Source organism: Harpia harpyja, chromosome 20 (genome assembly GCF_026419915.1).
Source record: "Harpia harpyja isolate bHarHar1 chromosome 20, bHarHar1 primary haplotype, whole genome shotgun sequence".
In the NCBI taxonomy this organism is placed as follows: domain Eukaryota; kingdom Metazoa; phylum Chordata; class Aves; order Accipitriformes; family Accipitridae; genus Harpia; species Harpia harpyja.
The window spans coordinates 21,586,980-21,688,551 of record NC_068959.1 but is presented as its reverse complement, the minus strand read 5'-3'; the positions used below and the strand labels follow the sequence as shown (position 1 = coordinate 21,688,551).

The window sequence follows — 101,572 nt, the reverse complement described above, 5'->3', positions numbered from 1 at the left end:
CGTGCTGACTGCAGCTCCCAGCACACCCCAGAGGCAGGGTGCTGCTCTGGCAATCTCCTGCCTTTCCCTCAGCACAGGCAGGCTGACGAGCTGGCTCTCTGCAGGAGCCCCTCCATGCTGATGGGTTGCAGCAGGGGACAAGGCCAGATTTCCCCCTTTGGGGTGCACACTGAGGGCCTGACCAGGGTGAGCCACCTGCGCTGACGCAGGGGATGAACACCCCCAGATACATCCCAAAAGGCTTTAAGTAGCAGACAGAGATTTGGCAGGTCAAATACCGTCAAGCCAACCTACGATTTGGCCTGGAAAGGGCCCCAGATATTCCCACTCGGCAGCCAGGAACTGAGCGTGGTTCTGGGTCGCGAGCAGGGCCAAAGCGTGTCCTGGCTGAAGCCCTGCAGCTCTCACCAGCCAGCAGACCACCCCGTCCGACCTGCATGCCGTGCCCAGCCCTGGGGGCTCCCCGGGCTCTGGGGGCAGCGGAGGACTCGTGGCAGCGGCAGGTTGCTGAGCGAGGAAGGCAGGGATGCTGGAGCTGCTGGCACAGAGATCCTCTCCAGCATGGGGTGCCATCCCCGGAGCAGGGAGGTGGCGAGGGCCAGTTTGGGGGCCAGACTGGAGATGTCCCTTTCTGTGCCCATCTCCTCTTCAGAGGGCTCTTATTGCTGCAGGGGTAAGAGGAAGGGCGTACAGTGCCGTGGCTCCTGCCTGGGGATGCTCCCAGCAGCTGCCAGCTCTGCAGCAAGGCAGAGGTGACCGAGCCTGAACACCCCTGCATTTCAGCACAAGCATGACACCCAGCGAGGTGTCAGTCCCACTGACTCCATCCCACCGCCCGGTCACAGCCAGCTTTGCCTCCCTGTGCAGGAGGGAGACACCCGCTGAGCGTGGTGTCCAGCCGGAGGTCTCCACCTCTTTGTTAGCTGCCCTCAGAACAACGTGTAGGATGGGGGACAGGAGGGGCTGGGGCTAGCTGGCTCCCTGCTGTGCTCTGGTCCTGCTGGTTTGGCCCTGCTGGAGCCATGATTGGTGGTGATGGTTTGTGCATCCATTCTGATGAGGTCTCACAGCCCAGGAGACCCTACAGTCCTCAGGACAGAGGAAACCAGTGGGTGGATCAGAGCCATTTCTGTGACCCTCCCAGGACTCCCAGCACTGAGAACCTTCACCCCTGTTTAGGGGCTAAAGGGCGTCCCCAACCACACAGTATGAAATGTCACAAGTCTCCATGTCAGGACTTCTCCAAGTCCCATCTACCAGGAAGCTTCAGCTGAGTGAAGTCCTGCACCAGGTTGCTATACCACTGAAACCCCTTCCAAGCCCCAAACACCATGAGTGGCATCACATCTGCTGGGTCGCCCCACCAGCCTGCACTCGGAGCCACATGAGGATGAAGTCCCCCCTTTGAGCCCATCATGCTGCCAACCCCCTGGTCCCCACCTCCCCTGCACACCACTGCCCCTAAAAAGCAAGAGCCACGTGCCTTGCTCCCAGCTGCTGGAGAACAGCCAGGAACCACTTCCAGACTGCGTCACCATATTCACGGCTTCTCTTGGGCTATATATAGTTGTGTGACTGCAGGTTTTTCTGGACATCGAGTTGCTAAAGAGCTAGCGTTCCCCAGCCAAAGCAGCACACATCCCAAAGGGGAGCTGAGCTGGAATGGGGGAGGTGGGTGAGCTGGAGGAATCCTGAGCATCCCCAAGGTGAGGTTTGCCTCACCGACAGGTATCTGCCCTGTAAAAGACCAGCACACTGGGATTTTAGACCTCTCTGTCTCCTCAGTGGTGAAGTGCATGCGGAGCTGGGGAGTTTTTGTAGAGCCAATTTCGTTTTGATGTAGCCTGCAGATCTGGAGAGGATGTGAACCTCAGTGCCAAAAGCTGCCTTGCAAAGAGGTCACAAAACAGAGAGGGAGAAACCGCTGCTGTATTGCGCATCACATCCCCGGCCTTTCCAGCCACTGTGGTCTGCAGGTTTTTTATGAGAGTCTGAGCTCAGAGGCACTGACTCAACCGCTGCAACATCCCTCTCCTCCCCTGGAGGCCCTGAATGCTCCAGACTGGCCTGCAGCACAGCAGGGGATGGCATGATTGCATCTCTGTGCATCCCAGTGGGTCCGTTTGGCTCAGGCACAGCCGGTCGGCTGCCAGACCTTGTGAGTCTCCTTCTGCTTCACTCTGACACCTGGGAAGATCCTGGGATGGGACACATGCCCAGGAGATGCCATGGATGGAGTGTATAGGCTCTACCAATGTACTAGCTCAGAAGAAGGCTACTCTCAGACATTTGTGGGAAGGTAGAAGAGATCCTATGAATCTCCTTTTTCTCAGAGGAGTTATGAGCACTTTCTCTCCAGGCACTGCTTTATCTGTAAGCACTTAGTTTAACCCCTGCTACCCTAGACCAGACTTAGGTGACCCAGCGCCACAAGGAATCCCAAAGCAACACACAATCATATGGCCCATTGCTCTTCAGGCCATAGTGTCCTGGTGTACCAGCTTCTGCAGAAGCCATTGGTTGAGTCTACCCTCTGCCTGACCTCTTCTTCACACTGCTGTGTGTTTACCGTGCCCGTGATTGCACCAACTGCTTCCTACGGCCATGCTGCGAACAGCTCGGTAAAATCATATAGACTAAAAAGCAACTCCAAAAAGCACAAATACAGAAGAAGCCAGTGCGTGGTGATCCATGGCCTTAGACATGGCACAGCCACCTAATTCCAGCCTTCAGGAACTCGAATAGCTGCTTGTTGGAGTTAATCATGTGAGGAGGTGGAGCAGTCCTGGAGTGTTGCCCTTCCTATGGGCTCATCCGTGTTGACCTCATCATAGTGTCGCAGACTACTTCAGGTTGGAGGGGACCTCAGGAGGTCTCTAGTCCAACCTTCTGCTCAAAGCAAGGTCAGCTGTAAGATCACATTGTCCAGTGGGGGCTTGAAAACCTCAGAGGATGGAGATTGTACAGCTTCTCTGGGCAACCTGCTGATGCTTGACTGCCTTCACGGAGAAAAAAGTGTGTCTTTATCACCAGTCTGAACTTCTCTTAATTCAGCTTATACTCACTGTCTCTCTTCCTCTCACCATACACTGCTCTGAAGAGTCTGGCTCTGTCTGCTTGAAAACCTCCTCATAGGTACTGGAAGGCTGCTATTAGGTCCCCCTGAGTCCTTCCCTTCTCAAGGATAAATCTCCCACTACTGCTGTTGTTCTCGCCATCCTTTCCACCTGAGAGGAGGCAATAGTCTTCTCAGGCTGCCCTGAGTTCTTGTGACCCTCTTCACCCCAATCCCACTAAACACGAAGGCAGATGAGGAGAGCACATTCCATCATACTCTGGACTGCTCTAAGAATCGGGAACAATAAATCAACTGAATTAGCTCAGTCCAAGATGTTCCCATCCCTCTGCCGACACATGATAACACAGGGCTATGAATACTCCTAGCCTCAAACACCTCTGAAGGAAAAAAAGCCACTTTCTGTAAGAGCTCAACTTTCTCTATGGAAGCAGAGATATTTAGTAGGTAAAACAATGGAAAAGGAGGCTGGACAAGTCCCTTAATCCTACCGTGCCTTCATTTTCCATGCTGCTCCTGCAGGAACCAGTGGCTGAATGTACTAAGCATCTGCACAGAAATGCATGTGCTACCTCTTCCCCTGGGTGCATTATCTGTCCTGTGCTCTGTTTTCACAGTCCCTCAGCATAAGCCAAACCCAAAATTCAGTCCTGACATAGTTAAGCCTCTTCAGAAGGTGAGCCATATTTTTTTCCAGGTTGAAGACAGAATTAAGAAGGGTTGGAGACACTGGGAGTTAGCTACATTGATCAGAAGTGTATCACCATCATCAACCATCAGTCCCTCTGCCTACAACAGTATCCCTACAACATCTTCCCAACAAGCATTGACCGAGGCCAACCCTGGTTCACAGAAAAAGCCGTACTAGACATGACAGCTATGGACAGGTAGGTAGGAGACTGTAAGTGAGCAAGGACGTAGGTGTGATGGAAACAGGTGGTTGAGAGCAGTGTGGAGAACAGGCCACCGCCTGTGAGGAGGAACAGGAGATAACCAGAGCTGACTGGGCAAGAGCTGACCATGAGCGTTGGATCTGCTGGAGAGGACCAACTTCCATGACAGAAGGCCATTTGTGAGCCGGCATAAAGGTGAGAGCAAGCCAGGAAGTCTTTGGAAGTCACCAGCAAGACTTAAAGAGGGTCAGGAGATCGTAGGTCTCATCTCGAGCTACTCATTAGCCACAAGGACTCTGGCCTTTCAACCAGACTAATTACTGATTGCTCAAAGGATAACACTTCCCACAGCTGCTAAACTTGCTGACGCTGGGCCCTGGATGTCTTCTATTCTGGGAAGGGGGAGTGGAGTCTCCTAGTGTGAACTTGTGGAGCTGGGCAAAGCCACACTGGAGCAGAGATAAAGTCAAGGACAGCTGCAGCTGCTTGGCAATTGTTCAAAATGAGCCACGAGTCAGTGACTTGGCTATTCTGGGACGAGCTGAGGAGCCAGTGCTGGGGAGAGCAAATTCATAGCCTGCTAGCACATAAATGGACTGCAGCAAGCCTGAATTTGAGCAACGCCCAGCACAGAGGCAGAGCAGATACATGTTTGTTGGAGAGCTGATTGGAGACCTACAAAGCCCTGTCCCTGGTCACCAGCGAGGAGCCATGGCTGCAGATCTGACATGGGATTTATCTACCAGACCTCACAGGTCTACCACAGGGAAGAGCCACATAGGGTCCCCAAAAGTCACAGAGAGAAATAGGTGCTTCAAGGACTTTTCAACCCCCCCCCCCCCAAGTTACCTGAAATTGGATCAACGCCTTAGCCTAGGGCTAGTGTACCTGAGCTCAACTGTTGCTGAAGCTTGTAGTAAACCTTGGAGGTTTCCCAAGTAGGAGTTTATTGGGGATGGGGTGTTTCACTGGATGAAGCCTGTAATATTCCCTGAATCTGAAACCAGTGACCAGAGAAATCGTCTCAAATCTTTGCCTAAACCTGGAGCCTGAATGCTTTATGTGCTGCATTTCCCAGCTTTTGGGTGGGAGCACTAGGACTGGATGCTCTGATGGGCCTCAGCAAAGGCCTGTTCCCTGCCTCCAGTATTCCCATTCTGGCCCTGGACAGCATGGCTAGGATGGACCTGACCCCACCACTCAAGACCGGTGCAGCTCACCTCCAGAGCTGCAAGACTCAGCTAGACAATTAAGCTCTTTGCAAGCTCACCCAAAGGACACCCGGCCTTTTGAGGTCACTCACTGCATATGCTGGAAAGCAGATATGATCTCATTAGGGAAATATTTATGATCAATATTGTCCACTCCCTGGCAATGAATAGCATCACTTGGAGCAAGGAGCTCTCCAGGGATGGTTAGAAAGGATGCGGGCTGACAGAACAGCCTAGGTTGAGCGTGAACCTCTGCTCACCTGGCTTGAAAACATCTACATTTATTCTAAGTATTTTTTTCACGATTCACCAGGAGATTAATTAGCTGCTTGGAAACCCCAGACATTAATTATTGATTATGCAAAAGATTTTGTTCATCACAGTTTCTAAGCTTGTCAGTGCTGGGGGACTGGATGGCTGAGGACATCAGGATGGAGGGGAAGTCTGGATGAGCCCTGGAGAGTGGATTTGCCACCCATTTCCCATGGTGGGCCTCGCTGCAAGGTAGCACGGCTCAAAAAAAGGAGCCAAGTGTGGCAGCGAGAACCCACCTGAAACAACGCTTGCCTTGAGGGGACAGGGAACTGAGGCAGAGGACGACGTGACCTGTCCAAGCAACAGATCCAGGACCCCCTGCATCCCGGGGTGCCCAGGCTGATGGATGGGGCTGCCTCCAGGGCGTGCAGCAAGGAGATAATTCACCATCACCTCCCCCTTCCAGCGACGCGCTGGCTCCACTGCAGCCCCCCATGCACGCCGGGTGGAGAAGGGTGCCGGTGGGCTCCTCCTCGCCCTGGCTCCCCGGGCAGCACAATGGCAGGCAGAGCAAGCCGGCAGCCGTGGTAAGAGGTGAGATGCAGCCAGCCACGGGTGGCAGTGATAAACCTCCTGCAACGCCCGGCAATTAATCTTGCGAAGCGGTGAGTCAGAGTCACCCGGAGCTTCCTCCCCTCACCCAGAACGAGCCACCGCCGTCTCCAGAAGCTCTCGGCTTGAGGGACCTGCAAATGTCACCAGGCTCGGGGAGAGGGTTTTTTCGTGCTGTGCCACCAGTTGAGAGCCCTGCCCACGGAGAGGTGCTGGTTCCCCTACAGATCCCTCTGCTGCACCTAAGGGAAATGAGACCCACTGATATCTACGTGCACCGGCGTATCTTAGCAGAGGAGCGGGTGGTTTAGTCCTGGCTTCTTTGGCCATCAGGAAAGTGAGAGCAAGATGCCATCCTCATGATAAAGCTTCATATAAAGAGGTGTCAAAAGCGAGAGGGTTGGAGGAGGCGGGGAGGACTGTAGGCATTTAAATAAAGACCCCGGGAAGGAGTGGGCAGGCTGGGTGTTTAACTCAAGCCAGGAAAATGCCCCTGCGCATTTACCCCTGTGCTTCCTGCAAACCTGCGCTGCTCCCCAAGTTTGCAAAGCTTTTCCGGGGAAAAACCTCTTCCCGCCTTGCCCTAGGCATGAATGCAGTTTGCAGTTTTAACAGCAGATGTCTCTCCTATTATGATTTATAAAAATGCTTAAAATAAATAATGCAAACATATTTACAGGAATGAATTCCTGCTCCTGAGCGCGTTTGTCACTCGGAGGCTCCCGAGCAGGAGCAACTCTCTGCCTGAGTGCCTCCCGCACAGCCTCCCCGCTGCCCCCACGCCGCTCCCCCTCCCGCCGGCACCGCGGCGGCTGCCAGGAGCCCAGGGCAGGGTGGCCAAATCCCAAATCCCCCGCCCCCCAAGCCCCAGGTCTGGGCCCACACCAGCGTTTCAATACAAATGTTGTATAATCAACATGTTAAATATTTAAAATGGTCGTGCAGGAGAGCTGCCCGGCAGTGCCTGATTTCACACATCCTGACAATTTCACGGACCTCTGGGCTTACGTTTCTTGGCAAATAATGAAAGGCTGTTGGAGCCCCCTTCCTCGAAGGGCACGTTGGGGAGGTTTGCCCTGGCCGCAACTCCTTCAAACGCGATGCGACTTCTGCAGCGCCTCTCCCACCTCCGCGCCCAGCCATGTCCAATGCTTTTAAGCGTGACCTTCGCGCGGGGCGGATGCAGCCGTCACGCCGCTGAGGTGACTCAAAGGCAAAGCGGGGGGCCGGAGAGGGGGGGACGGCCAGGGGCAGCTGCTAGCAGAGCCACTGCTTCCATCGGAGCAACTTTTGCATCGCCGTTCCCGCAGCCCCGCTCTTCCCAGCGTGCATGCACACAAAAGAGCCAGGCATACCTGCCTGCGCGGCGGTGATGCGAGTGGCCCAATTACAGCTCCGCACCCAGCCTGGCCGTTTCCATAGCTTCACAGCGCAGCGCTTCCCTCTCCCGAGGCCATCGGAGCAGGACCTGGCATCTTATCAGCGATCATCCTGCAACGCAGCTCTCCTCCGGGCCCTACCTGCCGACGGCCGGTCTTGCTAGCAACGCAGGATAATATCTTTTCCCACCAGAGCCATGTGATGATTTTTTCCCGCTATGATTTTGTCTTGCTTCCAAAGCCACTTGCATAACGGGTGCCGAGGAAGCAGAGCACAAGGCAGGGTGGCTACGAGAGCTCCCTGGGGCAGGGGATGGGGCAAGAGGCTGTCCCAGCCCGGAGGACACCCCGAGCATCTCTGGTGCTCTGGTCCTGCCTAAGGAAGAGCAAGAGGAGCCATCCAAAAGGACTAATGGCTGTCTCTGGCCAAACCCCACCTCGGGGAGGGGAGGCAGTCCTGCAGCCTGCAAAGCTGAGCCAGGAGGACAGGGAGAGGGAGGGCAGGCGCTTCGCCCCAGTGGGCCAGATCCTGCCTGGGTGAGAGCCCCTAGGGAGCTCAGAACAACACCCTGCCAAAACAGGCACAGAAACTAGGCTGAAAAGCCTACTCCAGAAGGACATGGAATGTTTGTGGTCTCCTGAGGTGGTGGTTTGCTCAGGGTCCTGCCTGCTCACAGGCTGCCTCAGCAGGGAGTAGGAGAACTGGGATGGGGTGTCTTTGCTGGGACCTGTGCCACGGTGGAGATGCACGTTCCAGGTGGGACAAGCAGGGCTATCACGAACTGCATATCCTAACACGTTCCCAGTGAGGGTCCTGCGCCCTTCCCTGCCTCATCCAGAGTCACAGCCAGTGCTGCAAGTCGATAACTGACCTTGCCTCTATTTCTCAGCTCCAGAACTGGATCTGCGGGCAAAGCCAGCAGGGTGAACTACCTGACCCAAGCAAGTTGAGTCCCCATCCTGGCCAGAGGACCGCGGCTGCACTGCCAGCCATCCCACCAAGCTTTGCCTAGCAGGTCAGTAGCAGCACACAAAATAAAGGTTGCTCAGCACTCTGCATCCTCTGGTTGATGATGTAGGAAGAGCAGGTCCTGTCATGGAGCCGTCCACAGCTTCCCAACTAGATGGCCAGACTGGAATTGTTCACACTAACAGTTTATGCACCAAAGTCTCTAATTTCAGAAAGACAATAATTAATTGTGAATTTGGGCTCCATTTGAAAGGACAAGGAGCGTCTGTTATCTTGCAATAAACAGTGTTTCTTTCTGACCTATGTGTTTTTAGAGGAACTTTGCAACTTTTGACAAGTAATTCATTTAGAAACGTAGTTAATACCAGTAGTGGATAAAACCAAGTGCCTTCTCCTGCACAAGGAACACTTTTTTCTTTCAGAAAGAATATCTAGAACAGTTCCTTTTGGGTTGAGCCAAAGTGATTTCTTTCCCCTGGGTTTTTGATTTAACAGCCAAAACAATACAACCCCACTTACTCTTTAAGCCCAGGTATACTTTTTGCCACACATCAGCTGCCTGCTTGAAATTTTCCATGCTTTGTAGCTGAGTCAGACTACATTTTTCTCTCCAAAAGTCAAGCAAAAACTCATTTCTGAGAATACAGTTTGCCATCAAGCAGGACCACAAAGCTTTCCCACTGCCTCACCTGAAATCAGGAATGAGACTACTGTGTTGGGCCCAGATGGGGCTGCTCCATTTCCCGAGGAGCTGCACACACATTTGTGTGTTACCAGCCCCTGGATATGGCTGTTTGCAGATTAGTTTGCAGACTGCCAGTGCCACAGAATATGCCTAACCTCTGGAAAACCGGGCTCCTCCAGCGGAGCAGGCTGCAGGAAGCAGAGGGCAGCCGAGGGGCCAGCCATGCCGGGGCTGCTGAAGATCCGAGCATCATCGTGCCCAGCAGCCGATGCCTAGGGAAGGCACACAGGCAGGGAGAGTAGGTACGAGATGCTCCCAGCCCTGGTGATGCATGGCTCAAGGACTTTGCAAGATGGAGTTGGGATGTTTGTGTTTTCTCTTCTTTCTTGCTTTTTTTGCCTTAGTCTCTCTATGCCAGGTTTGAAAGCTGTACATGCAGGACAGTTCAATGTCTAGTGCTAACTCTCCTGCTTCACACCTAGACACTGAAACACTCGCAGTGGTACACCCTCCTGGCTCCCTCCTTGGGGCAAATGGAGGTGATGACGGCCCTACGTACACAGGTGCTGCAGAGAGGACGGCTTCCTCCAGGACCTGCTGGTCTATTAGGAGGATTTCATTTCCCAGCAGAGCTCAACAAGCAGGAGGAGAAGGAGGCAGCTGCTACCTGGTGAAGGCAAGCGATGGCTCACTGGGACCAAATGAATCTGCAGGACCCTGCAGGAGGAACAGGACAAGGCTGACAAACTCAAGAGTGCTCACGACCTTACATGGCCATGTTTGCAATGGGAGAGATGGCCGCAGCATTTTCTGAGCTATATCCTCAAATTGTCCCGTATGCCTTGGGCCGGCGCCTGCCCAGGAGCACCCGGGCGCAGGCAGGGCTTGCAGGCTCTGCCGGGAGGTGTGCCAGCCCTGCGCCTGCCCTTCAGGAGGGCTTCAGAGGGCAAGCCTCAGGGCAGGTCTCCAGTTGCCTGTGGCTGCTGTTTGGGCTTGCAACCGTCTCGTGCTGGGCAGCAAAGGCATGTCCACCCTTGCCTGAGCCGGCAGCACTTGCCTAGCCACGGCAGGACAGGCTGTGACCCGATTCCTCTTTAGTGGGAGGAACAGAAAGTCTCCCAGGCAGCAAATGCAGCATCCCAGGTTGTGCTGGGTGTCAGCTCAGCTCTGCTCGGCTCAGACACGACTCAGGACAACTGGCAAACTCCGAGACAGCCAGAGCAGCAGGGAGATGGCAAGTTAGGTCCGTTTCCCTCTTTACCCTGCCCTCCTGGAGCTCTGCCACCTCCAAAGAAGAGAAAAGATGCCAAAAAAATGCGACTGGAATATGAATATGATGTTCAGACTGCGGCAGCGGCTGTAACCCAGCTTGAACTCTCCAGCCACAAAAGGTCCATCCCGTGCTGCAGGCAGCAGGGATGACGGCCAGCCCTGGCTGACAAACCCTCCCTCCAGACCCAGCCCTCCACCACCAGCCCGTTGGTGAGGTCCTGCTGGTTGCTGCCTGCACCCGCTCCCCTGCCCGCAGAGCTCTCCGACCTGCCTGCGCCCACACTCCCGCAGCGGCCGAGGCCCTTGGCATGCCCGTGGCACAGCAGAGGTTGCTGGCAGAGTCTGTCCGAGCAGATGCTGAAGGAGAGGGAGTAGCCCGCGCGTGGTCGTGCCTGGGAGCGGTCCAGACCGTTGGGTTTGGTTTGGTCTCGCATCCATAATGAGAAGCACAGGGCGAAGCAGCCACACGCATCACAACTGAGAGCAGAGTCAGGGATGCGGACATGAGAAATCCGTTGGCTCCGAGGCCAGGGGGCTGCACCCCCAGGCGCTGGCCACTGCCCCAGCGGGGCAGCACGGGAGTGCCAGGGCTGGACAGCCCTGCCCAGGGGGCTGTATCGGGGGGGTCCCCATCTGCCTCCAGCACTTTGGCTCTGAACAGGGCCAAAGTCCCAGGAACGGCTCAGGCAAGGCTGCCACGTGCCATGTCCAGCAGAGAAGGACCGCCTTGCCCTCCTCACCCTTGGCTCCCTTTGCATGGGCATTACCACCCTGCACTTACCCAGCCCAAGCACTGGAGAGCCCAGCTGAAGAGTTTCCTCTGGTCTTCCAACCTCAAGACACCAGAGCAGTGATCTGGGATGAGGCAGAAGAGCCACATCGGGCCTATGGCATCCACAGAGCAAGACCAAAGTCCCCAGGATGCAGCATCCATGTGTGAGCCAGACCTTGCTTGTATGGGCTGTACCTATTCTAGTCACATTTGGTGGGGCATCATTCCTCTATTTGGAGGTGGCTGGCCTGAGACTTGTCCACAGCTAGAAGGATGCTCCATGGTACTGTGGGCAGCAGGTGCTTTGCCTGGGTCTAGATGGTACCTGTTCTTGGGCTGGGAGAGGGGACTGAGCAGGGCTTTGCTCTCCAGCCTGGGCAGGCCAGCAGCTGCAAGGGAAAGGGGGAAAAGGAGAAAACTAGATATAAAGAGAGGCTGCTGTGGATCTGCCCAACCAGGGCTGTGGCAGCACCGGGATCTGTGTTAAGAACTGGCTTCCCCAAGTTTAGGAGGCTGAGAGATATGTGGAATAAATTACTTGTGACACTGACTCCTACACTTCCAGACTCACGCGGGATTTAGCCACCAGACTCCCAGTTAAGTCAGCGCCAGTTATTAAGGTCAGGAGAAGTCGGGTAGCTAAATCCTATCTGGGGACTGCGGCATGGCAGGGCTGTGCCAGCCCGTGGAGGCATCCCGGCACTCCTGGGGGACATGCCCCCCGGCACCGCTCCCCAGCACCCAGAGCAGCCTGGGAGCTGCTCCCATTGCAGGCTGGAAATCAAATAAATAAATTATGCATTGCATCCAGCTCCTTCATGGGGCTACTCGAGAGGAGAGGAGAGGAGAGGAGAGGAGAGGAGAGGAGAGGAGAGGAGAGGAGAGGAGAGGAGAGGAGAGGAGAGGAGAGGAGAGGAGAGGAGAGGAGAGGAGAGGAGAGGAGAGGAGAGGAGAGGAGAGGAGAGAGATCTTGCCCTGATCCAGGAACAGCCTGGTCTGTTTTGCTGCTGGTTTCACTTATCTCTTTCCTCCTCCACTACCTGAGGTTTCAAATGCTCCAGGGAGATGTCTCCATTAACCACAGTTTTCTTTGGCAGTTATATTTCATTACAGTGTCTCTTCCCGCTAATCTTTCCCAGCTTTTCTTGTTGTTATTTTTATTATGATTATTTTCACAAACCCTTTGTTTCCAGCTTTACTTAACCTGGCCATGTCCCTTTAAATACCACAGCCTGGGCAGAATAGGGGATCAGTCCTTTGACAGGAGCTAAAGTCCTGTTTGATCTGGATTAGATGCTGATTTTGCTTACCAGACTAAAGACCGAGGGGGACCACGCAGCGCCTGTGTTTGCACAAACCTGCCTGGTTGCATTCCTCTTCCTCCCCGTGTCCAGCCGAAGGGGTGAGCATGGGGCTGTGCACACAGCTTGAAATCCAAGCGGATAAACGGTCACTTTGTCTGGAGACGTAAGAAAATGGAGGTGGGAGGACGGAGTCAGCAGCTCTGCACTGTGCTGGAGAGCTGACTCAGGTTGCAGACCCTCCCCAGGGTGCGAGCAGGTCAGCACCCGCCAGCTGAGATGCCCACGAGCATCCCTCAGCCCTTGGCAGGCTCCGCATTACTCACCTGGAGGGCCCAGCTCCGTCTTGCTGCCCATCTTGCAGGCTGGGGCTTAATTGTGGTATCCTGGGTCCCTAATGACCCACCTGATAGTGGGATGGGTAGGATGTGGGGGCACCAAGACCTCTGCGTGCCCCACACCCAACAGATTGTGTTTTCTCCAAGGACTCCCATCCCCACTGTGTCCTTTTCCCACCCCCATCTCCTGCCTCTTCACCTGCCCTTTTCTGTCGTCCTTCTGCCCGAATGACAAGTGTTTTCTCTTTCCCTGTGCAGTCCCCATCCCCTCGTGTCTTGCCCTGCTCTGGCCCCTTCCCCCAGCTCAGTATCCCCAAAGCCCCCAGGAGCGGCACTGCCTCCTCGGCTGCCCTGTGGTTCAGCCCCCCCACCACGCTCCTGCTTCTCCTGCAAGGGACCGCGGCCAAACCAGGCTCCAGGAGAGATGGCGGCGGCCACCAGTCAGCTCAGGCACTTCATGGACCGGAGCTGGGGGGGGGGGGGGGGAGGGCAGGGAGCCCCCATTACACACGCACGTACTTGCAGCAAAGTCAATTTATACATCCCCCTGCGGCTGTCTCGGTGGAGAAATGTCAGGACTCACTGCAAGGCAGCGAACCGCGCTGCTGGTGGGAGCCCTCCAGGCCAGGCAGAGCAGGCAGGAGCTGGAGCTCAGTGCAAGCCCAGCACCTGCACCCCATGCCTTGCTGGATGGAGTGGGGAGCACACAAGTGGGCTCTGCCCCAGGCTGGTTTCTCCCCAGCTGCTCCAGGTTAAAAGCAGCAGGAAAAACCTGGAGCAAAGCCTCTGGCTTTGCTGGCCTTGCCCTTGCAGCAGGGTGGAGCGTGTCTCTTGCTTAGGCAGTCAGGCAGGGCACAGAGCCTTGCTGAGGGAGCATCTCCCACCCGGATGGCGTCCAGGTCACCTGGCAGTGGGAGAACTGTGTCTACAATGGCAAGGTGGAAGGATGTCGGCGGTGCCACCACTGCATGAGCGGGAGCATTCGGAGGGTCGCAGGGCACGGCCGAGAGGTGCTGAGCTGTGCCGAGTGCTCCTGCTCGCTGACGGGGTCCAGCACGATCCAGCTCTGCAGGAGAGAGGTGAAGGACCTGTGAAGCCTTCCTGGGCATTGATCTCCTGGCTGGTCCACCCCTGAAGCTGGAAAACTAAGTCTGCCAGAGGTAGGGAGGCTCATGGCCGTGCCACTGCTGGAGGTATCATTACCCACAACAGATGGAGCTTTAAAAAGAACAGGGCCAGCAAGTGAGATAAAATGCAGAAATTAGTGACTGTAAAGGTCAAGCGGGATGTACTCATCAAGGCCCCGGTCCTCGGCTCCAGGGGGTGGGTTTGGCTGACTTGCACTGCTGCAGTCCCAGCCTGCACAGCCAGAAGGCATGCAGGCACTGGCATTGCCCACCTGCCTGCACCTATGTCCTCCAAGACAAGAGGGTGTCCTTGCAATGCCAAGGACAGGTGAGGAGATGCAGAAACCCAGGGCAAACTGATGCTGTGTTATGGCATGTGCAGGTAAGAGAGGGGCAGATTGTCCTTTTGTCTTGTTCTTGTCCATGGGGAACCCTCATGGCAGAAGATGGCCTTGTGAAACACCCTGGCCACCGTTCTTCGCCCAGGAGAACAGGCAAGACCAGAAAGTAGGTGGCACCAGTTGGCACATCGAGAAAAAGGAACTTAATGATTTGGGAGGTCGCATCCATGCTTGCCCTGTTCTTGTACCCTTCCTGGGTTTAGTATAACCTGCTCTATGCACTTGTTGGCTCGTGGGTTTATCCAAAATACACAGGCCAACAGCTCCTCCACCTGCTGTAGGCCTGCCCCAGGCTTGCTTGGGCTCAGGGAGAGGGGGCTGTGCAATGGCACAGGTTTGGGACACAGTGTCCAGCCAGCCCAGCTGCAGGAGAAGCCAGCCCAAGTGTCCCAAAGGCAAGGCAGGAGAGGGCAGGACATCCTTCCTGCCCCACGGGCATCTCATCCTCCAGCCCTGGATCAGAGGCGCAAGGGGGGCTGCAGGACTATCTGGGAGGGCAAGGACAGGGCAGCCTGGTCTTGTGTTCCCGCTGCCCATGGTACCAGCTGGACACCTTCTCAAGCACTACGTCCACTTGCAGCATTTTGGTTGCAGGAGACATAACACCCCAGACCGATGCTTTACCAGGGCTGTCAGTGTCTGTGTCTGGCCAAGGGGGAGGCGGGTTCCAGGCTGCAAACCCCCCCAGCTTGGACTGGTACCTGTTGCCTCTGCTAAGCCCCCACTCAGCTGCTGTCATTCACCCATCGTCACCCAAAGGCTGAAGGCTAATGCCCACACCAGCCACTCCCTCCCCTCCCTGAAAACACAGCATCTTGCACTGAGTAGCCTCCTTCTGCTGTCACAGGCCGACCTATTTCTCACAAATCCTGACTGCTCTGGCCTTAAAACATCTTGACGCAGTGCTGAAACCGGCATTGGCACAGCAGTGAGTCCCTGATTAAGTGGGAGCCGCCGCGACTTGGCGTGGGCTTTGCAGCCAGCAGTTGCTGGCTAGAAGAGCAGAGCGGCTGTGGCATGGCTGCAATAGGGGAGCACCTACATGCTCCTCAGGAATAATCAGGCATTGTTCTTGACTAAAAAGAGGGACACCACAGCTCAACCAGGCTAGACCGCCCTTGTTGCCCACAGCCGTGGGATGCTGGAGGTTGGGGTACTCTGCTGGAGCTGGGGATGCAAGAGGTGTTCTCCATTGTGCAAGCAAAACCAGCACACCCCAAGCAGTCATTCAGTCTATGGGCTGCAGGGATAGGAGCTGAGACCCTAGACCAAGATGGCTTCCTCGGTGGAGGCAGCACCACTGAGCTGCAGGCAGGGTGCCAGGTCTGGTGGCACACCAGTCCCCAGGGTGGGAGGACCTCGGGCAGTTTCTGTGCAGCCCCAGCTACAGAAACCACCTAGTGATGGCTGCAGCAAAGTCCCCAGTCTCCTGCAGAGCCGCAGCAGGGCGGCCAGCCAGGGCGCTTGGCCAGCTGGAGCCGCAGCTTTGCCTTGCTGGAGACCCAGCTCATGCCAGGGTGGGCTGGCGGGATGCAGGAATGGGTGTCAGCTCCTACCTACAGGATCCTTTCCAAGGATGCTGCCAGGTAAACATCCTCCCACCCCAGCTCAGGCACAGGAAGATCTCAACGTGTGGTGGTAGGTCAGGAAGTCTGGAAGTCCCAGAAGTGAAGTGATGTGGACGTCAAGCCTTCAGGTGATAAAGGATCTCCCATGGTTCCTCTTTCCTGAGAAAAGCCCTTTTCAGGCTTGCTCTGGTACAGAGACAGTGATGGGCACAGCATCCCAGAGTCCTGGTGGGACCCTCCTGCCCCCCGGTTCCACACCTCGGCATGGGCAGTTTCTGGGGAAAGAAGCCAATGCAGTGCTCGTTCCCAGTGGAGAAGATACAAAGAGATGAGGAATCCTTAGCCTGAATTTGAAAACTGCACAACTACTCGGAAGAACTTCAGCCAGTGTTGAAAATTGGGCTGGAAAGCTCACAGGAGGTGTGTGACACGGGGAAGGTCACCTGGCCAGGTGCAGGGAGCTGAACTCAGGGAATTTTATTTAGATCGGTGCTCCCAACCGAGCTGGCCCAGCAGCCCCAGGCTCCAGCCTTGAAGATGGTCAGACAGCCTGAGCAAAGCCAGTCCTGGGGTGGTGAACATCCCCCACGGCTGCCCATGCCTGGTGAGGAACAGTTAACCCTGGCAGACCTGCATCAGCTGTGTCCAGCTGTGGTGGGGCTGCCAAACCCCCAGCCAAGCTGGTGTCAGCTCAGCACCAGGACTCGCTGGGGAGCATCCACAGATGGCCCAGCCTTGCAGGAGATGCTAGATGTCTCTAATGGCTGGCGTGGGGGCTGGCTGGACCCTGCCTTGGCCCCACAGCCCCCTGGACTATGCAGTGTCCCTACCAACCAAGCCTGAGCGGATCCCACCACCCCAACCCGCTACCACCCTCTTGCCCTTGGGGTGAACCGCTGGGTCACCTAGCAGCAACCAGGACCCAATGCTCGTGGACCTTCCTGTCCCACCACCAAGGATCCCACAGCCCCCCTCGCCAAGACCCTGGCCCCTCGTTGTCCCACCAGCCCCCTCCCCGCAGCTCCAAGCCCCTGCGGGGAGCGTGGCCGGCCCTGGCAGCAGGAGCAGGCTGCCGGCCGGGAGGTCACGCCTGGCCGGCGGCGCTCGCGGCGAGCCCGCCATCCGGCTCAGCTGAAGCACATTTTGTTCGGCGCTTCCTGCATCCTGCCCCATCCCCACGCCGGGGGGGCGGGTCAGCCCGGGGTCAGGCTGCTAATTGCAGCGGGACGAGGTGGCCGCCAGCCCGCTGCGCCAGGCTGCAACCCAACGCGGGGGAAGCGGTGGGTCCCGCTCCGGAGAGGGATGGGTGACACCCCGCAGCTGAGCCCCGCACCCCCCAAGATGCCCCTGTGGCAGGACGGGACGTGTCTCTGGCACCAGTGCAGAGGTTTGCAGCTCCTGCTGCTTGGCTCTGCTGCAGCTCACCCCAGACTCAGGGCTGCAGACACAATCCCCTCAAGCCAGACCAACTCCACCATGCAAAGAACTGCTGGCATCGCCACTGTGCTGCTGCACCAGCCCCATGCCAGGTCTCTCCTCTCCTGGCATCACTGGCCGGTGTCTTCCCACGTGGAGCCACCGAGGCCGACTGAGGAGGGGCTCAGACACGGCCGTGCCCTCTGGCAGCCGCAGGTTTCCTTCCCCTTCTGCTAACTCTAATGAGGATGTTAATTAAGAGCGACCCCGGGCCAGCTCTTGTGGTAGCACCCAAGGTTCTCCCTCAGTGCCGTGCGGAGCTCATTATCGTCATCCCATGCTCCCTGTGCCACCTGGCTGCCCATGGCCGCCTTGGGGACAGCAGCCCTGGGTGCCACTTCCCCACCAGCAGCTGGGCAGGCAGTGGGGACAGCCGGGCACATGGGACGTGCCTGAGGGTGAAACTGCGGCTGAGCGTGGTGGAAGGGATGGTCTTCCCCCTCAGGGGATGCCTGAGGTGCTGCCTGCCTGGGCAGGAGCTCGTTAGACGTTAGACAAGGCTCTTTGGTGAGCACAAAGCCGTCCACCTACACACACACCCGGGAGGCGCGGATGCAGCCCAGCGTAGGGTGAGCTAGAAGTGGGGAGGAGGGGCCACTCCACAGCCCCAGCACCCCACCTCCCACCTCCCCACCACCCCACCATCCCACTCACAGGCAGGGTTTGAATCCCACCCTCTCTCTGGCTCCTTCCTTTCTCCCAAACCCGTTTTCCCTCGTCCTTTGTGGGAAAGCCCCCGCTCTCCTTGGCCCCTGCTAATGCCCACGTCCTCCCTGCAAGCACCACGTGCCCTGCTATCACTCCCCCCGCAACCAGTGCCCACCTCTCCTGCTAACGCCCACAGTCCCTGCAAAAGCCCAGTCCCTGCCGATGCCCTGGCCAGAGGAGCACGCCGGTGCTGGCGGCACTGGGCTCAGTGTGGCAGTGAAGGCAGGGGCTCTGGCAGGGCATCGCTCCCAAACCACCTGCCTGTACCGGCAGCAGCGCCGTGCAGAGTGGCTGCATCGTCCTCTTCCACGCTCCCTGTCCCCGGGGGGGCTGGGTGCTGCCCCATGCCTCCCGAGGGGCTCCTTGGAGCATTTGGGCTGCCACGATGCGGCGTGCCGGTGTGATGCCCATGGGGGTGATGGGGGACACGTGCCCTGTGCCTTATGGCTTCCTGGGGGAAAAGCAGAGTTGGGGACAATGCCGTCCCTGGGGGGAGCAGGCAGCAGAGAGGCAGCGTGGCACAGCGGGGTTTGTCATGTCTGCAGCTGCCCTGATGGCACTTCACCAAGCACCAATCTGTGCCAACGGCAGCCCTGCCGTGCTGCACACACAGCACCAAGCACAACCCTGTTGTGGGTGACATGGCCAGACCGGGGGAAACAGCCCCGTGGGGCAGCCCCAGCAGTCCCCAGCCCTGGCTGCCGGTGGGATGAAGCAGAACCCCCCCATACAGCTCCCCCGGCGGGTCGGGGCTGGAAAGCCCCAGGGAGGGGCTCTGCGTGCTGCTCCCCAGGACGCTTTCCCAGCATGGGGTAGGGGCTGGCTCCCCCCCAGGTGCCAGGACTGTGCGTTCACACAGCCCCAACCGTTAGCCACAGTCGTAAAAAAACAGCCAGACTCCTTATTCCCTTAACACCCTCCCCCCCCCCTGCCACATTCCTGCTAAGTGATTTCGGCTGTTGCCCAAGCAGCATGAACTGAGAACCAGCTCCCCGCAGCCCCTTGCCAGTGCCACCCCGGTGGGTGCACAAGCTGGGCATGCCACGCACCAGAGCACTCCCGGGGCGCCAGCAGGGTCCGTCTGTCCCCGCAGGCCTTGAGCTTCGTCCCTCGCCACGCTGGCCCAGCTCCATCGCCATCACCGTGAGCTCCAGCCATCCCCGCAGGCACCGCCGGCTCAGCCACCGGCGTGACCTGGGTGCCCCGAGGCTGGGCTCCAAACCCCCCCGGAGCTGCTGGGGCGGCCGGGTGGAAGGCTGCTGGAGATGTTCAGGGCGGTTTTCCCCAGGGATCCTCAGAGCACTTTCTGCTCTGTCCCGGCAGGTAGCTGCCCAGCACGGATGGAGCCCATGCACCACCATCGCCCCCCCCCCCCGCTCCTGCCTCCTCTGGGCGCACATCTGGTCAACAGATGCTGGCCCAAAATGCTGGCTGGAGCAAGGGACAAAGGCTCCGGCTACCTCCTCCCAGTGAGGCAGAGCCGGCGCTGCTGGGTCTGGGCAGGTCTGCTTCTTCTCCCGGGCTGGGACGACCCTGCCTGCGTGGCCAGGAGATTCTCCCTGACTGGATGCCGAGCGCAGCACCCCAAGTGCTGGCAGCGACCCTGCCAGCTTGTCCACGGCCGAGCCCATCCAACGTCCCCTCCATCCCGGACGGCTCCTGCTGACCCAGTGCCGGCACGAGGCCAGCCTGGAAAGGCATCCATCGGCTGCACCAGACGCTCGGCCTCCTGAGCTCACTCACCTTTGGGGGCTCATTTTGGACTTGTCCCAGCAAAACAAGCCTCACTGCAGCTCTCCATGGCACATTAACGGTAGTGTTTTACCAAAACAAATGGTGTAGCGCTACCCGGTGAAACTCCAGGCAGGTCAAACTGGGAAATAACCCCGGGAGGAGCCGGGGCTGGCTTAGCCCAGCCACTGCCGGGATTAACCACGCAGATTTAGCAGCCGGGGCGACTCCAGCTCAGCTCATCACACCATCCTGCCCGGGCCGGCCGCTGCCACGCTCCGGCGTGGTCACCGGTGAGGTCCCCCCGGCAGCCGGCAGGACCGTGCCTGGCAGCCGGCGGCAGTGGCGGGGATGGGGCGCACAGGCAGGCGAAGGCGGGGGGGGACCGGCCACCATCGGCACTGGGGGGGCCGGATGGCTGGAAAGAGGGGTGGGAGAGAAATAACAAAGCTGTAAATCATGACACAAAACATGCATTCATTTTATTCACAAAAACAGCCTGGATCGCTAAAACATTACAAACAGCATTTCAATTTAATGATGTAGAGAGAGCTGGAGAGACGGGGATTTGAACAGAAGAGAAATATCACTTTTCGTAACTGCTTCAGCACAGGTCCTGCAATATTATTTTTATTTTGATTTTAACTTCAGTAAGTTTACAAAAATTACTTCTAGGAGTAAACCGTTGCAATTAGGAGGTTTTTCTGTATGCAGTGTTTCTTGTTCTATATTAATAAACTAACAATGACTTTTTTTTTCTTTTTTTTTTTTATATTCTTTTTTTCCTTTTTCGAAGACCGCCAGTTGTGTAGCAATTGTTTTCTTCCACCTTTTATACCGAACCTCTTGCGGGTTAAACTTACATAGGTGAATGGCTAGGAAAAGGGAGACTACATCGCTTTAAACATATTCTCATTTATAAACATGAAGTTGAGGCATTCTAGAAACTATCCACTCTATTGTATGATGGGAAAGAATCAAATAAAAAGTATAAATGAGGGTGCAATTAAACAACTGTGCTAAATTACAGTAGTGCTTATTAGTAACTAGATTTTAAAAGGTTACTGTAAATTTACATTCCCTACACAAGTACTGCATCTTTCACACATAAACAACATCAACACCAAAACACAGAAAGAAACTGATTGTCCATACTCTGTCTATTAAGTCTTGGTACTTTACAGATCCATTGTTTTTTTCTTTTAATTATTTTTATTTGAAAAGCAGTTAAATGTCTGACTAGGACTCGAAGATGTTAAAACGAACGCAAAAAAAAAAAAATTATAAAAACAGGAATGAGATTTGCGAGAAAATATTTTTGGTTCTAAAGAGACACAGGTGCATCCATTCATTTCAGCCAAAAATCCCTTGCCTGAGACAACACAAGCAAGCAGTGACATTGCACTTGGATGACAGAGCTTTGGGATTCCCGTTCCTACTGGAACCATCTGAACGCGGCTCCTGTAGGAAGCATCACCTTCTGGAAAGGAAGAGAGACAGGGAGGGGGGACAGAAGAAGAAGGGACAAGGCGTTAGGTCGGGTCCGGCACAGCCGTGCGGCACCAGGGTTGTGCACCCGCCCGCCCCCCCCTCCGCCCCATCCCCATCCCGGCATCCCGGTCACCGGCCTCGGGACGGATCCAGCCCGGGCTCGGCATCCCCCGGACACAGCCACGCATCCCAAGGTTTCCAGCCCACCGGCAAGCGCCGGGATGCCGGCCGGAGGGAGACAGGGGTCCCCCCACCGCCGGCCCCCACCTCCCTGGCAGGGCACCCGGCAAAGCAGCTCGGCCATTGTCCCCGCGTCCCCGCGCCGCGGCCGGGACAATGGCGCAGCCCCCGACTTCCCCTCCGGCCGATAGCAAGCACAATGGCCGAGCCGCGGTGAGCCGGCATGGCCCGGCACGGCGGCCCCCTTGCTGCCAGCCCCCACCTGCCCTGCCACGGACGGACGGACACCCGGCGGACAGGAGCCCAGCCAACAGATGGGTTTAGGAGGGCATGTGGGGGGGAAACTGAGGCAGGGACCACCAGACCCAGGAGCTGCTCAGGACACAGGAGACATCACCCCGCTGCTGCCTGGCCACGATGAACAACCTTGTCCCCAACAGAGCAGCCCTGGGCACAGCTGAGGACCACTTGGCGTCTCACAGGGGAAGAGGGATGAGTCCCACCAGGCTCAATCCCACACGCAACAAAGCGCCCAACAACAGACGAGACCTCTTTGAAGCCACCTCCAGGAAAGGTGGTGTGGGGCAATGGCCCCGATGGCTCTGCAGTCCTCTGGAAGAAGAACCTGGGACATTTCCCAGCTGGATGGGGTAGGAAGCCTGCAACATTCATGAGACCATGGGTGAAGTATGCAAGGACTGCAACGTCTCTCAATGCCAACAGCCCCCAAGCACGTCTAAGCCATGCTAGCCAGCAGACAGGGCCACACGATCACCAAAAGGACGTGCCTTAGAGGGCCCTTCTCCAAACAAGCAAGGCACACCAACGGGAAACAAGCCACGGGCTGTGGTGACGGGTGTGGGGTAGCAGGCTGGGCTGCCAGGGGCAGTGGTGGGGACAGCCAGCCCCAGCACCAGCTCCCGGCATTGAGCCCATGTGCAGGGCTAGGGCAGCTCATGTGTTGTCCCAAGAGTCAAAAACCATGCCACATTCAGGTCCCTAACCCCACACAAGAGCCAGCTGGCTCTCATCGAGTCCTTCTCTTGGATCAAGGCACCCACCTCAATGAGTAAGCAGGGCAGCGTCTCCCCCCCACCCCTGTGGGAGGGACCCCGACATGCTCCCTTCCACAGGCACCATGACCCAAACGTGGGGCTTGGGCAAGGGAAGGGGGGGCAAAGGGCGAGAATGGGCAAGAGATGGTGGTGCCCCGCTAGGCTGCTGACAGATGGCACCTTCTCCTGCTCCCAGCCCATGTCTGGTCCTTCGGGGCACACTGAGCTGGGGCAGTCAACAAGCAGAGAGCTGCAGGCATCACCACTTCCCCAAAAGTCTCTGCAATAAGTAATCAGGCATCTGAGGAAGACACAAGTGCCTCTGGCCAATGATGCACAGGGCTGTGGCATGGCACGCCGCCCACGCTTGATCCCACCCAAGGCGCCGGGTGCAGAACTGGTGAGGCAGAGCATGGTGGACTCACTAGCAAGGGCCACCTACTCAGATCTATCATCCCAGGAGAGAGGAACGAGGGGAGAGGAGGGCTCCTCATGAGTCTGGAAGGAGATGTCTGATACAAGTCACCTTAAACACCTCTGCCCCTTCATTATTAAAGGAAGATGGGCAACCAGATCTAATGTGGATGCCCAGGATAGATGTCCCCTCGCCCCCACAATCATAGAATCACAGAATTGTTTGGGTTGGAAGGGACCTTCACAGACCACCCAGTCCAAGCCCCCTGCCATGTGCAGGGACATCTTTCACTAGATCGGGTTCCTCAAAGCCCCGTCCAACCTGACCTTGAACCCTTCCAATGATGGGGCATCCACAACTCCTCTGAGTGATCTGTTCAGTGTCTCACCACCCTCATCATAAAACATTTCTTCCTTATGTCCAACCTAACCCTACCCCTCTTCCAGTTTAAAACCGTTGCCCCTTGTCCTGCCACAACAGGCCTTGGTGAAAAGTTTCTCTGTGAGATTCACCTGAGGGTGGGAGTGACCCTCACAACAGCACTAGCTGGGGCACCAAGGCGCTTCTCCAGATGGAGGACAGCTCTACTGAGTCAAACCCCAACTATTCATGGCCTTCATGTGACCTACAGCTCTGGAAACAAGCCCAGGGTGACCTGTCCAGGGCTGACCACCAGCCCCCATGGCATTACCCAGAGTTGCTGGGGCTGGCAGAGCCTGGAGGAGCCTGGAAGGTGCAGGGACGTGCTGCTGCCTGCTCCAAGTATCCGACCTGCCTCGCTGGTCTTAGAGCCTCAGCCAGCCACCATCACACTGGGACACCAGCAGCGACCGGTTATTTGGGCTCTGTAGATGTGGAGATAGAGCTTAATGGCAGCAGAGGGATTTAGCCCATTTTTTTATGCCACCATAAAGGTTTAATTCTATTTTTTTTTACTGCGTGATTTTAGATCAACATTTAATCACAGCTGCGGCCCCCATCCAGGCTCTCCAAGGACGCTGCTCTGGGCTCACCGCGCTGGCAGACCAGAGTCACTGCCGGCTCCTCTTCTCCCAGGCAATGGCACAGCTCCCTGCAGAGGGGGACAATGCTTCACAAAGCCCTATGAATTTTTCAGCCCTATATAAAGGGCCACTGAATGGCCCCTCCTGTCCTGGTATCAAGCACTACGGTGTGATGGCACCCCATCAGGACCAGTGGTCCACGGTGCTGCCGAGCTGGCAGCAGATCTGCACCTCCAGACGGGTCTCCACCACAAGGCAGGTGCCAGTGGTTGCCCTACAGTTGGCCCAACACAATGCATTACCGATGCTGGTTGACATAGGACGAGGTTTAACAACCCAGTCATTGACCCAGGTGACCTTGGGACATCAGCTGGGGTCCCAGCATCCCTGTCCCAGCCACATATGGCCACAATCTCATTCAACCCTACCAAGGTCAATACACGGCACAAGTGGATATCCTGAGAGAGGATCGGATCTCTGAAAAAGGGATGGTGATGCCCTGGAGTGACCCACATCTGCCCAGGCATCCATCCCCACCAGCACAACATCTCTTTTCAGCCTCAACACACCTCTGGTCGTGCCCAGGAGGGATGGGGACCCATCTTTGGTGGGGCCCAACTCTATCACATGAAGAGCCCTATTTCAGTGGCTCCAATTTCTCAGCCAGCCGCAGGATGGGGAAACCAATCAAGGGGGGGTGACCGTTTCATGGGCTCCCAGTGCTATTTATCATCCTCGGACCCGGCACAGCGCTGGGAGAAGGGAGTGACTCCTCCGGCTGCTGTGAGCTCTGAGTCTATTGACCCGCTTTAGGACTCTTTGGAAGAGATGAACTTTTTTTTTTTTCCCTTTCTCCCTTTTTCCAGATCACTGACTCAGCAAATTAGAACAAGAATATAATTTAGCAATACAGCGGTTTTTGAAAGACACAGTCCCCCTCTCCTCATCCCCACCGCCCAAATAGATTTTTTTTTTCCCCTTCACTATTCATTCAGAGCTGATGCTAATTGAAAAATGTAGAACATGGCTAAGAAAACAGTGGGTCATCTCTTTGGGATGACCAGAGGATGGGCAATGCCCTCATGCCAGGATGCACGATCCAGCTGATGTCCGGGTGACTTTTTAGCCTTTGCTAGCTCTGGGGATGCACTCACCGGCAGCAAGCACGCTGTCACAGCTGATGGTGGGATCAGCTCCCAGAAAAATCAAACCCGGCTTAAGCACAACATATGGGAGACCCAGCATACAGGTCTTGGTCCAGAGCACCCACGGGTGTGCAGCAAGAGGCAGGCTCTGCCGGAGCGCCGTGCCCACGCACCACACCTGCACCGCATCCCAACGCTGCCAGCACCCAGCCCTCACCCATGCCACGCCACGCCACGCCACGCCACGCCACGCCACGCCACCAGCAGCTGCCCACAGCCCCGTCCAAATTTCAGACCCACACGACGACCCGAGTCACCGGACTTTTCCTGCGCTCCCCAGGCGAATATCGCACCACCCCGGTGGATTTGGCAAGGTAGCACCCCAACCCAATGGCGGCTTGCAGCGGCCCTCCTCTGAGGCTAAGGGCAACATCCATGGGTGGACCGTGGTGGGCAGCGACACCCTGAGTGCCACCTGAAAACCTCACACCAGGGGGATCCAGGCATCCCAGCGCTCGGCCGGTGTGGCAGGAGCAGGGGTGCTCCCAGCTCAGTCGGGTGCCGAAGCAGGCGCACCGCCTGTGGGAACTGCAGCTCAGCTGCCACCGGGAAATCTGGCTGGTGCCTTACGGACTCATCCTGACCGCCGCAGACGGATGCTGGGCCAGGGAGACCCAGCACGGCCACAGCACAGGAGATGCCGCCGAGCGCACGCTGCAGCTGTTTACCACCCAAAACCAAGGACTGCCTTGCTCCTGCTCAGAGCAAAGAGTGAGGTAAGGGGCTGGGCTCCAGCTGCACCACAGCCATGGGTTTCACCATCACTGATTACCCGCAAGCTCTGCCCCAAAAAGCCGCCTCCTGTCTCCCCATCCTCTGACCCGATTGCCGGGTTAGAAGCCACTCCCCGGCTTGGGGAGCTGCAGCCCACCCAGGACAAGGGATGCTGGTACTAAAACTCAAGCAGAGACCCACTGCTGCCCATGCCTGCAAAAGGGAGAGCGAAACCCAGCGCACCCGGGGACCCCAGGGAGAGACCCCAGCCCTCCTCCCCAAGCCAATCAACCCCAGTACGTAAGAGAGGGCGGGGACTGGGGGCACTGGGCAGAGCACACATCTCACGGTGAGAACTGTTAATGGAAAAGGGAAAAATAAAAAAGTAAGAAGTACCAGGTGTTTTATTATCTAGGGCAAGATCCGAACCCAGGAGCGCAGCCCGAGGAGGGGTTAGGGTGCCTGAGAGGGGCCGGTTACCTCCAGTGCTGCAGAAGGCTTCTTTTTGAGTTCTTCACATTTTCGGAATTTGCAAATCTGGTGGCCAGTTTTGCGATTCCTACAACTGCTGCACTGCTCGCAGTTTATCCGTCTTCGGCAGGGCGGGCACATGCCGCATCTTTTCCGTTTCTTTTTCCCCGAATTGATGGCAGATGCCAACTCATTCTGCATGGGATACTCTGCCAAGCCAGCCATATGGAGCGCGCTCTCTGCCAGAAACACGCCGGCAGGGGTCATAATGAAAAGGCCTGGGTTGATGGGAAAAGCCCCCAGGTAAGGAAAATCAGAGGGGCCGTTCATTGTCTCTGCAGCTGAGACTGCCTCCATGTCAGAGATACCAGTCCCGTGGTCGCTTGCTAGAGGAAGATGCTCCTGTACCACTCTTTTGAGCATTTCTGTCGACTGAGCAAACTGTTGTAGGGCGGTCTGTCCTTCTGAGGAGATCTCCGACACCCGGTCTAATTTGCTCAGCATACTAGAGATGTTTTTGTGCTTTGAGGTAGAATGACTTTTATCCACAGTCGCTTCGTTGCCATTAGCTAAGGGGTTGCCTTTCTCTGAATGTTCGCTTACCGAGCTGCTGCTACCAAAGGTGGAATAGTGGGAGAGTGGACGGGACTTCTTAAGACTTTTGTTCAAAGGTTCACTTATTATTCCACTTTTGTTCCTCCTCTCGGAGCTGACGGGGGGTTGAGAGTCATCTTGGTTATTTTTTTCCGTCTCTGGCTTGTTCCCAGTGTCTTGATGGGAGCCCGAATTTGACATGGTGCCCAGAGCACAACAACAAAACCAAACCCAAAATAAAAAAAAAAAAACAAAACAAAAAAAACCCCAAAACCCACCCCCAACGCCAAAGCGAAAGACCCCCAAAGCCCTTCTGGTAGCACCAGCCCGCCAGCCACCAGGGAAAGCTCAGACGGGAACGCTCATCAACGGGGTGTCTCCTCCAGCGTCGGCTGCAGAGGACTTCAGTCCAATCTCAGTGCAAAGACATATTCTGCGGCTCTGGTACACAACATGCGGCTCTGGAAGTAGAAAAGAAAAGAGAGTTAGCGCTGGCAAGAGCCAACGGGCTTTTCAAAGCGGCTCTTCCTCCCCCTGCCATGAAAGTCTCCGCGCCACAAACAAAGAAACTCCAGGGAACGGACCTCGGTGGAGATCCGTTCCACTGCTCTTTAAAAGGGTCGCCATCCAGACAGAAATGGGGGGTCACAGGGGAAGTCCTGGCCTGGTAGCAATGGCACTCCAATGCTTAAAGGCTCTCTGTGCCCGGCTTTCCTCCCCCAGCGACTGCAGGCCCAGGGAAGTCACGGGGCTCATCTCCTGCCCCGCTCCAGCGGCGTTCAGCCCCCGCGCCGGATGGGACCGCAGGCACCCACAGGACGCCCCCGAGCCAGCAGCCAGAGCTCGTGTGAGGGGCACCCAGTCCCCACCCTGCAGCCCCCCGGGTTTCCCCGGCTGGGTGCCAGGGAGGCAGCAGGGTGCAGGGCTGCGCCCCGGCTCCTGTGCCCTTCCAGATGCCGCTGCTGTCCCAGCTCAGGCTAGGCTGCTCCCGCTGCACTCCTCCTCCTCCTCCCGGACCCTTGTCCCCAGGCCAGCATCGCACACCAGTGCTGGGGAGCTGCAGCGTCCACCTCCAAGCCCCGCGGGGAGCCATGCTGTCCACCTCCAAACCCCACCAAGAGCTGCAGCGTCCACCTCCAAGCCCCTGCAGTGTTTACCTCCAAACCCCGTGGGGAGCCACGGCATCCACCTCCAAACCCCACGGGCAGCCACCTCCAAACCCCACGGGCAGCCACGGCATCCACCTCCAAGCCCCACGGGGAGCCACAGCGTCCACCTCCAAGCCCCATAGGAAGCTGCGGCATCCACCTCCAAGCCCCGTGAGGAGCCACAGCATCCACCTCTGAGCCCCACTGCTGACCTCCTGCCATGCCCCGCCATGCCCTGCCCGCACGCCCACTGCAGGCACCCGGCTGCTCCGGCGCAGGCAGGGGCTCGGCGGTGACGGCCGGAGCCCCGACTCGGTGCTGCTCCCTGGAGCGAGGGTGACGCCGCTGTCCCTGGGGCGGCTCTGGGGCAGCTGGGCCCAGCGTGGCTGCAAACACTTGTTGTGAAATTCCTCCTCCTCCCCTCCCGAGCACGCACGCACGCACGCACGCACAGGCACCGCCGGAGTAATCAGGCTTTAGAGGAGAAAAGCTGCAGGGCTTAGCGGAGCAGGAACCCACGTCCCCACCCCGGCAGCAGCTGGGGGAGGGCAGCGCTGGGAGGAGGCCCCTCGCCTACCCCGTCCCTCCATCCTGGCTGTCCTGGCAGCCTCCTCTCCGGAGTCCGGGCAGGGACGCAGCCACGTGCAGAGAGCTCTGCTGGGACCCTTGCTCCTGCCCGGGGTGATGCAGCAGAGCGAGGGGCATCCCTGCACCCCCTGCACCTTCGCTCCCGCTCACCCATCACCCTTCACGTCCCCTTTGTCACAGCCTGGCCGCGATGCAACCCCAGGAGCCCCGCTGCGGCCCAGGACCCTTCCCCACAGGCACGGCTCGGCAGCCGAGCTGCGAGCGTCGCCATTAAAACGCTGACGGGGGCAAGGTCCCTGCCCCAACCACCACGGCACTGGCAGAGGAAGACAGCCCATCTCACCCTGGTGCCAGAGCCGGCTCGCCTGCGGAGAAACCCCCCCCCCCCCCGCCCACACGCTAAAAACCGCTTGCTTCAGCTGCTGCGGGATTTAAGATGCAGCGCGGATCGATGCAGGGCTTGGGTTCCAGCCTGGAGCTCGCCAGGCCACGTGGGGAGGGAGGGCTGCAGCGGCAGGACAGACTGCCCTTCCCCGAGCATCACGCACCATGTCGGGCAAGGGGCTGCTGGGCGGTGGCGAGGCTGGGGCGCACCCGAAATGGGCGCCGGGACGCTGAGAGGGGAGGTGAGCCGCTGCCGGGCAGCTGGGGCACCCGTCCCCAGCTGCCAGGGAGGTGGGGGACCCATCCCTGGAGGCATTGGGAGGGGTCACACCTTAACACCAAAAGCAACGGGTGCTGGGGCCGGAGCGGGGAGCGCAGCAGGAAAAGCACCGGACGGGAGGATGTGAGATAAAGCCGCCCGGCGGCGTTATCTCGCGCCCGCCCGCGGCTGCCTTTCCTGCGGCCCTGCGCCTCTTCCGCCCCACGGCGCGGCAGCCCCGCTCAGCCGCCGAGCAGGGAGCCAAGCGCCGGGCCGGATCAGCCCGGGATTTACCAGCCTGCCCGCTCACCTCGCGGCGTCGTAACCGCCGAGCCGCGATGCTGCTGCGGCATTCACCGGGGGGTCTCCAGCCATGACCAGGAGCACGCCTCGCATAACTCCGGCAAAGAACCCGGGTTGTGCCCATGTGCGGCTCGCCACCACATCGAGGGGTCTCCCCCGCAGTGCCACAGCACAGGACAGCGGGGTCCGCGTGCCAAAGCGGGGAGGACACCGGCTGGAGGCATGCCGTGGTTGCCATCTTCATCAGTTCACATCTTCCTCCGCAGCCAGCCGTACTGGCCAGCCTTCCCCAGCTGGCTCTAGCAGGCAGCTGCCCGCTGGTCCCATCCTGCCCCGTCAATTGGGTGCCAGCAGCACCGAGCCCCCGCCAGTCACAGCCTCCTCTGACGGGGGCTGATGGCTGCAGAGCCTGGAGCACGGCCCCCCACCGCTGTGGTGGGTGGCAATGCAGGATGATGCCAGCCCGGCCCACCCAACGCAGCTCCCCTGTCACCCGTGGGGACACGGGGTACGCCACCGTGTCCCCTCTCAGCCCCAGCAGTGCCCAGCTGCTGGCGCGGGGTGCTGCGCCGAGCCGTGCCGAGTTGTGCCGAGCCGTGCCGAGCGACGCCACCGCACAATCCCGCCATTGTCCCAGCCGCCGCTCTGCCTCCGCCGGCTCCTGCCATCTGCAACCGCTCGGCGCTGCCCTCCAGCCCCCCGGGGCCCGTGCTCCTACGCAGCGGCAGGCACCGGGCACCGCTGCCATGCCAGCTGGGACGGGTCTGTCCCCACACCGTCTCCCCTCCAGGGACCCCAGGACCTCCTCGCTGTGGGGTGCCTGGCTAATTTGCACGAAGGGGGTGTCCGTCCCCCCCCACCCCGACACTGCGGGACCACCCAGCGCAGCAGACATCTCAGCTGCTCCTCGCCAGCCTCTGCCCGCCGGGTTGCTAATTGCAGCGGGGGGAGGAATTAATGATCTTAATCCCTTCTTTATGATTGACCCAAGTAAAGACCACAAGGCCCCCCCCATCCCATTTCTGCCCCTTTTCTGGCCCCCATCCCCTGGGGAAAGCACCGGGCAGCGTCATCTGGGTCCCTGTCAGAAGGTGCTTAGTCCCAGCCACGGCATTAAGGGGCACGTGATGGGCTCCCTCGCCCGGGTTTTTGCACCGGGCAGCTTAGCAGCCTGGAGGGATGCCAGGGTTCAAGGGGACACCACCAAGGTCGGGAGGCCCCAACCCACACCCAGGGGCTTCCCAGCCCTTTGCAAGGACCCTGTGGGCTCCCCCCCCCCAATCTCCCTGCCAGGTACAGGCTGAGCCCACAGGGTCTGAAAGCCGGGTGCCCCAGGGACTCAAGCGACCAGTGAGCTACAGCACCCAGGTGAGGCTATCACTTGGATGTCACCTGCTTTGCCCTTCCTGCTCCCGCCAAGACCCATTTCCATGGGTCACCCCAAAAACCCCCGCCAGCCTGGGACGCTTGGCTGGGGTGAGGCAGCAGCGCTTTCCCATGGTCCAGGGGAGGAGAAAATGAGTTCTCCTCTCCCCAGGGCTTCCCCCCGGAGCTCAGCCCAGCACCACCCCACATCCCCTCTTCGCTCTGCCCCGGGGCTCCCTGCAGAGCACCTCCCTCCTGGCACACAGGCCAACCTCAGGGATCACGCTGCAACAGTCCTAACAACTCCAAAAAAAATAAAGGTTGTAAAAGGATCTCTGGTGGTCCAGCGCCCGGAGAAACCCTCGCCAGCTGATGGGCTAAGAGTGTCCCTGATTGCGGGCACCATTTACTGTCAGAGGGGAGCAGGAGAGAGGCTTCGCTTCTCGTAAAAAAAATGACAAGCTGCGATTTCCAGCCCGCTCCCCTGTGTTATTTCACTGCATCGCTAGAAAGCCATCAGCTCCTGCCGACATAAAAAGTCTCATCTTCAAGAAAGAACTTCTGCTTTCCTTTAATTTTAAATAAATCAACCTCCTCCCGGAAAAGCTGCCGGTTGGTCAGCCGTGCACAGACAGGGCCGTAAAGGGAGAAGAAAGCAGCAAAGCCGAAGCCAAGCTGCTCCCGGGCTCCGGAGACAAAGGGAGAAAATAAAAATTCGGCTTTTTTCTAATCCCTGGGCGCTGGGTGGGCACCAGGGGCGGCGGCTTTGTCCGCCTGGAGCAGACGGAGGACGAGGACGGAAGGGACCCCGGCGTCTTTTCAGCCTCAAGAAAGGCAGTAATTGTCACCTCCGCCAGGTTTTTGTCCCCGCTTCCTCCCCCTTGCCATGCGGCTGCCCGCCCAGCACGGCCCCCACCTCCCTAGTAAAGCCCTGGTGATGGATGGACAAATGGACAGACGGATGAACAGACTCAGCCCCACCACCAGCACGCCTAAGGGGGGCACCCACCACCAGCACTTGCCCCTCTCCAAGGCATCCCAGGAAGGGTGTAGGTCAAGGGATGCTGCAGCTGGAGGTAACTTCCCAGCGTGAGGTACCCCTCACAGCTCCAGAGGGGGGGCCAGAGGTGGGCCCCGTGCTTCTCAACCACCCTGGCCAACAGCCATGGACAGGACCTCAGGATGGCCAGGATTGCAGGGCCATGGGTGGTGGGAGCAATGCATGGGGAGTGCCAAGATACCCTTGAGGCATCCTGGTGCCCCATACCCTCAGATGAGAAAAGTCAGCAGGTAGAACAGGACCACCATTTTGTAGCACCATCATGGGTCAGAGGGTCCAGCTGCAACCCAGGTCAAAGGCTCAGGAGAACAAGTACCACCAGAACAAGGTTCAAAGCAGCTCCAACCCCAGCACCACAACACCCGACTCAGCTCCCAGGTACTGGATTTCCACAGCACAGTCAAACCTGCTGCTCCCTCCACCGGGTGACACAGGTCAACTGAAAGCTGGCGGTGATGTCTCATCACAGCCTCATCGACCAGAAGTCAGGCAGCAAGCACCAGAGCAAAGGGCTACTGGACCCCTCCGACCACACAAGGAGGCACCATCAAGTCTTGAGCTGCCAGGGACTCAGCCAGGCGAGAGCCGGCCACGGGGACTGCTGGCAGGGCAGAGACCCATGGCACCATCACCTCTGGACTGCTGCTTCTGCCAAAGCCATGTGGGGAAACAAGGTGAACCAAGAGAGAAATCAAGCCGCAGTCTCCCAAGGCTGAATATCCCTGCAGGACACCACGATGCCTGATAACCAGGCACGGACACCCTGAGGCAAAGACAAGGATGTCCTTCACCTATGCTGTTTGCAAGCCATCACCTCTGTCAACCTAACAGCCCCCAAGCTCTGCTCTTGGCATTCATCCCCCCCAAGAACTGGTCCAGCCAGAAGATCGACTCCTGCATGCACCATGGAAGTCGCCATCACCCACTACATTTTCTCCAGACATCAAGAGGACGCCTAGGCCTGGGGGAGGTTTGGGCAGTGTCGTAAATGCTAAGCCTCACCCTGGGCGTTTGCAGGTTAACAAGCCAGAGGTATGACAGGTCGCCAGATGGGCAACTCACATGGAGATAGTTCATCTCCCGTGCTCCACAACATCCTTCGAAGGGCCAGTTGTGGCAGCCACTCTGCTCATCTCTGCTGCCGAGGTGGCACTGAGGGACGTTAAGAAGCCAACTCCTGAATTAAAAAGGCTATGGAAGATTAAATCCAGCATCTGGAGTTAGCCCTGGAAGCAGATGGCGAATCATCATGGCACACAGAGTGGCTTTCACCCGTCTCCTCCTCGCAGGCGGCCACTCTGCTCTGGTGGTGCCTCCCAGGAGCAGCTCCGGATGCACACACAGCGTGGCCAGCAAGGGCCAGAGATGTTCCCTGCCAGGCACATCCTCCAGGGATGGTGCAGTGAGGCCATGCCGCCATCCTACAGATGCCCAGCTGAGCATGCAAGAGGTGATGCCACCTCCCCAGGTGGGCTCCCTATGCCAGGGCTCCAGCAAAGGCATATTTTTTCCCCACTGGTGGTGGGTTTCCCCATGTAACCACATGGCTGCTGCGGGCTTCCCAACCTGCCGGCACACTGTGCCGGTACAGCACAGCCACGCAGGGACAGCCAACTTGGGCAAATGCACCCAAGCAAGGCAGAGCCTATCACCAACGTGCCCTGGGCTTCCAAGGAGGTCACCGCCGTGGAGAGGACAAGGATGTCCCCAGGGACACCACCACCTCCATGCACATCCTTGAACCTCACCCCGCAGCCAGCCCCATGCACACTGTGCTGCCCCGGTGAGCTGCGGTGCCGGCACAGCCGCAGCCACCGCCACGGGGACCGACCTGCACCCGGGGCCGCCCCACGCTGCCCGGCTGGGAAACGTGGCTGCGTCCTGCCTCTGCGGGGTGGTGGTTACGGATTAAGGAGTCTTAAATGTCAGACGACCAGGCGCTCCCTGGAAATCCACTTATCTCCGCTGCCACTCGGAGCGGCCGGAGCCGGGCGGTTATGGAGATAACGCGATTTGAAACGTCCACCCGAGCATTGCAGGGCTGCGGGTGCCCTGCGGACAACAGCAGGCACCTCCTCCCCTCCTCCCCTCACCCAGCTGCTGCCCAGAGAGCCGGGTGACGGCCGTGCTGCTCAGCCCTGGGGGGCTGCACCCACCTGCGCGGCCCCCCCCTTCCCTCATTCGGGGAGGACGATGGAGGCTTGGCAGCCTCACCTCCCCGGTGCTCATCCATCCCCCCCGTTCTGTGCCAAAGCTGCGCCAATTCACTGCCCAAATCCTAAAACGACTGTAACTAAAACCTACCAGATTGAGCCTCGGGAAGGGCCCCCCCCCCGCTCTTCCCCCCCCTCCAAATGGGATTGAACAGATCTGCGCTCGCACGAGCCCAGCTCGCAGCCAAGCAGCATCTGACATTCACGCGCCGTGGCACGGCTCTCTGCCGCTCGCCCACTCCCCCCGGCTTGGCATCGCCTTGCCTAACGCTGCCCCCCTGGAGATGCGGCATCACTCCCAGCCCAGCAGAACCTCCCTGCTCTCTGCAAAGCCCCCCCTGACACTCCTGGAGGGATCCCAGCAATTTGGGCCAGCTAGTCCTCGATGTCCCCTCCACCAAGGGAGGTCCCCAAGGTGATTTCAGGGCTGCGACGTTCAGGAGACCAGGTTGAATGACCCAAGGGCATAGGGGCCAGGTGGACGCAGGGGCAGGCGCTGCCCGGCGGCAGACGCCAGCATTGACAGGCATCCCGGCAAGAGCCCCGAGAGCCACTGCAAAAGGCTGCGGGGGGCCCAGGCAAGGCTTCGCCCTGGGGAGACCCGCACACAGCCCGCCGAGGACAAGCTAAGACGTGTGAATCACTCCTGCTAACAGATGGGGCGATTACAGCGTAAATTACTTGGGGTCTAACCGATAACCAGGTCATGAAGAGACTGATCAGCAGGCACAGAGCTCCGAGAAGTTAATTAAAAATAAAGAAAAAGTTGGAGGCACAGCCACATGGGAATATTTGATGGCAAAGAGCCCCAAATCCATCAGTGCCACCTCCAAGAGCAGCCCCAGCCCGGAGATGTCCCCTTGTGCGCCCGGCTCTTTCAAAGCCCCATCCCTCTGCATCCTACAGGCAGCTCCACGGTAGCGGAGCACAAACCAAGGGGCTGCTCCAGATCCCAGGAGAGCCGGCGGTCAGAAGGGCCGGTGTACCCGTGCCAGCACCTGTGTCACTGTCACCATCGTCGAGCAAGAAGCACGCCAGCAGTGGGAGCACACGCTCAAGAGCACCAGTGCCAGCTCTGTGCATTTGAGTTTGGTCATTAATGGGTGGTGGGGACCTCATGGTCCTTAGTGATGAGACCCCCACCTCAAAGGTGGCAGGGCAAGGCTAACATCACGGTGCCTGCGCCCCATGGACCAAGAGAGTGCAGGGAAGCAAGGCAGGAGCCGTGCAAGCAAGGGTGCAGCGAGCACCCAGCCTGGCCAGCCACCCCTGAGGGCTGAAGAAGACATTGGCATCTGAAAAGCATCTCCGTCGCTCACACCAAAAACACCCCGGAGGGCTCGGTCCCCACTGCTTCTGCGCCAGTGGGATTAAGGCGTGCGAGCCCCCCAAGTCCTCCGCAAGAGCCCGCTCATGAAGGTGACCGCTTTGGAGGAACCGCTTTTACCACCAGGAAGGCGGCGGCACCATCAGAAAGCCACCGGGGTCTGCAAACGGCAGCTATTGACAGATGTCTAAGAGGACGGCGAATAATCCCGTCTTCCTCTGGGAGGATTCGGGTCGCCCTCGCCCTCGCCAGGGGTTTATCCATTGTCTGGATCTGCTGGCGGTTGTTATTTTTGGTCAGCACCACGTTTTGCTTGGCCTCGCTGGCAGGAGGGAAATAGGAGGAAGAAGAGAAAGGGGAGGAGAGCTGCTTGGCCAGGGTTTGGTGGGGAGGAAGACCAGCTCAGTTTTGGGAGGGGGCAGTGGGGCACCTCACAGCCCTTGTGGAGTCTGGGTCAGTCTCCTGCCACCCCACAGCCTTGCTGAGCACAGCCAAAACTCACCACAGCAATGGGGCTGGCCAGCCCAGGCATCACAGCCTCCCCTGGTACCCAGGGGAATTGCTCCCAGTAAGCCCAGTGGACCAGAGAGGCTTGAGAGGTTTTGGGGGGCAGGTCTTGCTTCCCAGCTGGCAGCACCCTCCTGCGCAGGCAGCAGTCAGGGTCATCTCCAGCAGCAAAAGAAAGTGCAGGGGAGCTCTGGCAGGGATGGGCAAACCCTGCCCACTGCCAGCACCACCCCAAGCCCTGCCTGCAGATCCGCATGTGCCTCAGGTCCATCCAGATGGGCCAAAAAAGGCTGGGGAGGCTCATGAAGGCAGGTCTCCGACCTGCCCTGACCCACCCTGGGCTGAGGACTCCCATCCCTCACACTTCATCCCCAGCACTGCAGCATCCCAGGCAGCAGGCAAGCCCTGCCAGCAGGTCCCATTCCGCCCGATGGCTCGGGCTTGCCAACGCTGCAGGATGCAGTTCAGCCAGCCGCTGGGATCCGCGCCCGTCCCTCCAAGCTGGGTACAACGGGAGGTGCAGGCAGAGCCAGGGTAAGAGGCACCCAAGAGCTCTTAGGGAGAAGACACCATGCCCCAAGACTTTGCAGTTCTCCCCATCTACCCAGCAGCGACTTGGGGAGCATCCCCGCTCACCGGCAAGGCAGGACTTGCCATCCTTCTGTGCGTCGCCTTTCCACCACCGCCCGGTCTGCCTGTGAAGCGCAAAGACAATAAAAAGCTGCCTCCCTGCTCGGCGGGCTTTCACTCCTGCAAGAAGAGATCGAGGGCACGCCGCACGAAACCGCCTCTCCGAGCTTTCCCCACGCTCGGCGCCACTTGTCATTCAAGCAAACCCCGTGGCCTTTAAGCTGCCAAGGTACCAGAGCTGCTCCGGAATCGGAGTTTGCTCGGCTCCTGCCCTGGAGCAAGGAATCTGAAACGCTGCCACTGGAAACGAAACAGAGCATCCGTCATTTTACTTGCCAGGAATATATCCAGCCCCCAAAAAAAGAAATACTGCCTGCTAAAGAGCCAGCAACAAAAGCCCTCAATTTCACTGGCGAAGCAGAGCCCGGCATCGGGCATTTCCACCCAGGTCCTGATTCTCTGCCGAATTCAAAATCACCCGAAATAAAACGAGCAGCGGAGTCGGGTCAGGGCCAGAGGGGCCAGAGCCACCCCAGAGCCAGGAGGAGGGCACTGGGTCAGGACGGCTGGTGGGGACCAGCGGACCCCGCCCGGGATGCTACAAGGAAAATCCACGGGTTGGGGAAAAAAAGAGGCAGGTGGCAGAGGCAGGGCTGGAGGGGACAAAAGCTCCGTCCCACCGCTGCCAAACCAGCACATCCAAGCACAGCCAGCCCCGCTGCGGGGGGTGCCCTCGGGAAGCCACCCTGCCCGCAGCTGCTGCTAGCATCCTGCCCGCAAACCGCCCCCGGCCAGGCAGGTCGTCACCCCCTGGCCATTCCCAGTCGCATCCCCAGGAAAAGGAGCAGCGCGTTCCCAGTCAGCCCAGCCCCCAGCCCAGGCACGCCAACCCAAATATCTGCAAGAGGCGCTCCACTCCATGGGAAAGGCGACTCGACACAGAGTTCACATGCCCCAGCAATGCCTGATTAAACTCCCAAACTCCAAGGGAATACCCCTGAGGCTGTCTGAAGATAAGCTAGGAGCTAGGCTGCTCTCAGGAAATGCAGGAACTGGGAAAGAGCAATCACTTTTTTTCCTTTTCAATCCGGAATAATACAGAGCAAACCCTGGCGCGCTCTAGCTCGGACACAAGCGCTCACCCAAGCTCGCTGCCATGCACCCTGGGAGCCTCCCGCTTGCCGGCACAACTGGGAGGTCACGGGTGACCCCAGTGCCAAGCCAAATCCCGCTGGAGGTGGTGAGGATGGAAACCAAAGAGGCCAGGACAGCTCAAGGCAGCACAGGTGAGCTCAGCGTGACCTGCCGGGCTCTGCATGCCAGGCTGGAAGACGTTGAGCAAGACGACGGTGCTGGAGACCTGGGCAGAGGGAAGGCTGCAACCGCAAGGCCAGCGGGTACCAGAGGACAGGGACACTTGCTGCCGACACCTCCAGGACCTGAGATGCTCTGCAGGTGCTCCGTCATTTTGGTTCACCCTGGGGAACACCACAGATGCTGGTTCCACCAGTCCTCAGGTCTCCTACGACCCTCACCACCCTTCTTCTCCCCTTTGGCTTCTCCATGACACGTAGTCGTAGCACTAGACCCAGATGTCCCAAGCCATCCGCACGCTCAAGGGCAAGGGCAGTCAAGAAAAGCATGCTGGTGCAGCGCCTGATGCAATGGGCCAGCTGGAGCATCTCAGGATAAAGAAAGGAGATGATGCTCCTCCCTTTTGTATCTGATGGAGCCCAGGGAGCAACCAGCTCCTTGTCCTCTGGGAGAGCGGAGCCGCAGGGAGGGTTTGCACCACATCCCGGTGATCAGCGAGCCCTGGCACTGCGGCACCCCAAGGCGAGTGAGAACAGCCCTGTCCTGGCTGCCGGGGCTTCGATGGCAACCAGCTGTGATGTCATTCATAGGTGAGAAGTTCTACCTTCAAGCAGGACCACAGCCAGGAGGGAGACCTGCACCAAACACACGCCGTGCTCTCGGATGGGAAATGTGTCTGAGGCCAGAGGAGCACAGGCGATGCACCTACCCCGCACCAAGCTCTCCTTCGGAGGAGATGTCTAACAGCTCTCTTGGTTCTTGACTCTTCTTCAAAAATCAGCCCGAGACAAAGGGTGTCTTCTTTCCCTGTGGAAGAATAGCAGTCCTGGCCAAGCTGATGGGAAGAGTGATTAGGAAAACAGTTCCCAACAAACTGTTGGGACAAGAAGTCCCACCACAGGGATGCGGTGGCACGGTGGGGAGGGGTTGTACCAACCGGGTCCAGCTTCTGTCTCTGATTGGATACCATTTCTGGCTGCAGAAAGCAACTGGACTGCTACAAAACACTTAAGATTTTCACTGGATGTCTCGCACACAGCCACAAGACCTTACCACATACGAAGGGGGCTTTAAGAAAGATGGGGACAGACTTTTTACCAGGGCCTGTCATGACAGGACAAGGGGCAATGGTTTTAAACTGCAAGAGAGCAGGGTTAGGTTGGACATAAGAAAGAAATGTTTTACAATGAGGGTGGTGAGGCACTGGAACAGGTTGCCCAGAGAGGCTGTGGATGCCCCATCCCTGGAAGGGTTCAAGGCCAGGTTGGATGGGGCTTTGAGCAACCTGGTCTAGTGGAAGGTGTCCCTGCTCATGGCAGGGGGGTTGGACTGGATGATGATCTTTGAAGATCCCTTCCAACCCAAACCGTTCTCTGATTCTATGGTAGTTTAACCACCAGCACCATGACTTATCAAAAAAGCACAAGTGAGACGAGTGAAGCTGGAGATCTCAAAGAACCAGCCACAAGACAGTTGGAAAGCAGAGCTGAGGCCCTGGGACGGAGGAAGGGGCCACCACCACTACCAGCCATGACACAAGTCGGGACGAGGGGACCTTCAGATGAATGAGCTGCAGGACACACAGTAAGAAACAGAGGGTTTCACTCTGCGTGTGGCCTCAAGGAGAGCCGCCATGGAATAATCCATCTCACAAAATGTCACAACATGGAAGAAGATGGGGAAGAGCCACAAGACCGAGTCTTGAGCATGAAGGAAATACCACATGGTGGGAGCTGGAAAGGGCTCGATGTGGTGAGCTTATCGCACTGGAGATGTGCTTTGAGGAGACTTGATGACAGGGTGTAAACATCCTTCTGGACTTACTGGTCCTTCTTGGTCCCAAGCTCTGAGGGTCTACAACTAAAACTAGAGTTAGATATCAATGCTTCTGCCTTTTCTCACTTCCCCAAAAACTGAGGAACATGGTGGCAAGCTGGAATGGCAGGGAACAAGCTGGATGTGGTTGTCACAGCCAACACCTGCCCTGTGGTGGTCCACCTGTTCCCCAGCCAGCCCAGGGTGGGTTCAGAGCCCCCAGCCTCTTCCCAGGGACCTGGTGCTCGATTGGTGACCCCTCTGCAAGAGAACCATCTTCCTTCATCTGTGCAGAAGTGTTTGATCCCATTCCCTCCTGAAACCCAACAGCCACGTCCCCATCACCGGACGGGTCCTCCTGCCGCAGCACCGGCAAGCCCCCAGATGGGAGGAATGGGGCCTCCAGCACACGGAGCACCAACCCAAAGGGTTGACGTTCCCACCACCTGCTCCCAGCTTCCACAATGAACATCCTCCTCCATCTGCTGCTTTCTCCAGTCTGTTCCATCTCCCCCTCCTCCCCACATTGTCACCACCATGCCACAGACACACACCTTGCCCCTGGTGACTTGCTCCATGGTGGCAGAGCCCACAGGAGCCTGGGGGACAAGCAGGGGCTGTGGGGGCAAGCTGGGAAGGGAGTCCCAGCAGCCTCCATCCCCCAGCAAACAGGATCGGTCTTGCAGGCGGAGGATCGGGCAGAAAGAAACTCGTCCCCGCAGCTAGGATGAGCCACCGGCATTTTAAGGACTGTCCACGATGCCTTCCTCGGTCTTCTGGTGGGTGGTGGGCAAATCCAAGGCATGACAGAGGGCAGGGAGAGGGAACGCCATGCTTATAAAACAGAGGAAGGTGCATTACCATCTCAAGGCCTTCATAAAGACCCATTCTTAGGGTCTTTTTTTCCTCCTTTGGTAGCTTTTGACACTTTTGACATGGAGTACTTCCAGGTTAAAAGCAAAAGAAATTCCCCAGCGCTTCCTGACCAGGTTCGCCTTGACCAGTGTGGCTACTCCATCCTTGCATAGCCCGGATGGATCCACGTGGCCTCCTCGCACCTTCCTCCTACATGATGTGAAGCTGAACCTCAGTACTGGGAGGAGGAACATCCTCCTTAAGGATTTTGCAGAGAAAGAGGTAATTCTTTACCCCAACGATGCATTTTAATGATGCATCAAAGCCAAAACCCTACACCAGGGTGCTCCCAGGGCTGCAGCCTTCACCGTCCCTCGTGGCCGAGGGAAACGGCCAGCACCCACAGGGCATCCAGGATGGGCATCTCCGGAGGGTGGCCGTGGACGTCCTCATGTCCCCGCAGCGGGCGGCCCCGCTTCGGCTCAAGGGGTTTAAGCTGAACTAGTGCAAGTCCCTCCTGCAGACCCCCAAGGCATAAGGCTCCCTGAGCTCTTAATGGGCTTACGGAGCTGCTGGGACAAGAGCGGCTCCCCCAGCGCAGGGGCTGGGGGCACTTAAAGGCGTCGCCGGCCAGCAGCCCCCCGCGGCACCACCGACACCGGCCGTCCCTGGCGCCCCGGGGGCCACCCACCAGCCCCATCCCGGATGGGCTATCGCTGACGGCACCAAGTGCTCAGCCTGCTCCTGCCCTGTCCCAAATCCCACGCACCCTCCTCCAGGCAGGCGTTCCCTGCTTGGCCTTGAGGACAAAGGCGGCTGCGTGTCCCCCCCCGAGCTGCTCTGGCACTACAGCAGCTCTAATTCCCCCCCAGCCCGTGCCTGGCATCCCCAGGGGAGAGCAGAGACAACAGGTGCCAGGGAAGAGAGGAACGTCCCCAGTAAAGACTGGGGTGCAGCAAGCTGGTGGCAGAGGGCAGCCCAGCACGCCTGCGCTGGCACCCACACCCCCGTGCCGGTACCTGCACCAGCACCCCGCACCAGCACCCCGTGCCTGCACCGCCACTCCACGCCCCACAGCTCACCCCACACCTATGCCCCATACCTCACCCCATGCCTTGCAGCTCACATTTCACCCCACATCTCACCCCACTGCGTTACCCGGGGCCGTGCTGAGCCCACGCGGTGGGACCAGGGGGTGGCTGGCATCGGGGCAGGACCAGCTACAGGTTCCCCTCTCTCCAGGGGGATCAGACCCCCCTCAAATTCAGGCTGGGGTGTGACAGGAGCCTGTGCTACCCAGCACCCTGCCCAGTGAGGATGGAGGGGCCAGCACACCATCTCACGCCATCCCCAGGAAATCCTGTTTTTCCAGGTTTGGATCAAGCACAGGGGACCAGGAACGACGGCTGGCAGGAGCAGGGCCGTCCAGGGAAAATCCTGCTGGAAAGCAGCAAAACCCCATCCCCAACAAGCCCGACCTGCGCTGCCGAGGCAGCCCCTCGCCAGCCTGCCGCACTCCAGAAGCGACAGTTCTGCCTTCCTGCTTCAACATATTTTGGGGGCTTGGACTCCAGCATCTAGGTTTGTGCCTTCGGGTATCTTCAGAGGGGAAATATATAAAAAAAAAGAAAACAAAAAAAACAAACAAAAAACCTGGGCACGTAACTGAGCTCCCGTGATTTCCATATCAGCTACTGTACACGCACACGGCATGGAAAAATCCTTAGGAAATTTCTGCTAAAAAATAAAAAATAATAAAGGAAAACCCACAGGAGGCTGAGCTCACCGGACACAGCATGCCAGGAGGGGCTGACAGAGCTGTTACGGTCTATTGGGCCAATAATCCACAAACTAAGACGGATTTATTGTACATGGCAGATCGTAACAGCTCCAAAGAAACCATCACTGTCTCCTGGTGCTTAAAATTCACTTTCTTGGGGGAAAAAAAAGGGCCAAAATATGGCTTTACGAGATAAGATGCGTGGTTGTACCATTCTGTGACAGACAGAAGCCTGTGCAAACACATATATGGGTTTTTTTCTTGATATATAAATAAATAAAATATCTCCTCTTCCAAGGCGAGCACGACTGCATTACCCGGCTTGGAGCGCTGTTGTTACCACCAGATTACCCGGCTTGGTTTCACCTCCGTTAGCAAGATGGATTTGCAGGGATGTTGTTTCCGCCCCAATATTACCACCCAAACACAGAGGGAGATAAAAATTAAATTAACTGAAGCCAACTTGAGTCCCTGCACCCACCTGGCTTGCTGGGATGGGTGGGTTTGGGTGCCCTTCTCTTGGAAGGTGCAAGCCTCCAAGAAGCGAGATGCCGGAGCAGAGAGCAGGCTCTTCCTAGCGGCACGACACCGTGATGGCAAAGCAAGCCCAGGACGGGGGTGATATTTAAAAAAAAAATAATAATAATAATAATACTTAAGGGCAGAGCTGGTGCTTTCTTTTGAAGCTTTGTTTCTGGGCGGACAGGAGCCCCAGCCAGCGCGGAGGAGCAGGACCAGGAGTGGGACCAGCCCGACCCCGGCAGTAATTGCGGCGTCTGTTCGAATCGCTGCAACGCTGGAAATCACGCTGGGCCCGGCTGAGAGCTTACCGGCCGGCTGATCATATCAGACGGGGATCAAAGAGGCTCAGCTAACGGGTTTAGTGCGCAGCTCGTCCCAGCCGGCGCTGCCGCTGAGGGGGGAGGCCAGGCTCCCGCTCGCCCGGGGGGGCCGCGCGCCCGGGATGCTCGTGGGAAGGCCGGAGGGGGCACATGGCAGCCAGCGTCCCTCGGCGGGGGGATGCCCGGGGGGGACACCCGGTGAGGCAGCCAGCCCCGAAGACCCCGGGATCGCGCCCAGATGATGGGTCGGGCAACGCCATGTGCTCACCCTGCCAGCACCCACCGTGCAGCCCCCCCAGCTGCATCCCAAAACCATCCCGGGGGGTGCGAGCAGTGCGATGCCGGAGCAGGCGACCAGGTGAGCAGCTTTCAGCTGCCCTCGGAGACTCACAGCGATGCCCGTGGGCAGGGATGGGTGCAGGGAGGGGGTTTGCATGGGGTGCCCCTGCTCCAGCCCCCCCCCCGGCAAGCAGCACAGCCGGCCACGGGAAGCGATATGCCGGGCGGCTCCAGGGAGGGAGTCGAGCCGAGTAATTAGAGCAGGAGGCTGTGAGTCAGCAAACGATGCGTAACCTCGCCGAGGTTGACAATGAGGCAAAAGATGGCAGTTTCGACCGAGAGCGCCCGCTGAAAGGGCACATTTAGATATGCAAGAAGCAGCAACTCCCAACAATTGCAGGGCTGGCGACCCGCTCTGCAAACCACGCTGCTCCACAGTGACCGTCTGGCTGCCAAATATTTGACGCCTTTCTCCAAAATCATTGCAAATAGAGATGCGGTCGGTCGCAGCCCAAACCCTACGGGAGCAAGGTAGCAGGAACCGCTTCCAAAAAACTAGTGTTCAGGGGGGAAGATGCCGAGCAGCCTCTCCTCCAGCACCCCAGGCTGCCCGGGGAGTGGGATATGGCCAGGCTCGGCAGCTGACCTTGCTCCAGATGCCCTGGAGAGAAGAGCAGCCGGCAGCAGCGATCCTCCCGGCACGCCCGCTGCGCTCCGGGATGGATATTAAGGGCGAGGTTTGGCTTGGAAGCAAACCCCAGCTCCAGCTACAGGCTTGTCCCCCCCCGTTTTGGGGGCTGCAGGCAGGTAGGGCCCTGCCACACAGCAGCCCTTGGCGAGGAGAGTTTAATTAACCCCAGAAAGCAATCGTTAAACGGCCAGCCCGGGTAATCGATGCGGAAGGGGCAGCTTGCTGCCGAGGGACCATCTGCTCTGGGGAGGGATGGCAGCTCATCATCCCCCCCCCGCTGCCCTTCGCCCCGTGCCTGCCGGGAAGCCGCTGCGGGGCAGCTGGTTTGGGGGCCCAATCCTGAGCTTTACACCAACCAAGCTGCCCCCAGGCAGGATGGGAGCTGCCCAGCGTGGGTCCCTCCGCCTCTCGCCTTGACCCTCGCTTCCCGTAAAGCCCCAGGTCCCCAAACCACGTGATTTCCTACACGTCGCAGCCCCCCCCCCCGCCCGACCCCGGCACAAAGCCCATCCAGGGGCCCCCGCCGGAGGGTCCCTCCAGAGCAAGACAGCTCCAGTAGCCGGGATGCGGCTGAAGGAGAGCTGGGCAGGGATGTGGCCAAGCATCCTCCTTGCCCTGCAGCTATTTTCACCCATGAGATGAGTTTGGGGCAGTCTCAGCCTTGAGGGCACAGGGGGTTTGTGTCTTTTGGAGCACCTGGCCCCCCAGGCACACCTACGGCCAGACTCACAAGGGAATACTCAGAGGGATGCTCTCGGGATCCTGGCATGGTGCAGGGTACCAGCCGTGCTGCCGCGGGGCACCGCATCCCCTCCCGTCCCTGCCTGCCCTGCCTGTCTGGGCAGGGATGCCCCACAGCAGCCCGGTGGGAGAGCAGCCGGACAACCAAACCCCCGCGGGCTGGAGGCAGCAGGGAGAACCTGGAAGAGCTGCACTGCTGGAGGGAAACTGAGGCAGGGATGGGCTGGGATGTGCCCACGCTAAGGGACCCAGATTTGGTTTTTCACGCTACTCCCCATCCCATGGCCACCCCAGTACGAGCATGCACAGAGGGGGACAGGGAGAAAAGAGGTTTTGCTGCATCCAGCAAAAAAGCTGGCCACATTGCACAGTGCCTGCCTGTGCTCCAGCGACAGCCTCTGCTCCCCCAGCACCCACCCGCACCTTCAAACTCCACGGGCAGCCCTGAGCTCTTCTCTAACCCCGTACTTCCAAACTTCTCCTTATTTGCTTTTATTTCCACCTGTTAAATAAACGATGCCGGGTGCTCAGGGGCAGTGGGGCTGGGTGGGGCATACCCGCTCCCAAGGGACCCAGGAGCTGCTCCCCGCTCCAGGGCACCGACTCCAGCTCTGGGATGGGGTCCCTCAGCAAGTTTGGGATGGGCGCAGGGAGACCCCTGGCCCCTTGCCCCATGGTCACCCCCCAGGAGAGCTTTGGGGGGCAGCTGGGGATGCAGCTGGCAGCAGCGTCCCAGGGCAAAGCCAGCCGGGGGAAGAGCAGGATTTTGACCTCCAGGACGGGACTCGGCAAGACTGGTGTCCCCAGTAGCCTCACTCCTCCCTCTCCTACAAGGGGACCTTCTACGGTCATCACATCCCACCCAGCTCCCAGTGCCATTACATCCTGGGAAGCCCGCGGGGACACGCATGGCTCCGTTGGGGGACGCAGAGAGAGCCCAGCTGCACAGCGGGGAGTGCTGGGGATGCAGATGCTGGGCATGGAGCCGCAGGCACCCTCCTCCTGGTCTGGATCTGTCCCCCACCCCTGGGGAGGAGAGGGGGAATCCCGGAGCAGGAGGAGGGCTGCATCCCACAGAAAGAAAGGAAACACCGCAAGGAGCCCGACGGCACTACCAGAGCAGACGCTGCGGGTCGGCACAAGGGACAAGCCCTGGGACACGGCACAGCCCTGGCACCAGGAGGAAGCCCTGCCCTTGTCCCCTGGCCTCCCCTGGGGTGGATGAGAAGGTGCAACTGCTGCCATCCCAGGCGCAGGCAGGGTGACAAATGGGTCCCCAGGATGCCCAGGACCGACAGGGTCCAAGGCGACCTGCGAGGCACAAAAAGTAGGCTTGCGCCCTTCCTTGCCCAGGGCCTGAGAGACACCTCAGGCTCCTCTTCATCACCTCCTCGTGCTGTCCCAGACCTGCAGACCCCCAGGGCAGGGGACTGCGTGGTTCTCCCCTCTCTGATGGCAGCAGCTCAGCTGGAGGGGGATGGTGGTCCCTGCACCCACGCACACACCCCCACACACACCAGCACCACGGCACGGGCATGGGTACCAGCTCGAGGGCCACCTCTGCTCCAGGAGAAGGTTCTGGTGGATTCGGTTCCTGGCTGGCGATGGCTGCTGGAACTGCTGGGAGAGCAAGCTCGGGCTCTGGCATGGAGTTGGCTGGGCAACAGCTTGCCAACACACCCCACCGCACCGGAGCTCCCAGAAGAATACTCAGAGGGATACTGTTGGTACCCCAATGACGGCCGGGGTACCAGCTGCCCTGCCACAGGGTGTGGGGATGAGGCGTTCCTTCCCACACCTGCCTGCCCGGCCCGTCTGGGCAGGGATGCTCTATGGCAGCCCACGGGGAGAGCAGCCAGACCGCCGTGGGCAGGAGGCAGCGGGGGAGACACCTGGAAGAGCTCAGCTGGAGGAGGGAAACTGAGGCAGGGAAGGGCTGGGAGGCACCCACACACTTGGTGCCAGCAAAGGGACTCAGAGCCAGCTTTTCCTGCTACTCCCCAGCCCATGGCCACTCCAGTACGAGTGCACACAGAGGAGGACAGGGATCAAAGAGGGAGCAGGAAGAACCTCCCCCTCCCAAGCACCACCAGCCCCCAGCCACGCAGCATGGGGTGCGAGGCGGGAGCACATCTTCAGCGGGATGCCCCCCCCAGCACTCTCAGGAAGGATCCAGCCCCCAGCTGCCTGTTGGTCTTCACCGCTGCTGGATCCAACCCACAGGCTATGAAACACCCGAGCGAGCGGTGGCTGGACCTGCCCACACCACCCTAGCACAGTATCTGCCTACACAGCTGCCAGGCCGGTGCTCAGCCCCTCAAGCCGACGCTTGACCCCCGAGCTGGTGCTCAGCCCCTCAAACCAGGGCTCAACCCCAGAACCAGTGCTTAGCCCCCTGAAACCATTGCTGAACCCCCGAGCTAATGCTCAGCCCCCTGAAATGGTGCTTAGCCCCCCAAATGGGTGCTCGATGCCCAAACTGGTGCTTAACTTCCCAAAATGGTGCTCAATCCCCAAGACAGTGCTGAACCCCTGAGTGGGTGCTCAGCCCCCTGGCCTGCTGCTTGACCCCCAAGATGGTGCTCAGCCCCCCAAAACAGTGCTTGACTCCCCCAAGCTGGTGCTCAGCCCCCTCAACCAGTGCTCAACGACTGAGCTGCTGCTCAGCTCCCCGAAATGGTGCTCAATCCCCAAGCCAGCGCTCACACTCCAAAGTGGTGCTCAGGCCGCCAAAACAGTGCTTGACCCCTGAGCAAGTGCTCAGTCTCCCGCAACAGTGCTCAATCCCCATGCTGGTGCTCAGCCCCCCAAAACGGTGCATGACCCTCGAGCCAGTGCTCAGCCCCTTGAAATGGTGCTCAGCCACCCAAACCAGCGCCTAACCCCCCAAACCAGTACTTGACCCCCCAGCCAGTGCTTAGCCCTCCAGAATGATGCTTGACCACCAAGCCAGTTCTCAGCACCCCAAAATGGTGCTCAACCCCCAAGCTGGTCCTTAGCCCCCTAAAACGACGGTTGACCCCCAAGCCGGTGCTCAGCCCACCAAAACAGTGCTCAACCTGCCATGCTGGCAGTCAGCTCCCCGAAATGATGCTTGACCCCCCAAGCCGATGCTCAGCCCACCAAAACAGTGTTTGACCACTAAGCCAGTGCTCAGCCCCCCCCAAAAAGGCTCAGCCCCAACAGACGGCTCAACCCCACTGGGAGGTGCCCAAAGCAGAGCCGGCTCCGCTTTACCCCCCCGGAGCACCCATGGACCCAGGGAAGAGGTCCGGGCTCCCAGGAGAGGAATTCCCCCCAGGCCAGCCCAGCCCTGGGTGGACAGGGAAGAGAAGGGACCAGGACACAGCTGCCCTGGGGTCACTGCTGCCCATTCTCCCCAGAGAAGGCCACTCCAGTTTCCTCCCAGTACACAGACTGGTCATGTGGTCCTTCAGAAAGGCCAGACTCCCCAGTTTCCTTTGCCCCCGGTCTCAGCATCTCCCCTGCTTCATCGCCAAAGGGACGCCGGAGCACCACCTCTCTTGGCTGCTGGAGGGGACACGTCCCCAGCACAGCGGGGACCTTCCCCTGTCCCGGAGGGGACCCCCTCGTCCCCCCCTTCCTGGTGCTTCCCAGGGGAGCGTTGCGAGGCTGAGATTGCTGGGGCTCTGCTGAGCCCCAGAGCCACCAAGGGAGGGGGGCCCAGCCAAAGGCGAGGAGCTCTATTGCCTGAATATATGGTACCAGGTCCCCAGTTATCCTCAGAGGAGGCCGCGTGGCGGGATGGTTTCGGGATGCGGTCCAGGGAGCTTGGGTGGGAGGAGAGCATGCCCCACCTCTAACGGGGGCAGCCGCGGGCAGGGCAGGGACTTATTCCCCACTGCCAGGGGTGTTTCCCAGCCCCATCTGCCGAGCTATTGGCCTTTGGGATGAGCTGCTGAAGCCGGCACCCCGCAGACCAGTGCCAGTTCTTTCCAGGATTAGGCTGGCACCGGTTATCAATATGTCCCCCCCACCAAAAATCCCCTCCCCATCACCCGCTGCCCGTTGTGGCTGCCTGCAACCAGCACCAGCCACAGGCAGCCTGGCTCCCGGCGACCCCTGGGGACCTGCCGCTGGCCCCCCCAGGTCCCCCGTTCCCATCCCCCAGCTCTGGCATCTCCAGACCCGCAGACGCAGCCCCCATCGCTGCCCCGTCCCCCCATCCCTCCCTGCCACCCCCCCCACCCCTAAACAAACTGCCGGCCGCAGCATGAATTCATTCCGGTTTAATCTTCACGGTGCATCAGCATGGGGGAAAAAAAACAACACCTTTTTTCCTTTTTTTTTTTTGGGTCTTAATCTTTACCTGGGGTCATATTTACTAATCCTCTTGCTAATCCCCCAACGCCTTCACAAAGAAAAAAGCCCCATCCTCCGCCGGCCCGAGATGCAGCGACCACCGGCTGCTCCCGGCAGGAGCGGGGCTGGGGAGCACCCAGAGCCTGGCGAGCGTGCGCCGAGGCCCCCGGGCACCGCGGGTTTAGCACTCAAGGTGACACCGTTTTTTCCCAACATGTGTTTTTAAAGGCTTTTTTATTTAAGGAACCCAAATGTGAGGATGGGGAGAAGGGAGGCAACGTGGCGGCAGGGAGATGCGGGCGCTCCGGGCGATGGAGGCAAAGCCTGCAGGTTTTTGCTCGACTGACGGGCTCAAACATTTAGGAAGTATTTAGGGAAAGGATGAGAAACTGCCCCTTTGAAAGGATTCGGTGGAAAACCATCCGCCGCTGGTTTGCATGCCCCCCACGGCCAAGGTGCACAGGGACCCCCGGGAGCATCCCCCACCGCTGGCCCCCAGCCTGCCGGACACGTGGGGCCCCGAACCACGGCGGTGCTGGGGGCGCGGGCAGCAGTGCTGCCGTTCCCTGCCTCAGTTTCCCCATGTGTAGAGATGACGGGTCACCCCCTCTTCGGGGGGATTCAGATGGCACAGGCTGCTCTTGAACCACCTTCAGGTCACCATTGGTGCTGGGGGGGGGGGGCATGCTTGGGAATCATGCCGGCGTTCTGCTGATGGGGGGTACATGGGGTCTGCAGACAGGGGGACAAGGGTTCCTGTGGATGGGGGGGACACAGGGCTCTGCAGAAGGGGGGGACAGGGGGCTTTGCACGTGGGAGACTCTGCAGACAGGGGGGACAGGGCCCCTGTAGATGGGGGGACAGGAGTCTCTGCAGATCAAGGGGACAAGGGTCCCTCCAGAAGGGGGGACAGGGTTCCCTATAGATGAGGGAGCAGGAGGCTCTGTAGAAGGGGGACAGGGGGCTTTGCAGATGAGGAGGGGACAAGGGGGACAGGGTTCCCTGCAGAAGGAGGGGACAGGGCTCCTTGAAGACGGTGGGACAGAGGTCCCTGCAGAAGGGTGGGACAGGGGTCCCCGCAGACGGGGGGGACAAGGGTCCCTACAGATCTGCCCTTCTCAGGCCAACCTCCTGCTGGACCACCGCTGTACTGGGGCTGCCCCCCACCTCTGCTGCAGTGGGGGGCTGCCCAGAGCCCCCCCCCAGCATGGCAGGGGCTGCTGCAGCCCTGCCTCGGCCCCCAGCCCCCCGCAGGCCCTCGCGCCCCGCCGGCAGCCGGCGAGCTAACCGGTTATGGCAGTGCGGCCCTCTCGGCCGCGAGACAGCGCACGCTCGACCGCGGCCGGCACCTTGCCGCGCCAGGCTGGAATTTGCAAGCTGTCCTGATGCATTAAAGCGCAAACGCCTGGCGTCCGGCTCCCAGCCCTGCCGGGGCCGTGCCGGGCCGTGGCAGCCCCTCCCCAGGGACGCCAACGCTGGGCCAGCTGTCCCCAAGGGTGGCCAGAGCCGCCCTCATCATCTTCATCTTCTACATTTATTTTTTTTCTCCCCCCAACACCAGCTTTAAATAGCTCCTTCGGCGGAGCAGGGAGACGCTGCCAGGCTCCCGCTGCCACCGCAGCAAGGCAGGGGACGCGGGGGACATCAAAAGCAGAGGGTCCCCACCAGTGCTGGCACTGCGGGCAGGTGGCCCGGGCCAGGCGGAAGCACGGCAGCGCGGGGCCCCTTCCAGCGGGGAGCCCAGTGTGCCGATTCGGTGATGTGCACTGGGGCACAGAGGCGATGGAGACGCACAGATGGGCACGGATGGATGGACAGACAGACAGGACACTCCGCTCACCATCCCAGGGGGGGTGGGTCAGGCAGAGGCAGAGGACCCCGTGGTGGGTGTCACAGCATCCTCACAGGCACAGCACTGCGAGGACCACCGTGGAGAGCTGGCCGGAGATGGGCTGCAGTCCCCTCGGGGAGCACCCATTCCCTGGGGATCGCAAGGTCCTCCCTCCCCTGTGCCCAGAGCCGCACCATGGCCCCCCCCAGCTCTGCTCCCCACGCTGCGAGCTTCCCACCAGGGCCAGCACCCACCATCCCACATCCCCCACCCCCAGTGCCCTTCAGAGAGCCCCCTGCTCCCAGGGGACTCCCTGGGACCTCCCAAAAGCCACCTGCCGCACGTGCCCTGGGCTGCTCCTCCGGGTCTTTCCAGCGGGCTGGGCACACTGCAGGAGGCTTAGGCACCCACCAAGGCTGCAGGCAGAGGGGACGTCCCACTCCCCAGCATCAGCACGCACTCGCCCCTCGCCCAAGCCCGCAATGATGCTCCCAAATCACCGCGGGCCCTGATGCCTGCCCACAACCGCCAGCGCAGCCAAGAGCCGACCTGCAGAGGGACATACCCATCCCGTGGCCAGGCAGGATGGGCTCAACTGGCCATGCCGATCCCAGCCGGCGCAGGGCAAACGGCAGCAGGATGCCCGTGGGAGGAGGGAACGGCAACAGCCGGCTGGAATAGGAGTGTGAAGAAACGCCTCTTGCGTGCTCTGTCCGGAGCCAGCTAACGAGGCCATATTTGAAATGCTTCGCATACCTCCGGTCATCAGATTAGCAAGATGCAGAAGGTAAAGCAGAGGGCAAGAGGAGCGCTCCCCGAGCCAGTGATCCTCGGCCGCTTGCTCCCACGGGCTGCGGGAACTGGGGGAAAAGTCCCCGGCTGGCAGAGGGGCACAGGGACTGAGAGCGGCCACAGGGACCCCGGGAGCAGCGGGTGTCTGGGATCTACCTCCCTGCTGTGATCCCAGCCAGACACAGCATGGATGCAGGAGGGGAAGGTGGGGAAGGACAACTCAGCCCGGCACTCGCAGCCCCGGGTTCAGCCGCCCGGGCTGTCCACAAGCCTGCTGCCACGTCCCGGCCACCGGCCACTGTCACCCCTCACCTCCCCATGGCCCAGTCGAGACCTGGATCTGCTGAAAGACCTTTCAACATGTAAAGGGGCTTATAGGAAGTCAGAGAGAGACTTTTTAGCAGGACCTGTCGTGACAGGACAAGAGGCAAGGGTTTTAAACTGAAAGAGGGCAGGGTTAGGTTGGACATAAGGAAGAAACGCTTTACGATGAGGGTGGTGAGACACTGGAACAGGTTGCCCAGAGAAGTTGTGGATGCCCCATCCCTGAAAGTGTTTAAGGTCAGGTTGGATGCGGCTTTGAGCAACCTGATCTAGTGAAAAATGCCCCTACATCTTCTGGGGGACGTTGGACTAGATGATCTTTGAAGGTCCCTTCCAACGCAAACCATTCTATGAGTCTGTAAAAGGAGGCAAGACCCCACACAGCCTCCAAGTAACCTCAGCGGGCACAGCCCGTTTGCCCTCCCTTGACCTGGACCCAAACCCAAAGACAGACTCCTCCAAAGCAGAGGGCAGAGCACTGGTCTGCACCTCCCACGGGCGTAGACCTCCCTCCATCAGGCTTTGCACCAGCGTCAAAGGGTCTTGAGCCACCCCCAAGACATGAATGCTCCTTGGGCACAAATGGTCCTCCCTGGCCACGCTCCAGCTGCAGGAGAGGCTGGAGAGCAGGAACCTGCCTCTGAGCAGCAAGCAGGCACAGAGGAGAAGAGCCTATGGGGCATGGAGGCAGCAGAGCTGAGAGCACCTGGATCTGCAAACACTTGGGACCCTTCAGGGTCGGGATGTTCAAATAAGAACCCCTCAGCCTTCAGGATGTTCAAGTGAGAGACTCAGGACTCGGATCTGGACCCCAAACTGCTTTTCTCAGCCAGTCTCTGAGGGAGAGAGAGAGGCACAAAAGACACAAGGGTCCCAGCAAAAAGAAGTGAGAACCGATGACCCCAGGACCCCTGGGGACACCAAGAGGCCACCTGGTGTCCAAGCAGACAGAGCTGCATTGATCATTTGGGCACAGCCAAAGACTCTCATAAGGAAGACCATGGGAGATGGATATTGTCCAGATATCCCTATGAAGAGCTGGAGCACAGGCATGAACTCAAGGCAGGTTTGCAAAGGCAAAAATGAAACATCCATCAAGCCGCAGCCACAGGCAAAATCAGGGCTGCCTCCAACAGCAGGCGACCACCAGCAAACCGAGAGATGATCAGAGACAGCAGCACCAGAGGACGTCAGAGGTGAACATGCCCAATCTCATCATACCAGAGCACAAACCCAACCCTTGCTCAAGCCTGGGCCATCCCCAATAAGCTCAGCAAGTGCTAAGCAAATGTGTGCCAGAGTCAATTGGGGTCTCATGGGTGGCAGCAGCCACCCAGAACCCACTGGACTCACCTAGAAGCACCTGACAGCCCACAAGGCAGCCCACAGCACTGTTCCCCAGCCCTGCCACCACCAAGAGTCTGGTGCCACAAAGGTGGCAATCAGACCCTTGGGATGAAGCCCATCTCAGAAGCGACCCAGAAATGACAGGCTACGTCTCACACCATGGCGCAGGTCCCATCCATCACCCACACCGTGCCACCGCTGAAGAAGTGTATTGCAGCGTTGACATGGGGCAGAGCCAGTGACATAAGCCCTTTTCCAGCTCTCACCTCTCTGAGCTAGGAGAGTGGAGATGGAAAAGCACGTCCTGCTGGGAAAATCAGAAAATGGCATTTTCTTTCTTTCCCACCAGTTCCAGGGTTGAGGGCAACACATACCTTCCCACGCCTGGGCCACCACATCATAAGCAGCATTCTGTGGAGGTGACAGGTCCTCATCCTCCCAGCACAAAGGATGTCCAAGTTCAGGCGATGGAAGATGCTTTGGTACGAGCAACACTGTTCGAGGATGAGGACACAAAGCCAGACCCACAAATCCCAAGGCAAGACCACAGCCTGGGAGCCAAGCCTTCACAAGGTGGACACCGCAGGGCCATTATTCAAGTCCCTTTTCCATGCCATAACGATGGATGGGTGGAAACCCGAGACACCAAGGCAGCCTCTCGAAAACCTCCCGACCTTAAAACTCCTTTTATTCACATATTAACAGGCTGCCACCCATGTGCAGCAAGGGCTGTCATCTCAGACCGTCAATACCCTCCACCTGCTTGCAAGCCATGGGAAAAGATGAGCCAGGATGAAACCACTCCAAAGATGTTATCGATGCACCCCCCCCAGCCCCACAGCACCCCAAAAGGAGAGACTATTGGGCAGGGCAAGGCCCTGCTCCTTGGCATGTTTGCACCATCAGCACTGAGCTGTTGATGGCTCCAAAAGCTTCTTTCGACTCTGGTCTTCAGGCACCCAAGGGCCAGTGGCCAGGGTAAAATGTGCCCCTTGGACTCTCCCAAAGGCGATGGGACCCACCGGTCACCCTCAGCCACTCACTGGGGTCACACCATCCTGCTGCCCGGCTCTCCCTGGAGCTCTCCTAGGGCTCTAGCACCGCAGGCGTCCCAAGGGACACAGGGCAAGGATAGGGACGCAGGCTGCTCCTCGCCCTCATGCCCTGATGCTCACCCAGTGGGTTCCCCAGGATGGGGAGTCACAGCCTCCCCACCAGGACATGTCCCTCTGGTGAAGGCAAAGTCTGCTGCAGGCCTGATCCTGCACTGCTCCCCATGGCAGAGCCACTGCTGAGCAGGAGGAAACCCATATGTTTCCTCCCTGCTGGCCTGGGCCTGGGATTTCCCAGCCGGTTCCTCCTGGAGGTGGTTCCTCCTCCAGCCACCCTTTTGCTCCAACACCTTTTCCCTTCTGCCCCTCCTACGCCACTGCCCCCCTTCATTGAATCACAGAAGGGTCTGGGCCAGAAGGGATCTCCAAAGACCATCTAGTTCCAACCCCCCTGCCATGAGCAGGGACACCTTCCACTAGACCAGGTTGCTCAAAGCCCCGTCCAACCTGGCCTTGAACACTGCCAGGGATGGGGCAGCCACAACCTCTCTGGGCAACCTGTTCCAGTGTCTCACCACCCTCATCGTAAAACATCTCTTTCTTATGTCCAATCTAACCCTGCCCTCTTGCAGTTCAGAACGGTAGCCCCTTGTCCTGTCACGGCAGGCCCTGGTAAAAAGTCTCTCTCCATCTTTCTTATAAGCCCCCTTTAGGTATTGAAAGGCTGTAAGAAGGTCTCCCCAGAACCTTCTCTTCTCCAGGCTCAACAACCCCAACTCTCTCAGCCTCTCTCCATAGCAGAGCTGTTCCAGCCCTCGGACCATTTTGGTGGCCTCCTCTGGCCCTGCTCTCACAGATCCATGTCTGTCTTGTGCTGGGGACCCCAGAGCTGGAGGCAGTGCCCCAGGGGAGTCTCAGGAGAGCAGAGCAGAGGGGGACAATCCCCTCCCTTGCCCTGCTGGCCACGCTGCCTGTGATGCAGCCCAGGATACAGTTGCCTTTCTGGGCTGTGAGTGCATATTGCCGGCTCCCATCCCATCTGTCACCCACCAGTATCCCCCAATCCTCCCCAGGGCTGCTCCCATCCCATCCACCCCCAGGCTGTGCTTGGACTGGGGGTTGCCCCCACCCAGGTGCAGGACCTTGCATTTGGCACGGCTGAACCTCCCATCCTTCCTCCTGCCCCATCGCCTGCCTGGCAGGAGAAGAGCCGATCCCACACACCAGCTACTGCCAGCGTCTCCATCCCTTCTCCACCCACTGCAGCCCATCCCCACATCCCCAACAGGGTGGGGGGCCACCCTCTTCCCAGGATGGTGGTTCCCATCCTCCTCCCCAGACCAGCTGAGCTTCAAGAGCCCCATTCACTGGGGGGGACACCCAGCCAGACAAGCCCCCCCAACCTCCCTGCCCTGGGCAGTGGGGACAACTGGATGTCCCCCCTGGGGCAGGGGGGCCCTCCAAGACCCCCCACGCTCCCAGGAGTCAAAGTCGAGTCGGGAAAAGGAGGGGAAAAGAAAAAAACCCCAACCCTTTTGAGTGCAATATTTTAGTTGAGCAACAGAGCATGAGTAAAGGAGGGAGCTTTTCGTGGTCTGGTGAGTTTAAGCTATGAGCTGAAAGTTTAACTATTAATACACTTAATCAAGAGGTTGTTCCTACGGTCGGGCTTTGGGAAAACAAACGTGCCAGCAGGGAGAGGAGAGGCAGGGAGCAGCAGCACCCGCTCCCGCCACCCTGGGGAATGTCCGTGCTGGGGGGGGAATGGAGGTGGAGGGTCCGGGACCAGCCGGGGCCGGATCCAGCCTTGGCTGAGCCTTGAACGGCCACAGCAGGAGGTGCCGGCGGGATGCTGGTTACAAGGGCCAAGCGCCCAGGAGCCGGCCCTCCTCCCGGCCCCCCATGCAGGACGTTTGGCAGAGGGGACAATTTTGGGGAGAGGATGCCACCCCCAAATCCCGCAGCATCCCCAGGTCCCAGGCAAGCAGCACCTGCACCGCCGACACCTGCCCATCCCCAGCCTGGAATGGCCCCGGTGACACCGGGGGGGCTGCCGGTAGGTGAGGGACCCCCAGGGTGGGGGATCCCCAAAACGCCCCCCCTCGGTGCCCCCACGGCATCTCCCCCACCGCCCGCCTTTGCCGAGGAGGAGGAAGAGGAGGAAGAGGCTGAATTCCGGGCCACGGCAGCCAGAGCTCCTCTCCCCTGCCCGCCCACCTCACGCCAGGGGCGGGAGGTGCAGGCAGGCGCCTGGCAGCGTGGCGCCGGCTGCCCGCATCTCCACCACAAAATCCATGTCAAGGACGAGTCGGCCGCCTCCTGCCTTCTTCCCACCGAGGAGGGGTGGGGGCAGAGGTATGTGTGGCACCCAGCACAAACACCCCCCCAAACCCCTGCCTGCACTCCCCCCCCCGGCCAGCAAACAGGCCAAACACCCTCCCTGCCCACGAGGCCACCAAATCCCCGGACGGCGCCGGACGGCCGCGGCGGGGGGCCGGGACGAACTTCTGAGCACCACCGGCGGGTCCTTTGTTACTCTGCTTTTGTTGTCACACGCCAGCGCGTCCCCGTCCCCATCGTCCCGTCATCGTGTCCCCCACACACACGCACACCCCCCGACGCCGGCCCTGAGGTCAGGGCGTGACATCTGCCAGCTTGCCGGGTGGCATCGTCAGGGCGACACCGGCACCGGCATCCTGGGTTTGCCGGGCCTTCGGTGGGTATCCGCCGGGAGCCGGAGCCACCACGCGCGGTGACACTTTTCGGGTTTGAGGCTCGGCCCACGTGACGCCGCGACCGATTTGAATTCGATGCGGTGGCAAGAGCCGCCGGCATCGCCGGGAAGGCGAGAGCTGGCGTCCCTGCCGGGTTCGGATGCTGGGAACGGGGAGGTGCTGCTAGAGAAGATGGTTCTGCAAAGCTTTTCTGGATAGAAATTTTAAGAAGAGACAGACGGACGAACGGACGGAGAAGGGTTTCCATGCCTACAAGCGATCCCGCTGAGCGATACCTTTGGGGGGGTCACCACCTGCCCCCCCCCACCTTCCCATCCTACCCCTCCTCGTCTCAACCTCGCTGCCCTCCCGGGGAGGGGGATGCAACGCAACTCCCCGGGGAGCAGCGAGGGACCAGGGAGCGGTGGGGGGGGTCCATCCCTCTGCAGCCCCAGGTGCGGCCCCGCCGCCAGGCGAGAGGGCCGGGGGGGGGGGGGGAACGGACAAAGCGGCACAAAGGGGCTGCTGACACAGCAAGGGCCCGTTTCCAGAGAAACAAAACTTCCGCCGGCTCCGGCCCCGCGCCCCAGGTAGCCGGGCTTGTGTATCCCCCCCCTTCCCCAAATCCTACCTCTAACCCCCCATCCCTGCAGCACGTCAGCTCGCCCCCCCATCATACCCCCCCTCTCCCTTCCCGGGGTCGTTTGCAGGCAGTGGGTGGCGGGGGGTAAAGGTTGCCAGGCCGGGGTCAGGGGCGACGGCACGGCGCACACATGTGATCCGTTATCGCAGGATGTGTGCGCAGCTTTGTTTATGCGTGGGACGTGGAGCGGGGCGGGCGGCGGCGCTTTGCCCCCCCCCCATCCCTATCCCACCCACCCCCCCCCTCCTCCTTCTCTCCCCAATCAATCATCCCAGCAAAGAATAAACCGACCCAAAGCAAACACGGGCCCGCAAATAGGACGTCGCCGGTTGCGGGATGCGGTGAAAAAAAAAAAAAAATAGTAATAATAAAATAAGAGGGGAAAAAAAAACAACACCACGGGGCCCGTGGGGCTGCGATTCAGCAGAGTTTGGTGCCATAATCCCAGGGTTCAGGCACAATTCACAAAACCCCACGATGGCTTTGGGGCTGGCAGCACCCACGCCGGGCGCGTACAGGGGATATTACACGGTGGACGCTGGCTCTTTGGGTGTCGGGGTGCATTGGGTGCCCTCCCCGCCAGAGGTAGGGGGGAGCGGGAGGTTTGGGAATCCCATCTGACGGCGAAGCGGGGGCGGGGGGGGGGAGAATTACTTGGAGGGGAGAGGGGGAAGGATAATAAAGTTGGGTTAGTTGTTGCACATGGCTGGGCGATGGCGAGCGGCGCCGCTCCCACGGCCACCCCGCTGCCGGTCACCGGTGGAGGAGCCAAACTGCCGCTGAAGCCCGGCGCACCCCCGGGGGAGGCGAGAGCAACCCAGGCGGGGAACCCCGGCGCGGAGGGGCCGCTGCCACGCACAGGCGGCGGGGGGGGCGGGGGGAGGCTGCCCCCCCCACCTCCCTACCCCCCCACCCCCCCCACGCGAGATCCGCCGCGGGTGGCAGTGGCCGGCCCCGCGCGCTGCCCGCTGCCCGGGGCGCGCCGCCTCCCCCCGGCGCCGCGGCGCTGCCGGAGCGGCCGCCCCCGCCGCCCCCCGGCCCCGCCGCCACCATTGTCACCCGGGAAACCACCGGGCGATGCCGCGGCGGCCCGGGGCGGGGGAGGCTCGCCCCCATCCCACCCCCCCTCCCGGCTCCCAGCGCATCCCCCGCCGGGGTGCGGGGTACCGGGGAAAGGGGACGGGGGGGGGGGGGCGTTCAGCCGCACCGAGAAAAACTTTGCTCGTTACCCCGCCGCACCCCCCCGGGAAGCGGCGGGGCCGCTCGGGCGCCGCGCAGGCAGCACCGGCCGGGCCCCGGCGCGGGCAGGCGGGCAGGCGGGCAGGCGGCCAGCTCCGCGCCCCGCCGCCGCCGCCGCGGGCAGCCCGGTAACGGCGCCGGGCGGAGCGGGGCGAGCCGCAGTCGCCCCCCGCCAAACTTTTTCTTCTCCCCCCCCTCCCCTTTCTCCACCACCCCCCACCAACCCCCCCAACCCAACTCCGCCGCCGCCCGCCGGAGCGGCCCCGGGGGGGGGCCGGCACCTACCGGCGGTCCGGGAGCCGCCGCCGCTGCGGGCAGCGCTGCCGGGAGCGGCGGGGGCTGCCCGGGGAGCTGGGGGGGGGGGGGGGGAGGGAAAGAAAGGGAGCGGGGCGCGGGGGGGGGGGGGGGTTCAGCACCTGCCCGGCGCCGGGGAAGGGGCGGGGGGGGGGGGGGCCCGGCGAGAGGGGAGCCGAGGCGGGCACGGTGCCTCGCCGCCGCCGCACACCCACCTCCACATCGCCGCTCGCTCTGGGAGTGCACAGCCCCCGAATCGCGCTGCACGGCGCTGCCGCCGCCGCCGCTGCCCGCGGCTGCCGGCAAAACCCGGACCGGACCGGACCGCCCCGCGCGCCCAGCCGCGCCGTGCCGTGCCGTGCCGCGCCGTGCCGCGCCGAGCCGCGCCGCGCGCGCCCCCCCGCCGCCCCACGCGCGCGCCGCCCGCCGCCCGCCCCCCCACCACCCCACCACCCCCCCCCCCGGCTCGCCCGACCCCCATGGCGGTGTACACCGCTACCCCCCCCACCCCCCCGCCCCGCGTCTCAGTCGCCCCCACGGGTGTCACCCCGCTGTGCCCCGCCATGGGCCGTCCGCCCCCACGGAGGTTACCGGGCTGTGCCCCCCGAGTCCCATCTGCCCCCCACGGGTGTCACCCCACCGTGCCCCCCATGGGCCGTCCACTCCCCACGGGTGTCACTGTGGTGTGGTGTGTCCCCCCCGTGTCCCAGCCACCCCCACGAGTATCATCGCAGTGTGCCTCCCCCCCCCGCCCCGTGTCCCATCCGCCCCCACGGGTGTCCACCCCCCACGGGTGTCACTGTGGTGTGGTGTCCCCCCCCGTGTCCCAGCCACCCCCACAAGTATCATCGCAGTGTGCCTCCCCCCCCCACCCCGTGTCCCATCCGCCCCCACGGGTGTCACCCAGCTGTGCACCCTATGTCCCACCCACCCTCGTAGGATGCCGTCCCACTGTGCCCCCCCATATCCCATCCACCCCCAGGGGTGTCACTGCAGTGTGCTCGCCGTGTCCCATCCGCCCCCACGGGTGTCACCCCCTTTGTACACCCCGTGCCCCACCTGTCCCCCACGGGTTTCACCCCACTGTGCACCCCATGTCCCACCCGTCCCCATGGGTTTCACCCTGCTGTGCCCCCTCCGCCGTGTCCCACCCAACCCCATGCGTGTCACCCCGCCGTGTCCCCCCAGTCCACACCCATCCCCAATGGGGTGTCACCCCACTGTCCCTCCCCATCCCCCCTGCAGGGTGTCAGCCTGCCGTGCCTCCCCCCGCCCCCCTCTGCCCCACAGGGTGACACCCCCGTGTGCATCCCCATGCCCCCCCCGCCCCACTCGCCACGTGGCCAGTCCCCTGTCCAGCCCCAGGGGTGTCACCCTGCGCCCCAACATCCATGTGCTCCCGTGGGTGTCACCCCATGATGCTCCTCCAGCCCCCACCCGCCCCATGAAGCTTCACCTTGGCAGGTGGCCCCCAACCCTTTGGGGGTCCCCCCTGTGGGGTGTCCCCCCACATGCACCCCATCCCTCTGTGTCCCCTGTGGGGTGCCCCATCCCTCTATCCCCGCCGTGGGGTGCAGCTGGCAGCGGGGCACAGGAGCCAGGGTCACCCCCGGGTGCCCGAGGTACAGAGGGGGGAACCCCTGGGGTGCAGAGCCCCCCCATTCCACCACCACACCTGGATCCACAGGGATCATCACATTGGCCCGGGGGTGGGGAACCCCAGCGAGGGAGCCCCTGAGCCCCAAGCCTGCCGCCGCCACCGGGAGGGACCTCGCCGGTCCCCAAGGTGCAATCGGTTGAAATCCCCCTGAATAAACAGCAAATAATCGATGGTACCGATAAGTCACCTGGAGGGAGGGGACAAATTCCCCCCCACACCCGAGGTTTGGCCCCAGCGGGGGGGCAGGGGCAACACCTGGCACAGAAGTTTTCTGCTCAACTTTTTGGCAGGATTTTTTTTGGCTCCTTGGGGGGGAGATTTTGAGATTTCTTTTTTCCCCTTTGAGGGGTGGGCACTGAAAAATTGGAAGGTTAAAAAATTCATTAAACCCCCACTCCTCAGCTGAAAGCAGCTTTCCAGGGACAAACAGCCCAAAAAAAACCCCACCACCCCCAATTCCTGCAGCCTTTTTGGTTGCCAGCAAAATACCCAAAACCTCCCAAAAGCAGAAACCCTGACAAAAATGAAACTGGGTTTGTGTTGCCGTTGATTTTTTTTTTTCGCAGGAATGCGAAATCGCTTCCCACCCCGCTCCTGCCTCGAAATGAAACAAAAAATGTAAGATGGGGCGGGGGGGGGGGCGAGCAGCATGGATGCGCTGTTTGTATTTGATCCACGTCTCGTTAATTATGTGCCTTTCGCATATTTAGCGACTGGGATTTTCAAACGCGGGCACTGTAACGATGCTCTGGCTTCCCAAAAATCTCCCTCCCGGCTGGCAGTGAGGGGGGGGGCCACTGCCCCATCCTCCTGGGCACCCCTTGTGCCCGGTCCCCGGCTGGCATCACCACCGGCCCTGGCTCGTCACCCTCAGCTCCTCTGCTCGCCCTCTCCGGCACGCTCCTCGCCTGCCTGCCTGTGCCACTCAGCCTCTCGCCCCCAAAAAAAGAGGCGGCGGAAGAGCCTTGTGCCAGGTGCGTGGGATGCGGGTGGCACCAGTGACGCGGTAGAGGGGACAGCATCCCACCAGCACCGCAACCCAGCCGCCACAGCCCGGCCGCAGTGACGCTGGCAACGCCGCCCAGCTTACGACGCCTCACCTGGGCGGGCTTCACCCAGGGAGTTTCATTTGCCCTTTTTTTGCTATTTTTAAGGACCCAAATGTGCCCCGACCCCCCTGATGCCACCATGAGCTGCAAGGTACTGCCGTCCCCCTTGTGAAGGCAGGGCCTCCAGCGATTGCACCTGGAGTTTGCCACCCACCGAATGTCCTCTCCCGGCCGCAGCAGGATTTCAGTGCTCAGCATACGTGGAAAACTCACGTGAATGAAAATTGCCTTTACTGGCAATTAAAGGGGCTGAAGTCTGTCTAAGAGAGGGGAAACTGAGGCACGGAGCCAAGCAGGGACTCACTCACAGTGGCAGCAGCAAAGCTGGGGCTCCAGTCCAGCGCTGCCCAGCAAATCTCCAGGCTCCCCAGCGTCCCCGAGTTGGTTCCCACTGCCCGACACCCAGTGCTCCAGTCCTGGGGAGGACGTGGTCCCCCAGTGCCCCCAAACTGGCACAGCCCCCCAGCACGGGGACAAGGGCGTCCTCCTGGGGATGCAGCCTGTGAGCCTCTGTCCTGCTACTGGACCCTTATCCCTTGGCATGCTGGGGGCTGTGGGGGACAGGGGGATGGGGATGGAGAGCAAAGGGGACAGGGATGGAGGATGACAGGGATGGAGAGTGAGGGGGCTGGGTATGGAGGATGACAAGGATGAGGATGGAGGGCAAATGGGACAGGGATGGAGGATGACAGGGCAGGGGATGGAAGATGAGGGGGACGGGGATGGAGGGTGAGGGGGACAAGGATGGAGGGTGAGGGGGACAGGGTTGGAGGATGACAGGGCCGGGGATGAAGGGTGAGAGGGACAGGAACGGAGGATGACAGGGATGGGGATGGAAGGCAAGGGGGACAGGAATGGAGGGCGAGGGGAATAGGGGCATGGAGCGTGGCTGGGTCAGGGGTGGAGGGCAAGGGGGGCAGGATAGAGGGCAAGGTAGATGGGGGATGGAGGCCACAGGGGCCAGGGATGGAAGGCACAGGGGACAGGGACGGATAGCAAGGGGACAGGGTGGAAAGCCCACCTGCAGACAGTAGCGTTGCCTCAGGTCTCTGCCTGCCAGAACTGGTGCCAAAATCTTCCCTGCCATGTCGGGCACGAGGCTCCAGCAGCGGGGTCTGTGCTGCCTCCTCCGCAGCCAGGGAGCGAACCCGGACCCCTGCCCAGCTCCAGGCAGAGGCACAGGGCCGGGAATAACTTGGGTGGGGGACACAGGACGTGGAGGTGATGCTGGGCAGCCTGACCCTGCAGCGGTGGGGGGGGGTCACGCAGGTTCATGGCCCCCCCGGCTGGCAGCAGGGCACTATGGGATAGCAGCTGGAGCGCTGCCAAGGCTGCGTGAGCGGGAGACACGTCCCAACAGCCTCCGGAGCACAAACACGCTCCAAAATACCCAACCCCAACCTGAACACACCCCCCCAGCCTGGCCGCTGCCATCCAAGTGGGTTACAGAGCTGGCAGTTGCTTGCCACCTCCTCCGCACCGGGTGCAGGGCGTCTTCTGGTGCAGGGGACCCAAATCCGGCCAGACACTGTGCCGGGAGCCCCAGACCTTGGTGCCATCCCTGATTTCAGGGAGGGGGCTGGATTTCTTCAGCTACTGGGGTGGGGGAACCTGGTGGGACCTAGCACTGGGAAGCTGGACAACCTCCTCCAGATGCTGTGCTGGGAGACCCCCTGCCTCAGCAAGCTGGGGTCAGGCTGGCACAAACCCCTTATTTTTTTTAAAAACCAGTTTGCTCCCTGGGCCCTGATGGTGTCAGAAATTGTAGCTCGAGCAGCTGGCATTTTTTTGGGTGCCAACCTCTAAGAGCATGCCCACTGCACTTGGGGTCAGAGTGACTCACCATCATGCTCGGCCGGCTGCCCCGGGGGCATAGGGCTCTGCCTGTGCCCAGCCAAGCCCAGGGGACACAACACCTCCTTGTCCCCTGGTTGGGGGGACCACGGGAGTTCCCACCTTCCCAGCTGCAAAAGCTTTGAGTCCCAAGAAAGGGGTGCCCCGAGCCGCACGTAACCCTCCACGAGCCCCTGCCGCCCATTAATTGAGGCTGTGTTAATTTTTAACCCCAGCTGTCTCCCACATGGCGGGCGCTGGCCGCAGCGGCTCACACTGGCCCCGCTTCCCGGGGACGTGCTGCAGCCGCTCAGCGGCACAGAGTCCGGCCACCCTTTCCTGGAAAGGGCTGGGCGGGGGGGACACACGAGCCCCCGCTGCCCACGGGGTTGCTGGCTGGTTCGCGTCCCTCATGGGAGCCCAGCCTGGGTCCCCGGGGCGCTCAGGGAGGGGGACGCGGGTGCAGGGCAGGCACGTGGCACGGGCCTTTGCAGCTGGGGGGGCCACGGTCCAGGCTGTCCCCCAAGCTCCTCTGCAAACGGCAGCAGCCGCTGCCCGGGAATGTCCTGGCAGGAGGGACCCGGGCCTCAAAGCAAACAGACGCCGCGCCGGCGGTTGGGAGAAGGGCAGGAAGCCGTTTTCCCTCTGCCCTCTCCCACCCCGGCGCGGCAGAGCGAGGGGGAGAGCGAGGCACGGAGAGCCGTGGGGGCTGGCGAGCATCCCCCAGCCCGCAGCAAGGAGGCAAGGCAAGATGCCCACCCAAATCGGCCTTTTCTGGGGGCCGAGGAGCTGCTCACATGGTGCCAAGGGACACCACGGCCGTCCGGGCGCCCCGCACACGCAGCCTTTGCCGGGAAAAGGGCGAGCAGGCGCGACGGGTCTCTGCCATGGGGCCGAGGACCGTGTGGGCTGCTGGGCGAGCAGGCGTAGCTGCAGGCACGCCTACGTGCCAGGCGGCAGGAGAGCCACGAGGACACTCGAGCTGCAGCATTTCCACCTCCGGGGACCCTGGCAGGCATCGGGGTTTGGGGTTTTTTTTTTTTTTTTTGAGCCGGGGATTCGCCTGGAATTCAGACGCCCACGTGGTCCAAAATAGCCTCGCTCCAACATCCGGAGCGCCCTGCAAAAGCCATCTGCCTGCGCAGGCAGGGCAGGCAGCCGCGGGGCTGGGGCACGTCGGTGCAGCTCGGATCCCTTCCTGGTGGCTCCTGCTGCCTACGTCTGCTGCTGGGGGGTTAGGGAAGCGGTGCTCGAGTCCTGCCAATGAGAGAGGGACAGGCAAGTGCCATGATGCACGGCCAGGCAGGGGACACCGGTCCTGGGTCACATTAACAAGGGACCTTTCCTAGCGCCTGCAGATTTTTGGCTCACCCCAAACTGCTGCTCAGCAGCCAGGTCTGGGAAAGACACTAGCAGCACGAAAACTCCCGTTCTCAGACCGGGGTGATTGCCCTTCAGGTGGGAGCCGAAATGCAGAGCAAGCCAGACTCAGGGGGGAAATTATTCCGGCTCCGCTTGTGTCCTCCCACGTTTCATCTCCTGGCCAGCCCTGTGCCACCATCTCGGATCCAGCATCAGTCCCGTGGTGGGACAGGATCCTTCAGACCCGGTCCCTGGGATAAGAGGACACCTGCTTGAGATGGTCCCTCCTCACAAGCCCCCACTGCCAGGACTGCGGGGCCAGATGGGGCTTTCCAAACCGCTTCTGTCTGCAGCAGCCGTCCACCCAAACAAGCAAACATAGATGGGTCAGGGCAACCGCGATTTTAAAAAAAGACGTGCAAGTTAAATGATTTCCCTGGGAAATATCAGAAGTTACTTATGGCAAGAGCTAATTTGGGCATGCTTGAATCAGGAGCCGTGGAGAAGCAACCATCGAAACTGTGCTGGCCTCCTCCTCACTGGCATGGCAGCCAGGACATCACCTCCCCAGCACACCAACCTCCATGCTGCCTGCACCCCTGGTATTGCCCATACACCTTCCCAGCAGGCAGCCTCAGCAGGCAGCAGGAATCTGGGTTCCTGGGGATGATGGCGAGTCTCATCTGAGCACGTTAGTGCTTTATCGAAGACCACAGAGAAGCAATGGCCTGGAGCTTGTAGCGTAAGACCTGGTTCACGGCAGCATACCTCCAGACACATTGGTGTACATGGGCCAGCAGCCAGCTATGTCCATGGGCACAGGAGAAGGAGATGATCTCTGGATTGCCTATGCAGGGGACCAAACCCATTTTACAGGGAACCCTTTGCACCACGGCAGGGCCCAGTTTGGAGGAGCTGGCCCACCAGGAGCCACTTGACAGCGAGGACACCAACCTGGGGGGGTGCTCTGAAGAAGTTAATCTCTCGGGAGCCCCAGAAGCATGGTAACCTCAGAGCACAGTTTAACCCTAAGGGTTATGAGGCTCTCCGTGAAAATTCCCATCGTCCGTCACATCCCTGCAGAGGCAGGTTGGGTCACCCTGCTGAATGCCCAGGCTGCACCTTGTTTGGAAGCAAGAAAGGCTGAGACGGTCTGCCAGACAAAGGATGCTCTGTCACTGCCCACAGTCACGAGGCCTCTGAGGAAAGGCACGCAGTGGGTCCCTCTGCTGTGAGATCCTGCCTGGACACATTCCTCCCCGTTTCACATCCCCTCTTCCCAGCAATGCTGCTGCAGCTGAGCCTTGACCGAGACACCATTGACAGAAGGGCCGTGGACGTGAGCCGTGCACTGCCTTTCTTGCAGAAAGGACTCTCAAACGCTACCTTCTCTGCTTGGGTTGGGCTCCTTTGCCCAGCTTCACCATCTTAGACCTGAGGAGCAAACACCCCCTGACTCTTACATGCTGGAGCAATGCCCAAACCCACTGCACTCCTCTCTGCTCCCATTTACTGCCCGTAAAAGACATCAGCAGCAATGTGTGATCAATGCTATTGAAAGAAGCTGACAGATCTGACTCTATGGGTATAGGAAGCTGTCCCCCCCTTGATCACCTAAACACCATCCATCATCCAGGCTGATGCCACCTCTGCACTGATCTGCCTGTAATGGATTGGAAGATGTCAAAAGGACCCATCATGTCCAGATGACTCTTCCTCCAGAAAGGAAGCTTAGGGGCTTAGCAATAACTGCATGTCTCACATCACATCCTTAAACACCTAAGAAACCTCCAAGATATCTCTCCTTGCTTCATCTTCAAGGGACCCTTCAACATCAGAGTTCAACTACAAGGACAGCACCAAATTCCTGGGCGAGCTGAGATGTGCAAGGGTCCCATCAAGGTCTTCCGGGAGACACCCTGTGTAGCCACCTGAAAAGCAGAAACCAGCGCTCACCCACTCTTCTGCTGTCAGAGAAGCTGCCTCTTCACCAGGAAGCTCTCTGTGACCTGGCTGGGAACACTGGTCCTTACTGGGAATAGGCCAGATGGGCTCCCAGTGCTCCCAGCCAGCTGCTCCTCCCCATCACCCCATCCCACCTTGCTGCTCTCCTCCACTGAAGGCTTCCCTGCGCTCACCCACACCCCATGCTCAGGGGGCACCTCTGCAGCCCCCCAGGAATGTCTGGTATTGAAAGCCCCAGCAGGCGGAGAAGAGCTAGGCCTGAAGCTCCAACTTGTAGCTCCATTTCTTCCGGGGCAAACACAACCCAAGAAATCACGGCAAAGAGCCAGCCTAGAGTTGGATGGGAACAGACCACCATCTCCTTACCTAGGAAGACCAACTGGACTTGTCAAGAGGAAAGAAATTCATCTACATCTCACACATATGGTCTCATCCTAATGGATATGTATGAGCATAAGGGAAGAAGAATAACCTTCTGGTTAGGCTAAGGGCTTGGCAGTTGAGATTTCGCGATGCTATTCTCAGCGCTGTCCACACCTTGCTCCAAAGCCTTGGAAAACTCTTTATCCATCCTCAGGCCTCACGTTTCCATCTGGAAATATAACATGGCCGATACCTATTTTGCGCTTGCTGCAAAGGAGAGAGGAGGGACATTTGAGATGCGTCTCCCTCCTCAGGCGACTCTTGTTTCAAGTTAAAGAGAGTGGGCAAGAGAGACGGGAAGAATAAAGAGCCACGAGGCTCCGCCGGGAAAGCTCCAGCACTGTTCCTGGCATCCCAAGGCTGCCTGGAAAACTTAAACTCTGGATGGAAAGAGGGAAAACATCCTTTCCCAGCAGTCTGGGGCAGCACAACTCGTCCCCTCTAATAGCCCAGAGCGAGCTGGAGCTATCAGAGATTGTTTTCGCCCACGTGACCTGGCCCCAGATGCTTCCTGGGCTCAATGTGTTCCAGGAGGGATGCGCTGACGTGCACCACCCGAGCCGGGGGGAGCTCCTGGGACCACCCGCTGGGCTGCCAGCCGGGCAGGAGGCAATGGGCTGGTGGTAGAAACCCATCAGTTGTCAGCAAACATGCACCTAGAAGCCTGCTGCTGCCTGCTCGAGGAGGACAGTGCTCGCCACTGGGACCCGCAGCGGCCAGTGGCCTTGCCCGAGGTGCTCCAGGGGATGAGGTGCTCCAGGTACTTTGGGGGCCCACGGCACATGGCCAGGCCACACGGGAGATTTCAACGGCTTCCCGGAGGTGGACGAGGTGTCCTCCCACCAATTCCCCATTGCTGGGAGACTTGGTGTCAAGCTGTGCCCATGCTGGGCAGCATTACCCACCTCCAGCCCAGCATGGGGGTCCCAACACTGCCCTGGAGCTCCCAGCCCCACAGTTGCTGCAGACCCGTAGGTGGACCAAGGATGTCCCTCCTCATCCTGGCTCCTCCAGCCCCGTTACTCCCCTGATCTGGTGCTGGCTGGGACCCCGTTCCCCAGATGGATGCCAGCACGGGCTCCCTCCTCCACCTCCCCCTCCCGGGGGGCATTTATGTAGGAGCCCCAGCCCTGCAAGGAGAACACAGAGCAGCCAGAGCAGCCGTAAATCCTTCCCTGCAGCCCAGGGCTCTGCCAAACTCTCCCTTCCACCCAAATTTATGGAAAAGCAGGTCCCTGCCAGCGAAGCACAGTACAATCGCGAGGTAGAACAGGCAGTGCTCACTGGCTTCAGAAAAGGCTCCTGCAGCCTCCTCCGCTGACAGCCCTTCTCTTTTTCTTCCTCAGGCTGTCACCCTTGGTGGCCTGAGGATGGACACATCCCTGCACAGCTGAAGCACCCATAGCACAGCTTGCCTCCCCCCATCCCACTCCCCTGGGAACCCCAGGCCCCTGGGACCATCCCAAGCCACAGGTATGGGTACAGGGTCCCAAAGCAAGGGACACCCTCCACGGATGAGCACAGATGAGCTCAACCACCGCCTTGTGCCACCCCCTTCTGCCCTGTGCCCCCGAGGGCTGGCAGAGGGGGGGATCCCAGATGTAGGTGGGGGAAGACAAAGAGTTAGGGGAGGGAGGCAAGAGCCAGAAGCTGAGCATCACCAGGGATTTCATCACGGTAGCAAAGGTCAGCCACGTGCCAGCCCTCTCCTCCGCTGTCACAGCAGAGGTAGAGCTGATGGTAGACCCGAGTATTTGCATTTCCTGATGGCTGCGTGCTGAAATTTGCAGTCTTAATGGTGCATTAATGCTGGCTCCTGCATTTCATTACTTCTGAGAGTGAGAAAAGGCACAGAGCGAAAATAAAAATTCCCCTCAACTTGGCCGGGTGAGCCTGGCCACTGAGTGCCTGCTCCTGCCAGCCACCCGCGCACACAGTTGCAAGCCGGCCCCCGGCCACAAGCCACACATCTGCAGAACTCCCATCACAAAACGTCACGTCTTTCCTTCATTTATCCTTAACCCCGGGATGCCCCTCAGTGCAGCCCGGAGCCCACGCACGCCCCCCCACCCAGCCACCGTCCCAGATGGGCTCCCTGGGAACACCCTTGCAAACACAGAGATGCTTTGGAGAGGGGACTCCTCGGCCGCCTTCCCATTTCACGTCCTGTACTGCACAGGTCAGGGAATTCAATATACTTTTTGCCCAAATCAGACTTGGCTGCTGCTTCATTGCCGCAGCCTGGACACAAATTTCTGGGCCTGAGCTTAAGCATAAAGCACTTGGAAACCTCTCTGGCCTGAAAGCATGGGGAAGAGGGGCAGCCAAGGCTTGCGCAGGAGAGCGGGAGGGAGCAAGCGCAGCGCAAGCATCACTGCTGGAGGTGGCTGAAAGGAGGGATCAGGCAGGAGGGAACCTCCCGGATGCTCAGCATGGGCCAGAGCAAAGCTCGCCTGCTAGCCACGCTCTCTGCAACGTGCTTTTTGGGGTGAGTTCTGGGGTGTCCAGCACTTCAATGGCCAGCACCCTCTGTATCCCTCAGGACTTTGCCTCCCGCATGTGTCCAAGCCTGACCAAGGGCACACCGATGAAGTCAAATAGCCGAGGGCACATGGAGGAGAGCATCCGGGCAGGATCACAGCATCTCCTGTGGCCTTCAGATCTGCAAACCTCTGTGTCTCTACCCACTTTGACCTTGACATCCACCGTCAGCAGGGTGTGGTACCTCTCCATCCTCTCCCTTGTGTGAGACTCATGAAGGTCTCAGCCATCAACACCAGGCAAGGGCAGGAGAATTAGTCTGGCTGAATGTGACTCCACAATCGCCAAAAAAACCCAACCCCATCCACAGGCTCTCCAGACCCTCCATAACCCTACTTGAAAGCGACTGGCCAGAGCTGACCCCAACACCTCCATCTGAGCAGCCTCACACTGTTCCCCAAGCCAGGGAGGACCATTTGTCACCCTTATGGCATCTGGGGTGCATCGATGGGGCAAGGTCCGTTCCTGTATCCACCCCCACTGCTGGGTGACTTTCCCGATGCCCAGCCTGAAATTCCCACTTGCTCTTCTGAACCTGGTTTCCATCTGCATGGCCAGCCGGCAGCCCCCTCCTGCCCAGGCAGGCCTGCCCTGCCTTTCCTGGCCATAAAAACAACGGGGCAGTGGAAATATTTCGGAAACACCTTTTACAGTTCTCTAGACAGGGCTGCAGTTAACCCCTAAAGGAGCTGGCTGCCATCAGGAAAAACAATTTCATTCCAGCCAAATTATTTCACAGGAAAAGGCTGATTTTGGTGCCATTTTTAACGCAGATGACTTCAGCATCATTCCCTTGGACTCTGCCATCTTTTCCTGTTCTCATGTTCTGCAGCAACCCGGTGCTCTGGCATTATCTGGATCAAACGTTTTCCCTTGCTCCACATTCAGCAGTTTTAGTTCCTCGGGGTTTCTCTGTCGAACTGCCCTGTTTGCCGGACTGTGCTGCTCCGTCACGGCTCCGGTTCGGGAGCCCTGCTGAAACCCAGCCCCTGCAACCGCCCTCCAGCTATTTTCGAAGGCACCTACAGAACATTAGGTCACAGCGATTAAAATAGCAGATTCTGGTCCGAATCCGGGTGATGAGCACATTTTGTCCAGCCCTTGCCTAGGTCCCAAGCATCCGAGCTCCTCCCGGCCAGGAGCACTGGCACAGCTCAGAGCAGGTACACCAGCCAGCCGGCGGGTGCCGGTGCCACCCGACCGTGGGCTAGCTCATGACACCTTTTGCTCTCAAGAGCACTTCCTCTCCACTTCAGACCCACTTGAAAAGTCCAGCGCCCGGTCAGGATGAGACCCCCCGCAGTCAGCTGGGGACCTCCACTGGAGTCCAGGCACAGCGGGACGGGAGGGACACAGCCCACAGTGGGGCAAACGGGAGGGTTTGGGGCTCAGACACCCCTGGGGAGGTCCTGGGGTCCTTTTGCTCTGCACGAACCGCACAGATGATGTCTGAGAGGGGTGAAGCCGGTAGGCTCGGCCCATCGCAGCTCCTCGTGTTGCTCGGGCACCAGTGGCGCTGACCTCCAACGCGTCCCAGCCCCCTCAGCTGCTCCTGGAGACGGCAGCGCCGGGACGTGACATTCCCTTCATTTTATCTTCACACATGGGCAGTTCTCAACAAGTGCTTCACTCTGCCCGCAGCAAAGGCCAAACTCTTCCACCACCTGGCACGTAAGCTGGGACGGGGGCAACGCCGGGCTGAGAACGCATGTGTCCCACAAGCAGCCAGGAAAAGGGGCACCCGGTCCCTAGCACCTGGCTCGAGCCCACCAGCAAGGTCCCCAGGAAGGGACAAATGCTGCCTGGAGGTGGAAACCAGGTTCCTTCAAGCAATGCCCTGGCTGTGGGGTCAGATTTATAGGTCCCAGAACAGCTGGGTCCTCATCCCAGGAGTGGTGCTTCGGTGCTGCTTTGGCCACAGCACGCTCCTGGGCCAGTCTGGGGATGGGCACAGAGACTGTCCCGGTGAGGACCCTATCTACACGTGGCACCAGCAGGTTGTACAAGCTGCCCTGAGCTCTCCAGGCATGAATGACCTCCTGGAAGGGGACCACTGTGTGCCCTAGCAGATGCTCCACGGTGATCTGGCTGCTGACACTCGCTCCAGTTCACAGATGATCCCAAATACCCCTCTCTGATACGGTCCTGAGGAGGATATCATCTCTGTCCCCTGCTCCCCCCCCCCCCGCTAGACCATCTCCTCATGCTCACATTGGTGTCCTGGGAGCCTTTCCACTAATCGCTCCCCCTTCCTGAGGGCTCAGCATCCTCAACGGGTGCTTCAGAGGCAATCAAAAATTGCTATTTTTTGCCTCTGGGAAAATTCAGCAGCAATTCAGAAAAGAGCCTGGGATTCGGGCCATCTGCATTCGACATCAGTTACCACCATGTCACACATGGCTTGACTGAGTCCCTAAATCATCCCGTGCCTCAGTTTCCCACCTTTATAAAACTAACTTCCTTTAGTTGTCCCACTCCTTATCCTCCCTTTGCAAACCCTTTGGGGCAAAAGCTGCTTCTCTTCATGGGGACTGGCAGCATCCTTGCTGCAGAAATGAAACCTTCGAACATCCCACTGTAGTGGGGCAATCTGTCCGCATTTGAGAAATGGTCCTACCCTCATCCAGAGTGAGGGCTGGGCTTCCCTCATTCAATTGCTTGGCACTGCAATTTGCTTTCCCCTTTTAAAAATGCACAGACTGGGGGTTTCCAGCAGCTGATTTGGGAAAGGGGCTCAGCGAGGAGGCAAGGGATGGAGAGGGTATCCCCCAGGGCTCGGCTGTCCAGGAATTAGGAGAAAAGGCACCACCACCAGCCAGGCTGGAGCTGCAGGGGTGGCAGGTGCCCAGGGGGTCTGGTGGGACTGGTGGCCTTTGGATAGTTGGGGTTATTCCCCAGCATCTCAGTCACTCGGGAATCCAGGAGAGGGTTTGCAAGGCACTGAGTCGCTCCAGGCCTTCAAAAAAACTCAGTATTTCCCCTGGTGGATCTGTGCCTTTATAAATGGCAGGGCCAGATGATGTGAGGACAGTCTCTGTAGCCCTCATGAATGCTGCTTCCAGTTTCATTTCCTTCCCTTTCCAGCCTCAGCTAAAAACCATCTCCTCCCACCTCCTCCGTGGCCCCTTCCAGTGCCCACAGCTCATGGAGCCTGGACACACGGTTCCTCAGAGAGCCCCTGTAGCAAGGGCAGAGCAAGACAATGGGTGCTCAGGGTTCATGGGAGCTGCCTGAGGGTGTTCATACTGCTCAGCTTCCAAAGGGACACCAGACACGAAAGGACCTCCATGCCCAAGAGAGCATCTCCCATTTCTTCCCCTGCACCTGTATGAGGTGAGGGGGAGATGCCAGGGCTCTGCATGACGGGCAGCACCCCCCCCATCAGGAGTCCCAGGGCGGGATGCCCAAACGAGCGCTGTGGACTTTGCACCCTGTAGCCGGGCTCACTGCTAGCTCCAGGCTCAGGAGCCCTGGCCCCGTCGGACCTCATGTTGCTTCCCCAAAATTCCATACACACACACTTTGGAAAGGGCAAAGGTCTCAGCTCCAGCTGAGACACAGGGAGGTTTGACATGTCCTGATGGGATGTGTCAGGGAAGATGGGAAATGATCTGCCCTCCCTGAAACTGGGAGCAAAGTGGGGAACCACCCCCTAAATTTGGTGAATCCCAGATCTCACCTCCCATCGCTGGTGGTCTGAGACCTGGAGGCCCCACAGGGAGGGATCGGCAGGTTTCCATGGCAAAGGGCTTCCCCGCAGCAAAGCCTTCCTTTCCCAGAAGCCGATCTCCAAGGGCACCAGTGGCCTGTCCCCACTGTAGGGACATCCTGGCTGCGTGGGGGGAGGCAGAGGCAGAGTCCCCTGTCCCCCGTGGAACAGGGATGGAGGAACCGGCAGAGTTGCCATGGAGATTTTCTCCCTAGCAGATGCTCTGGGCAGGTGCAAGAAGAGGCTCTGCCCCCCTCGCTGTGCGGCACAATGCCAGCCGGATCCTGCAGAAACAGGAAGCCTCTGCAACCGCCTGCTTGCCAGCCCAACGGCCACCACCACTGCCACCACTGCCACCGGCCTCCTGGTGAGCAGGCAGGGGCAGCCGGGCCCCCCCGCCGGCATCAGTGCAGGGAAACTGAGTCACCTGCCAAAGCTACCCCAAGGTCCCGGCTTCACCTCCCCTGGCCGCAGCCACATGTGATGATGGCACATCTGGGGTGCTCCGACCCACCCTTGGGACCCGCCAGCCCCCCTCGCTCTCTGCTTTGGCTGTCGCCCATCGCTTTCTCGCTGAGAAGACTGGTTGCACACAGCACTTACCCAATAGACTGTATGATCTATAGGGGTCCCCCCGCGCTGCCGCAGTGCTGGCATGGTCCCTCACGGGCAATCAACCTAAGCCAGCCTCTCCAGCCTGCCCCCAGGACTGGAGGGGCACTGCTGGCCTCGGGGAGCGGCATGGGGCATCCCAGCAGGAGATGGGTGATACCAGCCCAGGGTTGAGGTCCATTGGTGGGGACAGGTGCTCCACGGCTCTGAACCCATCCTGGGAGCCCCCAGATGCCCACCTTTCCTGCTGGTCCCAACACTTCTCCCTGTCCCTGTCCCTCCAGCTACTCACTGCTCCTTAAAACCATCCTCTGAAGTTCTCAGTGCGGCAGCATTAGATACTCAAAAGTCCTCCTTCCCCGGCTTTGTCACAAAGGATGCCTCGAAAAACACATCATCGGTGCTCTCATCTTAACGTACAGTTGAAGCGCAGCTCCTCCAGTGGGACTTTTATTAGGAGCTTATTTCAAATCAGGCTCTGGCCAGCCTTGTTTTTCAACTGTTTGCGTTGCCGGTTGTAAAGCGGTTGAGGCGAGCAGCGGGAGGGTTTCGAAAGCGTTACCCACACAATCAAAAGCTGCTCTATTAAGTCAGCGGCGAGCGTTTCCGTGGTAAGCTAAAGTCGCCGGTTTGTGTACCTAGCGCAAAGGCTGCGTTTCAAAACATGCTAGGGTCGCTCTCCCGCTTGCGCCGAGAACCGAGGAGGAGATAATGGAGGCAGTGTTTGGACATATTTCGGCGCTATCGCGGAAATAACGCAAGCCGGCAATCCTCCTGCAGCTGCACGACAGCCACAGCACCCTACCGGCGCCACGGGCACTTGGGGGGGACCGCTGGGATAAAGCCAGGAGAAGCCTCCGGCTCCGAGGGTCGGTCCCCTTCCCAAAATCCCAAAGGAATTAAGGGCGGTGGGGTACTGCTGAGCCCGTCCTGGCAGCCCAGGGACGGCAGACCTGTTGCTGCTGCACCCAGTTAACCGTGGGCGGTGGGTGGCACTTGCACCCTTAGGACAGGCTCTTGGGGTGGCAGCGCTGGGCAGGTGCAGGAGCAGTCCCTCACGGGTGCTAAGGGGACAGAGCTGTGGTGTTGGTGTCCCTGGGGGCACACGTGCACCTTCCCAGGGGTCTGCTGGCACAGGGAGCAAGTGTGAAGGGCAGCAGGGTGCAGGGTAGGGACCTGGCACAGTGTCACACTGGGTGGCAGGGTGGGGTGCTGGGGTGGGACTGGAGAAGGGGAGTGCAGCGTGGGAGTAGTGGTGTAGGGTGCTGATGTAGGGTGATGCTGCGGGACGGTGGTGCAGTGTACGGCAGCAGTGCGGTGCCTGGTGCAGCAGTGCCCACTGTGATGCCCGCTGCGGTGCAGCACCCAGTGCGATGCGGTGGTTATGCCCGGTGTGGTTACACTTGGTGCAGCGCAGCCTGGTGCAGTGCCTGCCGCAGTGATGCCCAGTGTGGTGCCCAGTGTGGTACCCAGTGCCATGGTGCCCAGTGCAGTGCCCGGTGTGGCAATGCCCATTGTGGTGCTCAGCACGGCACTGCCCAGTTTGGTGCTGGTGTGGTGCCGCCTGGCACTGTGCCTGGGTTCAGTGCCCGGTTTGGTGCCTGGTGCGGTGGTACCCGGTTTGGTGCTGCCCAGCACGGTGCCCAGTTAGGTTTTGTGCCTGGTTAAGTGTCTGGTCCGGTGCTGCCTGGTTCAGTGCCAGCACGGTTCTGCCTGATGGGGTGCCTGGTTGGGTGCCTGGCAGGATGGTGCCCAGCCTGATGCCCTGTTCAGTGCCTGCTTCAGCAGTGCCAGGTTTGGCGCCTGGTTCGGTGCGTGGCCCAGCGCCGCCTGCTGCAGTGCCTGGTTCTTTGCCTGGTTTGATGCCCGATCTGGTGCCCAGTGCAGTATGCGGTGCAGCAGCGCCCGGTGCAGTGCTGCCCAGCCTGGTGCCCACGTCTTTGCCCGGTTCTGTACCCGCTTCAAGTGCCCGCTGCAGCAGTGCCTGGTCCGATACCCGGTTCTGCGCCTGGTTCCGTGCCCGCTCCGGTGCCCGGTTGTTTGCCCAGTCCGGTACCCGGTCGGCTACCCGGTGCCATGCCCAGCCTGGTGCCCTCTTGGGTGCCCGCTTGAGCGCCCGGCGCCGCGCCCAGCCCGCTGCCCGCCGGGGTGCCCGGTCGTCGGCCGCCCGCTCCTGCGCTGCCGGCCCGGCGGTGCGGCTCCGCGGCGCGGCGCGGTCCAGGCCGGTTCTTCGGGGCAGCGCGGCGCGGGCGGCGCGCCAGGCGGGGTGTGCGGTGCCACCGGCGGGGCTCCCCGGGCCGCCGCCGCCGCCGCCGCCTGACATTGGCTGGAAAGTGGAGCAGCGCGGCGGGGACGGTCGATGCGGATCGATCGCGGCGCGGGCGGCACCGCGGCGCGGCACCCCGGTTCCCCCCCACCACCCCCCCCTCCCGGTGTCGTCGTCCCGTCCCCCCGTCCCCCCGTGTCCCCCCCGGTGTCCCCGCTCGGCATCGCCCCGCAGCCCGCCGGGGGCTCCCCGGGGCGCGCCCGCCCGCGTCCTTCCCCCGGCGCCCCCGCGGAAGGGACCGCCCGAAGGGCGCGGGGGGGGGGTCAGCGGGAAGCCGCCCCCGCCGCCCGGGGGGATGCGCGGCCCCCGGGACCGGGCGGGGGAGGAACGCCAAGAGCCCAGCCCCGGGGATGTCCTGCCAGGCCCGGGAGGACCCGCCTGGGCGGCGGGGGGGGGGGGGGTGGGAGGGAAGGGGGGGGGCCCCCGGGACTCCGGGAGCCGGCAGCGGGTTTTGCTGGGGTGATGCTGCCCTGTCACCGTGTCCTTGTGTCCCAGTGGGACGCAGACAGATGGGATCAGCCCCGTACCCCAAACCCAGCCTGGGCCACCCCCATGTCCTCCCCCCGGCAGAAGGCACCGGTTGGGACATTTCGCTTGGGGGTCTCTCCCTCCCCCCAATTCACAGAGCCGTTTCAGATGCGGCAGCAGGATCCGGCCCTCCCGCTGGTCTCCTTCCATAACGCTGGGCCTCGCAGCTCCTCGCAGGTGTCTCCACCGCCAGGTACAAAGAGCTCCACGACCGGCCACCAGCGCTGGGACAAGGACCGGAGCAGTTGTACCCATGCAGACCCCCACGCTCGCCCCAACCCTGCCAGCTCTGAGCATCTGCCGTCCCCAGAGCTGGCGAGGGCTTCGCTCCGGCTGCTGCTTTCAGGCTGCTGCACAGGGGACGTTGCCCAAAGTTTCCTTCCTGGCAGCAGGGAAACCTTTTTTAATATAGGAAACCAAAGAGGCTGGCTCACAGTGCACATGCGCCACGGCCAGCGCAGCCCAGCTCACCGCTTGCAACCGCCCGGGAGGGATGGCTGTGTCTCTGCCCTTTATCTTTCCCAGCCAGTGCCGGATTTGCAAGGCCACGAACACGGCGGCGGTGTAAAACGACAGCGTCGGACATCGTAGCAGCATCTCCCTGTCTGCCTCGGGGTGGGGGGATGCGCTGAAATCGTGCGGTGCAGGATGACGGTTGTCCCCCAGCGCTGGAGCAGGGAGAGCTACTTTTTCCGAGAGTGCCTTTAATTAATGGCAGAAGGAGCTGACGGGGTGGCTTGGCAGTGCTTAGGAAGGGTTTTAGCCTGGGAGCTGGCAGTTCCCCACGGACACCTCCTCCCCTGCGCAGGCAGCCCCTGGCCACTGCCTGATCTGAAGTCACTGGGTGACGGCAGGACCAAAGTTTCACCAGGTTTTGCTCTTGTTTTACAGTGATTTTAATAATAATGCTGAAGGATCCTCTTGCAGCAGGCACCCTGGGGGAGACTGATCATCCGCTGGATGGGGTGGGGCGGGGGGCCGGGGGAGGCGGCATTTGAAATCAAGGGACTGAACACACTTGGGAAGAAAGAAAAAATCTGCTGAATAAAATGATAAATCACATTCCTGGGTTGGGTCTCCTTCACTTTTTGCCCCCGTGGCATTAGCAGGCAGGCTGGGGAGGAAGTCACACCGTATCTACAGCGCTTTGCATTAGGGGGGTCATAGGCCCATCTTCCCCTAATTTTTTTTTTTAAAAAGGAAGAGAAAAATCCCTTTATTTGGCAACTCCTGCATGAATCAGGTTAGAATTTCACAGCTATTTAACACCTGGTTACAGCTGTTGCAGCAGAACCGATGATACTCCATGTTCCCCCGCTTCACATCACGGGATCTTGCCCCTTCCCACAGGCAGGGATGAGCCTTATTTATTTCTCCTTTATCAGGCAGGGATTTAAGGCAGGAGAGGCTTTGCAGGACTTTGGCGGGGGGGTTCCCCTGGCCCTGCCTGGCAGGGTGAAGCCCCAGCTCTCCCCCCAGCTCGCACCCAGTGCCGCCGCTAACCCCATCCAGCTGCCATTACGGTCGGGTGGGAATCGACTCAAGTCCTTAAACCCCAAGAGTTAATCAAAGTGCTTTGAATATGTAAATGCTGAGTATTGTTTATCATTGCCTAGAGCTGATACAGCAGTTTTCCTGCTCAAAGCCCTGTTCAGATGGTAGCTCATGAAAATTCACAACAGCCTCGCAAATAGGTGATGGGTATTATTACCCCCTGTCTTCCAAATGAGCAAACGGAGGAAAAGCCATCGAGTGATGTTCCCTGTGGCAGCAGGAATCAGCGACGGAGGCCAGTGCAGTGCTCGGGAGGAGATGGTGGTCTGCCCCACCGGGTGTAAATCAGCGCTCTCCCCTGCACCGCTTGCCTCATTTCTTCCGGCCGAACATTTGTCCCTCGCTGCCCAACCTCCAGACGGCGTTTGGTAATGCAGCCAGCAATAGCTGGGTGTGATGCTCACTTAAATATACACACTGCAGGCTTCGGGCAGATAAATCTGCGCAGGCAAAATGCAATTTTCCATGAGGCTCTTCTGCAAGGCCTCCAGCAACAAGCGCTCTATAAATTAATAAAACAACACACTTGACCAGGAACATGCAGCATATGCGGGGGTCCAGAGGAGCGAGGGCAAGCGAGAGGACCGCACAGCCCGTGGGGAGCCCAATGCCTGCGGAGGTGGATCACTGAGTTGGCAGGGGTCCCCGGGCACCTGCACCCTCAGCAGGCAGGGCAGGGGCAGGCAGCCCCAGGGCTGGCTTTCTGCCCTCGCCGGGATGGAGGGGTAAGGCATGGACTCCTCCGTTACTCAGGTCCCCCCAGTAAGGGCACTGTAGAGGGGACCATGGGGCTGGAGACCTCAGCTGAATTCAAACCCATCGGTATCACTGGGGTTCATCCCACGGTGCTTCCCACCAGGTTCCCGCAGGTGAAGCCGTTGACGCCAACGCCTGGAAGAGTTTTTGCCGTCAACCAGAGCCGGGTGCCTCTGCGGCTGAGAAGATGCCCCAGTTTTGGGTTCCCCTTGTGCAGGGCAGCCGACCCTGGAGGTCCAGGGCAGCCTCCTGCATCATGAGCTGTGCCTGCAGCAGAGCTGCCAACCTCAGGGGAGGCTGGGGGACAGCTGGGAGCAGGACGTGTCTCAGCCAGCCAAATTTAATCCTCCTACGTTAGCAAGGCTTAAAATAGGCTCCCTGCAGCATCGATGAGGGTGGTGGAGTTGGCCTACTCCAGCCCTCCCAAGTATTTTGGGGAAGCAGGGATGGCTGTATTGCAGACAAGCACAGCTGGGAGAAACTGCGCCGTGCTGCTAGGATGTCCTTTGCTGAAGCCATCCAGGGAATTAAACACACCTTATGGCACCTTCCCCCTTCTAACCTCCCACCAACACGGGCTCCTCCTCTCAGGGTGCCACCTCCTCCCTTGCCGTTCCTCTGCAGCCCTCTCCCGCTGTCTCCTGTGGTTGGAGGATTCCCGTCCCGGCTCATTTTTCCCTGCACCTCATTGAAACGATCCCTTTTGGTCAAGCCCAGCTCACGGTTTGGTCTCAGTCCACCCTCCATTGGCTGCTGCCCCCAGAAGTTGCCATCCTGAGAAGTGGTTGCCCACGTCACGACCCCGCTCACGGCATTTCAGCGGCTCTTGGGGGTAGCTGCCCTGGGGGACAGGCTCCTCCGTGGGCAGAAAGCCACACAGGTGGCCCCACCGGTGCGAGGTGGCAGGCTCCTGCTCCTTGTGGTGGAAGGAAAGAGAACCCCTTGAAGGAAGGCAGATGTGGTGACACACTCAAGGAGCCGAGCTGGCAACTCTGAAGACAAAGGTATTACCAAGCGGTCATCTTGTAGAGGGACTCTCTCCATGTCCCAAGCATGCTGGATGTCTTCTCAGTGCTGGATGTCTTAACGCAAAATGCAAGCCCCGGGACCGCTGCAGGGCCAGCTCCAGCTGTTGACCACCATCCCATGGTGAGGAGCACCCAGGCTTCCCTGGGCTTCTGGCTTTGCTTCCAAAGCAGCCAGAGAGACGTTCCTTGGGCAGAGCTGAGATTTTTTTGGTTACCAGCAAGCAGGCTGTGCTTCCTCAGAGGTGCTCCCGTCCCCTTGGGAATGGGTATCAGCACTCATGGGCCAATGGAAGAGTCTGTCATTGGCCATCACTTTCAATCAGGGAAACAGCTGGTGCTGAACAGGAGGGGAAGAATGGACAGGTGGATGTATGTGGATGTATAGAAGAACAGATTGAGATCAGCAATGTGCCCCCCTCTGTGGGACATACACATATCATCCCAGCACGTACCCGATGATCTGGAAGATATCTCCTGCTGCAGCCCTGCAGAGGTGGAGCTCTGCCCCCCGCCAAGGCAGAAGGTCCGTTGGGAGCCAGGATCCAAGGCCAGAAAATCTGAAAATGCTGGAGTGGGACCCTGTTCCCTTGGGCAGGTTCCAGCACCTCCCTGGGTAGGGCAGGACCATGGCTCCAGAAGAAAGGGCTCCTGCCTGCACCTCGCCCCCCCAGGACCCCACCCTGGGCTGTGGAGGGATGCAGAGGCTTAGTCTATGTGTTGGTGGCTCCTGGGGACTAAGCTCAAGTGGGGTTTGTGGGCTACTGGGAGAGTCCTGCTCCTAGCCCGGCGGCTGCATTGGCAATGCCTGTGGTCACCGGTAGAGCTCGGTCACCAGAGCTTGGTCCAGCCCCGAGGGCTCTGCCTTCCTCCTGCCCAGCTCCCTGCCTGGATGCTGCCTTTCCATCCCCTCCTGGGCCAGAAGCTCCCCTCGGGCTCTGTCCTCCCTGCCTTGCCCCACTCCTGCCTTCCCACGGCGCCCAGAGCCCAGGGATTTAAAGAAGCCGTTTTCCTGTTTCTCCTTCCTCTGTGCAGACTCTGTGGGCCCACGCACCAGCTGGGCCCCCCACCATGCTACTCCCACCGCCCCTGCTGTGCTCCTGCCTGCACAGCCTGTGTGGCTGCCTGACGCCTTCCAGGCTTCACCTGGCGGGGCCGAGCCATGCTCGGGAAGGCAGCGAGCACAGGAGAGGCGGGAGAAGCCTCATCTCCCTTTTTGGTGGAGCTCCCCGTGAGCTGCCCCTCTTCCCAGTGAGCCACCTGTGAACCGTGCAGGACCATCACTACTGTGGGCATCCCCCCCCCGGGGCATCGGGCATCCCCCCGGGGCATCCTCTCTGGGGCATCCACTGCTCAGCTGAGCCCCCCTGCCCTGGGCTTTCCCTTGGCTCTTTGCAGGAGCAAAAATTCCTCAGGAAAGGGTGCAGGGGCAGATCCCCGTGTTCTCCTGAGCTTTGCTGGGCTACCCCAGCCAGCCAAGCAGCGAGCCAGGACCATCATGGGGTTGCCTCCCAGCCGGTAGACACCCCAGTGCTTGCCACTTTGCAAGGCCTTGCTTTTTCCTCCACGTCCCTGAAGGAGGCTTCTAGACTGTTAAACTCGTTACTCACACGCAACCCAATTGCACCCGCTCACGTGTGCATCCATCTCCACCGGGACACCACAGTCCTGCGGCAGCAGCAGAGAAGACCTGCCTATGCTGCTCTGTCTGCTCGGTGTCTCCGGTGTCGCTGAGTGGACACGGCTGGCTCTAAAAGAAAACAAAAAACCCAATAAAAGCCCCTGATTGTGCATATATGTATGTGGAGGAAGGATTTTATTACTGAGAAGTGGCAGCACATCCATTGTTCAAGCTGGCGGGGATGGCTAGCAGGCAGCCAGGCTGAGCACCACGCCAAGCAGTGGCAGATCTGCTCCTCACCAACTGCACAACCTCGGTGGTGTCCATTCATCTGTCCCTCCTCCGTCCCCCTGCCCCAGCCCCGAGGGGCTCGCACAGCTCCACGCATGGACCATCGCCCCGTTTCTCATGGATCTGAAGGCCGTTATCAGGCAATGAGGAAGGAAAAGGAGTCTGCAGGAGCTAGAAGAAGGTGGTGAGGGAAGCCAAGGGATGCAGGAGCAACCTGGACCATGGAAAAAAGGAAAAGAGCGAGGGTTTCTCCCTAGCAGCAATAAAGAAGAGGTGATCGGGGCATTAACGCATTGCTAAGGAGAACCGGTGATGGTGGATATTCACATTTGTGCTCAGAAACCCCGCTGGGACAGGACAGTTGCTATCCCAGGATGATGCCAAAACACCACCATCCCCACAGGCACCAGGAAGACTTCCTCTGGACACAGGTACCAGCAGCAGCCCCTCAGGTGGCGGCTGCCGGCACACAGGGAGCGCGTGGGATGCCCAGAGGCACCTCGAAATCCACTGCATGCTGATGGCGTGGGAAAAAATGAGCATTTTGCCAGTATTTTGAAGGAGGCCGTGGGACATCCTTGTTTGCGACTTTGATAAATGCAAAATGGGAAGAAGAATGAGTGGGGCCCTGTTCAATCAAGAGGGGAAGGAGAGCTGTGTGGTTTATGCCAGTCCAAATACACAAACTAGGTCTTGTCCGATCCCGAGGAAATCATGTTCTGCTGGAGCCGATGCGCGGCCTGGTAGCAGGAAGACTGCTGCCAGGACGGGCTTCCGCAAGACTTCCTCTCTCATGGCCCTTCGTTAGGGAATTAGGACGTAACGAGACGAATGCAGCGGAGAGGAAACGAACGCCAGGGGAGCCGCTGCTGGAGGAGTTTCGGGGGCTCTGCCCTGGCCCCGTTTGCTCTCATTAGGGAGGTGGAAGGAAACACAGGCAGACTGTGGCAGGCGACCCACAGCTTGGGGAAAGCGTGACAGCGCGGGTGCCCGGAGCAGCCCTGCACCCCCGGGAGGGTGCCCAGCCAAGGGGCCAAGCCAGCCCCAGCCATGGAGGGACTGAGCTGTGAGGCTGGTGGCGGAAAAGGCGAGCGAGCGTGGAGCTGGGGGTGCAGCGGGAGGGGGGACAACGGGCAGCACCGCTTGAGCTTGCAGGGTCCACGCCGGTGCAACGGAGGGTCGACTAAAGAGGTGACGACCTTGGCACAGGGCATCGGGCAGGTGCCACCGGCTAGACCTGCATGGGGCCATCTCCAGCACCCGTCCCAGCCGTGGGCACCAGCAGGAGTGGTGGGGCTGAGCCCCAAAGAGGATGGGCTGGAGCCCATGGGGGTGGATGGGCTGGAGCCCGTGTGGGTTGCTCAGAGCCCCTCGCCTGGCCCCAGAGCCGTCCTCCCACCCCAGCCGGCTGAAGGGGGGCTGCAGGATGTTGCTCTATCCAACCCCCCCCGGGAAAGCCTGGCCTTTGCCCTTCTGGGCTCCAGCCTGGATGCGGCCCCAGCTGCGTGCCAGCTCCAGCTCAAGCACGCTGACAACTGGCTGGGGAAAATGCTGAAATAGCCCCAGCAGCTCTCCCTGGGGGTACCCTGGCCCCGCTGCCCCCAGTCTCCTGGGATCAGGGAGGCTGAATCCTCCCCATGACACTCCTCCAGCCCAGTCTCCAGTGCTCCAGGCCCCACTGGTCTTTCCAAGCCGAGCAAGGGGAAACACCTGCCCTCCAAACCCGGATCCCCGTGTCCTCCCCAGGCAGGGGCAGGATGGGCAGCAGGGACGGCGCTTTCAGTCCTTCGTTATTTTTAATTGCTCTTTCCCAGAAAGGCTGGTGTAGGCTTCGAAAGCCGCTTCCAGCTGGGAGTTTGGAAAGCTGGTTCCAGTTAGGCGCCCGGCGCTCGCCGCGCTCTGAGCTGTTATTTTTAGAAGGGCTGAAGGCGACGGCCCCGCTCCCCAGGCTGCCGCTCAGCTCTGGCCACGGCTCACGGTAGCCAGCACCTCACCGGACCCTTGGCTGGGGATGTCTCGGCGGCGTGATTTTACGACCGCCTTTTTTCTGGTGCTTTTTTGGTGGGGGGGGACTTTCATCTCCCCACATCAAGCTGTGCAGCCAGGAAGACCAAAGGCGGAGGATGTGAGCAGTGGTCATCCCTAAAGGGCCGGGGCGCAGAGCAACGTCTTCTGGTTTTAATTAAAAACCATCCGCTGGCAAAGTTTGAAGGCATGAGCGGTGCCTGGGCTAGGGCAAGGCCAGCGGGGAACGGCTCCGGGGAGCGACTGGCACCAGGGCTGCCGGCTGCCTGAAGCACTACCAGGACCTCCTGCCCCACGCCTGCCCTCATCCCTTCCTCTGCTCCCTCCTGCTTCGTTCCCTCTCCCCAGGGACCCTCCAGAGCCACTGCTCTGCCGTCCCCTGATCACCCCATCGATGGCCGTGCCCCCATGGGGAGCCATCCCAGCCTCGCTGAGGTGCCCCTGGGCTGCCCAGCTCAGGGGGGCAGAGGGCTGGCTCTGCCCCTCAGCTGCCCAGCCGCAGGCAGAGCTCCCACCCCGCACCCAGAGCAGGGCACCCCAGGGGTCCGCCCGCTCCCAGCCCCCTGCCATGGGCCCTATCCCCCCACTGTGACCCCCATCCCTCTGCCATGGTGCTCATCACTGTGACCCCCCACCCCAAACCTCTTCCATGAGGCTCATCCCATCACTGTGACCCCCAACCCTCTCCTGTAGGGCTCCCCCCTCTGCCACAACCCCCAGCCCTCTGCTGTGGGGCTCACCCATCCACCCCACGCCCCAACCCAGAGCCACGCTCACTTCGCCCTGGCGGAGATTTTTATCCTCGCAGCCCAACCACCCCCCCTCGAGACCGGCTCGGCGTCTCCTCGCAATAGCCTCCTCTAATCAGCTATATTATCTTCGCCCCCATTATTCATGTGCTCGCTGCTGTCGGCCCTCCCAGCCCTGCTGCCCCCCGTGCTGCCCGGGCGCGGGGGCTCATCCCACCACCCTCCGCCTCCCGCAGCAGCCACCTCCATCCTTCCTTCCCACCCTCCGGCCAGACTGTCCCCCCCTGGCCAGCACCCGGCACCCCCTGCTCGCCGGGCCACGGCCAGCTGGCTTTGCCTGCATTTCAGCTTCAGCCTCCCCCTAGGATTCCTAAATCTGATAACGGAGGGGGGGGGGGGGGTGTGCTGCTTTCAAAGGAGCAGGGTTGACCTTTGCCGCTGCAATGAGAGCCGCATGGAGGAAAAAAATTGGCTGCGGCGAGAGAGGGGGAGCGAGCGAGCTGCTGTGGTTTTACAATCCCTAAATAACGCCGGGAGCTGAGCTGTAAACACATGGCGGTATTGCCTGAGCGTGTCCATTCCCCCCCTGCTTGAAACCCAGCTTGGAAAATACTACGACCTTAAGGAAAAAAAAGAAAAGAAAACAGCTTTCTCGCAAAAAAAAAAAAAAAAAAAAGAAATCTCCTGAATTATTTAGCAAACGGTTCCAATACGATGGCTAATTCTGCTGGCAGACGCCGGCTGCCGGAGCCTGGCGTTTGGAGATGACTATCGGCGAGGGCCGGCGCGGCGGGTGCTGGCGGTGGGAGCCGGGTGGTCCCAGCCCAGGGCAGCTCCCGCCAGCCGGGGGGACCCACAGGCGCCGCGGCAGTTAAGGGAAGAGCAAGGGTCCCTGCCTGATTTTCACCCTGCCTGCTCGCTTTTTCACATCCCCTCTTGCTGCCGGCTGGCTGGGGCAGAGGACAGAGCCACCCCACCCAGCAGAAGGGGAGATGTTCACGACACAGCCTCTCTCCTCCGCTCATCCCCCCCCCCGCGACACACAGACCCGGAGAGGAAAACCCCAGTGGGGAGAGCTGCCGGGCAGTACAGCCGCGCTTCTCCATCACCTGCAAAAAGTCACAGCCCGAATGCTCCCTTCCCCAGCAGCCCCCAGCCCAAGGTGGGCAGCCCGAAAGGTCACGTCTCCCCGGCCAAAGCCCCACCGCCGGCTCCCCTGCAGCTTCCCAGCAGCCAGGGAGGGCTGCCACCCCTTTCCGTCTCACCTGTTTCTTCCCAATTTTTTTTTTCAGAAGCAACTAACACTTTTCTTTGAAGAGCAACAGATGAACGGGACCCTCCCAGTGCCTTTTATGATGTTAAATTTATTGCCTCGCTTCGCAATTGCCATTTTAATGATGAACACTCCCGTGGCTTTAATGCATCTCGAGTGCTGGCATTAAAAAAAGAAGCGGGGGGGGACGACACGTTGTCTCCGGTCTTCTGGAGGAGAATGAACTCCAGCCCATTTCCTGGTCCTTGCATAAACTTTTGCCAAATAGATAATGTGTTTTATAATTTCGTGGCGGCGCGGTGCTCTGTTGGGTAAGGGAGGCCCTCTGCTGGCACCGGGCTGGCCAGGGAGCCCAGTCCCGAGAGCCTGCTGGGGAACCACCACAGAGACACCAAGCCTGGGGAGACACCTCCAGCAAGTGGTACCTGGAGAACCAAGCCTGGAGAACCACCTCCAGCAAGCCGTGCCTGGAGAACCAAGCCTGGAAAACCACCGCCAGCAAGCCATGACTGGAGACCCGAGCCAGGAGAGCCATACCCTTGGACCCAAGCTTGGAGAGCCATGTCCAGCATGCCAGGCCCAAGGAACTGAGCCTGGAGAGCTCACAGAGGTCAGCACAGGGAACTGAGCCCAAGGAAAGGAGCCTGGGAAATCCAGTCTGGAGAACTGAGCTCAGCAAGCAGAGCCTGGGGGACTGAGCCCACGGAGTCACAGAGACCTGGACCTGGAGAGACATGCATGGCCAGACCAGCCTGGAGACCCAAGCCTGGAGGGCCATGCCTGGGCAGACGAGCCCATCCCCCGTCCTGCTTCATCCAAAGGTGAGCCCTATCCCTGCTGCCTGTGCTGGTCCACTGACAAGGTCAGTGGCTGTGCTCGGTGCTGTGCAAAGCCAACAGGAGCATCCCAGCCCTTCCCCTGCAGCTGCCGCGGGGTTGGGGAAAGACCCCATGCATGTGCCCTGGGGGGACAGCTGGGTGGGATCGCATGGGGATGGCTGGGATGCTGGGGGGGAGCAATGGCAGCTTCGCCGTGTGGGGGGGATAGAGCTGCGACAGCTCCTACCTCGTCCTAGATGGGCCCGGTGGCCATTCCCCCTCCGCTGGGCACAGAGCCCAGGGGTGACAGCCCCTGCGCTGGGAGCCCCCATGTTCCTGCTCGCCTCTCCGGGAGGGCGTCATGTCCCTGGCTGGGGGAACACGCTCCCTGCCAGGGGACAAGGACAGGCCCGGTGCTAGCGATGGGCAGCACCGGCCAGCCGCGGCGTGGGGCCAGCCGTGCACACCCACACCGGGGGACTTCAACTGAGGACGTGTGCTTTTGTCAGCAGATGCTTCTTTATTTTTTTTTAACGGTGCCTGAATCTTGGCCTGCGTTATCAGGGAGGTATTAAATTGCTGTGGGAAGCAACACCGGCGGGGAGGAAAAGCCATCATGTGCTCTTACCTCTTCCCACAAGGTCGAGCCAGGCAGCCCCGGGGGACGACGTGTTTGCCGCGTCCTTCCTGTAACGAGGATCACATGTCAGAGCCGAACGAAGCCTTGAGAAAATTAAACCTGTGAGCTCACTGCCTTCCTGAGCGCAGGCGCCAGCCATCCCTGTGGTCCCCGAGTCTGGCCTGCCAGCTGGGGTGACCAGGCAGCGGTGCCAGCACCAGGACGGATGCCTTCCTACCTGGGGGACGGCAGCAGTCCCCCGCCCGGTGTGCCTGCAGCTGGTGTGGGTGTGGGACGGAGGAGCTTTGAACCCCGGCGTGCATCACTGGGTGATGGTGAAGGACCTTCCCCTGGAAGAAGCTGTCAGCCCTGGCAGGACACAGCCAGCGAAGTCCCCTGAAGGCCTTCAGCCAGATCTCCTCCCGGGACCCAAGTTCTTGCTTGGGCAAAGGGACGGACAGACGGGTCCAGCTCTGATTGGGACAGACATGTGGGCAGCCACGTCTTGTCCTTGCCAGGGCTGTTCCCCACATTTGGAAATGGCCAGGCACATGGGTTGGGTTTCTTCCAGGGCAAGGTGAGTCCTTCTTCATTGTTCCTCTGTGACACAAGGGACGGACAATGGACTGAGTCAGCAAGAGAAATGCAACACTGTCCCCAGCAGAGCCCATGGGGTGGGGGGGTGTCACTTGGACAGTGCCCAGGGACCCCAACCAAGGACCTCAAGCAGCCCACACCGCTCAGTGATCTGGGACCAGCACCGAGGAAAGGGCAGGCACCATGAGCAACGCTGGCTGGGGAAGCCAAGAGGGGCCAATGCCACGAGTGTGGGAGCTGGGGACAGCCAGGAATCAGCCAAGCCGGCAAGAGGACCAAGGAGAGGACCAAGAGAGGACCAAGAGAGGACCATCCGTGGGGCATGGCTGGAAAAAACCCTGGGGCTGAGCCGGACCTGTTCCCAGGGCACCCACCGCTCTTCCAGCTTTGCTTGCACTCTCCAGCTCGGGGAGCAGAAATGCAGCTCAGCCCCCGTTTCCCCCTCCAGCCACTTGCTCCTTCATCACCCTCTTCCTCCTTGCACCAACCCAGCTCTGCCCCTTGTCTCTGTCCCATCCCAGCCGGCTGGGAAGTGCCCGGGCTGGTGTTTCACGGCCACACTGGGCATCCCCACGGGGGACAGGGTTTCAATGCACCCGTCAGCACAGCCCTGGGGCACAGCCGGCCCCCCGCGCATCCCACCCCAGCTTCACCCGTGACCAGGGACCTGACAATCAGTGCACACACACACCCCAAACCCCCTCTCCCTGCCATCATGGGGACCCACGCGTGCCCAGGCTCAGCAGCCGCCTCCGAGCCCTCCCTGGGGCCATGGGGCCGCATCCAGCCCCAGCCCCTTGGCAGAGCCCTGCCTGGGTAGTGCCTCCAGCCCAGAAGCAGGCGGCTGAGGGGCAGCAGCAGGCAGGCAGGAGGCATGCAGGGATGCTCCGGCAGCTGCCGCCGGCTCGGCTGGCGGATGCCCTTTGGCCAGGAGCAGCCAGGCTTTTTTCCAGCCCTGCCCTGAAAAAAAAAAAAAAAAAAGCAAACCAAGCCCCATAACAAGCTGGCTGTAGTGAAGCGGCAAGGAGGCGGCAGATAAGAGGCTGGAGCCCGCGCTGAGGCCTCACGGAGATGAAAGGCGATTGCGAGCGAGCCTCCCCATCCCCTGCGGACAAAAGAACTCCTAAAATATTAACAAGGCCCCGTGCCGCCAGGTCCCCCAGCCCTCAACGCCAGCAGGAGCAGGCGGTACCCGGGCTGCCGGCCGAGGGATACCCGGGGGGAATGGAGGCGCAGCGGGGAGCAGCGCAGGATGCTCATTAATTACCTTCCACGCTCAGCGCTGGCAAACCTGCCCCCCGCTTCCCTCGCCACCCCAGGGAGCTGCTGCCGCTCCGACCCCGGGCGAGGGAACTGCCGCCTTCCCACTGGCTCAGCAGTTAAAGAGCACGTAGCAGGGGGCCGTGCTGGGGAAGGTGGCCCCTCGCTGCCATTTCGGCACCCTTGGGTATGGCCTATGTCCTCCCGACACTCCTTAGGGTGAGCTTGGGGAAAAGCCGGGGCAGCTCACTGAGGTGTTTGCACACCAGCTCCATGGTGGCGAAAGGAGTGTGGGGGATCGCACTCGGTTCTGCTTTTTTTGTGTCTGCGTGTGGTTCGTGCAGACCCCAGGCTGAAGACAGGGTCCCTGGGGTGGGGGAGCGGGGTGTCCTATGGGAACGGCTCAGCCCTGAGTGTCACCCAGCACCCGGGACACACGCTCTGTTCCTGGGGCTGCGCTTGCCTCCTGCCCGGTTCCCGGTGCCAGGGACCCTGCCACAGCGGTCAGCCCGGGGACCCTGTCCCACCGGCTGTGTCGGCTGCTCCAGTGGCTGAGCACGCCTCAGTCCCCACCGGTCCCCATCCTCAGAGCCCACCTGCGGGCAGCACAGCCGGGCCACGCAGCCACGCGCCCGCCTCCATCCCCAGGCGCTGAGCCTGCTGCCCCTCCGCCCCAGCCCTGGCTTCATATCTCCTGCTTGGGGAAGACAGATGCTCCCCGGGTACCGTGATACAGCAGCCAGACCCAGCACCCTGGGGACTCGAGGTGACCGGTGACCCAGTGGCACAACCGTCCCCCGAGCCACCGCAGCCGACCCGTTCCCTCCGGACTCTGTGGGCCGGCTCGGGCAAAGCAAAGGCCTTTTGTCAAAGGATGTTGGGCTTCTTCCCGGAGGGAAGGGTGATGTTTCTGCTGCTCCGAATCTGCCGCTGGGTGCTGGAAGGGAGGAGGAGCGAGATAATAACAGCTCCCGTCGCTGGGTCCGGAAGCGGGTCCACACGCAGCAGTCAGATTGGGGGATTTGCATAGCACAGATGGCAGCCCAGGAATTTCAAAGCATCCCCCGTGCCGCAGCAGCTGAACGGCTCGGCGGCCCCGTGCAGCTGCCGGAGGCGAGCTGAGCTGCCCTGGCGTCCGGGGCCAGGCAGCCAAGAGGAGGACACACGGCACGGCACGGCACGGCATCTCCCCGCTGCAGCCCAGGACTACTGCCCACGGTCCAGGGTGGGCAGGAGTCAGCCGTGGGGGGGTAGCAATGGGGCCACAGCAGCAGAGGGGGGACGTGGGGGCTCCGGCACCCGCCAGCGAGGAGCTGCACAGAAGGGCTCCCGCAAGGACTGGAGGGCATGACATGTGAGAGACGGCGGGAGCTAAATTTACACCGCCGTGAAGCAAGCTGCCTCCAAGGAGACGTGATCACAGGCTATAAATACCTGCAAGGAAACAACGGGGACAGAGGCAGTGAATTATTCACAGGCGCAAGATGGCAGGACATGGAGCAAGCCAGGCCGGGGAGGGGGGAGCTGGCGCCACGGGGGCACCCTGAGCTGGAGCCCGGCCATGGGGCATCGGGGCAGCCTGGACCGGGCCACCCCACGTGCCGGGAGCCGGCAGCTCCTTGGCAGAGGTGCGAGGGTCCCGGGAGGACGCACCACCCCCGGCTGCACCCCAGCCTGGCGCTGCGGAGCCCCAAGGTGCCTCCTGCCAGCAGCGGCCATAGCAGATGGCTGGCATGGGTCCGTCCACGCCACTCCTCGGCACCCGGCTGTCGGGATGGCTGCTGGAGGGAGGTGGGTGGCGGGGCTGGGGTCGCTCCTGCCAGACAGGGGGTGCTGGGCATGTCCAGCATCCCCCATCCTGGTCTCGGCTTTGCAAGAAAGGATGGTGATCGTGATGTCCCATGTCCCCTGCGTGAGGGGCACCCCACGGCCTCCCCTGTATCACTCGGGGTTTCCCCGGAGCTGCCGAGCAGTGACAGCAGCAGGACGAGCCCTCTGCATCTCCAGAAGAGACTTGAGGGAGGATTTGGGGCACTGGAGCATCGCAGAGCACATCTGCTCATCCGGGGGCCGGGAAGCATGCTTTTCATAATAATAAATAATAACAATAAAACTCCCAATAATAGCCGTTTCCCAAATAAAAGGGATTTCTGTGCCCTGCCCCGCTGCCAGCCCGGGGCTGCAGAGAGGGAACGGGGCGGGGAGGGGACGGGGGACCCCGCGGCCGGGCAGCCGGCAGCGCTGCCTTCCCTGGGCCTTTGCTGCCATCCCCTGGCAGCGCGGCGGATCGGTGCTCCGCTCCCCGCCCCGGGACAGCCGGTCCCCGCCGGCCGGGAGGGACGCGGGGGGCCCCAGCCCTGCCCCGCTGCCGGGCGGAGGAGGGGGAAGAGGGATACCCCCCCCCCGGCCCCAGCAAGGTGTGGGGGGGAAGGTGGCATTTTCTTTTTTTGGCGCTGCTGGGAGGGAGGGGGCATATTTCCGATTTTCAGCCGTATTTTTTTCACCCACACTGAGTGATGCAGTGGGCTCACCAGTGGGGTGGCCGGTCCCCCAGCCCGCTGCCCTCACCTCCCCCCTGCTCCCAGCACCCACACACTTGGGACTGCCCTTGCATCCAGCTTCACTCACAGCTGGAAAGCCTAAATCTGACCCAACAAATGACACCCAAGTGATAAATGCCCCTTCCCCCCACATCACCCCAGCCTGCCCCTTCCCACATCCTTGCTTCCCCAGCAGTGCAGCTGCGGGGGGACTTTTTGCCTCGGGACCCCCTGGCACTCACCCCTCCCTGGGGCCCTTGGCCAAGGTGTGACAGCAGCCCAGCGCACGTGTCCCCGCTCAGAGCAGCATTACCAGCCTCCCTGCTGCAGGCAGCTGCTTGGGAATAGGTGCCCCAGCACCCCCCCTTTCTCTTGGGCAAAGCCACAGGCAGCTAGGATGTGACACTGCTGCCCGGCCAGGGGCTGAGGGGGCTGTGAACTCCGGGGCCAGCATGGGGCAGGGGCTTGTGCAAGCCCAACACCGGCCCGTCAAGCAGCTCAGCAAAGGCAGCACCAGCTCCATCTCAGCCCCCCAGCCCTTGCAGGCTGTGGGGAGGAGATGGGCCCGTTCTTGGTCCTTCCTGGAAAAGTCCTTGAGCTTCCAGTGGTACCCAGAGACAAGCAGCCTAGGGGCAGGAAGGATGGTTTTTCTTCGGAAGGAGTTTCTGGGTTGGGTTTCTTCCCTTGCGTGAAGGCTCAGTCCGGGCCATTATGTTTCAGGGGCAGATGGGGCTCGGGCTCCAAGACAGGAGCATGAATTCAGCAGATCCCCTATTTACACCAAGAGGTTCGAGGACTCCTGGTCTCGTCGCCAGCTCTGGCCCCGCTCGCAGCAAACAAAATTGCAACAAGAGTCAGAGGCATAGGCTGAAAGGCAGAGCTAGGAAAAAAAACCCAACCCAAATCTAGAAACACGGAGCAGGTATTACAGCAGTTGTACAAGCAGATTCTCCCTCAGTGGCTGGACAGCCCTGAGAGGCTTCCAGCTCCCCACGACCCTGACCCTATACCAACCTATCCAGGGAAAATGGTCCCATGGCTCTTGGTGGCTGCCTTTCCACAAGCAAAGCCGAGGGACCCTCCGCAGCATCAGCTCAAGCCTTACCGAGCCGTGGTGGGGAGGCAAGGGTCAGGCGCCCCCAGCGGTGGGCTGGATTGCCTGGGGGCCGTGCCGCTTTTCCAGACTCCCACCAGCATCCCCGCAGCGGAGTTGAAGCAGGTACTTGGCATGCTTGCTTTCCTAGCAAGGACTCAGGAGCAGTGTCCAGGCAGAGGTGGGAACTTCACGCTCAGTGCCCAGCTCAGAGCTGGTCTTCAAACCCACGGCAAAAGCAAAGTGGAACCTTCCCATGCCTGCCGCCACTGCTCCCACACCTTCCCCCCACACACCTCGCACCCAGAGGCGCTCCGTCAGCTACAACCAGAGCGACGGCCTCGGGTTTGTATTTGCCACTCAGCCAGCCCAGAGTGTTGCTGTTTCCCAGCCAAGGGCTTGGCCAAGAGGACGTCTATGCTCAGACGCTGCTAACGCAGCCAAGGGCTTGGGGAAGGGCTGGGACAAACAGCCCGGCAGAAAGTCAAGTTTGCTAGGAGAAAAAGAGAAAAGAGACAGCAATAAAAAGCAGAAATGGGGCCGAGCAGCATGAAGGATTACAAATTTCATGCAGTTCGTGGTAAGGCAGCGCACATCACCTTGGTGGGGCAGGAGCACAACACTACTGTGTGAAAGGAACCGGTCAAAGCAGGAGAGGTTCCAGTCCTGCAGCGAAGCCCCTTTAGCTTTGCACCCGGGGGTCTTGCCAACACCTCCCCGAGGCACGTGCCCTTAGCATGGGGCTCGAGGCACTGCCGGCGGGAGGTGCTCCCAGGTCTGCCCCATCTGCTCCTCGACGGGGCTGAGCTGGGGTTGCATCAACTCCCAGACACCCAGCCAAGACCATCTCTTCTCTGGAGGAGGCATGGACCGGGGGAAGTCTTACAAATAAGCCTCTGGACAAGGAATATGGTTTTCCTGGCGGGTGCCTTACAGAGCCCAACATATCATTTGCAAGTCAAGTTACTTGACTGAGGCAAGATTTGACTTGAGGAAAGATTTTAGCATTTAAATACAGAGCATCTATGCTTACCTGTTGTACATCATCTCAGACCGCAGCATTTGAACAGTTACCCCACAATGAACCCAACAAAATCCGCTTGGCAAAAGCCTATCCTCCCATGAGGCATCTAGTGTGGATTTGGAGAAGTTCTACAGCTTTTTCATCAGCATTTTGCAAGAAGGGATTGCAAGTTGAAACACTGAGTACTTTATGCTGGTATTTAGGGTTACAACAAGAAAACACTTACATGGAACTTTATACAAGTGATAAATCCAGCAGGGTCAATCCCAGTCACTAACTCAGCAAGATCAACATGCAGCACATGCTGCTGACAGCTCACCAGGGGCCGAGGTGCCACATCTGGGCTATGCACACAACGTTTATCTCTGCAGCCGAGTTGCCACTTGCGCCTGCTTAGTTACAGCAAACAGTCCAAGTACACGAGGAGCGGGCTGTCACAACACTGTCCTGCATCACCCTGCTCGTGCATCTTCACCAACTGCTCTGCTCAATTCCATTTGTTTTCCTGAAAATCTGAGCTGTTATCCTGCAAGGTGTCAGCCAAGGGGGACAAAAAAAGGGGGGGGGGGGGGGCAAATCAAGGAAGCCATGCACAGAATTAACAGGAGGAGAGTGGATCGGACATTTCAGAGCACCTTTCCTCCAGCTGAGCAGGAGGCAGGCCAACATAAGGAAGCCATGCAACAGCCAAGGCTAAGCCGTAAGGTACAATGATGTTTTTCTTGAAGCTCTGGCAACATCGAGTTACACATTTGCTCAACATGACTCACAACAGGACTGCTGAATTTCCTGGGGCTGCTCCCAAGCATGGAGTGAGGGACATGCATGACGCCCTGCAGAAATGCAGAATTACTGAATCCCACGTTGAACTGGCAGTATACAGACCCCACAAACAGCCACTGACAGTGTCGCTGCAGTGACTCACAAAGCTCTAGGTCACAATTAAGAGGAAAAAAAAAACCCCCACGCTCCCAAGCTGTATGAGAGTTTTAATAAACTTGCTAAAAGCTCGCTCAAGAGCAGACACAAAGCAGGGAAATCAAGTCTCCCAAGAACTACAATTACTGGGGGTGCCTCAGTAGGTGAGCAGGGAGAGGATTTAGACACAAACCACCTGTTTTGTTTAAGAGAAAGGGCGTCACAAACCTCTGCAGTGATGCCTCCACGTTCCCCTTTGTTCCATCAGCCCAAAAAATTAATGCTCCCCCCCACCCCAGAACACTATCATTGGCACTTTTTCCCACCTTGCCACCAGCTGTGGTGACCCAAGGCTGGCTTCTTCCTTCCTCCCAGCCTCATCAGCCCAGATGTCTCCTCCACTGCTGAGAGCAGGGAGCAAGACGCTGCCTGCCATAGCTGGAGTTATCTCCTAAGCCACCTCCAGCAGCTGGGGCTGGGTGAGGGCAGGACCACGCTGTTTCAGCTGGACACAAATCAGAGGGAAATTAGAAATATGGTGTTCATGGCTTCAGGACACCCACCATCTTGTATCAGAGGAACTTGCAAAACACACTTGGAGGAAGAGTTTACACTCCCCAGCAGCCAGCACTGAGACAACGGGCAAAGCCCTGCAGCACAACACAGAAGACTACGCCTGTAGCCAGACCGCTGGCACCGCAGCTTCGCACCCTCCCACCTTCCCTCATTCCATGAGCTGGTCCAAGTTTAAGACTTTGGTCTCTGTAATGCAGTCCTGGTTACTCTGCTTCATACTCCCTTCCAAAACTTTGCTTTCAGGGTAGGTATTCTCCAACAACTCTGGCATGATGCTTTACATGCTGACCTTGTAACAACAGCCTGAGAGTACACAAGTCCACAGCTCGCCTTGGTCTGTTGGGCCCTCTTGTCAGCACCAACTTATGAAGGACGTCACATAACTCAGTATTTAAAGCAAACAAACAAACAAAAAAACCCCAAACAAACAAAAAAAACCCCAACAAAACTAGGTTGCCTTCTGAAAAAAAGATGTCAAAGACCAGCAAGAAAAAAGCCCTACAAAATTTTCAGTCTTTGCAGACTGTAAATTCACTCTTGTAAAGACCAAAAAGGTAGTGAAGCAAAGCAGGCTCTCAGATCAGGGCAGGGGCACTACGGCACAGACTGCCCTCCATCAGGCTTTGGAAGCTGCTCCCTCTGTGTTTACCTTCAGTTAAGAAAAAATACTTCTCTGTCACGGGCATCATGCACAAAAGAGTTTTCTAGGGTAGAAGTTTAACAGCAATTCTGTTTTAATAGCAGCTCTAACAGGTGATGCCATTCCAAGTCATCCACATTCCCTCTATCTGACCATTCCTGGCTGCCCATCTACGAGAAGCCCTGCTTCCCCCAAACCCTACAATCACCACCAGTACTACTAAATTACTTCACATTGACAAGATCAAATACAGATAAACAAGAAGAGATTACACAAACATAAGGACAGAGAGGACACAGGCACAGAAGTCTATTGAAGCTAACCAGAGAGGTTGCAGAACCCACACGCCCCCCCAGGAAGCTCTTCAGCTGGAAGTGCAGATCAGGCATCACAGCTGCCCATCCTGTTCCTGTCTTCTCATATAGGCCTTTTATTTTGGTCACTGTTGGAGAAAGAATAGGGTCTAGTTGGACTTCCAGTGCCCATAAACATCATTTCTCTTATGTAGGAAGGCAGTGCAGAGCCTGAGAACTAACACTAGTACTTGCAGTAACCAAACCAACATTGAGTTCCCGGCTTATTCAAAATACCAAGTTGCGGCTACACCCCATGACTTGGTCTTTCAATGCAATCCTTTGCAATTCCACCCTGAATCTGCTCTGCAGGCTCAGTGGACCCAGCTACTATCTACAAGAAGCTCCAGCCCAGCAAGAGTGTCCATCCATGGGAGCTGAACAACTCTTCCCCATAGATGGGGGCAAGGAAGAAGCGTATACAGCTGAGCAACTTGCCGAGATAAACTTGCCAACAAATCTCTCACCAAGTAACTCGATGAAAGATTTATCCATAAAGAGTATTCATTATAAATACATTTGTTTGTGAAAGGGCAAGATGTTTAAATACATCCAACCGATCCCCACTCACTCTTGAGATGCTTCGACCTAACTATATTATAATAAAAACTAAGTATCCTCACACAGGGAAGGAAAGGGGGGAACACGCTGAGAGGCAGAAACACAACAATAAAACAAAACCTGTGGATACCAAATTGGAAGAGTAAGCCACAAGGCTAAGTCACAAGTTGTGGGAACCCCTGAACAGTCAAGGCAGCTCTGGTTTCCTCAGATGCCACAAATGCCTTGTGCTCTTGCACCAGAGCTGATCCCAACTTTACAGAACCAACAGTGAGCCCACTGAATCAAGGACACAGGTGTTAGCAGGAGCTTGCTATGAAATCAAAGCACCAACAAGCTCACTACTACTAAACCATAGCTTCCACCAAGGAAGAGAACAGCGCTGGGCTTGGTGAGAGCATATGCATTTCTACATCAAGAAGTAGGCAGAAGACCGCCAAGGCTACTCAACCTGGCCCACAAAGTACTGCCCGTGTTCAGACAGCAAACCAGGCTTTGCAGGGAGTTAAAAAAAAAAAAAACAAGGCAACTGGACGCAGCTGAGCAGAGGGCAGTGTAGAACTGGATCATCAGGGAGAATGGAGAGAGTAGCCACAAGAAAAAATGAGCCAAAAAAAAAGGGCAAAAGGCACAGGTAAAGCAAAAAAAAAAAAAGCAATCAAGCCACAGTGAGTTTAAGGGAATTATTTAATGGTGATCAAATTGCAACACGTTACAACAGTACAGGTAGTGTTAGCATAGATCTAGTCATACACACTTCCAGGTGAGGGCAGAGCAGGGGCAGTGAGGCAACGGCTGCAGGAATCCCTCCCAAAGCCTCTGATCGCTGTTACTCACGCCGAGGTTGGTCTCCACACATCCAGAAAGCTGGACAGCAGGTTTTTTCCTGCTTTTAACCTTCCATCAGGTGCCCTCAATGCATTTCTTGTCCCTGTGCATTCCCTGTAGGAAACAGCTTCTGCCAAACCCCAAAACAACTACGATTTCCAACTCTGATCATGGACTTGCTCTAAGTCTACGTAAAGGAGCCAAGGAATGGAAGGAAACAATAATTGAGGGGGGGATGAAACTCTCTTCTAGCTATTGGTAGGAGACAGAGGTAGGCTTCCCTAACACTGAAGGGATGAGACCAAAACTGCTCCAAGGTTATTTAAAGAGGACAGCCTTCTTTCTACTCCAATAGATACCATAGGGCTTTTATTTTTGCAGGAGGTGACTTCCAAGCTCTGCCTGGGCAAGCAGGCATGCCTGGAGCCTAAGCCCAAGGGCTCCTCCACCTTGAGTGGAAGTGCTGAGCATGTTCATTACCCTGGTTCTTTAGAGCAAGGTGACATGCAAGTAAGTTTTAACTGCTTTGAGCAGTTTTCTTCTGCACCTCCCACATGCCCAGGTCTTCTGCCATGCTCTCCCCAACAAAAGCTGCTGAATGCACAAGGAAGTCTGTCTCAAACTGGGCAAAGTACTTCCCATTGTCCTTCCTTTAGGCTTCTGATCGTCTACCATACATCAGAACTGGGAACAAGAACAGCTCTAGAGCCATTTTGCTGCTGTGAATAGGATGAACATGACTTAAGAGTCAGAAAACACAGCCAGGGATTGCTGTCAGCAGCTGCAGCTACCAAAAGTGAGGAAAGCCATGGCCTTTAGTGGCAAGGGACAGGTTACAGTTTGCTTTACTGAGCACACGAGGGACACAAGATCATATCCAACTTAGTCCCACTGTTTTTTCTACAACATTCGATGTGTGCAGACTGAACAGAAAAGTCTGTAGACACTTCCTTGAAAGCATTGGTATAGCAAGGTAATAATGCAAAAAAACCAAAACAAACAAATTACTCTTGCATTGCCAAAAAGCTACTAAAGAAATGCAGCAGCACATACTACTGCAGGACAAGCCAGTTATTCCAAGCACAGCAGTCAGGTCTCCAGTACTGCCCAGAATCAGCTCCAGTCTCAGTCCCTAGGTCCATGGATGTTGGACTCTGAGCCACATCTGAGCTAACTGGCAGCTCCTGCACACTGATGAGTGGCTACTCAGCACTGAGCTAGAAGAGTTTCTGAAATATACTGGATCACGTTCTCACACAGCACACATACATAAACAGTCCCTGAAACCTCAAGTTACAGGCAATACACACCAAAGGAAGTATCTGTACTGTCAAATAATGCCAGCTGCTCAATAGAGGCAGTGGTCCTAGAACATTTACATGCAGTACAGCTCACTGAACTTGGAATTACCTGTCCTCTGGTTCACTTTGTTACAGTGGATGGGTGCTGATGAACACAAGCAATGCATCCAGTCAGTGTTTCAGCTTTACAGCATTGCCAGAGCTGGAGGAATCTAAGCAGCCCAGGATTTTTTTTTTTTTTTTTTAATAAAACACATTTGCTTAGTACATGACAGGAAGAAAGGGAAATTGCATGTACAATCTACATCCATAGAAGTCCCTGCGCAAAGAAAGCCAAAGTGAAGTAGTTAACTTAAAATACTAAATAAAGTAAAAAAAAAAAAAAAAAAGAAAAAAAGGACAGGGACTGAAAAAGTTCATGATGTGACAAGTTCAGTTCTTAGAAAGGCCACAGCCAGACCCCTGGCTTCTTGTGCTGTTTTACACTAGAACATACACAATACCCAGTTTCAAAAGAGCAGGTTTCTAGTCCCCAAAAAGGCTATAAGCTGGATCAGGTTTTATGTTAAATCCTAGAAAAAAAGGCTCCTTCATCTAGTTCACAGTACAACCCTCAACAACAAATGGTCAACCCACATGAGGGACAGCATATGCACTCCCTACTTAAGGATCACCAGACTTGCTTTTACTATATATACCACAACGTTTGTCATGCCATCAGCAAGAAAGTCAGATCTGTTTAAACACTTCATTGCAAGCGCGAGACAAACATCCCAACACAAGCAGATGTGTTACTGTAGTATCTAAGGTGAAGTCGTTACACCATTCAGGACTATTTCAGTTCATGTATGACTGCATTTCTTTCCCATCACCTAGCACACCTGACTTCTGCTCCATAAGAAAGGGAAACCATCATCCTCAACTTCCACACTCGTTACTGCTCCCTTCGCTTTCTACCCCATACAGGCCTCTGATCTCTGCCAGTAACTGCCAATGCCAAAACCCAGCCAAATCTGCCACAGAAATCATTCTCAGGTGGCTCACTTGTAAAGCAGTTAAGGGGAATGCCCCAGAGAGAGCTTGCTGCAAGGTTGGCAATCACTCCAACCTCCCATCCCTGTACTTCTCAGAAAGCGAGTACCTGGTGACCCCACTGCAAGAACACAGGAGGACAACTCCAGCACCGCTGATCCATGTTCTCTGCCGCAGTCACGGAGAGTCTAGCAAGAATGTTAGCCCGCACGTTAGAACAGTTCAGTAAAAAGGTAAGGCCAGACACGGTTAAAGGTTAACACAAAACCAAGATACACTAGCAGCCACTAGTTTACACTCTAGTTTTGACAACGCCCCAAGTTTTTATCCAGGGCCACACTTCAGTGATAGGCCACATGCTGCTTTCTAAACCAGTGAAGACACCAACAGCTCATGGCATAACATAAGAGTGCCAAGAGTTTAAGACAACCCAATACCCAGGTTCATATGCCTGCACACTGTCTGTCTCCCCCTCCCCGGTAGCTG

The 101,572-nt window shown here is 59.2% G+C and overlaps 1 protein-coding gene and 1 long non-coding RNA gene across 7 annotated transcripts; both read right to left on the bottom strand.

Annotated features, from left to right (window-relative positions):
• Window positions 1-20,232: 20,232 nt before the first annotated feature.
• On the bottom strand, window positions 20,233-59,906 carry CXXC5 (CXXC finger protein 5). 6 transcript variants are annotated; one of them, XR_008239510.1, is made up of 3 exons: window positions 59,780-59,906; window positions 26,236-27,365; window positions 20,233-21,255 (listed from the first exon to the last, which is right to left on the bottom strand). XR_008239510.1 is itself a non-coding variant. In XM_052816536.1 (3 exons), exons 2-3 carry the CDS (start codon window positions 27,103-27,105, stop codon window positions 21,211-21,213), a joined length of 831 nt encoding a protein of 276 aa, XP_052672496.1. In that variant the 5' UTR covers window positions 27,106-27,365; window positions 59,780-59,906; the 3' UTR covers window positions 20,233-21,210. The 6 variants fall into 6 exon arrangements, 5 of the variants coding, with proteins under 5 accessions (XP_052672496.1, XP_052672501.1, XP_052672499.1 ...); XM_052816536.1 differs by having other exon boundaries at window positions 26,320-27,365; XM_052816541.1 differs by having other exon boundaries at window positions 20,233-21,252; window positions 26,320-27,365.
• A 22,858-nt stretch (window positions 59,907-82,764) lies between these two features.
• Window positions 82,765-87,432, bottom strand: LOC128134437 (uncharacterized). The gene is made up of 2 exons (XR_008232746.1): window positions 86,919-87,432; window positions 82,765-83,093 (listed from the first exon to the last, which is right to left on the bottom strand). It is a non-coding gene; the product is annotated as an uncharacterized LOC128134437 (long non-coding RNA).
• Between the last annotated feature and the right edge of the window lie 14,140 nt (window positions 87,433-101,572).

Excerpts from the sequence above, each read along its gene's own strand:
- CXXC5 (XM_052816536.1), bottom strand. The coding sequence starts at position 27,105 with ATGTCAAATTCGGGCTCCCATCAAGACACTGGGAACAAGCCAGAGACG. Across the intron at positions 21,256-26,319 it reads AGCCTTCTGCAGCACTGGAG|AAGGTGATGCTTCCTACAGG; the intron begins GTAACCGGCCCC and ends CTTCCTTTCCAG.